We start from the raw sequence: 134,775 nt of genomic DNA on the forward strand, positions 1-134,775 counted from the left end.
TTGCTCCATCCCTGAAAACATCTCATCTGGATGTCATATCCTCCCTGGTGATTTCCACCTTTTCATGGAATGATAGAGGGAAGGGAAGGGAAGAAAAAAAAAAAAAAAAAAAAGGAAGGAAGGAAGGGAAGGGAAGGAAGGGAAGGGAAGGGAAGGGAAGGGAAGGGAAGGGAAGGGAAGGGAAGGGAAGGGAAGGGAAGGGAAGGGAAGGGAAGGGAAGGGAAGGGAAGGGAAGGGAAGGGAAGGGAAGGGAAGGGAAACCTTGAAGATCACCCAGTATCAACCCTGTGCTGTGGGCAGGGACACCTTCCGCTGTCCCAGGCTGCTCCAAGCCCCAACCAGCCTGGCCTTGGACACTTCCAGGGATACAGGGGCAGCCACAGCTTCTCTGGACACCCTGTGCCAGGGCCTCCCCACCCTCACAGGGAAGATTTTTTTTCCTAATATCAATTTAAGCCTACTCTCTTTCAATTTTGACTCATTCCCCCTTGCCCTGTAACTCCAGGCCCTTGTGAAGAGTTTTGCGCCATCTTTCCTGTAAGCTCTCTTCAAGTACCAGAAGGCCACAATTAGGTCACTCCAAAACCTTCTCCTCTCCAGGCTAAACAATCCCAATTTCCCCAGCCTTCCCTCCCAGCAGAGCTGCCCCATCCCTCTGATCATCCTGGTTCCTCCTCTGGACTCTCTCCAACAGCTCCATGTCCTTCCTATGCTGTTTCCCAGGGCTGGGGCAGCTCTGCAGAGTCTCACCTGAGTGGGGCAGAGGTGCAGAATCCCCCATTCCCTGCTGCCCACACTGGGAGGTTTGGGGTCCCAGCACACACAGCCAGGCCACATCCAGCTCTCACCCACCAGCACCCCGAGTCCTTTTTCCCAGGGCTGCTCCATCTGCTCATCTCCAGCCTGAGCAATCAAATCACCTCTGGGTGAGCCACATTTTTCTAGGACATGGCTGTGCAGCCACAGAGAGACCCCTTGGTGCTCCTTCCACCCTGGACAGAATGACTGCCCTGTGTACACCATCCTTGTGTTGATTTGGCTCAAAAGAGTCAGGATTGACAAATTCTGCCTGGACTCCCAGACAGAGCATGGTGGTCTCAGCAATACATTCCAGGGAAAACTTGGCAGAAATAACCACATTTTAACACCATGTTCGCCTTAAATGAGTTTCCCCTTTTCCCCAAACCTTCCAAGGGTTTAGATCTAGATGCCTTGAATGACCAGTTCACCCCCATGGATCTGCAAGAGATTGACTGGCTGTTGCTGACACATGAGGACAAGATTATTATTGATAAGCCAAGTAACCTCCTAACCCCTCATCATATTCTTGACATGTGTTTTCTACATTTCAACACTTTCTCCCCTCAGTATAAGAACGACTTTCGGACTCTGCAGCAGGCAAAACTAACCCCTGTACCCCCACAAACACACACCAGATCAGGGCAAAGTATTTATTTTTCAGCCCATATTAAATCAAGAAAATATATAAAACCACTCTGGATTTCTCAAAAATATTACCATTTTCTTATTGAACTATTACACTGGGAGGGGGGCTTATTTCATTTTAATCTGAACCCCCCCCACGCTCCATTTAAGAACAATAATTTGGAAAGAGATATAGGCTTGTTTTCTTTTTAAAAAATCACAAAATTAAACATTTCAGCAAAGTTGTTTTCCAGCAGTGGGCCACCCAGCTTCTCTTACAAGCAGGAGAATTCTGTCTTTGCCAGACCCTGCTCCAGCCACTCCTGCCTTGTTTAAATTACAGTCAGAACCAATTATCACCGCCACCAGCCTGGCCTTTTCCTCAGCTGCATTTTTTTGTCTGACAGGGTAAAATCCTATTCATGCTGTATTTTGCAATAATTTTCTCTCTGAAAACAACTTCCCCCTGATTCTAAGAGACCTGCTTTCCAGATTCATTTTCCTCTCACCAGCTTTTCTCCTTTCATTTCTTTCATTTCTTTCTTATTTTTCTTTTTTTATTTTTTCTTTCTTTTTTTTTTTTTTGGCTAGCAAAAAAATAAAAATTTTCTTTTCCTGATTTCTCAGCGCTGTCAACCCCAGCTTTTCCTTTGCTGTCCCAGGGCTGCAGCTGCAGAGAGGAGGCAGAGGAGGGAATGCAAAGGGGGTTATTTAAGAGGAGGGGACACTTTCCTATTCCATGAAGGGGCTGTGACACTGCTGGTTGTTGGGATACAGGACAGGAGCATGGCAGCTGCCCCATCCCCTCCCATGGACTGACCCTGCAGACCCTTCAAGCCCTTTCAGCCGTGCTCAGACAAGCACAGCTCAACTCTCAGCCATCACAATGCTGTTGCAGGTGCTCCATAAAACATTCCAATCTGCACTTGAGCCTTTTACCCTTTCCATAAAACCTGCTGACATGGGGATGAATTTTTATCCCATACCCATTTTTGGGTTTGGTTTTGTTTTGTGTCTGGGATGATTGCTGTGACCCCCTCCACTCCCCTGCCACTGTCCAGGCTCCTGAGACTAAAACTCCTCTGCAAAGCTCCCAATGCCTTTGCACTGTCTGGGTGCTCCTTGATCCCAAAAAACTTAGTCCAGATGAATGCATTAGCCTCATGGCAACACTCTGGGAAGGACACAGATTTGAGGGACATTTCAATCTGCCCTTCAAATGGGCAGAAAAGATCCAACAGAACCACAAAGTCCAGAATGGGGTTTTCAAGCAGGTGCTATGACCAGAAGCTCCTTCAAAAGATGACATGAAGCAATCCTGAAAACAGAGCAGAGCAAAGGGGATTTAGAGCCACTCCTGGCATGCCTGTGAGTACCACTGACAGAGATTCCTTATTCTCCTGTCCCCTCTTCCAGCTCCAAGAGACTCTTTAGGCAGCACCGTAGTGCTTCAAGGGAGCAAATAATAAATCACAACAAGAGCTCTTCAGTTGCATCTCTGCTCTCACATCTCCAGTCTCAAATCCTCACCCTGCTCCACAGAACATCTTCACCCACTGCTCAGAGGTCTGTGGCTCCCATGGATATGCCCATGGCTCGTCCATGCTCCCACCAGCACTAGGACACTGGGCTCTTGCCAGACCAGACAACCTGGAGCACTTGGTCACCATTCACCCTGCAGTTTTCCAGATTTCCATTCACCCTGCAGTTTAACAGGGTTTCTCTTCTCTCACCAGGCTCCAACTCCTTCCCTTCATTCTGTTTCAGCACTTGCTGCTCCAAGTAAGTCCAAGAGCCTTTTCCTTGTTGGTTTTCCCTTCCATCACTGAACTCTGCTGTCATGTCTCCACTCAGCTGTAACCTTTACAATAACAGTTATTTACCTTTCTAGGTTTATGTTGTTACACAGTTACTGAGTTCACCAAACCTCTGCTTAAACAGAGCAGAGGAGCAAAGTGCATCCACCAGCCAGGCTCTCCTCAGCTGGGGAAGTTCCAGGGGATTGTGAACAGCAGTAGCAGCCCCCGTGTTGTCCACCCGAGATAACCCATCGGCCAGATGCCCACCATGCCCTGCAGGGACCAGGGATGCCCAGAGCAGGGAAAAAGCCAATCCCAGAGACAGACTGAGCCACTCCTGCTCCAGTGCCAGCTCCAGACGATGCCACATGGGGGTCCCTCAGCCAGAAAGGAGGCACCTTTCTTTCACCGCCAGAAAGGTGGCCCAGGAGACGAAGGCCCCAGTACATCACAATTCCTTGGGTTGTTCCTGACCACTGGCTCAGGCACTGCACTATATCCAGGGGGAGTTTATTTGCTCCAAACCCTTTTTGGGTCACCTCAGCAATACTAATGGCAACACTCTTATTTTCAAGCTTTTCTGCTAGACTGAAGCACTTTCCCTCTCCTTCTGAGTCATTTTAAGGTAATTAATGAAGAGCAGAAGCCCTTACCAGGTTTTTCCCCTACTATCATGTATAATAAATGCAATTTTGATTAAATTTTTACATGCTGCTTAATGCATCAAACAGGAATTTGCTATTCTCCTGGCAGCACAATACAAACCTCTCCTCAACACAACTCTCATTCCCCAGACTGATCTGCAGTGTCACTTCCATGGGAAGAAAAGCTGGCAGTGACAGTTTCCTGGGGGATGCCGAGACAACAGCTGCTCCAAGGTTTTCAATCAGCATGCCTTAATTTCACAACTCCAGTGCAAACATGTCTATGGTAAATAACCCATCTCAGATGGAGAGAACCAGGTAACCCTCCCATCTGTGCAAACACTCATTTGTTCCTGGCAGAAACTTGGAATCTTGCTCATTCGGAGCCCTGTATAGCCGAGAAAAACCGAGGATCTGCTTAACCTAGCCTTTTTGAAACCCAAGGCTCATTAAATAACATCTCAGCTTTGGCTGGGAAAGTATTTTAGGGAATTTGGGTGTTTTTCCAAAGGCAGTGTGTGTTCAGCAATATCCCTAGGGTATTTACAACAGACTGCTGGGCATCCCAGGAAAATCTCATAGGCATCTCAGCACCCCCACCCACGGCAGGGGAGTTGTAAATAGATGATCTTAAAGGTCTCTTCCAAACCTTACCAGGCCACTTGCAACTCCTTCCCAATTCCCATCAAATGAGCCACAGGAGCACCTGGGTGCTGCTGCTCCAGGTGGCTGACAGAGAGCCACAATTACAGGGCAGGGAGAAAAGGTCAGGTCAGAAGCATCAGGAAGAGACACAGTCTGTTTCTAGAGGGTATCAGCTCCTTCTTGAAGCACCAGACCACCCTCTCAGAGTTTTCTCCTCCTTTGTGCAGCAACCAGGTCCTCTGGTTTTGGCTGGCAGAGGGTTGCTGGCAAATAGCTGGTGAGTGCAGGAAGGTTTTCCATATGTATAAGGATTTTCCAGAAGTCACTCAGAGTTCCCAGGGGTCTGACCAGGTTCCTGCAGACCCCAAGCACGTGGACTTTCCTGATACACAGCCTGACTTAGCTCTCCACCTCAGGCAGCAAGTAAAGCCTATATCAAGTGGATGCTTCCCAAGGGAAGCCCAGCCAGACACAGGCTGCTTTCATGCTGTGGGCAACTTCTGTGGATCCAGCCTTCTGCTCCACCACCCTCGGCAGGACATGAGTGCAGCTCCTGCTCATCACATGAAAGCTTCTAGGTCCATCCTACTGCCATCTCACCTTCGTGGTGCTGGCAGGGGGCGCAGGATGGGGTTCTGCTCTCAGCATCGTAGGGCTGGGGGCTGAGGGAGGGGACACACCCACACATGGAACAATTGCTTCCCAATATCTCAGCTAATCCTGCTCTTCATCCATTTAAAGCCATTCTGCCATGTCCTGTTCCTCCAGGCCCTTGCCCAAAGTCCCTCTCCAGCTCTCCTGGAGCCCTTTTAATCACTGGAAGGGACTTTAGGGTCTCACCTGAGCCTTCTCTTCTCCAGGCTGAGCACCCCCAGCTCTCCGAGCCTGGCTCCAGAGCAGAGGGGCTCCAGCCTTCCATTCCCCAGGCAGAAATTATTCCTTTCCCAGCTCTCCCAATCTCCCAAGCCAAGACAGTGTTTTACGGATTAAAGTCAGGAAACTGAAGGAAACAACACCACAGAGACTACTGCACACACTTTCATTGGGAGCAGGGGAGGGATTTCCCTCAATGGATCATTTGACTGCCTTTTATTTCATTTAGGTTTTTATTACAGAACTTTGACATAGCAGTTGTGATTAATCTGGATAGTTCTGCCCAGCAATAAACACCAGGGCAGTAAATTATCTGTCAGGAGAGAGCCAGCGCTGGCCAGAGCTGCACAGGCAGACTCTGCCAACAGCAACCATCACCTGGGTACCAGCACAGGTGGATACCTGGGTACAAGGTTATTATGCAGGATTTTATCATCCCTGGAATTGTTCAAGGCCAGGCTGGACAGGGTTTGGAGCAACCTGGTGGAGCAGTGGAATGTGTCCCTGCTTATGGCAGTGGGGAGGGAACTAAACGGTTCGTTCCAACACAAACCATGTGATTCCATGATTTCTAGGAGCCCTTGGGTGGTTCTGCCCTGAGTGAAGACCAGTATGTAACTGGGGACGAGTCAGTGTGATGGGCCAGGTTAGCTTGGTCTGCTGTGCAGTGGGAAAGGGGACACACAGCATCCAAAAGCAGTAAGATTCTTCCTGGGGCACTGGATCCTACATGGACAAGGAGCAGATCCTCTCAGAGAAGTCACCAAGCCCTGTAAATGCCTTGAGGTTTGCTTTTGTTGCCCCCAGTGTGGGCTTGATGCACCTCAAAGAATGGACCTCAGTGGTGGGGTCTGGGCACTCGAAGGATGAACAGCCCATCCTCGGCTGAGGTGCTCCTGCTGAGCTTATCACCATCTCACACCCTGGAGAGCACCATTTCACTGATGCTGGAGCAGCCATAGACATCTCTCAGGTCTCCTTAATTTACCTGGAGCCTTTTTGGAGAGGGCAGCTTGGGAAAAGAATGATAAGGAAGAAAGAGCCCACAGAGTTACTCTGGTATTTGTAGCCAGCGACTCTATCCTACCCAGTCCAGCCTCACTGCTGGAGTCATTCCCTGCACTCAGCTTTTCCCAGGGTTTACCCCATTATTCCTGCAGGCACGATTCCATACAGGCAGGACTTCTCACCTTGTCCCACAGCAGCCATGAGGCCCCAGGATGGATTTCCTGCACCTTTCCGCTATCACTGACTAAGTCGTTCCTAGGAAATACTGGTCCCAGAGTTCTTGGGCTTGGCCAGGTAGGCTGGGTTCCTCCAGGAGAGGCAGGAGCTGCCCCAGCCTGGCCCAGGTGCCTTCAGAGTGAGGAGGAATGTCCCTCACTACTCCACATGCTGTGGTTCACCACTGAGCTGCCTTTGAAGCTTTCTATTCTGGAAGAAATATCTGAAGGCAGAGATGGAAAGTGGCTCCTGTTCACAGGATAAGGGAGAGCAGCTCTGGTCACAGCTCTCCCCTTCAGGAAGGAGTGTCCAGCAGGAGGGTCATGTTTCCCAGGACTCAGGGAAGCCCATGTTGCTCCTGCTGTTGGCAGTGCAGGTGGGATTCCTGTATGAGGAAGCTGAGCCATGGGCAGTGCAGTGGGCAGGGATGGAGGCTCCAGCACAGGTCAAATCCATACAAAATTCCATAGGAGTGGGAGAGTCTCTGGAGCTCTCACACCAGAACCTCAGCCGCTTTCCCAGATGCTGCAGCAGCAGTGAGAGAGTTGGGTTGTTAGATATACTGAAGGGATTGATCCCACCACCCTGAGCTGCTGACTGTGCACAAGGAGCATTGCAGAAGTGCAGGAACCAGGGAGTGGCACAGCAGTACCATGAGATGTGGGAGCTGAGCTGAGGAGGGGGAGCTGCCAGGGCAGACTGGACACTCCAGCTCCTTCCCAGCTCATCTGCATCCTCATGCCTCCACAAAGCCCTGCTCTTTATGAGGCGTTTTCTCTCAGAATCCTCTCTGGAAAGCCCAGAGTTCTCTGGCACTAGAGGGGAAGGACCTGATCCCAGTCACATTTTGAAATGGTTTTGATTTCCCCAGAGAGGCTGCAGACACAGTTCTGAAGGGAGAACAGTTAATGCTCAGTTTAGCTCTGCATGACCTAATTTGCCACCACTTATTCAACAAAGGGGAAGCAAGGGAAGAGAAATCCTTGCATGTGGACCTTGAGAGCCACCACATTCTTGGGTGCAGAGGGAAGGGATGTATCTGCAGTCGTGTTGGTGCAGGCAGAGGATGGCGTGGCCATGAACTGGGGACAAAAGCTGGTGGTCTCTCCAGGATTCTTCCAAAGCTGGGCTCCAGTGCTGGTCTTTCACTAAGGCAATGGCTAATGTGCATCTCCCTTGGGTCCTCTCCTCTGGAGGTTTCTGTGGGAAGTATCTAGGGCTCACCCGCTCCATCCCCCTGGGTGTTACTGTGCCACTCCTGTGGTGTCATGAATCTCCCCTTTTCCTGACCCAGAGTGTGACATCAGGGCTTTAAAGGAGATCTTGTGATTTGGCAAGGGATCAAAAGAAAGTTTCTGTGCTGCACCCCAAGCCCATGAAGAGGCTGAGGTGAGCTGAACCTGCCTCCAGTTTGACACAATTTTCTCCCTGCAGCCACTAGTGCAAGGATTTGGGGAGTGGGGTCACCAAAGGAGCTGGCCTTGAGAGTGCCTGGGAACTGCAGAAGGCTCTCACTGCAGGTGACTGACTTCATATCCCCATCCTGGGGGAGCATGTGCTGCTGCTCCCACAGCCCCTGCAGCCCAGGGCAGCAGCCTCTTACATACTTCAGGAGTCAGCCAAGTGTTTACTGGGGGGATTTTCTGTCTGGGGACCACATTTGCTAAATCAGTGCCCACGGTGTTTTGTCCTTTGGTTTGGGACATCTTCATGCACCATTTGCCCTCTAGAAGAGACAGGCCTGTGTGATGTTTTCCCTTGGTGCCACCTTCCCATTACTGAGGCAAAGGCTCCTTCTGCTCAACAGTGTGTGATGTGGTCCTGATACAATTTGCCTCTGGGTTCAGCCCAAGCTTGGCATTAGATGTAACACTGCTTACTTCCCCGTCCCTTTCCTAGCTGCTCCTGGTGGTTCCATATCCCTGCATCTCCATTTCTGCTTCCCAATGTTCCTAATGGCTCTGCTACCAACCTCCTCCAACCTCCTTCTCCTCTTCCCTGCTTAACTCTCCCCCAAACAATGTGTATATTTGTGATTAAAGGTAGAGAAGTGCATCTCTGCAGACAGATATTCCACTGCCCATTTCATTCCAAAGGGCCCATTTCCAGCAGGCTGTTACTCCAACATGCAATATGCAATTTTTTTATTTAAGAAAACAAGGACAAATGTTTGCTGATAAACATTTCAGGGCAGTGTGCCAACAAGCAGATCCTGCTATTCCTCCCAGAACTGTAAAACACCAGCCTGCTGCCAGCCGCAGGGATTGGAATATTTTTTTCTTTTCATACATAAAATTGTCTTACTAATGAATCCTCCCTCTTGGTGGCCAGCACTGAGGCAGCTCTTCCATATGCTGATGCACACCAGGACCTTGTGGCTCGGGGAATAATTAATACTAATCAGACATGGGGAATATTGTTCCCTCCCTGCATAAGTGTTGGCTCAAAATACAGGGAAGTATGTGACCTCCACGGTGTGTCCCCTGCTCTCTGTCCATCTGCTCCAATGACATGATGCCTGGAAGGGTGGAGGGCACCCAGCTCCCTCACTGCCCTGGCCCTGCCTGTGGTGCTTTATATCAAGCACCACTTGATATAAATTAGGGATAATTGTGGTTGCCAATAGCAAAAAACAGGTGAAATGACAGAAGTGGCAATCCTGCTCTGTGAAGGTCACGTGACAAGTACAGGTGCTTCCTGATTTTACTCTTCACAGTAGGGCTGTGAAGGGATGGGTTACATCTTCTAATGGAACTAGAGATAGATGAGACTTTCCAACAGGTTTTAACTCACAAATGTAAGCTTGTCCCCAGAAGAAGTCACAGATCCCTGTTGGTCTCAATGACAGAGCCCCTCCCAAAGTAACTCCCTAGTGTAAGTTCAGAACATGCCTTAAAATATTTTTAGCCTTAAGAAATGGCTATAACAGAGTCAGAAACTTTAGTTCTGTGAGGATCCATTTCCTTTTTCAGAGTCAATCTGCCAAGAAGCCGTTCTTCTGAAGCACATTCTGATCTTTTGTTTCCTGCAAGATAGACGTGGTGTGTGACAATGGGGAGCTCTGGAGATGCTCCATGAGAACAGGACATTCAGAGCAACCCCACACACCCTGCTGTGAGCTGACCCCAGATGGCACTGGACAGAGACAGCCCTGAACAAGAGGGACAGCCCCGAACACGTGGAATTTAAGATGTGTGGATGTGGCACTTGGGGACATGGGTTAGTGGTGGCCTTGGCAGTGCCGGGGAACAGTCATACGTTATGAACTTGGAGGGATGAGGGATTTTCCATGATTCTGTGAAATATGTCCCACCATGCCACACCAATATCAGTGCTCCTTGCCCCACCTAGAATGTGGTTGAGCTCACCTCAGCAAAGCGCATCCCCACCTTTGGGTGGAGTAGCTCCACACCTGGCTTTACAGAGATCCTAAACAAACAAAACAGGGATGGAGCCCTGCATGCTCCCAGCTCCAATGGGAACAGCCTCATTACAAGGCTGTGACCTCTGTTCTACAATAAACCTCACCTCCACATCTCATCTGTGAAATACCAGTTTAAAGCAATCCCTTTGGACAGGAGAAACAGAGACATTATGAGGAAAACCCCCATGGATTTATCAAAGGCACTGTGGGCTGCATGCAAGGAGAGCAGAAAAGTTTGGGGGGATGGAGAGAGGCCCCACAGATCCACTGCACTGGGAAATGCTGGCATGTCTCCAGAGGCCTCCTGAGCAGGGGTATGCTTGTGACCTCAAAAGTGTTGGGATGGCAGACAAGGAACAACATGGGATGTGCTGCCCGAGGGCCAGGATGAGCTGGTGAGGGCTAAGTGATGCTGCCTGCACACTTGGGGGCACAGGGAACCAACCCAACCCAAAACAGGCCACCACAAAAAGGGAGTGTAAAGTCAACAGTGACATCTGAGAGCTCCACAGAGAAGGAGGTCGAGCAGCTGGAGGAGAAGCCAGAAGGGAGAGGTTTGGCTCTAGCAAGGCTCTGCTGTCACAGCTGTGTGGTCAGAGCACCCAACAGCATGTGGAGCAATGAGACCCACGAGTGACACATCTCCTGCCAAAACCTGTCTGAGCACAGCCCCACATGGCTGGTGGCAGGCAGTGAGCTGGAGATGACCTTCCTGCTCAGAGCTCAGGGTGTTCTCCCTGACAAACCCGCTGAATCTAAATGTCCCCCTTGGACACAGAGGCTGTGAAACATCTCAGACACCTGCATGGGCTGCTGGATGCCAGGGAGATGAGGGACTGCTGGGGGGTAGCACGTCAGCAGAAACCCAGCTCAGAGTTTCCTTACTCTGAGACTGCAGTTTCTGAACCTAAGAGGTCAAGACACCTTGCAGCCGTGGGATTTAAAATTATGTGGGTATCAGTGCATGCACGAAGTATCTGGGGGGTGAGGTCCTTGTCACCTCTAACCAGCCACTCTTACTGTGCTGAGACAGTTTAGTGGTGGACCTGCAAGTTCTGCGTTAATGGTTGGAATCAATGATCTTGGAGGTCTTTTCCAACCTAAATGGTTTTGTGATTTTGCGCTATTCTGATGGCATCTGAAAGACAAACAAGCTCTGTGTCTGGTTTTGGGAGAGGGTTATCCTGGGCTCTTAGAAGCAAATTTGCCAGTGTAAGAACCTAGGGCTCACCACAAAGGTCCAACAACATCACTGCTGGCCACAGCGGCCTGTGCCACCCAAAAATCTCAACCCTGCTGTGGTTTCCTCTCCCTTAGGAAGAGCAGCGAGCCCCTGAGGCGGATGCTCCAAGGACCCAGCACACCCAAGTGCAGCACCTGGATGAAAGATATCACTTCCAGGAGCTTTAGGAGCCCTCACTGACCAGCATGCTGGGAAGCAGGGGAAGGATGTCATGCTCACTGCCCTCAGTGCTCCTTATCTTCGGCCTTTATCATGTGTTTACTGTGGCAGCTCCCACTTGTTGCTTCCCAGCAATGGACCTGGAGATCACATCCCACTCCAGCAACCCAGTGGAAGTCCAGGCAGGAGCCCATAACTGTGACATCTAATGAACAGTGTGTATCACACACCCTACCCAAGGTTTGGATTCTGGCTGCTATTTCTACATAAATGCCTTAATTGCTGCCTTTTTAATTATACTCATAAAGAAGGGAAGTCAATCAGTCACTGGGCTCCCTTTACAGCAGTGACGAGCATCACAAACAAATCATTAACAGGCATGAAAATGGCAGGCAATTAATCTTAGTATGAGCATAAACACTATTATATGACTTTATTACAAGCCCGACCTTCAGGAGGGGACGCTGGTAGTCTTAATTCAACAACATCTTCCTGATTAGTCATTGCCAGGAGGCAGGAGGTGGGTTTTAAGTGCTCAAGGCTAAAACAGGAGACCATCAGGGGCATCAAAATGACATGCAGGAATCCCGTCTCTCTCAGGGCATCCCTTCCCACTCAGGGACACACAGGCTGAGGCTGCACGGCAGTTCACACACTGCCCAGGAGCTGGGCACACAATTTGGCACCTGAACTAAACTCTGGCACAGCCAGAGCTATTTCTTCCTCAGCCACCATGAGATGCTGTCCCAGAAAATCACCTCACTTTCTTTGGGCCACAGGAATTCAGACTCCCTTGGGTAACATCTGGTGGGAGAGAACACAGATTTCACTTCCATGACCTTGAATCTACTTTTTCTGAAGAGTATCCCTGCATGGGAGGACAGGCACAGCCTGGAGACCCTGAGCTGCATCTTTCATGTGGGAAATAATCCCTCCCTAAAGGCAAAATTGCCCCTATTTGGTTAATTAAGTGAGCATCAGGGAGGAAAAAAAGGCAAAACAAAGGCAGACAAAGCCCAAACACATGGGACACAAGGATAACAGAGCCCTTTCAGGGAATGGGGGAGTGAGTATCATCAATTGACTCTGCAGACAAGGTGTTTGGACACGCACCGAGGCAGCATGAAGAACACACAACAGCATGAAGAAATGGATAATTACTTCCCCTGCACGGGCGAGACACACAGGCTAATGATAAGGAGGAAAAAGGGCCTTTTATTTAGTTTTTGGCTGTGTGCTAACACTGGTGAGCACTTTCCCTGTGCCTCCCTGCTGCTTGCTGGGAGCCATCCCAGGCTCCTGGGGCAGCGTCTGCCTCCATGTGTCCCAGATGGAGCTGGGACACACTGTGGCCACAGGTGCCTGGCCACAGGCAGCAAGGTGATTCCAGTACAGGGCTGTGCTTGGGACATGAGCCTCCCCTGTGGGGAGCAGCTGCTTCTGCACCCCATCCCTCAGGGCAGCACCACACATCTGGGTAAATGTTTGCTGCTCCTCACCGTCCCCAGCAGACAGCACCTCATTCCAGCCCTCAAGGAGCAGTGAAGGAGCTCTTCTGGCAGCATCAGACACCGCAGGCTGGCTGCTGAGCGGTTCTGCAGGGCTGCCAGCCTAACTCCATACCACAGCTCCAGTGCTTGGGCACAGCCTCTGTGCTGAGGTGTTCACCAGCCTCCCATCTAACCACACACTACCCAACCAAGAACACCTGGGCAGGATGCTGAGCCCCCTCTGCCCAGCCCTGCAGGTGGATATTGGCTGGGAGCAGAGCCAGTGGCTCCTGTGACTCTCCAAGATGCTGCCCACCATCCTTGGAAGTGCCCGGGGGCTCCAGCCCCGCAGCTGGCACATCACAGAGCTGTTCATGGCATGCAAACAAGCCATAGGATGTGGACTCACTCGCAGACCCAAATGTGAGTGTGCACATCCCTGTGTCTGTGTAACAAATGCAGTGCCCACCCTGTCCCATGCTCATAGAAATAAATGATGATAATGATGAGCATCAACTTGTGAGTGAGCATGAGAGACTGTGAGGAAAAACTAAAAGCAGTTTGCAACAGGAGCACAAAAACCCATCCCTGTGAGGCCCTGAGCCTGCATAAATCACCTGGTGACTGACAGAGCTGTCACTGGGGCTGACAGGAGTGCAGCCCAGGAGCAGTTATCCCATGCTCAGGTATCAATTACCATTGCTAATTCTGAAATGAAGACCGGCTGATGCTAACAGGGGACCAGGAATTAAACCGTCACAAGTTAAACCATCAAAAGTCAAATCAAGTGCCTCTTCTGGTTGCTTTCACCAGGAATGTTGAGTTTGAAATGGTCAGAAATGCTGGGACATAATGACATAACTGCTGTGAGATAAAAGAAGAAATCAAAAATATCAACATTTGTCTTGAGTGCATCTGCTTGTAAAAGGAAATAGAGGCATTTCCACCCCACATCCCACCCCACGCTCCATCCCACCACACCTTCACCACCAGTGATGGAATGACTCTGATGGGCTGCTGTGGACACATCTGGCTGCTCAGTAAAACTCTCTCTGGGAAGAAGCAGGCCTTCAGCTGGAGTTCAGGCTGGTCTCATCTGTACTTCTGGGGAAGAAGATGACTAATAGGGTCAGGGATCATACAGTTACTGTCGCTGTTGAGCAGCTAGCAGAGTAATGAAGGCACCAGTTCTCAGTGGCAAGAAGGAATGACCTTTATTGTTTTGATTTCATCATATATATAGAGTATTTAAAAGTCACTCAGATTGGTCGGTCAGAAGCCTTCCCCCAGGCCTGATTGGCCAGGCTTGCACTGTCCAAGTTCTGGGACACTGTTCCAATAACATCCAAACTTTATCTTTACTTATAAAACACAAGAAAAATTCTCATGGGAAAAACCTGTGCTAGCCACAAGTTACTATTTTTAGGTATTTTCTGGATTCCGACTTCAGTTGCACTGCAGACCCCCCAGCTCCCTGCACTGCCTGCTTCCCGCCTGGACGTCTGAGTGGGATGAGATGCCAAAGGAGTGTCAGACCTGATGATTTATTGATTTTCCAACAAAGAAAATCACAGCTCCGTCTGTTCCCTGCCATCACTTTCCTCTCTCTCCAGCCTTGGCTGCTCCATTCCCACTGGAGCTGCAGCTAAGTCCTGTGCTCAACAAGAGTGTCTTCTGCCCCTTTTCACCCCACCATGGGAGGGGCTTTAGGGGCTGCATGGACAGTGCTTTTGGGGGTCTGGTGGTTGTGTCTTGAGGTGGGAAGAAGGGCCCTGAGCAGTGAGAGGTTTAAGGTGGATTTACAGGGCAAGTTTTTCCTCCAAAAAAAGCTTTTTAACCCAAAACTGAAGTTTTACCTGGAGAGAAACTGGAACAAGTGGCTTTTGAAGGTGAGAAAGGCTCAGAACAGCTGAGTTCATGAGAGCAAGGATGAAAGAGGATCATAAATAAACCTGCACCCATGGCAGGTCCTCTCCACCAGGTCTGCTTCCCACCAGTTCCCAACTCTCAGGAGCTACCGCAGCTCAGAAGCGGGAGCCTGAGCCAGAGGCAGGAGAGGAGAACCAGAGTGAGCTCCAGGATTTTAGCAGTAGAGGGTAAGCAACTGGAAAAGAACAGGCCAAGAGGGACCAGCGCCCAAATCCAGAGCACTTGGCTAACAGCAGTGCTGGCAGCATGTCAGGCCATGAGGAATATTTTCCTTCTCTCTTCTGGGCCAAATCCCATCCCAGGCAGCATTGCTCCACAGTTCTAGAGTGATTGCACAGTGACACCCACAGGAGATGCTCCAGAAGCTGATCCCATCACACCCAGACAGCGTGCCAGTGCCAGGATGGAGCTGACAGGGACACCCCCACAGACTTGACAGGGACATCCTCAAAGAGGAGCTCTCCAGAGCCACCCAGGAGTGAGCTCAGCCAAATGCTCCCTTCCATGGTCTCTGTTGGCACTGGACACGCACATGTGAAGAGAACTAAATAACTAATTTCTGTTCTAGAAATATGTATTGTGATACCAAAAAGTAACACTATTTATTTTCAGGTAGTGAGCCCCACCCACCGGGCCCTATAAATATTTATATGGAGCCAGGGAAAAATATGTTGGTAATTTAGTATGTCTTTAATGCATATGTTGCATATAAAGCAGCCCATATTTAATTGGATATATTGCTCCACCACACATGGCTGCAGCTCAGCCGTTCACAGCAACGTCAGACATTAGAAATTTGGATTAGGAAAGGACTCAATGTGAAGCCTAAAATGTAAAGCCACATTTTGGCAGAGAGGGGCTTTGCTCTAAGCCCCCCCCGGGTCCGTGGCTGTGGAGGTGGCTGTTCCCTGCACGGGTGTGAGTCCAGCTGGGGCAGAGCCAGGCAAGTGCTGATGGACACAGCTCCTGCCCATCTGGGATGAGCCACAGGTTCTCCCTCCTGCTCAGGCTCCTTCTGCTCCATGTGGACTTTGTTTCACAGGGCTTGGTGGGATGTTTTCCCACTAGGAGGAGGTTGTAGTGTAGGAATGATACTCCCCAGCTCAGTGCCCCCACCAAGACTCTCCAAACCACACTGCCACTCTCTCCCTCCTGTTTTCCCCTCCCCCCTGCAGTGGTTGGAGAGAAGAATTGGAAGCACGAAAGGCAAAGATCACATGTTGAGATAAGAACAATTTACTGAAAACAGCAATGAGATAAGAAAATGAACAGTAACAGCAACAATATTAATGATGGAGGGTACAGAAAAATAAATTCACACAGGAACAAAACCCTGACAATGGACAACACTGGACAGTTCTCCCCACCATGTTTTCTTGACCAGAAGGACCCTTTTTCCCTGGAAGAAAATCCCTTTCCCCCACACCTGGCAATGATGTGAGCATCTATAGAATAACCTCTGGGAGGATGTACAGAATAACCTCCATGTCTTGGCCATGCCCCATCCTGGCTACTGCAAAAACTGACCCTCTCCTGGTCTGAACCAGGATGGAGGAGATTCCATCCCATCTCTGCCTGCTCAGGCACTGGTGCAGGTCCTGGGACACTGGTGACACAGCCAGAGCCCATCCAGCCTAGAGAAGTGGTGTTGTGGCCATTGGATAATCAGAATCATTTAGGTTGGGGCAGACCTTTAAGACCATAAAGGCAAATTGTTCCCCTGGTACTGCCAAGTTCACCACTCAACCATGTCCCCAGGTGCCAGGAATCGTGGAATAATAAAGTAATGAATGGTGGCTTTGAATTGACCATCCAAGAGCAGCATCTTGAGTTGAAGGACTTGCTGTGCTCTCGCTGATCCACAGCGCCCATGTGTGACCTCATTGTCACTGATGTTGGTGACAGCACGGTCTGTCCCAGTGCTGCTAGGATGTGCTGCCCAGGAGGATGGCAGAGGAAGATTTTGAAACCAAATGGATAGTAAAGGGGGATGGAAGAGAGCGAAAAGATGAGCTTTGGCCTCTGCCATGGCTCTGAGGTCTGGGCTGCTGATCTAGGCAAAGTTCAGCACAGGACTTGGCTGCTGATGAGACTCAAGAGCCCCATGCCTCTGTGTTCCCTCTGATTCAGAGCAGAGCTGGCAGCAAAGCAGGAGGAGAGTGTGATTCCCTAGCACACAGAGGGCATCCTAACAGGGAGAAGGGAGAAGTTTTCACCAATATTTATTTAACCTGCTGAGAGTCACCTGGACGGGACAGCAGTGATGGTGTTCATTACACATTTAATCTGGGTGGGCAGAACCAGGAGAGCAAATTAGAGAGCAGGAGACATTTATTGTCATTATGGGAAGTTACAGTGATTGATCTCCCTGAGTGAGACTCCTCTCTCCACATGCCAACAGGGCAGAACAAGCCACCCCATGTGGGATGGGGGGATGTAACACGTGTACCCCAATTCTGCCTGGTTTTGGTTTAAGTTACCAGCACAACTGGCTCCCATGAGCCAGGACAATGGTGATCCCACAGAGAGGACATATCCTGGTGTCCTCCTGCAAGGATGGGCCAGTTGCCACCACAGAAGGGCATGAAGAGTTCTTCCACTTGGGAGCACAGCCCCATGAAAAATGTTCCCTGGTGCCGTATAGCCATGTGTGATTTGCAGATTGGCAAAATCTTGGAGCCTCTGGAACAGGAGTGCTCACATACACCATCTCCAACCCTGCACCCAGCAATGCACCAACACTGCCAACAAGAGCAGAGCTGTGCCTACCCCTTGTTTTGGATCTCAGTGCCACCTGACATTGTGCTCTGTCCTGTTAGGGGTACAGATCAGCTTTGGTTCTCCCAGAGCCTGCGGGTGCGTGTCCTCCCACACCACTGCCAATCCCCTGCCAGCCGCAGCCCATGGATTTTAAATAGGTGGAAATCTTTAAAAAAAATCTATTGGTGCAGAAAAAAATTGTCTCATTTCACGTGTGACAGTAAATTGTCTTAAGGATTCAATCAAGAATAAATGAAAATGTTACTGTGCAGCATGCCTGGAGCCTCTGCTTCAGAAGAACAGGGTGAGTAATTCCGAGTACACACCAGGATCCATCCATGGAGCTTCTGCATAGGTGACTCCATGTTAAGATCATTAAACAATCCCAGATATTCAGACAGCATCAAAGTGGTGTTTCCTTCCTGACACACATACCTGCCCTGTGTCAATTAGAGGAACCATGTCCTATGCCCTGCAGTTGGAATTCTGTCGGCAGGTTTTGTCTGATAATTATTATTTTGCAGCAGTTTATTTAAGCGCTCACTCCCCATAGCCAGCATGTCTAGTAATGAGCTCTGTTATTCAAAGAGTGAATAACAAAGTGCAGAGGGGGAAGTTTTGTGAAGTTCTTAATAACTATTTGCATACTATGAGAGATCACCTGGATAGTGGGAGTTTTTTGAGGCACAGCTTGAGGTCATACAGGATGATTTTCATTCTTAGGGGCAACCTGAGACCTCCTGCTTAAAGGAGGTGAGAGAAGCTCTTTGTGTCCTTGTAGAAACACCGTGAGCATCCCGTTCTGCTGGGAGCAGGATGAGGTGGATGCCATGGGCTTGTCTGGCAGGTACCAAGCCCCACAGCTCACGGCCTGTTAACAACCTTGGGAAAGAGGGAGGTTTCTTTCCCTTCCTGGAAAGACAGATCACAACATGGAGAGGAGTTGAAAGAATCACCTTTGTTTTGTACACTGGGTACAGCCTAGTGTTCTGTTGTCTCCTTGCACAGAGGCTGCTGACATGGGCTTCTGATGCCAGAGTCCCCTCCCACCCTCAGCCCATGGGATCCTACAGGGACTAGCCATGGGCAGCATGCACAAGCTTGTCTCCAGTACTGAGGCACTTTACATGTGAGTATGAGGGAATGGTCTCTCCCATGGGAGGAAACCCCGAGAGACCAACCATGGTCTCCTTGCACTCGTGTTTGTGTTACTCTGTAGCACCAGGTCTGGGGGTGGCCCAGGGGCTCACCACAAAGCGAGCACAGCATGTGCTGTCCTGGTGTGGAAGGAAATTTGGACAGAGTAAACTCAAAAATACATGAAACTTATGAAATCCACATCTCTTCCTCACTGAACTGCAGCATTTCATTCTGACATTCCCTCCCCAGGAGGAATGTGGTGCCAGGGGTCTGCACACACATCCACCTGGGGCATTGGTGGGTTCGGCTTCTTGGATTGCAGGAGCTGAGGTTTGTGGGGAATGAAAATCAATTCGGTGCACAACAGTGATTCAGCAGGTGTAATAATGTGATTATAGAAAAAGGGAGTTGTTAATTGTTGATCTGCTAACATTCTTCCCTGTGAGGGTGGGGAGGCCCTGGCACAGGTTGCCCAGACAGAGAAGCTGTGGCTGCTCCATCCCTGGAAGTGTTCAAGGCCAGGTTGGACAGGACTTCGAGCAACCTGGGATAGTGGACGGTGTCCCTGCCTGTGGCAGGGCATGGAACGGGATGGACTTTAATGTTCCTTCCAACCCAAACCATTCCATGATTCTATGAACATTCATCCTGTTACTGCAGCCTCTGTTCTACCTGGCAGCAGCTCACAGACCTGGAACCAAAACGTCACCAGGGGTTGAAGGAGTTACAGGCCAGCGAGTTTGTGTTTGTTCCTGGAAAATGGCTTTAAATTGTGATTAAAAATAGACTAATGGAGCACAGATGGGATGACACTGATTCTGTGATGGAAAATGTGTCAGTCTTTCCAAAACATCCCTGGTACTGCTCCTGCTCCCAGAGGGAGGTAAGGATGGTTGGGGTAGCCAGAGGGCTGCAGGACTACAGACAGGTAAGATCCAGGAGAAGCATGTCTGTATGGAAAAAATTATTTGAACAGAAAACTGTTCAAGGGACTCTATATTCAATTTTTCATGAACACTTCCACCATGGATCTCATCACTGGCAGGTTAATGTTTTCCACAGCAATCTGGAAAGGATGAAGAGTTGGAGAGTGCAGCCCAGTTCACAGATGACACAGAGGGAAGTTAATTGAACCCAGAAAGCCCATTGCACCTCCGAGCAGCCGAGGTAGGGAGCTGGAGGAGGAGTTTGTCCCAGCCCCTGGAGCACACGACGGGGACTGCCTGGGTGGGAGGGAGCGACTTTGGAGGGTGTTGGAGGTTGGGGAACTTTCCCCCATTTTGTTTCTAGGGAACCATAACAACTGGGTACTTCAGAGAGACAAAAGATGTGGCCAGGGTGGGTGAGGGCAGGAGAGCACCTGGCTGCTGGTGACTTCACTTGCCCTCGGGATATCAGAGGGGGACGGAGGAGCTGCTGTTTTCTTTTCTCTGCGACTGAGTCCCAGCTCTCCACTGCCTTCTCTGCCTTGCTGGGTGAGCCTCCGTTTGGGAAAGCACGGGATTCCAACCCTCTTCCCCCCCAAGGTATAATAATTCGGAGTGAAGGGGGGGTCATAGTCTCTATTCTAAGGGACGTTCCCACCTTCCTTAACAGACGCCTGTCTTTAAAACCAAGACAGAGGGAAAAGGAGCTGTTATAATGATTAGGACCATTGAGAAAGGAGTGGTCAAATAAAAAACCCAAATCTATTTGCATTTCAACCGTCCTTGTTTCTTTGATCTTTTCCCCTTCCACCAGCACGTCGCCCGTCCAGGGCTGAAGGCTGATAACAGTTCTGGCCTTGTGGATTCCCTTAATCTTATCAAGATAAAAGGGGGCAAAAGGAATTCTTTTGCCATTGAGCACAAGAAATCGTTAATAATATTAATGACTTATGAGAGATAATTTGTATAACCACTCCTATCCTGGGGGATGTAATGAATATTCATGAATTTTACCTATAACACTGTGCCTTTAGAGGTACTGAGGTATGTGTGTTTGGTGGAAAGAATTCCCCCACACCCGATGCATCGAATAAAGCAAATACCCACTTCTCTGACTTGGTCTCTGAAGTGTCTCTGGGCTCGACTGGGGCGAATCACCATGTGTGAGCCAAGAATAGGGGATGCTGTGGCACATTTTGATAGTGAATGGCATCCTTGACCAGACCTGATTGTAGGAGACGCCCTCGAGTTATTGGCTTTGCCAATTAATTTTTAGCAGGGGGACAGGGAGTGGGAGGTGGTGGGAGCTGGATCCATGGGCCTGGCTGGGGATATTTCATGCTCCTTGGATGAAGTTTGTGATAAATTACAATCAGTTTAGTTCACGAACTATTTGAAAAGGGTGATAGGCCTTAGGTTGCCTTTCCATTTATTTTTCTTTTTGCTGTTATGAAAACGATTCTTGCTTTAAACCAATGTACTCGGGCAGGCTGATGGCAACCCCCTACAGGATGCTTGCAAGCGGCTTTTTGCCCAACCCCCACGGGACAGATACAAAAGGAATTTGACTCAGGGACCATAAAACCTCCCCCCCCTGCCAAGAGTCCTGTGCGACCCCCACGGTGAGACCATCCCAGGAGGCCCAGTAACAACCACTCAACGCAGAGCACGACAGCCTAGACGACTCAGCAGCCAATCAAGGATTCATGAAGGGACGCCAATCAAGGCATACGGAGGCAGTGAGTTACTAAGGATTATAAAAGTTCGCTCTCTGCAAACCGCAGCGCGGTGTATAGAGGTATGCTTGAACCTCTGCCCGTCCAGCACTGCCTTGACTGATATCCGCTTGCTTTTTTTAATTAATAAATTCTTTAATTGGATATACGTCTCTGATTGGATAATGAGGCTCTATTTATAACAAAGTTCTGATGAACTTGGGTGTAGCTTGGAAAATAAAGTGAATTATGTGGAAGAAAATTTTATCCCAGGTGATGTTCCCTGTCCTGCCTCAGTTTCCTGAGCCATGAGATTATGTCCAAGCAGACCCATGGCCCTGGAAGGCTGTGTGTCCATGCTGGGATCTGTTTGGCACCATTGTGTGCGATGGATGGAGGGAGAGCAAGGAATCGTCGGGCTTTGGAGCAGGAGCAGAAAAGTGACTTGCCAGAGGGACCACAAGGGGTGACTTGGGATGCACACACACAAAGGCTCCAGGGCAGTAGGCTCTGAGGCGGCAGTGAGGGGCATGGCCTTGCAGCGTGGGCTGGAGGTGTTTACCCACAGCTCAGGCACATGGAGCAGCCTCCACTACTGCCCCACAGAATCACTGCCCCACAGCAAACCCTGGGAGGGCAAATCATGTGGAGGGGGGAGCAAACGGGATCAGGACCTGGTCCTTGGGCATGTGATTGTGGCGGGGATCCTGCATGGTGCCCAGCGGGGTCCAGTGCTGTGTCCTCGCTGAGGAAGAGATTTGACTCGCAGATCCCACCAAAACTTCTCCAACCTCTCCCTTACTTTTTTCTCACCAAGAGCTGCTTAGAAGCATCCGCGGTGCAAATCTTGGCAGAGAGCACCCTCCAGTGGGCACTGGGAGGCCAGTAGAATCCCCACACTGGGGACGGGGGGATGCAGTATCCATGCGAGTGCGCCCCGGGCGAGGGATGGTGAAGCAGCCGAAGCAGCTCCCATCGGAAGTTGTCCATGAGGAGCGTGCTTGGCTCACCTGCAAGGCTGTGGGGTCCAGCTGAATGTTGCCTTGGAGCCGGAGATCTTGGAGCAGTAAGAACAGTTCTGCAAAAGCAGAGAGTTTGGCTGTTGGACGCTGAACCCCTCGGGGCTGGTCCAACAAGTGATGCTGCTCTAGATTTACCAGCATCTAGGGATGCAATATGGGACGGGCAGTTGTGTGGAGAGCTGATCACTCAGTCACCAGATGTTGAGTGAGAAGACACAAGGCAGAGGCAGTAAGGGTCCTCAGGACAAATTGGGGAGAAGGTCAGCACCGCCTGTTGACCCCTTCCAGTGTCTGGGCACCACCACCCCTGAACCCCTCCACCAAGTGAGACTCACCCAAAGCCCCACAAACCCACCCAAGGTATCCCCTCTGGGCATGCCATGTCCCCTTCCTCAGAGCAGACACTCTCTGCGGGCCAGAGCAGAGCAGAGCAGGGAGAGCAATGCCTGTAACATCTGGTTGTAATCAGTGTTTGCAGAATTTTACAGAACTGGCTGTGCTCCTGCCCGGCCAATGGAGCTGTTTCCCACGGGATCCCGAGCCCGTCGCTCCCTGCGCCAGGGTTCTGCACATCCGGTACAGCAAGCTGCATCCCAGAGCAGCCCCTGCATCCTGGCTCTGCCCACGCCAAGGGGTCCAATCCCACAGAGAACCAAAACACTGCTCTGCCACTCTTTCTCCCAGGATCTCTCCCTGGGGCCTGCCCACTACTCCACAGCCATCATGGGACTGTGGCTCCTCATTTCTAGCCCTCCCACCCTGGCCAGCCCCACTCCTGATCATCAGAATAATGTGGTGACTTCATGGTGCAGATTACTTCACATGGAAAGGGTCCTTGTCATTTTCTCATGCTAAATATTTGGCAGAAGACTTCAAGAAAACACAATCCATTTAGGAAAAAAAGTCAGTTTAAGTTGCTAAGCGACCAGATTTTTGTGATTTATTGAGGTTGTTGCACTATGTGATGGTTTTATGAATCCCTTGGCTCCCAGAGTCTGGATCTCAGCTCACACTTGTGGCAAGGTGTTCACACCTCGCCAGCTACAGAAAAAGGTTTGGAAACAAGGCAAAAGCACACAGAAAGCAAAAGGAAAAGCCCTTGGCACTTACCTGGCTTAAAATCCTCCTGCTCACTAAGCCAGCCTCAAGACTTGGGCCCTGCTGCCACGACAAACCTGCAGCATGAGGCAGAACAAGAGGAAACCAGCTCAAAACCAGACAAAAAATTGGATAAATTCCTATTTTGGCAGGGTTGCTTGCCCTTGCCCTGACCAGCAGGACAGTGCCCAAGTGAGTGTTGCGGCTGCTGGGGAGGACAGTTTAGACCTGGTGCTTGTATTTCGATGTCCATGTGTTCCATCTCAGTTGGCAGTAGGAGAGATCGGTGCTGGAAAGGGCGGGTGAGCTGGGAATGGGGAATGAACAGAGACCTGATGGGCTCCAGATGCTCTCCTCACCCAGATGATGATTCACAACTGAAGCTGGCCTAGCCAAGAAAATTGGGCTGACCTCATCCTCTTCACCTCCTAGAAGGGTGTGACTCCATGCCTCAGTTTCCCCATCTTTGCTGGGAACAGAACCAGGACACCAGCACTCCTCAGCTCCTTCTGCCTGAATTTCATCCAGGCAGGTGGCAACCACCACAGTTCCATCAACCCAGGGAATGACAATATGGGAGAGCTCTAAGACTCCTGGAGGAGACATTCAGTGCTTTGCACAGAGAGGAGCCCAGAGCACCTCATGATGCTGAAAAGGGAAAGGGAAATAGAAAGGGAAAGGGAAAGGGAAAGGGAAAGGGAAAGGGAAAGGGAAAGGGAAAGAAGGGAAAGGGAAAGGGAAAGAAGGGAAAGGGAAAGGGAAAGGGAAAGGATAGTTCTCAGTGGTAGCAGCCCCATGGAGTTGGGTTTGGATGCACAAACATTTACATAAATCCAAGCAGAGCAGGAATAATTCAGGAGTCCAGCAAGGCTCACCATGCAAGGAGAAATGGTATCACAGGAAACTCCCAGTAGGAATTCTAGTCCTGCTCTGTCCCAGGCAACTGGAGCTGCTGGGGATGTGGTACTGGGCCATCTGGATTGGAGGTTACACCCACTGCAGCTGCTTTTCTCTCATCTTTTGCGGCTGCTCTCACTGCTGCTGGGACTCTCAGCACACAGCCTGGAGTCCACTGGGGTTGGGCAGCCAGGACATCCGCGCTGCACCCCGGTGCCACCCCGGGGGGACCCAAATATTGGCTGTAGTGGGCGCTGGAGCAGGGGGGACGGGGAGGGAGCAGCTGCTGGAGCAGGAACACCCACGGGAAATGCAGGATTAAGGGCCTGTCCTGCTGCTGCTGCTGGGCGCTGTCCGCCTCGGGGGACACTGCAGCCCTGAAGCCCGGGGAGGCCGGGGCAGGACTCGGGGAGGCCCCACAGCCACCCCGTCCCAGAACAGGAGGGACGGATGCTGCTGAAGACAGGGCTGGAGGGGCCCGTGCCCTCGGGAATGGGAACGCGGCGGTGAATAGCTGTTACCAGAGCATGCCCGTGCCCTCGGGAAAGTCACCGGGAGGGAAGGGCCGGGAGCGAGGGGTGCCCTTTGCCCCAGCGCGAGCAACGCCAGCTCCGGGAGCCCGGCCGGCAGCGGCCCCGAAGCTCCTCCCGCCGGGTCCGGTCTCTCCCTCCCGACTGCCCCCGTGCCCCGCCGCCAGCACGAGCATCCCCAAACAGGGCTGCCCCTCCCTCCCCTTCCTCCTCCTCCTCCTCCCTCCCACCGACCGGCTCCGAGCCCTGGCGCCGCGGCCGGACCAGAGCCCTCGCAGCCGCGGGGCTGGACGGGGGGAGCCGTGCCGAACCGGGCCGAACCGAACCGGGCCGGAGAGCAATCGGACCGGGGGAAATAGAGCCGATCCTCCCCGAGCCGATCCGCCCCATGCCATTCTACCGGCGGAGCGTGGCAGTGCGGGTCCGGCCGGCGGGGCCGCTGACCGATCTGCGGGACACCTGCAACCTGGCAGCCCTCGCCCTGCTGCGGCAGTTGGCCGAGCTCTGCGGCCACTCGGTCGCCCTCCTGGGGGACATCGAGGGCCACCTGCGGGCGCTGGCCCGTCGCGCCGCCCGCCTGCACCGCCGCACCTGCCGCCTGCAGTCACTGCTTCGGGGCCGACAGCTCCGCGTCGCCGCCATAGGTAGGGGACATCCACCGTGGGACGGGGTGTCCTGCGTGTCCCATCCCGGGGGGTACCGCTGCTGGGGCCGCTTCCCGCTCCGAGGGCTTCTGCTCCCTGCCCCAGTGCCGGAGGTCTATGCTGTTGCTCCTCCGACGTGGTCACCCCGTGTCCCCTTCCCGGGCAGGTGACCCACGCCAGCTCCTACTATGGGGCCCATCATCCCTGCTCCGTCCCAGCAGGGAGGTCTGGGAGAGAGGGGTGGGAATGGCAAATGCCTCACCAAGGCCCATGGTGCCAGCGGCCAGGGACCGTGCTAGGCATTGGGGTAAGGCATCATTGGGATGCTGGTGGCCAGGCTACTGTCCTGGGGTGGCACATTGGTGTGAGGCCAGGACAATCCTCCACCCTTTCCCTCTGCCTGGCCTTTATTTCCCTGCTCACAATGGGCATTCTCTAGGCTGCCAGCCAAGCATATCTCATGCTGTGTCCACAATTACTGGAGGCTGTTTTGGGAAAGTGGGGACACCAGCCTGTCAGAGCTGGTCCTTGTCACCCCCATACTGTCTCTGCCTCACGTAATCCTCGGGCAGGGGACCAAGGGGGCTGTCCTGTCAAGTGTAGGGCAGTTTTCACGTGGGGGTGTTGCATATCTGGGGAAAATGTTGGGTTGTCACCCAGGCATCCTGTCAGCTTGTCCCCTGTCCTGGCAGCCAGAGGGGTTTGGGTTCCCTCAGACCATTCCAAGCATTTCTTGGAATGCAGCACAGGCTGCTGTGCTGGGTCAGTAACAGGCAGCCCACCGTTTCAGAGGAGCTTAAAATAAGCTTGTTTTGGAGTTGTTTGTAGAAGTTTATTTTAAAGGCTTTGCAGGGCGGGGAGGGCAGTGCTGCTCCAGCATAATCTCCTGAAGCAGCGTGTTTCCCAGGCCCTTGACAGAGTGTGTTTCTGCTTTCGGCAAATCCCCTCGCAAGAGCTCCCTTGCTGCTCCGTCTGCCTGGAGCCATATACTGCCAGATACTCAGAGCTTGCATCCCGGATCCCGGGAGCGAGCAGAGCACTCAGCCTCGGCCTGGGAGCTGCATTGCTCCTGTAAATGCTGTGGACCTATCATCAGACTAAGAAGTGCCTCCCACTGTCCTGTGCATCAACCAGGACAAATGAGGAGACAGCGAGGTTTCAGTCACCCAAGCTGACCCGTCCACAGCACCAGCATGTGCCAAACCTGGCAGCAGCATCACTGTACATGCTGGACCAGTGTCTGCTGGAGGAGGAGCTGATCGTGCCGGTAACCAGATGGTCCCTCGCTGCCTGTGTCTGGCCAGCACGTTGGGACTGCTCCAGGTGGCCACAGGAGCATGGTGTGTGTGCCACCGTGGTGGCAGGGGGACAGTGTGGGGAGACAGTGGGAGATGGCATGGAGGAGATGGTGTAGGGGATACGGGGACAGTGGAGTGACGGTGTGGTGGGGAGGGGGGGATAATGGTGGAGGGATGGCTGCAGCTGCTGCTGTGGGCAGGCGGAGTGTGTAGCCCCACATTGTGTGTTCAGCTAATTCCATGCACCTGGAGTTTCCTGTGGAGAAGCACCACAGGTAGCTGCAGGTATGTGCGTAAGGCAGCAGCAAATTGTCCTCCTGTGCTACAGCTCCTCATTAGAGCCATAAATATGCATGTATGTAGATGTGGCAGGCTGGCTCAGAGATGGGGCCAGAGGTGTGTAGTGATAAAAATGCTGTGATTTATTTTGTGGGAAGAGATGGGGCAGTGTGAACAGAGCCAAGATCACAACACCTCTTCATTCCTGCTCAGTGGCACAGAGGTCTGGGAGGTTCATTTCCCCCTAAATTCTAAGGGGAGCACAGCCCATTCACCCTCTCATCTGCTCCACATCCATCCACCACTGTCCCACAGCCAGTGGGGTGCCAGAGCTTCCAGTGTGACTGAACTCACTTAGGTAAGGAGCAAAATTCTGACTGGTAATTCGGTGGAATTTCGTTTTGCTAAGTGCTCCAGTATCAGCCTTTGGTGGGGAATCAGATCACGTCTTGAGTGCGACAGGAGCTCCTTGTAAGCCCCCAGCACTGCAGGAGAGTGGTGGCTGCCCAGGGCTCTGGGAAGACACTTCCCACTGAGCTGCAGTACAGCAGGGACCCAGGAGTGAGGAGCATATGCTTAACAACACCTTGCACTGAGTTTGGGGTTTATTTTCTTCTCCGTTTTCATTTCTTGAAGAAGATCCAATGGCAAAAATCCCATTTCCCCTCTTAAAATTGAATGGATGGTAGATCACCCAGGACCAGTCATGCCCTAACACAACCTCTCCTCCACCAGCATAGGTCCAGGTGACACATCACAGCCAGCCTGGCCAGCTTGTAAGGACAGGGATGGATCAGGCTGGAGACCCAGCTGGTGAGTCCCAGGCAGGGCTGGAGACAACACCAGCACAGCACCAGCCATAGCACCTCCTTGCTGCAGACCCAGCATCATTGTGGGCTGGATTAGTTCCATCCTCTGGCTCCTCTGAGGCCACAAGGTGGGTACCAGAGACTTCTCAGGAGGTGGAAGTGCTCCAGGCATGGCCAAAGCCCAGCTGCAGGGCAGGCAGGGTGTTGGGGTGGCTGCCCATCCCTCACAGATGAGCTGGCTCCAGCTCTTGTGGGCCTGTGGTGGTTTGCCCTTCCCAAGCATGGTCTTTGTGCCACTCCAGATCCCAGATATGGGCATTCTCAGTTGGGTGACAAGCCTTTGCCTGGTTTTGGCTCCTACCAGACAGGTTTTAGAGAGATTCAAAAGCCATGGGTCTCCTCACACCACGGCTAGGGAGTTCAGGTCACCACTGCAGAGCAGGACGTGTCCATTGGTGTTTCCAGAGGCTGTGAACTGTGGGAGCTGCCTCATCCTCCTCAGGAAGGGGAGTTGCCAGTGGAGCAGTGTTGCTTCCAGATGAAGGAATCACACAGCAAAGGGCTGGGGAAACACTTGTCTGACAAGGCAGCATGGCTGTTTCCAGCAGGAGACAGCAGCCAAAGGCTCTTGGATTCCTCTGCTCTTATTCACTAGCAGTGGTGGGAGTGGGGAGGATGCATGCCTGTCCCTGGGAGCTGGGAGCATCCCTCATCCCTTGGTGTAGGGAGCCGAGAATGCCACATCTGGGCACACCAGGGCAGAGCAGGGACCAGACTTCCTGTCCCACTCCCCTTGGCACAGCCGCATCCTGGAGGGTGACACATGCCAGTAGGGCTCAGCCTCTCCCATCAGGACCCTGCAACTCCAGAAATAAATCTCAGTGAAACAGAGGATGGGGCCAGCACCAACAGCTATTCAAGGCGCAGTCCCTGAAGAGCTGCAGGATGGTTCTCTGGAAGGAACCCCAGGCTGTGCTGGCAGGAGCAGCTGTTTACTGTTCCTGCTGAAATGTGCAGCATTCCCATCCTCTGACCTCCCAGCCTTCTCTGAAACCAGCCATCGAGACAGACAGAGCCATCAGCCTGCCAGCACTGCTGTCCCTGGCACCCTCTGCTCAGCTCTCCCCTTGCTGAGCTGGGACAGATTTTTCCCCCAGATTCTGCCAGTGGGTTAAAAAAAAGGAATGAAAGAAAGAGAAAAACCTTTCTGACATGCAGGAGTTTCCTGCCAGCCTAAAGTGGCTGGTCTGTCCTTGGGATAGGGGACAGGGGCTGCAGCCATGACTGCAGTCCCAGGGATCACTCATGTGAACCTACTTGAGCCTCACTGTGACCTCACAGCTGCCTTTGTCAACAGCTGTCCATGGGGTCAGTGCCCTTCAGGCTGGAACAAAATGCCAGAAATGGTGCAGGGCTCTCACCTCAGAGCCAGAGGAAGGAGATGTCCCAAGTTCAGGGGACAAGAAGGGTCGGTTTGGAGTGAGATGTGGTCTCAGTCCACCCTGATGCTCTCTTCCCCAGCAGCCCCTACCTACCGTGGCCACAACCACCACTGTGAAGGGGCACTTAGCCACCAGGACAGGCTGCAGCCAGTGTGGAGTGAGGGTTGCTCACCCCACAGAAGTGCCAAAACCTCACAATACTCCTGAAGAGGCTCATGAGGGTCTCCCTCAGGAGGCCAGCACTGCTCATCCCAGCCACAACCCACTGCAGCCCTCCCTGCAGGGCAGAGCAGCTCCCAAAACTCGTCCAGACATCCATGACATTTTCTCTGCCTGCATTTCCCTGAGCCGGTGGTGATTTCAGTGTCAGAGGGGTGAGCACGTCTCCCCAGGCTGCTGGTGCGGGCGGGAAGTGGGATGATAACCAAGGCAGCATAGTTGGCTTGACTGCGGGAGGAAGAGTGGAGCCACACCCTCCTCTTAACAGGAACCATCTGACGGCTCAGCAAGAGATGGATGGATGGATGGATGGATGGATGGATGGATGGATGGATGGATAACACATGGCTCCCACCGGCCCTGCTCTGGCTGACAGCTGTCCTCAGCAGTGAGCTGATGGCCACTTCCCAAAAATGTGTGCTGCAGGCAACGTGAGGGGCAGGACACCCCAATCCTGCTGCCAGTAGCTCCCCACACTGCTGAAGCTCCTGCAAGGAAAGGGCAGCCCTGTCTGCGCTTTTCCAACCCCCGTGGTCACAGTTTCCTCCAGTTCCCCTGCCCGTGGGTGTGGGGTTCCTGCAGAGCCTGGCCATGCTTGGGGGGACACATGGGACATCCTGAGAGCTGATGTTGAGGATGGCATCCCCAGCTCATTCCTGCAACCTCCCTCCCACCCTGCTGGGGTTTTGTCAGGGCTGAGATTCCTGCTTGGATGGATCCAAAATTGGATGGATCCCTAATTTTAAAAAAAAGTGTTTTCACCCTTGGGTGGTGTTTTGGAGTGATTCACGTGAATGCTGAGGTGGTGGTCCTTGCTCAGGAGCTGGGCTGTGGCACTCAGGGGCAGTAGGTCCCTTGGGCACAGCGGGTCCTCAGGGCCCCCATCGCCTGGTAAGAAGTGCATGAAAGCATGAGAGAATACAGCCACTGCTGTGTGCTTGCAGCCTCACACACCCCTGATGTTTCTGATTCCTCCTGCCTGGGCCAGTCTCTCCAGAGCAAGCTTAGAAGAAACTCCACAAGCATCGACGTTCCTGGTTCTTCTTAGGAAGCACTTACAGCCCTACACTGGCTGGGAATATGGCAGCACTTACAGACCAGGAACATGGATTGGCTTCAACTATGTGTCTCCTTGGAGCTTGCATCATCCTAAAGCAGCATGTGGGATGCGTTCACCTCCGTATGGAAGCAAGAGCTGGAGCGTGCCTTGGCAGTTGGTTCTCCAGCTGTAGAGAGTTCCGTGGTGTTCCAAGGAGGCAGACGTGGGAGTGCAGGATGGCTCCCCATGGCACCTGTGCACGTTATCCATGCAGCAAGGCACCAGTGGCTGCAGGGCTGTGCTTTGGAGAGCAGATGACCTTTGGAGAGGGACAACTGACTGCTTAGGAACCCAGCAGTCCCCTGGGGATGTGTATTCAGCTCCCAGCCTGGTCTGTGCTCCCTGGGTGCCCAGTGCTGTGCCCGCTGGCCATGCCCATTGCCCTGCAGGTGCTGGCACAGGGCCAGCCACACGCCAGTCCCTGCGTCTGCGTGAGAGCCGCTGGTTGCCAGCACAAAGTCTGGATTGAGCAGGAGATGGTGCTCAATGGATCAAGGATGCTGGCAAGGAGAATCTTCTTAGCCATGCCAGTGGGCTCTGCCATCCTCCTCCTGCTCTTCCGCTGGCTGCCCACTGGGATACCGCTGGCAGGGGATCAGGGTGGCACCTCAGGCAGTGGTGGGCACATGGCTCTGCATGAGTACCCAGCAACATGGGGGGTGACCGTCCCCTGCCTGTCCACCAGAGCCTGACCCTGCACAGATGCCAGCCTGGCACAGCACAGCGTCTGGCAGCTGGTCACAGCTCCAGGAGCCAACATGGAACTGCATGGTATGGGGAGACTGAGCATGGTGGGCAGTGCGGGGATCAGGAGAGGGTCATTACTCCTTGAGTTAATTAATGGCAGCAGATCAAAGCAGACTGGGAACAAGGTAATTCCCCCTGTTAGCCAGAGAGTGGCTGTGAGTGGTCATTTCCTCCCTTCCTGGCACTCTGAGTTGCCAGCTGCATCCATATGGGGCAGGATGGCCCCAGTGTGAGCTTGGATCCGGACTCAGTGTCCCCATAGCTGGGCAGGAGGATGGGTACAGCAGGGCACCCTACATCTGCAGTGCAGAGCAAACCCCACTCATGCACGTTTGTGATTCTGTACATGTCTGAGCGTGCACATGTGGCCTGTTGCATACACGGAGGCTCCTGGCATGCTGAGGGTGCTGGGCTCTGTGCTGTCAGCACTCTTGAAAGGATGTTCCCAGGTTGTCTTGTGCTACTGTGGGGTCAGCCCTGAGACCACCTCTCCCTGTGTCAGGATTTTGCTCCAGTGCTTTCCCATCCCTCCCAGCTGGCTTTTGGGGCTGCCCAATGCCGGCACCTCTCCACTGGACAGGGCTTGTCCATCACCATGCAATCATTGCCATCCCAGGGCCTCTCACGTGGCTGTGCCCTGCAAGAAGGAAGAGCAAATCCCTGTTGCATACCCAGCATGGGGTCCCCTCTCATCCAGAGCATGAGAAGATTCTGGCCATCCCCCAGGTGTTCCCCTCCCCATAGCTGCAGCCAGCAGCCTCCTGGGTGGTCCTGGCTGTCAGGCAGAGTGTGGGCTGTCTAGGCCACCTGCAAGGGGCTGCCTGTGTGGGACCAGCTCCCTTCCTGCTGCACTGGGACCACAGCCAAGGGCAGGGGGGGATGAACAGCCACCTTCCTGACAGCCACGGGGTGCTGCCAGCCCCAGGAAACTTTCACCTGGCTGCCTGACCCCTGTTAATTACGGAATGGGCAGCTGGTACTGCCCACAGCAGCCACACAGGCTGGCAGAGCCGACGCACAGGTGGTGGGTGCCATCTCCTCTCCAGGAGAGTCACCAATTGGATCCCATGCTGTGGATCCCAGACCCACCAGAAAGATGCCAGATGGCAGGATGCTCCATTCCTGCTCAATCTCCACGGCTCCAGCACCCGCAGCAGTGATGTGTAGCTATATCTTTAAGAAGGGCCTAGGCTGGGGTGGGAGAAGCGTTTCCATCCAGCCTTTCTCCAGAAACCTGGTTCGAGTTAGTGCGAGTGAGCAACTGCCAGAGCTGGTGCTGTGGCCATTTCCCGCTACTGGCCAGGGCAACTGCCGGTCCATCCTGGCCATGGGGGCTCGGAGAAGCCACTGAGGGGTAGGGCAGCTGCCATACCCCCCTGGCCTTGGGCCCGGTGGGGAGAGGAAGAGGAGGAAGCAGAGTTGCATAAGTAAGAGATTTGTCCTTGCCTGCCTGTGGGACTCCCTGCTCCACTCCAGGAGAGCCTGGCAGCACCGCAGGACAAGGGCAGGGAGTTGTGGGTGCATGACATGGTGGCTGTCATTGCAGGTGGGTGCAGGCAGCAGGCAGCCCCAGGGCTGGCAGAGCCGCCTGCTCGGTTCCTGGCTCCTGCCTGTGCACACTGAGCAATGGGGATGGTGGTATGGGGCCAGCTGGGCGCCCGGCGCCCATCACGCGAGGGCTTGCAGGCAGGACACACCAATGGTGGCAGTGCACAGAGCCTCGGGAGGGCTGGGTGCCCTCTGCTCCCTGGCAGTGCCTGTGCCCAGCCTGACTGGATGCGTCCCTCCTCTTCCTCTCCACCCACTCGGGCTGGGACAGGAAGCATTCCCCGGGACTGCACCAGGAGGAAGGTGCACGGTGTGCCCCTGCACTGCTTCAGGCAGAGGGGCTGGGGGATCCAGTGGCAGTTTGGGGAAGATGCCAGTGCTACCCCTCGTACTCCACATCTCCCGTAAGAGGCTCATAAATGACAGGAACTAGTGATGGTGCCACGGCATGTGGTGGCAGGCTGGCTCTGCACTGTTGCCTGGCACAGCTGTTCTGGGGGGCATTCAGAGGAAGCTCTGGTGGTGTGGGTGCAGGTTGTGGAGTGATCAGGGCTGGGGTCTCTGTGTGCCCTTGGCCTGAGCCCACACACAGCTTCATGCAAACCTCTCATACTGCCAGGGATATAGCAGGGCCAGGTGACTGCACCCTCCAGCCCTGGGCAGGACAGTCAGGCCTCCAGTGCAGTCACCAGGACACAGAGCAAGGAAATATGTTGGTGCACTGAAGGAATCCCAGGAATGCAGAGCCTGGAGGGGACTTGTGGCACGAAGGTGTGACAGCAGATCCAGCCCCACACACAGATCCCCTGGCAGGCCTCAAAGGGCGGCTTGAAGGTCACCTTCAGCAGGGCAACACAAGGTGTTGCCGGTGTCCCAGCTCTGCCCTCCAGCTTGACTGGGACCCTGCCGGTGGCTCTGCTGGGACCCTGCCGGTGGCTCTGCTGGGACGTGGGACTTCTCGGAGTCCAATATAGCCCTGGGAGCAACTCCCCGTGGTGTCGGCGCGGGGCTGGGAGCCCTCGCCCTGCTCCCTGGCCCTGCTCCCTGGCGCTGGCCCAGCCCCAAGCCGTTCCCCAAGTTGTTCTCCAGTGAGCTCATCTGCCTGGCTGGTTGTGAGCTTTAATATGGCCTCTTGGCCAGAGAAAGCTCGGCCACTTAGCAAGTGTTTATGGCTTGTTCATAGCTGGGTTATATGCCAGGAGAGGGGCTGCTCTGGAAATGCAGAGCGGAGCAACTCCTGTGCTCAGGCCGGTGGGAGCCGAGACACCAGCATTTCCCCGCTCAATGTCCATGGTGGGGCTGCGCACATGGGGTGCACTCAGCCACTTGCACCTTCATGCCCTGGCACGGTGAGCCCAGTGTCCTGGATGAGATGATGAGACCCAAATCTGTCTGGCTTCCCAGGAACCTTGTGGCCAGGACAGTGCAGGCAGCCGTGTGTGCCCTTGGGGCTCAAGGAGGATGCGGAGTCTGGGGCTGCCCCGCATGAGGTGACAAGTGGCTTGGAGTGATGGGAACCTTGTGTGGCTCCATTGCGCAGGGAGCAGAACAATGGCCATGCTGTTGGATCACGGCCTCACTATCCACAGTGCTCCCCCCCCCCACCTGACACCATGTGCTGTGCTCAGCTGGGGTTTGGGGGAGTAGCAGAAAGTATTTTCTTGATGGAATTTCTGCAAACCACCCCCAATTTGCCCCAGTCCTTCACCTTCCTGGGGAGTGCAGAGGCTGCATGAGGAGGGTGGGAGCCAGCCTGTGCTGCTCTATGAGCACTCCCGGGTCCCTGTGAGCCACAGCTGCCACAGCCAAGCCTCAGCACAGGGACACAGCATGGGCACCGGGATGCCACCGTGGGGCCCCTGCACCATTGCGGCTGTCACACCCACCTGCTCCCACATCAGTCACACAAACTGCTCCTTGCACCAAGTACTGATCCAATTTGTGGCTGTTTCCATAACAACCTACCAGCGCTTTCTGGTCTTTTCTGTTGCTATAAGGATGCTGAGATCTGATGTGCCAGAGATGCTCCATCCTGGGACACAAGGACTGGGCTGAGCAATCCCAATCCTTCTTGGCTCCCAGGGGTGAAGGGCTGCACAGGTGGGAGACCTGGGCATGCTGGACAAGTTTCCCCACTCTGGGAAGGGGTTTTTTCCCCATCAGAGGGCTATGGTGAGGTTTGAACCAGGGGAAGGAACCCAAGGGCAGTAGCTGATCCCAGACTCTTGGGGGTCCCTGCATGCAGCTCAGCTTTGTGCAGTCATGGCACTGCCCGGGACACTCAGTGCCGGGAATAGGGACCTTGGAGGTGCTGCCTCCAAGACAGAGACGACCCTGTTTCTCCCTACCTGAGAAGACACCACCCCCAGGCCTGGCCCTTGCAATGTCCTGCAGCTCACACACAGGGTTCCTGACCGGACCCAGCCCCAAAGCTCTCTGCACACCTCCTGTTTTCCACTGTGCATGGATCCAAGCTGCTCTTGGAGCTGACATCTGACTCCTGGCAGAGGTCCCCGACCCCTTGCCTCCACCCGTGCCCTGCTCAGCCACCAACCCCACAGGGCCAGTGTCAGGGTCGCTACCCAGCCCCAACAAACCTGGTGTGCCCAGCCCCAGGACGTCCCATGCAGCCCCATCGCTCCAGAGGTGTCCAGACCGGGCACCACCTCATCCCCCCCCACCCCGGAGGCTGTCCAGCCCCAGGACCCCCTCCACTCATCCCTAAACCAAACAACTCCCCAGGGGCTACCCAGCCCAAGGACCCCCAACCCCATCACCCTGGGGGCTGTCCAGCCCCGGTATCTCCACACTATTGGTCTGAGGGTGCCCAGCATCGGGACCGCCCCACAATCACCCTGGTACCCCACATCACTATGCCCCCGGGGGGTGCCCAGCCCCGGTACCCCCATCCCCGCGCCGCCCCCGCCCGGCCCCCGCAGCAGCAGCCATTGGGCGCCCGTTCGGCTCCGAGGGGGCGGCGGGGCGGGGGCCGGTGCCGGTGTCGGCGGCGCCCGGCGCGGTTCGGAGCGGCACGGCGCGGAGCGGAGCGATGCGGCCCGGCCCGGCCCGGCTCGGCCCCGCGGCTCCTCCCCGCGCGGCGCGGCGGGCCCGCCGGGGGGCGGCCGGGGGGCGGCCCGGGGGCGGCGGCGCGCGGAGCCCGGGCCGAGCTGCGGCGGAGGATGGGCAACGCGCAGCGGAAGGGGCCGCGCAGCCAGCGGCGGGGCAGGATGCGCTCGGCAACAGGTACCGGCGCGGGCGGGGCGGGACTGGACCTGCGCCCCCGGGAGCACAGCCACCCCCGCGACCCCCGGCTGCGGCTGCGGCTCGGGCTGGGCTCGGGCTGCGGCTTGGTGCCCCTCCCTCCCCCAGTCCCTGTGGGTCGCTTGGAGGACACGGGCAGAGGTCACCCCGGCCGAGGCTTGGCCTCCCGGCGGGGACGGCGCAGGATGGGGCTGACGGTGGGGCCACCGCGGTCCCCCAGAGTGTGGGACAGGTGCTGGCCCGTACCCCGAGCTGCGGGGAGCCAGCCCCGAGTTGCAGGGACCCAGCCTCATGCAGTGGGGAACTAGCCCCGAGGTGTGGGGTGCCGGTCCCAAGCATTGGGGAGCCAAGCCTGGGCATGGGAATCCAGCCCCATGGTGTGGAGAGCCAGCCCCAGGCAGTGGGGAGCCGGCCCTGGGGACAGGGATTCAGCCCCATGGTGTGGAGAGCCAGCCCTGGCAGTGAGGAGCCCCTGTACTTGCTGTCCCCGGAGCTGCCCCCTCCCACCCCAGGCAGGGAGCCCAGTGCCTGTGTAACCCCTGCACCCGAGCTCTCTTCTCCCACACATCGCAGTGGTGGTGGGTGTCTGGGGGCTCTCGTACCACAAACAATCTTAGGGAGGCGGACAGCCCTGCAGTTCCACAGGGAGTATTTTGAGAGGGAGCGGAGGACTCACTTGGAGCTGGGAGCAGGCAGTGAGGGCAGGTGCCCTCTGTGGAAGCTGGATCAGACAAGCAGGACCTGTCTGGTTGCTCCTTTATCCCCATGTAGCTGGTCCAGGCAGTTCAGCAACCCTTCCCAGTGCGCCAGCTCTTTTTCCAGCCCAACTCCTGGGAATGCCAGAAGAGCTGGAAGCTGGGGTTTGCCATGACTCCTGTTGCCAGGCCTGTAAGAGCTCTGGAGCCCCAGAGTGCAGCATGCTGGGCTCTGCTGGCCCCAGCTCCTGCTGTCCTTTCCCTGCCTGCTGGCTTGGAGTGGGACACAGCCGTGTGGGCAGCAGCAGGGAGCTGCCAGCCTTGGGAGAGACCTCAGGAAGATTGCTTAGAAACTGCAGGAGAATGGGGACTGCTTGTCACAGCCCAAATGACTGTCATAGCTTAATAATCAGTGGGCAGAGAGGGTGGCAGCACAGCCTGATGCTGTCTAATTTTGCAACTGCTGTTGTAGCAGTGGGTGCAAAGCACCGAAATGGGGCACAAGAAGTTCGGGTTGCACAGGAGGGGAGCAGGAGAGATGCTGAGCTGTGGGTGAGGCATATGGGGCTGGTCGGTATCCATCACAGCACCCTTGGCTCTCCCCCTGGGGGCATGGGAAGTGGGCAGTGATTGGTGCGGGACTCAGAGCGACCGTGGGAAGCTGGCCTGTCCCCTACCGGGAGACAGGCAGTGCCCAGCCCGCAGGATGCTGGCCTGCAGGTCCTAAAGGATGAGGGATGCTGTGCCAGCCAGTACTCAGCACATTGCCCTTGGCCCCTATTTGCAGGCATGGAAGGTGAGCAGTGCCTGGACCATCAGATGCTGCTCTGCTCCCTGCCTGCCTCTCCCACCTGGTGCCACTCAGAGAGGAGAACTAATCACACTTCTGTATTGTCAAAGGAGTTCTTGGAGCTGCGGGAAGGGCCCAAGGGGGATTGTGGGGCCAGGCCCTGGCCAGAGCTGGTTCATCTCTGTCCTCAGGCGCAGGTCACATCTCCCTGCTAGCCTGGAGATGTCCAGCAGATCTCCCTCTGGCACCTGGTCTCCATGGGGAGACCTGCATCTGGCTGCTGGGGGAAGGGAGGAGTGGGATTTGGCACTGCATAGCTTGAAACTCGTCCTGGGTGTACAGCTCAAGCAAATACTTGGATGCTCACAGGGCTGCTGGGACGTCAGTGCCTGAGGCATTCCTGAGCAATTGCATGCAGGCTTTCATGCAGGGAGGTGGCAGCAGGTCCAGGCTGGAGCTTATCTGCCAAAGGGGAGGGAGCTGAGGCTCCACAAGGAGCAGCCTTGTTGTAGGTGTGGGTTGCTGGTGGGGTCGATGTGGCAGCAAGAGAGTAGGGCAGTGACCTGCTGTACTGGGATGCACCTTGTCTCACTTCAGGCAGGGTCATCCTTCTGCCCTGTGTATGGGGAGCATACAGAAGGGACTTATGCCGCATCTCAGATCCAGGATGCAGCCCTCCTCGTGGCCCATCAGGCTGGGAATAGCTGCATCAATCTGGAGCGAGTGACCCCTCGCTCTGCCCTCTTGACCTGTACACATCTCTGTAGCTCCTGTGCCACTTGTGGGGGCCTGCAGCCTCCTGCACTCCTTCCTCCCATGCCAGAGGAGCCGAGTAGGACGAGCCCCAGCCACTGGCTTGCGTGTGTAATGATGTTTGGAGCGGCCCCTCGGAGCAGGCAGCATCCTTGTGGGCTGCTGTCACAGCTGTGATGGCTTTTCAGGTCTTTGCCTGGCAGTCCAGTGGGCTGGGAGGCAGCTCTCCAGTTACTGCATCTCTCTTCACTGGCACTACAGCTGCAGGATGGGTCCCAGAGGAAGCACTGGCCATGGAGGAAGGTGTCTCCCTGTCTATCAGAGCCATGTGTCTGGGTTGCCAGGGGAAAATGAGCTCTGCTGGTATTTGCCATCCTTCACTCATCCCGTCATTTGGGTCTGCAGCATCACTGGATGCCTGACATGGGGTGGGTGGGTGGCAAGCCCAGCCCCTGGCAAGGCATGTGCTCCACATGCTGCCCCCACAGCCCCAAAGCCACTTCCTGAATTAAGCCTGGGCTTGGGGCAGCATTTCATGCTCCACTGCAGCCCTGGCTCCCAAGAGCCTGCATCCTCTGAGAGAAACCAGCTCAACTTTACAAGCCCTGAGGCACTGGGAAAGTGCTCCTTGAGGAGCCTTTGCTCCAGGCTTTGGAAAGAGCTGAAGTGAGAGGAAGCTCTGGCAGCTCCCAGGTCAAAGCCAGGGGAATTCAGAAGGGCCCCTGGTGTTGTTAGCTGTAAGGACTGGGGGAGCTTGGCTCAGCCAAGCCAGGGGCAGCGACAGGCTCCAGGCAATGGTTTCCCTGTGAGGATTCTTTTGGCTGCTCCATGTAAGAATGGCCATGCTCTGCTGGGAAGACAGCCATGTGCTGTGTCCCCCACATCACCCATCACTCTCAGATGGTGCTCCAGCCACAGCAAGGGGATGTTTTGTCTCCGTTACCCTGTCTAGCTTGGGGGGTCCTGCCTGTCCTGGCTAAAGCCCCCCTTTCCAGGTGCTGCAGCAGGGATGCACAGAGAGGGATGTGCATCCACCACAGGACCCGGGGTGACCCACTGTGAGGGTGGGTGGATGGGGGACGGGCTATGCAGAGCCACGGTCCCTCCACCATCCCTCCCCAGGGAAGGAAGAGGGGCCGGGGCTGGGACAATAGGCTGTGGCGCTGACTCAAACAGCCAGTTCCTGGTCACTTCCTCTCCCCGCAGGAGCGGGAGGCAGTGAGGACACGGGGGAAGCTCAGTGCTCCTGGCCTGGTTTGAGGCAGGAGCTCCTGGGTGGCCGCAGCGAGCACCCTCCCCCAGCACACACAGCCATGGCCAAGGTGGAGTGGCTCCTAGCACCCTGGCACCGGGCAGGTAAGGCAGGCAGCAGGGCAGCGCTGGGGTGGGCAGTGGGGGCAGTGGGATCTGCAGGTACTGCTCGCTTTGCTGGGCAGGACCCTAGCCTGGGGACAGCTGTTGGGCACAGACCCTCTGGAGGCCATACAATAGCCCCAGGGTCAGTGCTGTCCAGCAGTACCAGTCTTGTCCCACCTTTCCCAGACTGACCTGAGCTGTGTAGTGTCCTTGTCACTTTTAAATCCTTCTGCCATTCCCCAGCCTGGTGGAGTGTCCTTGCTCTGACAAAGCAAGAAAAATACGGAGTGTCCCAGCCCACATGTCCCTCTGACCACTCCTTAGTCCTGCAGGGACAGATCCTGCCTGTCCCAGTGGCACTGTGCCCTCCTGGCAGATCCCATGTGCTGGTGGCAGCAGGATGGAGGACCATGGGACCATGGCACCGTGGGTTGACGCTAACATCACAGCCACCCAGGACCCTTGCTGTTGTCACTGCTCTTGTTCCTGCTGTAGCTGATTTCAGGTGTCAGGCCCCTTTGTCCTGGAGCCTCTGGCTGCATTCCCCTCTCAGGCGACTTCCTCACATTGTCCCAGCCCCGCGGAGTGTAAAACCAGCCGGGCACAGGGGAAGCCGCGCTTTCCTGGAAGGACCCCTCTGGAAGCAGCCTCTCTGGCACAGGCAGCCCACACACTGGGTAAAGTGGTGAGCACTGCCTGGGCTTCCATGTGCTACTGAACAGTCCTAGCCAGGTTGGGGACGTCACCATGGGAAGGCTGGTGGGCAGTTGGCCATGGCCAACCTGTGCCCAGTGGGTACCCTTGGCCATGACACTACGATGCCAGGTTGCCAGGAGCAGCTGAGGCTGACAGGTTGCCATGCCAGGCTTCCTGAGGCTCTCAGGAAAGACTTGTGCTTGAATTTTTGCTGGGAAGCACAGGAGAGTGAGGGTTGCAGTATGAGGAGGCTGCCAGGGAGCCGCAGCAGGGCAGGGAGAGGGCTCTGGGCACTCGTCTTGCTGCCCATGGTGGAGAGCTTGGTGCAGGAATCTTGATCCAGCCAGACTCTGGGGCCCCAGTGCCTGCCCCAGTGCTGCTGCTCCGTCTCCGGGAGCAGTGGGTCTCGGCCCTTTGTCGGGGAGCAGCCTGAGTCCACCTTGGCTGGCGCGGTCCCCAGCCAAGCCCTGCTGCCCGCACGGCTGTGGGCAGTTCCCATTCCCGCAGCATGGGCAAATGGCACACTGGGCTCCTCCTGGGCCAGCCTTGCTGGCCAAATCCTGCAGCACATGCACCTCCCCTCCTGCCAAAACTCCCTTACCAGGACCCATTGTGCTGTCAGGACCTAATATCCTTGCATACTGCAACTTTGAGTCCTGCCAATGGACAGGGACATTATTGACTGGTTTGCTCCTAGTGGTTTTCATGGAAACCTCTCACATAATCCAGCCTTCTTGCCCTGAGTTGAGGGACCCCCACAGCTGCCAAACCCGCCCACCACCAGCAACATCTGCAGTGCCCTTATCTCCCATCAGTACAAAAATCAGCTGATTCCTTGTTAAACAGGGAGCTTGGAAGAGCTGAAAGTCTCTGGCAGATCCGATGTGTCAAGACAGTATCATTTCTCAGTGCCTGTGGTCCTGCTGGGCACCTGTGTGGGAAAACAGGGACACGTTGTACCAGGGTCCTGGCATAGCCACACCGGGGTCTGGGCATGGCATCCCTGAAAGGCTTACAGCCCCTCTGGCCTCAGCCACCAGCACGTCAGACACCTGTGCAGGTGGCCCTACCTCACCAGGGGCTTGGAGCTGTGCCTCCAGACATATGACAGAGGGAGGTGTTTTGGAGAGGGTCAGATTTGGACAGGGCACAGTCTCTCAGCTTTCCCAGTGAGGGCTCATCCCGGACACAGCATGTGAAAGTGGCACACAGGACAAGTCTGCTCAGTGAGCACCACTGTCTTGTGGCACTGGGCCTGAGGGTGTCAGCAGGGTGTCACTTTGGGATTTCATTCAGACCTGGGTGGGCCTCTGGTCCTGGAGCTGCTGTGCACACGGATGCCACTCCACATCCCACAGGGAGCTGGCCCGGCAGGTCTGGTTCAGCAGGGGGTGAGCTTGGGACAGAAGGTATTTCCATGGCCGCTGCCAGGTCCCTCTGTTTGCTCTATTCTCTTCCTCTCCACTCGCCATGGAGCAGCATGTGCCTGGCTCCACACCACGGGAATGTCACCAAGCCACACGCGCCGGCAATGAGCAGTCCAGTACCAGTGGCAGGCCACGGCGCTTGCTTGAAGCCGGTGGCATACGGTAACAGCACTGCGGCACACGGCTCCGGCCAGCGGGCTTGGGTTGCTGTCAGGATTGGTCTCAGTCCCCAGGTTCACTGCCCTCGCCCTCCGGCATGCTTGGTGCTCCAGACCGGCGGCAGCAGTTGCCGCTGTGCCTGTACCCGTTGCCATGGCTGCTCTGCTGATGGCGCATCGCCTGCTGCTGCCGTTACATCATTCCTGCCAGAGCTTCACGCTGGCAGAGAGGGTCCGAGCGGCTCCAGACGCATCCCCGGCATCTCCCATGCGTGGGGAGCGAGCCTGAGAGGGAAAAGTTTGGCGGTGAATTCACAAATGAGAGGCATCGTCTCACAGGAACTTCAGCCTGGATTGAAACAGCTCTGATGGCTCTGTCAAATATCTCCCTGTGGATTCGGGATGCCTGGGCTGTGGGTGAGTAGGGATGCTGGCACAGAGCCGGGGTGACTCAGGAGATACTGAGGGGCTGGGGGTCCTGCAGGGATGCTCTTCCTGCAGGAGAGAGTGGAGTGGAGCACAGCTTCTCTTCAAGCAAGATTCCCTGCAATTCAAGCTTGGTCCTTGTGTATCCACCATGGCCGCAACGCCCCGAGCCTGGACACTGGTTCATGCTCAGCAGGACTCTGAGGCTGCAGCATCTGCTGCAGCTGATGGTGCTGACTCTGGGAACATCCCAGGCAGATGTCCATCAGCAGGCAGAGTAGGGGATGCTGCCTGCTCCTTTCTGCAAGCCCTGGGGCCAGGAGGATGCCTGGTGCCAGCAGAAGTATGGTGAACCCCCCCACCAGCTGTGCCTCAGTTTCCCTCAGCAGCAAGGCTGGCCAGGCTCAGGTCAAGACCTCTGGGGTTGGTGGGATGGAGCTGTCCCTCAGGCTCTGCTGTCCCAGGTCGCCCTTCACCTCCCCCAGGCATTCGCCACCGGGTGGGAGCTCCTCAGAGGTATTTTGTGCTCTGAGCCTGTCTCTAATAAGCATGGCAGGAGGGTCACTGCCAAGGGCATTGGAGCTCAGCTGTACTATCCTCTCCAGCTGCTGGGTCATCCCGCTGGACGCTCCTGCTCGGATGGGGCATCCCATGCCCACAGATGGGAGTGGCTTCCACAGACACTTCCAACCTGCCACTGTACTGAGCCTGCATCAGATTGCTCCCAAATACTGCCTGTTCCTTGGGATCACTGTGGCAGTGGCACTGAATCAGGACTGCCAGCTCCTTACACCACATCGCCAAGCTGCCATGTGGTAGTGGGCTGTGCCACTCCCAAAACACCCTCAGAGCCACTGCTCCCAAAACACCCTCGGTGTGGCTGCTCCCAGGGAGCCAAAGCCTTGGGGTGCTACTCTGGCACAGTGCTGTCCTTGCGGTGCAAGTTTGGGGCATCTGGGTGCTAGAAAAGTGCTCGGTTCATCCGTTCTTGTCCCCACCCCTTCTCCCCAGCTGGGAAGATGGATCCCATGATGCCCATGCCTTGGTGATGCCAGCACCTCGGCAATGCCAGCGCCTCAGCAGTGCCGGTGCCACTGCCCATAGCAGCTCAGGACTGCACTGTGGCACTCACAGTCCCAAATGAGCACGTGTTAGTAAAGAGGGGGAAGCTCCATGGTGCAGGACCCCCAGCACTGCGTGTTCCCCTTCTGCAGGGCAGGGTGCTGGGCGTGGGTGCTGCCACATTTCCGCCGCGCCCAGGGCGGCCCTGGGTTTGGTGCTGCGGTTTGCCCACGTGGTTGGTGCCCAGGGGTGGATGCCAGGGGTGACCCAGCATCAGGGCTGAGGCACAGAGGTGAGCTCCCGTACTCCGGGGAGGGCAGCAGGGGCTTGGAGAGGTGCAGGGGCAGCAGGGAGCTGCTCAGGGTGTCCCTGAGTCATTGGTGGGGAGTGGCTGCAAGGGAATATATGGGCAGAAGGTGAGGAGCATCAGCTATGCTCTAGTTAAAGGCTGGGGCTGTGTGAGCCAGGCAGGGGTACAGCAAGCCAGGATTTGGGGTGCACTGTTTTGGGGTATTCTCAAAAATAGCAAGGCCATGGGAGAACCCCCACCTTGCGAAAAACAGCAGGTTGGGGTCTGGGGTCTGCAGAGGTGAAGGTGTGGTCTCTGCCCCTGGCACTGTGGGTCAGGTTTTTGGGGAGATGCCCAACGTTGCCTTGTGCATGGCACACACAGGCACACATGCACCCCAACACCTCTTGGTTGATATGGAAACAAGTCAAATTATTTAAAGCAGGAAGAAGGGGAAAAAAAAGGAAAAAACACGGTGTTAAGGCCCGTTGTTATGGAAACACAAATTATAAAAGTAACTAGGCTGGGGACATGGCACCTTGCTTTGGGGTGCTGGGCATTGTGCGGGCCCCATCAGCTGGAAGAAGGTCGGCCATGAGGACACCTAGGGGCATGAGAGTATTGTAGGCAGGAGGGCGTCCAGGGGAAGGAAGGCAATTGGGGGCAGGATGGCACCATGATGAGCAGCAGGGGGGATGCTCATGATGCAGTGCAGGTGAGCTGGGCCACAGCTGCCTGACCACTGGAGGCAGAGGGAAATGTGGCTTGTGCTGGGGGTCCCACATCTGTTTTGGGGCCATTTCCCTTCCCAGGTGAGATTGCTGCTGCTGTGTCAGCTGGGGCCTGGCGTGGAGCAGGCTTTGGCAGCAGGGCAGTGGCGTTTTCCTGGGGATGGACACCGCACTGCCGGTGGCAGAGGGGAAGTATTTGTCACACACTGGTAATCGGAGCATCTCAACTGATGGGGATGGGAACAAGGACCATGCACCACAGGATGAGCCCTGAATCCCCAGGGATGAGACTCTGGTCATCCATATCTCTCACAGAGGCCCACTCTGTGCCCGGCGGGGTGCGGATGCCATTGGAGGCAGCGTGGCACTCCCTTGGCTCCGTGCTGGGTACAAACCCACATCCACTCAGGGCAGCAGTGCTGGGGCCGTGGTGTTTCCATGGCAAAGCATGTTTGTGGGAGCAGTGCTCAGCTCCCCACAGGGCCAATTCACTGCTGAGCTCTGATCCTGCTCCCAGGGACTTTTCCAAACATAGGGGTGTTTCAGAGGGTCTGAGCAGTCCTCACCAAGGTTTCCTTCTCTGGAAAGCTTCAGGGGTGTCCACGCCAGGGCAGGGCATGTGAGTCCCAAGCTGCAGTGCAATGGAAGCAATGGGTCCCTTTCTCTTGCCTTTCAGCTGCAACTTCTGCTCTTCTGCAGCCAGGGTGTTGGTCCACCAGAGCGTGCAGTGTTTCCTGCGTCCGGGTGCGGTTAGGCACGGGTGGCAAGGCCGGCTTCCTTCCCCAGTTTCACCCAGCTCCCTTCTTGGCAGCCCTCAGGGACAGTGAGGAAAGCCCCTTGCTTTCCACCAAAGTGGTGGCAATGATGAGTGCTGGTCGCAGCAGGCAGCAGCCTGCCGGGGTGGGACACAGCCAGATCCCAGCATTACTGGAGAGCTAGGGTGGGATGAGTGCTGTGCTGGCACGGTGTTATCCCACAGCAGCACCCGCAGGGAAGCTCCCACCTGTCTCTGATCCCACTCTCTCCTGCCTGCAGCCACCTCTAACCTGGACCTTGAGAGCAAGAAAGTCACCCCCACCAAGCTGCCATGGCAGCAGCCCGTGAATGTCTTCCTGGCAGCTGGGCGCCCACCAGGCATGGAGCAGCTGCACCAGGAGGCCCAGCTCAACCTCCAGAGCTTGCTGCAGGGTAAGCAGGGAGGGGGGCTGGGGTGGGCTGGGTGAGGGTGATGGGTGGGTGCTGCCCTGACTATGTGACCACCATGAGACTGTGAGCTCATCTCCCACACGCATGTCTAAGCCACTCCTCAGACTTCACCAGGCTGTAGGAGTTGGATTCTAGGGAGTCCCAGCCTCCAGTAGCCCCTTGACGATCTCTGCTTCCAAATCACTGCTGCAGGTGCCAAAGCAACTGGGACCAAGATTGCCAGCTGGCGCCGCTGGGGCCACCAGGGCACCCACAAGCCCCACCACAACACAGTCCTGCTCACGAGGGCCTCAGGGACCTGCCACTGATCTGCCTAACTGGATCAACATGGCCAGTGGTTTTGTTTCCTTCCAATCTCTGGCCCAGGCTGTCACGCGGCCCTGGCTCAGATGCTCCTCAGGCATCAGATGAGATCAGCAGCCCGGCTATCCCCCAGCTTGTAATCTCATTAAGTCAGCCTGAGCAGCCTTGCTTTCCACCAGTCCACAGCCACCAGCATTAATTAGCTAAACAATTACAGGATGGGGACACACTGAGTTCCTGGCTGTCCCCCGTAAGGCTGTTTCCCAGTGAGACCCACCGCATCCCGACAGCCCCCCAGGAGGAATGGGGCCAGTTGCTGGGATCTTTGTGCTGCTTCAGTTCCCCGAGAATCTCCTTGGGGTCTCCCTTCCTCACCTTCTGAGCTGCCTGTCCTGAGCAGGGATGGCCAGCTAGGCTGGGGACAGCCAGAGGGAACAAGCACTATCTCTTCACCTGTCTGCTGCTCTGGGATCTGGTAGCAGGAGCAAGGTCTCAGCTGCCATTTTTCTTGCAGAGGAATATGAGGAGCAGTACACTGAGAGCAGGGTCACTGGGCAGACCTTCCGTGCTGCTGGTCACCTGCCCTCTGACACCTCCCCCGAACCATCACCTCAACCCCCATCTGCCAAGCGCCTCGAGTTTGTGCTTATGGTGAGTTCTGGGGTGGCAGGGCGGGCAGCAAGTCCGTGGTTGTGTTCCACCCTTGTCCCTTTGGTGGCTGATGTGCCTTTCTCCCCGTAGCCCCCAAGCCAACGAGCGGCCGAAGAGGAGAGAACCAGCAGCACTGTGCTCAGTGCTCGGACCCCTGCCACCTCCTTGAGCCTCCCCACCAGCCCGGACAAGCAGCCCTCCCAGCCCAGGGCCTTCCCCCTGCCCTCCATGGAGGAGAAGCAGTGGCACCAGCCCAGCTCCATCCAGACCAACATTGTCCCCATCAATGTCTCGGGTAGGGCAGCATCGCATGGTGCGGCAGGGGGACATGTGGTGCAGGCATAGATGTGCCCCAGCAGCCATCTGGGGCAGGGGGTGGTTGGTGGGAGGGGGCTGGGGCTGTGAGCTCTGTCCCTGTGGGTTAGGTGGGCACCAGGGCAGAGAAGGGACAGCAAGGCCACACTGGCATCCATCATTCCCGGCCATCTCTTGTGCCATCTGCAGCTTTGCACATCTGGTCCACTGGCCGTGCTGCTGGCAGGTCTCACATCCCTGATGTAATGCCCAGCTAGCCAGGTCTGTTGTCACCTGGTCTCTCACCACACGTTGTGTTCCCGGCCTGTCTCACCTTCCTCCCCTGTCTGTCCTCTCAGGGCTGCATCTAGCAGCAGTGCAGTCCTGCCCAGTCCTTGCAGGTGCCACACTCTGCCCTAGGTCAGAGTCTGGGGCTGGTAGCTGGGCAAGGTGCCCCTCTGAAGGGCAGAGGTGTCTGTCCGCCCTTTCCCTCTGCTATGAAGAGCTGTGCCAGGGCCACACGGGTCCCTCTCCATGCCTCATGTACACATCGGCAGTCTGGCTCAGCACAGTGGTGTGGTAGAGTCTGGCCTCACCAGCACAGACCAGTGCCTGTTGTGCAGTGCAGGGCCAGTCTCTGCAGCTTTCCATCCACCCCACCTCCATCTGCAGCATTTCCCACTGTGCCTCCATCTACCCTGTGCTCAGCCCACACAGCTCACAGCATCCTCCTGCCATCGCACACTCCCACCTGTGTCACCATCCCAGGTGGGGAACACACAGAGGACATGGGTGACAGAGGGGGCCAAGCTCCCACCCTGGCAGCGGCTCCCGGCACCACGGCGTACCGCTGTTTGTTTTGGCTACAGGGCAGCACTTTGCTAGGCACGCGAGTGCTCATCACTCCCTGTATAACACAGAGACAGCGATGAACCCAAAGTCCACCCTGCGGCGTAGACGGACCATTATTGGATTCCCTAACCTGTCCCTGCGAGACCAAGGTGATGGCAAGAACCGCGCAGGCAGCACCTGGGCAGGGCTGACACTCCCCAGAGCTGCCCCAATGAGCAGCACAGCCATTGTGGGCCTGGCAGCCAGCCCAGGCACAGACGAGCTCCCAGGGTCACCCCGATCATGGGGAGGTGCAGGCACCACAGTGTGCCCTCCCAAGGCACCAATGTGCTGGGCATGCTGGTGACACCAGGCTGGCCTGGGGCTGGCATGACCCTTCACCCTGAGTCAGGGTCCTGAGACAGGAGTTACCCAGCCTCAGCTCCAAGAGCTCTCTGTGCCCACCTTCCCTGTGGGCAGACCTTGTGGCAGGGTGCCGTGGCTGTGGGGCACAAACCTGACCAGGTCTATCCTGGCACTGGGCTGGTGAGCTGGCCATGCCAGTGCCAAGGGTGTGCATGTGAGAGTGCCTGGAGTGCTTCCAGGCTGGCATTGGACCCTTGGGAAAAGCAGGCACTGTAGCCTGGGGCTCTGTCCTGCTGTCCCCTATGGAAGGTGTAGAGAAATCAGAGCCAGCCTCTCTGTGGAGGCAGGTAGGGACAGGGGGAGAAGCCATGGCCAGCTGCTCTAAGGTAGTTGTCACGGGGTAGGAGGAAGGTGTCTTCCCATGGCAGTGGTCAGACCATCAACTGGTTGTCATGGCTCCTCTCTTGGAGGCAGTCAGACCTCAGCCCACCACAGCCTTGAGCATCCCTGTCTGCTGGGGGTGCTCAGAGTGGGGCTCCCAGCTCCTTCCCCATCCTGGCTGTGCTGAGATGAGGTGTGCTGAGAGCCACCATGTCCCTCCCAGTCCTAGCTGGCAATGCCTGACCTGGCTTCTCCTGATCCCCATCTGTGTCCCCACCATGGAGCAGCACCAGGGCAACACTTTGGTTGCTATGGGACTGATGTCCCCATGGATAGAGCCTCCTGCCATGGCTGCTGATTGGTCTATGGCACATCCCAGCCAACAGATCCACATCTTATGCCTGGGCAGAGGTGCAGCCTCAAGACTGGCCACGGGCTGGGATGGTGTAAGGGGCAGGGCTGTGCTCCTGTGAGGCAGGATGGTGCTCACTGGGCTGTGTCTCTCCCTGCAGGCAGCACCAATGGCCCCACATCCAGCACACATGCTCCCATCGCTGAGTCCCTGTCCTGCAGCTTCATGCCTGAGACCATGAGTGGGGGGACAACACCCCAGGGGATCGGCCCTCGCCAGCCCCTCTCAGCCCCACTGAGGAAGACCTTCAGTGACCTCGGGGCCCGCTGCTGCCAGCCACCTGCTGCCATGGATGGGACAGCCAACTCTTGTGCCAGTGCCTGCAATGGGACACAGGGCACCTCCTTACCCCCGCCCTGGAGTGCCCTGGGTTATGGGAGCCCCCCCAGCCTCACCAGTGGCCCAGGCAAGGGGCCCACCTGCACCTCGTCAGGAGGCTCCATCCCATCGCCCAGCCCAGGTTCACCCGCCGCCTCCACCTCCTTCTTCATCGCCACAGAAGAGCACGTGGGCAGCAACGGGCCCAGCTTCTTCTCCGGCCCAGTGCCTGCTTCCCCCCCCAGCTCTGGGTGCGTCCAAGAAGCAAAGGGGATTTTCTTGCCAGGAAACAGGGAGGAGCTGGAGCCAGCGGCAGGGCTGGTGCAGCTGGAGGTGGAGCGGGCAGGGTGCCGGTTCCGTGAGCGGTCACTGTCAGTGCCCACTGACTCGGGGTCTCTCTGCTCTGTGGACATCGCATATGCTGAGACCCGGCGGGGCAGCGACAACTATGCCCTGGGCTACCCCAGCGCCAGCTCTGAGGGCAGCACCAGCACCGACAACATATCACTGGGGCTGGAGCCTGAGGGGCAACGGCGGCGGCGCTCCAAGAGCATCTCCCTGAAGAAGGCCAAGAAGAAGCCCTCACCACCCACGCGCAGCGTCTCGCTGATCAAAGAGGGGCAGGACAGCAACGTGGGGCTCAGTGTGGCACTGCACAAGGATCAGCGGCCCAAGAGCCTGTGCATCCCACCAGAGCTCCAGGGCCACCGGCTAGTGCACGCTGACCCCCAGGGGAGTGCAGGGAGGGAGCCCAACAGTACAGCTGCCCCCCACCAGTGGCATGTCACGGATTGGAAGGCCAGCAGTGATCCCTACCGGTCCCTCTCTGGCTCAAGCATGACCACAGGAACCAGAGCCATTGAGTGTGCCAAGACACGGGGCAGCTCTGAGTCCCTCGTGTCCCCTTCAGTCTCCAGGGCCACGACACCCTCCCAGCTCTCCACTGAGGCAGACCTCAAGACCTCCTCTCCAGGCAGGCCCACAGGGCTGATGTCCCCATCCAGCGGATACTCCAGTCAGTCAGAGACCCCAACCCCCACTGTACCCACCTCCACCATCCTCGGGCACTCCCCGCACCAGGTGCGTGTGAGGCCACTGGTCCCAGAGAGGAAATCCTCTCTGCCCCCCACATCCCCCATGGAGAGGAGCCCCAAAGCTAGGCTGTCCTTTGACCTCCCTCTGACTCCACCCACCCACCTCGACCTCTCAGGGCTGAAGATCTCCCTGAAGGGGAAGATGAAGGTTAGCCGGCACCACTCTGACTCCACCTTTGGCACCAAGCTGGCCCAGAAGACCAGTCCCATTACACCCATCATGCCAGTGGTGACACAGTCCGACCTGCGCTCCGTCCGCCTCCGCTCCATCAGCCGCTCAGAGCCAGAGGACAACGTCGATGGCCCAGAGCACATGGAGGAGCCAGCACACATCCCCTGTCCAGGGCCAGAGAGGAAAGTGAAGCCACCCGTGGCAGAGAAGCCACCACTGGCCAGGCGCCCCCCGTGCATCCTGCCCAAAGCCCCAGTTCTGTGGGAGGAGGGTCCCCTGTCCCCCAAATCCCTGCCAGGCACTGCTGCCAAGGAGAAGGGGCTGCCACAGGATGGCTTTGTGGTGCTACGGAGAGGGGAGCTGAGGAGGAGTCTGGGGGAGCCCCACTTGTCCCTGAGCCCTGCAGGACCCCAGCAGCTCTCGCAGGGCAGCCTGGAGGAGCTGCGGCTAGAGCGGAGCAGTGCTGAGGGGGAGCGCAGGAAGGCCAAGGTGCCACCACCAGTGCCCAAAAAGCCCAGCGTGCTGTACCTGCCACTCATCCCAGCCCCGGCACAGCTGGGAGCTGACCTGCCACCCACCCCCAGCCCCATCATCACGCTGGACACTGATCCCACCTGCTGCAACCCTGATGCTGAGGGTCCACCATCCCCCACAGCTGTAGGCACAACACCTGCCAGCAAGCCCGCCTCAGAGCAAGGTGAGGGTCTCCCCATCCCTATGGTGGGATCATTCTGGGGATAGGGGTTCTCCATGCTGCACAGGGGATTCACTGCTGTATTATCATCCCTGCCCACAGGAAGCTCAGCAGAGGCCAGCACGGAGGAGAAGAGCTTTGCCAGCGACAAGACGGCAGAGTCCATAGTGGAGGAGGATGATGAGGTGTTCATGACGTCCCGCACTACAGAGGATCTCTTCACAGTGATCCACAGGTAAGGCTGGTGCATGCACTGGAGGGCACAGCCCCTGCACCCACTGTCATAGCACTGGGTGCAGTGTTGTCCCCCCCCTTCACAACACCTCCATTTTCCATGCTGGGGCCAATAGTCATCCTTGGGGACAGCCCAGTTGCTACTGCCTTGAGCCGAGTGTGACCAGGCTAGGCCACCAGCTTGCAGGAAGGGTCCAGATTGGTCCTACCTGCCAGGAGCACCACCTGCCATGGTCATGTTGTTACATTCCCCAGCTGAGTAGGCACAGCCAGTGCTGGGCACTACCATGCCCCTCACTCTGGGACCTCACCCCAGCCTTGGGCTGCTCCCACCCATGTCCCTTTGGTGCCTAGGTCAAAGAGGAAGGTCTTGGGTCGGAAAGAGCCTGGTGACACCTTCAGCGGCCGACCCACATCCCACTCACCCGTAAAGACTTCAGGCTCCCCAAGTGGTGAGTTCCCCGCAGCAGTGGGCAGCAGTGGGAAATCTTCCAGCAGGAATGAGGATTTTAAAGCCTTGCTCCAGAAGAAGAGCAGCAGAACCAGCCCTGGTACTCGGCCATCTGCTGCTGAACTGCTCAAGACCACGAACCCACTGGCCCGGAGGGTCATCACAGAGTTTGCCCCTGAGCTGGACAGTGCAAACAGCCCCAAAAGCCAGCCCTGACCACGCAGGGGCCCCTCCAGTCGGAGGGGTGGCGATGGCTGCAGAAGGAGCACTGCTGCAAAGAGCTGTTGTGGCTGCTGGGGAGCCCCTGTATCCTGCTAGGGGGTTCTTCTGCTTTTGTTCCTTACTTGGAGAGCTGCTGGCAGAGAGGCAGTGACTAGAGCCCAAGCCCTCATGACTCCAGGCCCTTCCCAGGAGGGAAGTAGCTGGGACTGGCCCTGGCTGAGCCAGCTCCTGGGATTGAAGGCACCTGCCCAGGAAGCAGAACAGGATCACAGACCCCGGCGTAGTCCCATGCCCACAGCAAAGCAGCTTGAGACTCTTTGGTCCCTTCGGCATGTGGTACTTCAAATAGCTTTTCTAATGCACAGTGGTGGTGATGTTTGATTCTCTTCCCTTTGACATTGTACCTTGAGTTTCCCATGCAGAGATCCCCTGGTTGAATTCAGCTGGACACACAGATGCACTTTGGGAAGACGCCACGGGTTCGGCTGGATCTGCGGTCACTTTTGAAGAGTCACAGGAGGCTCCCTGTCATTGCCCTGAGCATCCTCCCTGCCCCACGGGGAACTGGCACCCGGCGTCCGCAGCCAGCGCCACCACCTCAAGCCAAACCCCCGTCCCTTGAAAGCCCCCAAAATGCTGCATTTTGGAGCTCCTCAGCTCTCAGTCCAAAAACAAACCCCAGAGTTGCCTCCACTGCCAGCCCCACCGGCCTCACTGCACAGGCAGTCTGGCAGCCACCGCACTCCATGCCAGCCCTGGCGCTGGGGGTCCTGCCGACTGCTGCCAACTGGGGTAATGGGGGTGCTGTGCCATGGGAAGGAAGTGGGAAGGAAGCTCATCCCCAGCTCTGCCTCGTGCATCTCCCTGATGGACCCTGCAACAGTTTCTCCTGCTGCCCTGGCCACCAGAGCTCCTGGGGTGCCACTGAGACGGTGGCTGGAATCCAGATGGCCATCACCTGAGCCACCTCCTCAGTGACTCCTGGGGTGTCCCTGGGGTTGCCCACTGCTCACCACCTCCCCAGTGACTCCTAGGGTTCTTCCAGGGTTACCCACCAGTCACCCATGCCCACTGGCTACCAGGGAGCTGATCAAGGCCGAGTGGGACACACACCATCAGGGCATGAACAGGACCATGGAGGAAAGTTTGCACGTCCCTGGATGGGATTTGTCCCTTTCACTCCCATCTGCTTCTTCCTGGCCTGGTTCTAGCATGGGAGCCCCAGCTGCCAGTAACAGAGGCCGTGGTGCAGGGCTCCAGGGCAGGGCAGGGAGGAAACACAAGCTCCGAGCACCAGCGCCGCAAGGCACCCAGAGAAACAGGAAGGGCCAGGCCATGGCTCACAAGGAAGCACGGTGTTTAGGGAAATTTCCGCTTTATTTCTTGATGTATTTCCACACCCTCCAGCCCTCCTGAGCTGGGGGGGAGCAGTGCAGTGGGTCCAGGCAGCAGCAGGGCACCACAGCAGTGCTTCAGCTGCCCCTCCAAGGGGCCTGGGCTGCTCTGGGGGATCTCTGCCCCACCAGGAGCTCTGCACCCCCACAGAGCACAGCCTGGGCAGAGACCTCCCCATCCTTGTCACCACCCTGAATCTGATCCCAGTGAGGCTCCATTTGGTTCCCCTCTCCTCCCTCCCGGTACTCACCCATCACTCCCTTTCCTCTCTCGGGCCTGCAGATTTAAGCCTGTAATTAAGACCCAGGCTGAGAAACTCAGGAAAAAAAGAAACAAAAAAAAAAAAAAAAAAAAGAATGTCCACATTTCACCCCCATCCTGTGGCCCCAGCCAGTAGCAGGGCTCCGGCATGGGACGGGGCCACGGCACAGCTTGGGAAGCTCTGGGGACAGGTACATTTTGCACATGACTGCTCAGGAAATAGGGGACAGAGCCAGCAAACGGGGCTGGGGGCAAGCATGGGGCAGGGATGCCCCTGCAACACCCCCAGCACCACTGGCAGCTGGAGCGGCCAGCACTGCCAGAGGGAAATGTCCACGTGGGCCAGAGGTCAACTGTGGAACAGAGATTGGCCATGGAATGGAGATCCTCATTTCCCTAGCTGGGGGAACAGGCTCTTCCTGGGGCTCTTCCTGGTGCTCTTCCTGGCTGAGTGCTTGTCCCTGGCCGCTTAATCCCTGCTCCCTCTGGCAGCTGCTGTTCCACTGGGAAGGCAGTGGAGTCGTGGGAAGAGCCCAGGGAGCAGGACAGCACTGCCCCGGGGTGGGGGCCGCCACGGTGCCAACTACGGAATGCTGTATTTTTTATCTTGCCAGCTTGGTAAAGTGCTCCCTGCTGCCCGCCTGTGGCTGTGCCTGTGCTTCTTTGAGCCGTGGAGGGACCGGTGCTGGGGGGGTAGGCACTCCCTGACACCCCCAGGTGTTTCTAGGGGACCCCGGCCCCATCAGCTGGGGCCTTTCACAGCGTCTGCCATGCACCTGTGTGTCCCCAGCGGCTGGGGAGCACAGGGACACTGTGAGGTGTCAGGGACAGCCCCGACTGGGCACTGGGGACAGGCCGGAGCACGGGCCGGGGATGGTGTGAGGGGCTGGGGATGGATGAGAGGGACAGGGACAGCCCGGGGGAACTGCTAGGGTCAGCCCTTGTTCTGGGAGGGAGCTGGGGATAGCGCTGGGCACTGGGTACAGGCCAGGGAGAGGACTGGAGGTGGCGAGGAGTGGACTGGGGGTGGGCTTGGCATCCTGAGGCAGATGGGGCGGATGAGGGGGACAGCCCAGAATGTTGGGGACAGCCCTGGGCGGGGGCTGGATACGGCCATGGATGCCGAGCCCAGTGGCTCCAGGCACCGCCGGGCGGGCACTGCCCCGTATCCCGCAGCCCCCGCTAGTCTCGGCACACACTACAGCTCCATTCAGGCGCGACGCGGGCAGCCGGGGGGCCTCGGTGCGGCGCTGGGCCGGGGCGGAGCTGGGCCGGGGCAGGGGCGGCTCCATCCCGGCGCGGCGTGGGCAGCCCGGGGGCCTCACCGCGGCAAGATGGCGCCAAAAGGGAAAGCCGGCGGCAAAGCCGGCGGCAAAGCCGGCAAGGGTGAGCGGGGCTGGGCGGCACCGGGACCGGCCGGGCGGGTGCCCGGGGGCGGCACCGGGACCGGTCGGGCGCGGGACAAGGGGCCGGGGGGGCCGAGCCGGTCTCAGAGCCCGGCAGGAGCGGCGGGGACCGGGCCGTTCTCAGGGCGCTCCGTCCACAGGAGGCGACAGCGGCGGCGGCAGCAGCGAGGGCAAAGCGCAGGGCCCGAAGGGAGGCGGCAGCGCCGTCAAGGTGAGCGCGGTGGGCGGTGAAGACCAGGAGAGTGCGGGTTCTCCACTCCTCCCCATCACCTGGAGGCTCGTCCGCCCACCGGCCCCCCTCGCGTTAGCCCCGCGTCCCTCCCCGCCAGGTTAGGCACATCCTCTGCGAGAAGCACGGACGGGCCATGGAGGCTATGGAGAAACTGAAATCCGGGCAGCGCTTTAGCGAGGTGGCGGCACAGTACAGCGAGGACAAGGCCAGGCAAGGGGTGGGTACTGCACCCGGGACAGGGCAGTGGGGCCGGACAGCGGCTGCAGGAGCCTGGTTCCTGCTTGTCACCACTGTCTGCACGGACCTGTCCCACGGCCACATCACCCACCCTCCCTACACTGGGAGTCTGAAAGTTTACCCCGACGGTCCCTTCCTGCAGGGAGACCTGGGCTGGATGACCAGAGGCTCCATGGTGGGACCATTCCAGGAGGCTGCATTTGCCCTGCCTGTGAGCAGCATGGACAAGCCCGTGTACACCGACCCTCCTGTCAAGACCAAATTCGGTTACCACATTATCATGGTGGAAGGCAGAAAATAAAATGTGAATGACCATGATGACCTTGTTGACTGCTTGAATCCTGAGTCCCAGTCACCTTGGCCTTGGAGCAAGTCAGGCACAACCAGCAACATGCCTGGAGGCAGCTGGCTGTCCCTGCCCCTGTGCTGGCAGAGCAGGGCCCTGCCTGGAGAGGTAAAGTGTCCCTGGGAATGGTGAAACGAGCCTTTTACAGCTGTTGAAATCTCTGTTGTCTGGCAGGCCAGCCCTGTACTTCTCCCACTGTAGAGATAATGGTCTGTCAGTGGAATGAGGTGCCCAGGCTTTTTTATCTGCAAACAGAAATGATGCAGAAAGGGACAGAGGAGTTGCCAGGTCATGGTCTCCATCTCCATCCTCCCCAGGAGGGTGCAGACAGCTCCCATGATGCAGCTTGTGCTCCAGGGCTATAGGACAGTCCCTTCAGTGGAGGGTGGGTAACACTGAAGCTGGGTCAGTCCAGGCAGGGAAGGGGGCTGAGGGCAGGAAGGAATGAAGTGCTCTCCTGAGCACAGACTCACCTGTTCCTAAAGGTCCACCTTGCCCACTCAAAGCTGGGGGAAGAAATTGGATAACTCAGGTTTGAATAAGAAAAAAGCTACTAAACGCTTGGGTGCTGCTTCCTGTGCTCCCCTGTACTGTGGGGTGTGCAAGTGAAGCAGCCCAGCAGGTTCCTGCCATCTCATGGATCCATCCCAGAGCCATGATCTCCTTCCTGCCCACAGAGCCCCGAAACCAGCCACAGCTCCAGCAACAGGCACCAGCTTTGTTTACAGGTGAGCACTATGCACAGAACTTGGAGATGAGGAGGAAACATCATAGAACAAAAGGCTCTTCCCAGGATTCCACAGGAGGAAGAGGTGAGCTGAAACCAGGCAGGTCCTTCCCTCCCTTTTCAGGGTGTTGGTTTTCCTGAGTATGGAAAGCTCAGAGATGTACACGAATGGCTTGCTCTGGAGGGCAGACAGGCTTCCCAGAGCAGACACTGCCCGATTTAATGGTGCTCTATCAATAAACCATTGTTTCCAGGCTACCAGGGCTCTGTTCTCTCTATTGCCAAAAGCCCGTTGGCACAACTCCTGCACCAGCAAAATTAGTGTCTGTTTGCTATGGCTCCTAATACAAAGTACTCTTCCAAACTGCACAGCTCAGCCAGATGCGGTGTCCTGTGCTACGGTGTAGTATTGCAGAAGGCAGCATGCTATGGCACAAGGAAACATGCAAGTCTGCTGCTGGGCTGTCACCAGGTGAGACTGGCAGGAGCCAGTCCCAGAGATGAGCACACCAGACCAAGGTTGTATCAGTGAGCGACAGAGGGACAGGCCAGGGAGCCAGAAAGTCACTCAAAGCCAGAACCAGGAACTTTTTAGCTGCTGGTTTGTGGGACTGAGGCACCCTCAGCCAATTTGCTAACACTGAGCTGTGTGGTGTGGTCACACACTAGAGGGGAGGGATGGATCCAGAGGGACCTGCACAGGCTGGAGAAGTGGGACCATGTAAAACTCAGGAGGTTCAAGAAAGCAAAGTACAAGGTCCTACACTTGGCTAAGGGCAATGGCAAGCACAGCTGCAGATTGGGCAGAGAAGGGCTTGGGGGTGATGGTTGATGAAAAACTCACCATGAGCCAGCAGTGAGCACTCCCAGCCCAGAAACTCCCCATGTCCTGGGCTGCATCCATAGGAACATGGGCAGTAGGTGAGGAAGGGGATTCTCCTCCTCTGCTCTCCTGAGACTCTGCCTGGAGTTCTGCACACAGTTCTGGGGCCCCCAACATAAGAAGGACATGGAGCTGTTGGAGCAAGTCCAGAAGAGGCCATGAAGTTGAATGGGGGACTGGAGCACCTCCCCTGTGAAAAAAGGCTGAGAGGGTCGGTGCTGTTAAGGCTCTTCAGCCTGGGGAAGGTTGTGTGGACACCTCACCACATTGCAGTGTCTGAAGGGACCTACAGGGAAGCCAGAGAGGGACTCTTCATCCAGAACTGGAATGACAAAATAAGGAGTAATGGGTTCAGGCCAACAGAGGGGTTAGAAGAGATAATGGGAAGGAATTCTGTGAGGCTCATAAAACATTAGCAACCAGTTGCCCAGAGAAGCTCTGGCTGTCCCATCCCTGGAAGTGTTCAAGGCCACGTTGACCTGGTTGCTCCAGGCTTGAAGCAACCTGGTCTAGCAGAAGGTGTCCCTGCCTGTGGCAGGGGTTGGAACTGGAACATCTTTAAGGTCCCTCCGAACCCAAACCATTCCATGATTCTATGAACCTCAAACCCTCTTCATAGCTCCATCCTGCCTCCAGGACCAGAGCGAAAGATTTAATCTAACACAGCTCAGTTGTATGTGGGGAGATGGTTACAGGATTTCCTTACCAAAAAAAGTAGTTAAACCCAGTTTTTCCCCCCACGTCCTGATACTTTTGGGCAAGAATAAGCTTCACTGTCCAGAGGGAAAGGGGAGTAGGGGGTGGGAGGGGGACAAAGAAGGCCAGCCTAGAGCCTCCTTTGAAGTCCTTAGCTCCTTCAGCAGCACTAAAGGGTTTGAGGCTTTCAGCACCTTTCAGCAGTGGAGGTCTAATTGTGTTTCACTCCCACAGCCCCTCCACACACACACACCTGGCAGGGGCCTTAGAAGGGCTCCTGCACTACCTGGAGCCAGGCAGATGCTGTGCTGGCCTCCACTGCTCTACTACCTCCACTGCTTGGAGAAATTAGAGCAGCAAACATATTTTAAATCTAAGCTGCTCCACAGCCAATCCGTTCTCAAACCACCTTACAACCAGGTTGCAGGAGCTGTTGCCCCCTTTGCACCAGCATTCAGCTCACCCATATGGTGGGTGACCTTCAGGCACCCAAATTGGCTTATTTAAAGCCCAGACGAGAGGAACCACAGCAGCCCAAGGCTGGGTTGTGCAGTGGCCATGGGACCTCACTGTCCCCATCTTCTCAGGGGAGAGGAGCAACAGAACCTGGAAGGTAGAAAGGTGAAGCTAGGGCTGCCAGCATGGAGAGAGGTTTAGACATCAACACCACACTTTTTTTTATTAAATAATCAGACAGGAACATGAACCATTTTCACCTTTGTAAGCTCACTCCACAGTGAAGTTCCCTCCCCAGCATCCAACACCTGGACATTTGGACTGTTTCCTCAAGCAGGAGGTGCCGAATTTGCTCAGTCACACGAGTATCAGGCAGACATCAGCCTGGAGGTGGCTCAGGGATCTCAGGGCCATGGTGCAGACGTGTTAACAAGGAACAGCCAGACTCTGTTCGCAGAGCCACATATGTCACTTCTGGGCCAGCTGTCTGTACAAGTTCAGAGTCAGAAGCACAACTTCAGGATCTCCACTTTTTATGTCAAGGGCTTGCTCGAAGCAGTCCAATGCCTCCTGGAGTTTTCCATCATTCTGAAGTTTCTTCCCACTATGTACCAAGGTGTCATAATCTCCTGCAGCAGGAGACAAGCTCTGCCCAGTGCCCTTTTCAGAGCTGCTTTCCTGGGTGAAGTAGTCAATCTGCTCACCCAACTCGAGCTCATTGTCACCTGTGGATTCTTCCTGAGATGACTCTGTTTCCTCTGCATCAGAGAGCCTACTTTGAGGCTTGGACTGGTCAGATTCCACACTGTCTGTGTGGGAGGACTCTTCACCTGTATCAAGTGTTTCTCCAGCAGATTCTTCTTCAGGCTCAGCAGATTCCTCAGGGCACTCCTCAGCTTCTTCTTCCACAAGCTTGTCTTGCACCTCATCACTGTCATCATCGTCTTCTTCATCAGTGGTTCCCATGATTTCCCCAATATCCTCCACCTCATCTACCAACCTGCTGATGAATGAGCACCTGGAAGCATTAGACCTGTTACAACTGTTATTTAGTTGGGGAGAAAAGATGACTTTAGGTCTACTACTGTCACATTTAGGGGTGGAAGCACTAATTCCTTCTGGAAGCTGTGGCTGAGGGCTGTCCAAGGGAGAGGAGAGCACTTGTTCAGGCTGCTCTTCACTCTCGCTGTCTGAAGCAATTCTGTTTAGGCGTTTCTTCCTACAAAAAGTTAAGAGACCACTACTTTCCTCCAATGCTTCATTCCCTTGCAGGGAGGCATTTGGCTCTTCTTCAGCTGTGGGACAGGGTTTGCTGTGGCTACTGGTCTCACTTGGCCAAGTTTTGTTTGGAGATTTACACAAGCTTTCTGCCTGGAGTTGTAAGCTCTCCTCAGGGTGTTCCACTGCTCCTTTTCTGTTTGAGGCATCCTGCCATCCCTCTTCAGACTCTTCCAAGACCAGCTGCAAGTTATCTTGATCCTGGAGGGAAGGAGCAGATGTACCCTTCAAGCTGTCTTCCAACACACAAGACTCGTAGAGCTCAGCATGGATTTCTGGTGCTACATTTGGTAAACTCACCACTGCAGAAGTAGAAAGCTGCTTAGGACCATTGTTCTGCTCTGTCCCCAGGGCAGTGTGTGGGTCAAGTACCTGAACTGACAATTCTGTATCCCTTGTAGGATCATCAGCCATGCCAGAGTCAGAGAAATGCTGACAATGCCCAGACAGGTCATTCCTTGCCTCAGCCGAGCTGTCTGAATGTACATGGGAATGCTGTTTCTCTTGGAGGTTCTGAGTCTCCTTCTCAAATGCAGGAGATGATGGTATAATGCTGGATTCAGGATTTTGCTCAGATTCTTGTATATCAGATTGTTCTGCTGTCTTTCTGGTATTGAGCACGTCTTTCTCCCTACTGGACACATCTTGTGCCAGTTTCTCTTCATCCAAGTCACCAATACTCATAGTTGCCATTTTGGAGCTGACATCAAGCACCTGAGGCTCCTCATCCTCTGTAAGGTCAATAACTTTGTCTTTTTCAGGTGTATCAGGTACTGGTGGTGAAACAAAGTTATTTTTGTTGTTCAGCCCTGGAGACAACTTCTTTGGCCCAGAAACAAATCCCGGTGGTCTTTGCCACTTCTCTTCACATGCATTTCTGATCCCCTCCATCCTCTGATCTCTGAGCTGGGACTCCAGCTGGACCAGTTCGTGGGCTTTCTGTACCCTCTGCTGGATGTACTGATGGGCTTCCTCATTCTCCACCTGCTCCTCATGAGCCACCTCCCTTGTGTAGATCAGGTCATGGTCGGAAATGCCAAACATTGCCAGAGAATGCAGGTAAGCAAGGTGCTCATCTAGCTGCAGGTCAGACTTCCTTTGCATGGCATGCAGGGACTGTAGCTGGATCTGAGTTGCAGACGTCTGAGTATCTTCCAATGTGAAGAGCTCCCTTAGTTCCTGTTTGGAAAAATAACGGAACGGGTTCTTCTTGTCACCGGTGGTCTGTCTGATTAACGAGTCCTTGAATACCTGCCGCCTGTATATCTTCTCTTCTACGGTGCCACAGGTGATCAGTCTGTAAATCACTACATTCTCTTTTTGCCCAATCCTGTAAGCTCTGTCCACAGCCTGAGCATCAGTTGCTGGATTCCAGCTGGGATCAAAGATCACCACTCGGCTGGCTGCTGTTAAGGTTATGCCAACACCCCCGACCTGAGTGGTAAGCAGGAAGACAGAGTAGTCCGTATTGCTCTGGAAGGCATTGATGCGCCTCTCCCGTTCTGACAGGTGGGTCACTGTGCCATCAATGCGAAGGATCTGGAATTGTCTGCAAGACAGGACAAGCTCTATGATATCCAGCATCTTCCTCGACTGCGAGAACACCAGTGTTCGGTGTCCCTCTTCTCTCAGCCGTTCCAGGAGTCCCACAAGGAACTGCATCTTCCCAGACTCCTGGATCACAGTCTCATGAGAGAGATGATCTATTTTATTCATGCCTGAAAGCATACCTGCTTCACTCATGTAATCCTGCTCAAAACCCTCCTGTTCTTCCAAGCCCAGCTGGATACAGGCTCTCGCAGACAGAAGCCTAGGGTGGTCACAGAGCTTCTTCAGGACCGTCAGCTCAGCCAAAGGCGATCGAGTCGTCATCAGCACTTCCTTCACGTGATCCAGGCAGAGAAAGTTCCTGTAGATTTCTTCTTGCACTGGTGACAGGTACACCCACACAACAAAGTCATTTTTCCTAGTGAGAGATGGCATAACAGGAGCCTTGTTCTCACTTGAGTCCTCAGGATGAGGAGCATCCACTTTATCAGCGTGACAGTTTTTGATGTCTTCTTTGGTCCTTCTGAGGAAATAGGGCTTTATAATGGCCATGAGATTCTCAGATATCTTTAGTCCCAGTGCTTTCTCACCTGGAGTTGCATCCTTCTCCCTCGCCCTGGTAATGGGATTCTCATATTCCATTTTAAAAGTTTTGACTGTTCCCAGGAGGGAGCCTTGGCAGGCAAAGTCAAACAAGGACCACATTTCCTGCAAGTTGTTCTGCACAGGGGTGCCCGTGAGCAGGACACGGTGCTGGGCTGGGATTGCGTACACACACTTGGTTGTCTTGTTTGATGGGCACTTGATCTTATGTGCCTCGTCAAGAATGACATAGTCCCAGACAAACTCCTGCTCGTGGCGGCTAGCCAGCTGTTTCCAATTGTTAATGAGCATCTGGTAGCTCGTGATGATGATGCCATTCTTCCTCTGGACCCTCTCCAGGTTCCTGGCACGCTCTGTCTTGCTGGTGCCATGGAACTCCTTGACGCGTAAGCCAGGGGTCCATCGAGCAAACTCAGCCAGCCAGCTGCTGACCAGGGTGGTGGGCATGATGAGCAGGACATGCTGGATTAGCTCGGCGTCAAACATACCCGAGAGGAAGGCAATCACCTGAATGGTCTTGCCCAGGCCCATGTCATCAGCCAGGATGCCACCAGGCTTGCCGTCCCGGTGCAGGCGGTACAGGAATGCAACGCCTTCCCGCTGGTGCTGGAACAGTTTCCTGTGCATCTCCCCGTAGAGCAGCAGGCCGCTGCCGCACACGTCCACGAAGTCCTCATCCTCCTCCTCCTCCTGCTGTTCCTGCTGGGCCGCCGCCAGCGCCTCCTCCACCCGCTGTATGCGGCCCCGCAGCTTCTCACTGGGACGGATAGCAGCCGCCAGCCGGAACAGCCGCAGCGCCTCTTCCAGGTCCCCGTCGCCCGCCGCCGCCTTCGCGCTGGTCACGAGCCTGCGGGAGTCACCATGAGCACCGGGCGGCCAGGCCCGGGCTGCACCCGGGAGGACTGGCCCGCCACAGCCACCCCAGGCCCAGTCCGCCCGCACCCCCCTTCCCAAATCAATCTCCTGGCCGCTCAGCCCCGTCCCCGCTCACCCCCGATACTGCTCCTCTTCTTCCTCCGCCGCCGCTGCTTCTCCCAGCCCCGGGGCGGCCATGGCACCCGCGCTGCCGCCCTGCGCTTCAAACCCGGCCCTTCCCGTCCTGCACCGCGCCGCACAGAAATCGGCAGCTCCCGCAGCCAGTCAGCGCCGGGGACGGGAAAGAGGGGCGGTGCCGAGCGCTGCACCTCCTCCCAGGTTGGGGGGACACCGGGATCGGCGCCGGTCCCGTCCGGTCCCTTCTCTGCCGCGGGGCGGGAGGCGAGGTGCGGGGCATCCGGAGGGAGCCCGGCAGACGCACACGTCCCCCCGCCCCCGGTGCGCTCCCGGTTCCAGCCGCGCCATCGGTGCACGTCACGGGCACAGGCGGTGGGATCCTCCCGCCACTAGGGGGCGCGGCGGCGGGCGCCGCTCTGCTCCGCGCCCGTGACCAGCGCGGAGTCGCCGGGAGACCGAGCGCTGCCATGGAGGCGCGCGCCGCGGGCTGCGGCCTGCTCGTATCCACCGGGCGCGGCGGGGCCGGACGGGCGGGGGGAAGTGGCAGGGCGGGGTAGGCCAGTCAGCGGAGGTTTCCTTAACTGCAACGCAGAGTGTTGCCGGCGCGGAGGTGCGGGCCGGGCGGCGGGAGCCCTGTGTTCTCGGCCTGGAGCGGCGGGCCGGGCGCTACGGGTGAGTGCGGGCCGGGCGAGGCCCGGCTCGGCTCGGCTCGGCTCGGCTCGGTTGGTGCCGCCGCGGCGGGGCTTCGGACGGGACGCGCCGTGCCCGGGCACGGCTCGGTTCTCCGCCGAGCTGCCGCAGCCTGCGTGTCCCCCTCGGCGGGCTTCTCTCACCCTGCGGGCGGGGAGCCGCGGGACCGGCGCCCCGGAGGTGCCTTCCCAGCTCCCCGATGCTTCTCCGGCAGCCAGAGCCGCTGCGACCCCCATGTTGGATCTGCCCCGTGACCGGGAGAGTTCAACAGATCTTACTTCTCCCTCCGGGCATCCGCGTCCTGCACGGTCTCACCTTTGTTGCCTTTTTCCTCCTCCTCCCCCAGCAGCTTAGCGATAGAAATCAAGCATCGTGTTTCTGTACACACAGCTCCCGTTTGTGTGTGTGAGCAGGGCGTTGCTCATGGATCTTTACAAGCCTTCCTTCTGTCTGCAGAATCGTTATTTGCTCCCAGGAGAAAGAAAACTCTGATCCGGATTATATTCCCATCAATAGCCGCTTTAAATGTGTGCAAGGTACTGACTGCTGGGGGGAAGGTTGAGAATCCCCTGCTGTTCTTCCTCAAATCCCAAATTTAGTGGTGTTTCCTGACCTGCCTCCTGAGCCAGTGTGGATTGAATCCTTCCCTGTGATACAGCAACTCACATCTTATGGAATCCCCTTGTTCCTCATCCAAGCAGGTTGTCATTCCATGTCAGCATGCACTTTTGAAGAACTTGGCTGGCTCCAATGTGTGGGCTTGGCATCACACAGAGCCAGCACATGCAGACCCGGGTTTCAGGGGCTGGAATTTGGGTGTCTGCTGGTGTCTGTCTCTCAGGCATCTTTGCTATCCCAAGAGTTGGGAGCTGTTGCCTGATTCTTGCATGTTTACATCTAAACTTCCATAAGGTCTAGCAAGCTCTCAGCTCTCAACAGCTACCTGTTGGATGAGGAAGGGCTTTAGGCCTTGTCTTGGAAGGACTTAAATAGCAGCAAGTGACCGTGGGGCAAATCCTTGTCAGAAATAAAAGCGTCTCTTCTTGGATTTGCTTATTCCCTTCTGTACAGCTCAGTGATGTTTTGCCCCTGATCTTGCTCTGTAGATAAGCTTGCAAGTTCCTTGTCACATTGGTCTTTCCCAAAGCAGCTGCACTGATGGGGAAAAACCATCCAGTTGTATGAGAACTGTGTGGTGGGAGTCTCCCTGGGACACTTGTTGGGAGGTGACTGTCCAGGTTCTCTCTGCCAGAACTGTTAAGAATGTACAGATGTAAATTAGAGCTCTTCATTCCTCTGTCCGGACTTTTATGGCTGGTAGCAGCTAGTGTAATTATATGAGTCTTCACTTACTGCAGCATCCAGCGTGAGCTCTACTGATCCTGTTTTTCTCTTTTCCAGAGGCAGAAGAAACTCTGCTGATTGATATAGCTACAAACAGTAAGTCTTGTAAGGGCAGTGATGTGGCCAAAGGCCCTGTCAGGGAACAGCCACTGGTGCTTATTTTGCCTTCCAGGCTTCCCCCAGGCTCTGTGTTTGTCTTCTGCTCAAACAGGGATTGTTTTCCTTCTGATGTCATCTGGCTCTGTCAGACACTCATTTGTCGTGACAGACAAGGTTTGAAATGCAAATGATTGAAATGTTCACAGTTTTTCTTCCTGCTTTTAGAGGTCTTCTCTGTGAGATTGCATTAGGGAGTAGAATTCCTAAAGCCAGGAGAACATGCTGGGGATACCAGCAGGTCGGGGGGACCTCAGAAGCGCAGGGAGAGTAACTTAGGTGCAGGTTTCTATCAGAAACAACACCTGGAAGCTGGCTGGGAAGCCTGGTGACTCTCTGTGAGGCAGCCTGGGCTGACTCAGTGAGTGTGTTTTGAAGCAGGCTGCAAGGTGCGGATACAGGGTGACGAGACGCCAGAGCGGCTCTTCGAGATCCCAGATGAGGAGCGCTGCTTGGGATTCCTGTCGGAAGTGCAGAGCATACAGGAAGGTGAGCAGAGCTGCACCTGTGTGTGTGAAATCCTCTGCCAGCAGTTTTTGACAGGTATGGGTTTTTTTCCAGCCCACCTGAAAGCGTCTCTTCCTGAATCTAAGGACTCAGCCATCTGGCACCAGGTGGAGTCAGGCCTTACAGGTCTATCGCAGGCCTCTTCTCCAGGTACAATCAGCTTTGTTCCAGGGTCTGTGCAGTGCTTGGGTGACCAGGCTGGGAGCTGAGTCTGGCCCTGCTCTCTTGTCTGTTCATTCCTTCCTGAGTGCTCTTTTCTGCCTTGGCTTGTGCATGTTAAGTGCCTTCCTGCCTTGACTTGTGGTTAGTGTCCGTTTCTCCCATTGCCAGAGTCCTACAGTTATATTCCTGCTATGGTTCAGTTTTTTGCTTTTGTGTAGAGTTACATTTTTTCTTTCTTGATCTGAGCTGTTTCAAATTGTTTCTCAGGGTGTTGTTCTTGGATGTTTCATTACAGGAGCTCTGGCGTTTGAGGATGACTTCAACACTCTTAGCCTAGAAGAGAAAAGGAACATGCAAAACCACCAGACGGGATCTCGGCGGGAGCCTCCCCCTCCTCCTGTCCCTCAGAATAAGCAGTAAGTAAAGCGGAATATCTGTTCCCTTTTTTCACTTGTCTTCCTAGATAGCAGAACTAGTTCTAGTGCTGCTCTTGCCTCCTTCCTAGATTTCACCGAGAGAGAGAAGGTACATCCAGAGACCAGCCCAAGGTGACCAACACAATGCGCAAGATGTTTTTTCCCAGCACACAGTCGGGGCAGAGAGAGGGCCTCATCAAACACGTGCTGGCTAAGAGGGAGAAGGCCTACATCAACCTGCACAACTTCAGGTAAGACCTGGGAGGGAAGGACAGAGCTCTGAGATCTTTCCTGTGAGCTCAGATCTCACCCAGGATTGGACCCTGGCAGCTGCTGATGGGTTGCAGCTCTGGTGGCCAATGAGGATGGTGCAGCCCAGAAGTCACCAAGTGTCCATGGTGCAGCTGCTCCTATTGTTTTCTTGTGTGTGTCAGATCTCCTGAGCCTTGGTAAGGCTGGAGCAGCTGGGCAGAAAGGGTGAAGACAGATGTCCCACTATGGTGTCCTGATGTTGCCCCTTGTGACATGGTGTTAAAAGAGCCAGATGTTTGCTGGTGGAATGTCTTACTCTGAGAGGAGTGTCACTGCAAATGAGCCAAGACTGGGAGAACTCTTTAGGAGTGGCTGAGGGAGTGAGGGAGGCTCAGCCTGGAGAAAGGGAGGCTCAGGGGAGACCTTCTGGCTCTCCACAGCTCCCTGTCAGAAGGGCACAGCCAGGGGATTGTTGGGCTCTGCTCCCAGGGAGCAAGGGACAGGACAAGAGGAAATGGCCTCAAACTGCCCCAGTGGGATTCAGGTTGGATATCAGGAAGAGTTTTTTTACAGAAAGGGTGGTCAGGCATTGGAAGGGGCTGCTCAGAGAGATGGTGAAGTCCCCATCCCTGGAGGTGTCCAAGGAATGACTGGACGTAGCACTCAATGCTCTAGGCTGGGTGACAAGATGAGGATTTGGCACAGGTTGGACTTGATGATCCTGGAGGTCCTTTCCAGCCTCAGTGATTCTGTGAATTTCAGTTCCCCCATGGCTGACGTGGCCCTGCAGACAGCTCACAGTATGTGCTTCCAGCCGGAACTCTGTTGTGCTGCTGTGGTTTTCATTGTGTTTTCTAACAGCTCAGCTGCTTTTGTGTTGTAGGTTCTTTGTGGGAACATGGAATGTGAATGGGCAGTCTCCTGACAGCTTCTTGAATCCGTGGCTGGTGTATGACACAGAGCCTCCAGACTTCTACTGCATCGGGTGAGCGGCAGCAACCTGAATTTACTGACGATGCTGGATCCTTGTTGCTCTTGCTGGGATTCAGGAGGGCTGGGCTTGGTTTAGGTTCCTGTTGTGTTCTCAGAGGCTGCACAGAGCTGAGCTGTGTCACACAGGGGCCATCTGAGGGCAAAAAGCCATCGGATGAGGCAGAGGATCAGGTTGAACAAAGCTGGCATGACATAATAGGTTTTCCTGGAGGCATCTGCAGAGCTCGTTTGTTGTCCTCTGCCTAAAGTGGTGTTTCTCAGGGAGAGGGTTGCTGTGAGGTTTGGGATAGGATCCTAGAGGCCCTATGGGGAGATTTTACTGCTTTATTTAGCAAGTGGCCATAAGGAGCTGTTCCTCCAAGGGCTGTTGCTGGAGGTTTCACATTCCTGTAGGAAGAGGGGAATGTGTAAGAGGGCTGGAGGTGCTAAGCTCTTGGATTTCCAGGTTCCAGGAGTTGGACCTCAGCACGGAGGCTTTTTTCTACTTCGATTCTACGAAGGAGCAGGAGTGGCTGTCTGCTGTGGAGAGGGCCCTGCACCCTAAGGCCAAATACAAGAAAGTGAGTTCTGCTCAGTGGCATGGGGTCTTGTTATGGAGCTGGCATGATGGGAAGGAAAAAGGAAAGGGGCTCCTTTCCTCACCTGTCCAAGAAGCAAGGCTTGGAGAACCCAAGGGTGATACTGGGCATGTGCATGCCTGGGCACGTGTCAAGTGTGCCAAGTTAAATGTGGAGAGTCTCTTTCTGTGCCACAGTTGTAGGGAAATACTGTGCTTTGAATTAGAAATTTATAAAGGTGGAGCTTACAATATCTTCATCAAATAGGAGGTAGGTGCCGGAGAAGCAGCAGGTTCAAATTCTCTACCTGTATTACCTTCTCATCCTGTAATATAGAAGCCAGGTGTGTCCTGAGCTAGTAAGTTAAATTAATAGCTTTTCCCTGAAGGAATGGGATGATTTATGAAGTGAAATCTTCAGGAGCCTGCTGCCTTGAGTCAGAATTGCTTCAACTGTGGCAGCAGGACCTTGTCCTGGCTGGTTTAGAGCAAGACATTGGTTTTATCTCTGCTGTGACAAACCTTTCTGCTGCAGACACCAGTCCAAAATAAATGAATGGGTTTCCCCTTCCTCCTTAGCCTGTGTGTTTGCTGTCATACCCCATCCTGCTTGCTCTGAGCCAAGCTCAGGGACAGGTGTTACAGTGAATGAAGCAGGGAATAGAGCATCTTGCTGAACTGAGACCCATTGAGGGGAGCTAGGAGTCATGGCCTGACCTGCAGAGAGGCTCCTGCTCCCTCCCCTTCCTGTGCTTCACCTGAGTGTTGGGTGATTTTCTCCCATCTTGGTGAAAGGGAGAGCACAGGATATGGCTGCAGGAGGGGGAAGTGGCTGAAGCTGTAGATAAGGCTTGTGGTCACTTGCAAGTTGTGCTCCTTCAGAGTAGACTGAGTGCTAGGCTCTTGCAGCTGAATTCTCTTCTCTCAGCTTCTTTCCTCATTCCATAGACTTAATCCAACACATGTGAATGTTTCTGTGCCTAGAGGTGAGCATGCAGACTGCTCAAGGAGGTGAGGCCTTGTCACTGTTCCAGAGTGTTGACACTGCTGTTTTGGAGGTGCAGGAAGGTCACAGACTGGACAGTGTTGGCTTAGCACATGTAAAAGATCAGCAGCAGACCTGAGATCCCCACTGTGACAGGGCACGTGAGCACAGTGTTAACCCCTATGGGCTGAGCTCTGCAGGAGCGGAGAACTACTCAGATCCGGACAGGCCCTTGGCTTTAGGGAGCAAGTATTTCCTGAAAATGAGTCAGTCTGTGTAGCTCAGAGATGCCTTTTGCTACCCCATGCATCAGGCACATCTGCCTTGGGGAAATAAGAGCCTCTCTGTCCCATTTCCCTCTGCACTGGAGTCTGGAGGAAGCCAAGGTGAGTTCTGACTCCCACTGCACCTGCAGCCTTAGGACAGCCCCCGCTGTGGGCCTGGCTGGAGCACTGGGAGCTTCTCTGCTTGTGCTGGTTAGAGCACGGCAAGGGCTGAGACCTGAGTCACAAACCTGCTGAGCATTTATTCAGTTTCTCTTTGCCTACCCTGTTGTAGGCAGGGACCAGAGCGGGGAATGCAGTGAGCTCAGCATGGCTGGCACCTCCTGGGGGGTGATAGATGGACCCCAAAAACCTTGCTGTGGATGGGAGACCCTTTGAGTTCTGTTGTTGCAATTAGGGATTGAGTACAGAACACAGGGAGAGGCAGAGCATCAGGCAGAGCACATCAGAACTGTATTCCCATTGCCTCTCTGGGAACTTAGGCTCCTGTTTATTTTTGCAGGTGCAAATGGTCCGCCTGGTTGGGATGATGTTGCTCATATTTGCTAAGAAGGATCATCTGAGCAATATCAGAGAGGTTGTGACAGAGTCTGTGGGCACAGGAGTCATGGGAAAGATGGTGAGTCACCGAGGCCAGCTTGTCGCTTCCCTGTATCCATGCAAGAAGTGGCATAGTTTGGTTTGGTTCATGTGTACCATCCCAGTCTTCTCCCCATGCCTCACCTGCTACCTGCTCCAAACTCACTAGTCCCTCCTGTCCCCAGGGCAACAAGGGTGGTGTGGCCATCAGGTTCATGTTCTACAACACCACCTTTTGCATTGTCAACTCCCACCTGGCTGCCCACGTGGAAGACTTTGAGCGCCGAAACCAGGACTACAAGGACATCTGTGCCCGGATGAGCTTCATCATCCCCAGTGACAGCCTATCTGAGCTCAACATCATGAAGCACGAGTGAGTTGTACGCTTTTGAAGTGGTGTCAGGTAACCCAAATCGAGTCAGACTTGCAGCAACAGGAGGTTTCATGCAGATAGGTTTTCTGGCTTTATGAAATAATTTGATGTCCCAAGGGCTGTGAAGTGCTGCAGTTCCTGCAGACAAGCTTGTCACCTCCTTGCTGTGGTGCCTTGTTCACCCTGTCCCCAACATCCCTTTCCTTGCATTTGTGTATAACTTCCTTTTCAGCAGGCCAAAACAGAATGCAAATGGTTGTTACTTCTGTAATTAATACTTAAACAATTTAAAAACCAAAAATGTAGAGTGGATTAGTACTGAAAAAAACTTCAGATATTAGATTATCCTTGATAATCCACTAATGGAAATGTTGAGGTTTGACTGTAAACAGGAAGAGCTTTGGTACTAGCCAGGGTTTTAAATTTTAATCTTTAAATGAACCCTTTATGGAGTAAAGAGTGAGTCCCATGAGTTGTTTCTTTAGCTGTTGATAACAAGAAGACTGTAGGCCTGTTTGGAAGCCTGGAGAAGGAGCAGGGTGGGAGTGGGTGCTTGTGAGATGTGGCTGATGGCTGAGATGGGAAACAATGTCCAGAAGATTGTAAACTCCAAGAACCTAATTCTGTTCCTGCTAATTCTGTGTCAGGCAGTCTTGGCTCAGTAGGTGGTGCAGCAGTGGCCTGCTCTGGTTGAAGGAAAGGCAGTGAAAAACCAACAGGTAAAAACAGGGTGTCACATGAGGGACCCTGCAGATACAGATGCCTCACCTGTCCCAGCTGACAGGCTGGCTCTGCTTAATGAGCTCCACCATTACCCTCTTCCAAACACGAGAAGAGCCTCAATACCAGCTGGATTTTGTGTGGAGCTTGGTGGGATACACTGGCTTTGCTTCATTGGAGAGTCAGTGCTGTTCTTCGGCTCTTTTCAGGCTGAGGCAAACTTGTTATCTCCTACTAAACCAAGTCTTCTGTCTTTGGGTAATTCCAAAGGAGATGGACTTAGTCCTGTAGGATCTGCTGTCACTATAAATTTCTGCTGTTGGACTCAATCTTTAATGTCTCCTTTTTGTCTTCCATATGTCTCAGCCTTAATGTGGTTTTGAAAAGGGATATGTTAACTGAGCTGATCTGCTCTCAAAATTCTCCCCTGTGAGGGTGGTGAGGTCCTGGCACAGGTTGCCCAGAGAAGCTGTGGCTGCCCCTGGATCCCTGGAATTGTTCAAGGCCAGCTTGGATGGGGCTTGGTGCAACTTGGGATAGTGGAAGGTGCAGGGGGCTGAAACAAGATGAGCTTTAAGGTGCCTTCCAAACCAAACCATTCCATGATTCTATGTTTGTCTTTGTTTGCAGTGTTGTCATCTGGCTGGGAGACCTGAACTATAGGCTGTGTCTGCCAGATGCCAGTGAAGTGAAGAATCTCATCAGCAAGAACGAGCTTCAGAAGCTGCTGACGTATGACCAGGTCAGTCAGGGCAAACTTGCTCACCTTTGCCCCATCCCTGGGCGAAACCTGTCTTGGTTTAGGATGTGTCTCTGCTTGGGAGGAGCTGGCAGACATGGAGCTGGGGAAGGAGCTGGAGAACATGTCTGATGAGGAACAGCTGGGGGGGCTCAGCCTGGAGAAAGGAAGGCTCATGGGAGACCTTCTCACTCTACAACTCCCTGAGAGGAGGGTGCAGCAAGGTGGGGTTTGGTCTCTTCTCCCAGATAACAACTGGTAGGACAAGAGGAAATGGCCTCAAGTTGTGCCAGGGGAGGTTCAGGTTGGATATTAGGGAAAATTGTTTTATGGCAGGAGCTCTCCAGCCATAGCATGGGCTGCCCAGGGCAGTGATGTCCCCATTCCTGGAGTGATTTAACAGGCATGTAGATGTGGCACTTGGGGACACGGGTTAGTGATGGCCTTGATAGTGGTGGGGGAACAGTTGGACTAGATGGTTTTGGAGGGCTTTTCAAACCTACATGATTCCATGACACGCTGCAACAAGGGTCTGGACATAGACATGGACAGTTAACCGTGACAGAGCTCTGGATGTGCTGCTTGCAGCAACCCCCTAAACAAAACCAGAATGTCCATACTGGGGTAACCAGGTGACTCAGGCAGTCACTGTGTGTTGTCTGTGTCTCTGTTCATGAATTCTCTCTTAAGTACAAATAACAAGCTGAACACAGGCATTTATCACAGCAACAAACCTGCTGTGATCAATGCTGTGGAAGAGGTATTGATTTGGAGCCCAAATCTCTGCCAGTTGGACCTGAATTCTGTGCTGTCGCCTTCCCTGCTCGGCGGTTCCCTGCAGCGCACAGAAACTGGCACCAGGTGCCTTTCAGGTGAAGGATTGACCTGTGAAATATGAACAGCAGTGGTGCAATATCACCTCTGACACAGTTTAATGGTAAATTTGGTTGATTGTCCTCTGTAGCTCATTTTTCCTATACTGGAGATCTTTGTGCATGAAACAGTTGTAGCTTAGGTTTTAGTGAGGGAAACATCCAGGCGATTTTTCAGGAGAGGAAACGAGCAAAGAAAGGTGGTGTCAGGTTGTCAGGCCAAGTGCAAGTTTGGAGGCTCTTGCTAAAATGATTAATAGGGAAAGATTAATGATGGCAATCTTAAGCCTGAAAACTGATGAAGGCATTTAGCAATTAATATTTCCCTGAACTCTTGTTTGATGCTGCCTGCATGGTCTGGTGAGCAGTACTGTGCCCATTTGTACTCCTCCTGTTTGGAAAATAATACACTTATGGGTTGAATTTTTACTTCTGTTAAAGGTGTGAGGTCTGAGAGGCAGTTCAGGGGTGTCTGTGAATTCTGTGGCCACAAGTTGTGGCTGCTCTGCCTGTAGATCTGCTCTCTGACACTGCTGTGGCAGGAGACGGTTTCTTGGGTTTCGGTTTGGTTTGTTGCTTTTTTTTCTTTTAAAGCTTTCTTTTTCTGCTTTAGCTGAATATTCAGCGCACTCAGAAGAAAGCATTTGCGGATTTCATGGAGGGAGATATTAACTTCATCCCCACGTATAAATATGACTCTAAAACAGATCGCTGGGACTCCAGGTACATTGGCTGCTACTGGGTATATTTACCTATGACATAAAACACATTTTCTCACAAATCTGCTTCCTAGAACTGTGAATATCTGTCAGTGTTATATTTGGCCTTCCATTATTTCCTGGTTTCTGCAATAAGCAGCCCCTGTATATGTTGACCAGGCCACATCCCTTAAACTTCTGTTGCTGCTAATCCCACTGGATGAAGGCAGGTGAAGTGTGAGCTCAGGTGACCCTGCACTGGGGGCTTTTTCTATTATCAGGGACAGGCAAACAGTATAAAAAGGAATTGAAGAGCTAAGGAAACAGGCTCTCTGAGTCACCCTGTCCCCTGACTTGCACACCCTCAGGGTGGCTGCACTGCAGTAGCAACTGTGGTTTGTGCTTGGTGCCTCCCACAGACAGGGCTGCATCTGCTGCAGGGGCTGCTCCAAAGGGAGAAACTCCCAAGAAGGACTTCCAAACCACATAACAATTGATTTTGACTCTGCCATGTTTATGAATCAGCACGGTAGCAAATATGAAGAAGGATTACCCGGGATTCAGACTTCATAACATAATAGTAATCGCTGAGTAGACTTTCCATAGTGGAAACAATAAGTGATGGGTTGGATTGTGGGCAGAAAGGTCTGGCAGCAAAAGAAAGTCGTGCAGCTTGGGTCACAGCACACATAGCTTCAGGCTGTGGAAATGGACTGAGAGTTATTTTGCTTCCTGGTGCTGGAAAGGATGGAGATTTTATTTTCCATATTGGGAAGGGGGAAAAGAGCAGAAGAAATAACAGAATTCAAGTTGGGGTAACTAATAGGAGTTCATCCCATCACTGCTGTGATGGTGTGGGTGGAGGGAACTGCCTAGTTGGGAAGGGGAACAGCTTGGATGGTTTGTTAGGATTGCTGGATTTCCCTGGTAACCTGTTTGTCTTTGTAGTGGGAAGTGTCGTGTGCCAGCATGGTGTGATCGGATCCTTTGGAGAGGAGGGAACATCAATCAGCTCCGGTACTGCAGTCACATGGACCTCAAGACCAGTGATCACAAGCCTGTCAGCGCCCTTTTCCGCATTGGGGTGGGTTTGTGTATGTGTTGGGGCAGGACCTCAGCACTGCCAGGCGTTCCAGGCATTGCTTTGGGAGGTGGGGATGGAGTCAGGCCACCTTGCTAAGATTGTTGCAAGAAGACAGATAAACCCATCTGAAGTATGCGGGCTGTAGGGGTGCTGCATCTGGCAGCACTGGAATGGGTGAGTCCCTGTGTTCCCTCCTCCACACGGAGACGCAGCAGCTGTGTGGACCTGGTTGTACCTGTCTTGTACAGATGTGTCATCTGGTTCAAACCTGAATGCCTTCAGTGGAGAGTGGCAGTGGATTTGGGTTTTCTGGTGCAGCAAATGAAGACACTCCATGTCCATTTTTGCTACCTCCTGCTCCCTGGGTGTCTCAGGTCTCAGAGAATGGGGTCAGGCTAGAAGGGACCACAATGGGTTGTCTGGTCCCACCTCTCTACTCAAGCAGGGTCATCCCAGAGCACATGGCACAGGATTGTGTCCAGATGGTTCTAGATGCTCTCTAGTGAGGCAGATGTCATAGCCTATCTGGGAAATCTGTTTCAGTGCTCAATCACCCACACAGTGACGTTCTTCCTCATGTTCAGGTGGAACTTCCTGAGCATCATTTTCTGCCCATTCCTCTTGTCCCATTATGGGGCCCCACAGAGCAGAGCCTGGTCCATGCTCTGAGCTCTCACTGCAGACAGGGACAGACAGATGAGCTCCCCTTTCAGCTGTGTGTCCTCTCAAGGCTGAACAGCCCCAGCTCCCTCAGCCTCTCCCTCTAAGGGAGATGCTTCAGGGTCTTCAGCATCTCTGTAGTTTTTGCTGGACCTGCTCCAGGAGCTCCGTATCTCTCCTGTACTGGGGAGCCCAGAACTGGAGACAGCACTCCAGGTGTGCCTCACCTGGGCTGAGTAGAATAGGCTGAGTCTCTTTAAAGGAGAGCCTTCCTCCTTTCCCTCTGGAGAATCATGAGGAATGCTGCAGCATGCCAGTGCTGTCCCACAGAGATCACTTGCAGTGATCTCCCAGTTGTGTGACCAGTGGCCAGACAGACCCTGTTAACATCTGCAGGGGTGAAATCTATGTGAAGTTGCAGACACAGCTTTGGAGTGCACCCAGGTGTGTGAACTCTCTCAGCCTTTCAGCTGCACAAGCAAGTGCTTAGAAAAGTAATTCACTTCTTCAGTTTGCTTGTGATCAAGAGAATTCCTGTGAAATTCTCTTTACTCAGTCAGAAGCTTTACTAAGTGTTTTTTGTCTCTCACAGGTGAAGGTTGTGGATGAGCAGAAGTATCGGAAGCTGTTCGAAGACATTGTTCGTCTAATGGACAGGATGGAGAATGACTTTCTTCCTTCGCTGGAGCTGAGCAGGAGAGAGGTGAGGATGAAACTGGAATCACTGTCACTTCCCAAACACAGCAGCCTTCAAAGTGCCAGAACTACTTTCAAAGACTTTGGTTCAGTAAACTGGATTACAGGAAGTTGAACTCTATCCTTTTTTTATGATCAGGAATTGGGTTAGAGAGGACATGTCTTGGCTCCTTGGCAGGACTTCTGTGAGGACTTCTGCATTGGGTGGGCTCCTTTTAGCCATGGGGGGCAACTGCAGAGGTGGGGTGGGGCTGGCCATATGCCATATCCTGACCACTAATGTCATTTGATTTCTCTTTGCTGTGCAGTTCGAGTTTGAGAACGTGAAGTTCCGTCAGCTGCAGAAACAGAAGTTCCAGATTACCAATAATGGGCAGGTCACCTGTCACTTCTCCTTCATCCCAAAGCTCAATGACACCCACTACTGCAAGCCATGGCTTCGTGCTGAGCCTTGTGAAGGTTACCTGGAGCCAAGTGAGTGTGCTGCTGTAGAGCCCCCATCCCATCTCCATTCAGTCCTTCCAGTCTTTCCCCTGTCCCACCTTTCTTGCCATCAGTCTTGTCTGTTTTTCTATTGTGGCCTTTGTCCCTGCCCACTGTCCCTGCCCAATTTGTCCTTGCCATCCCTTTTGGAGAGTGTCCATGTGCTCCTAAGAGCTCCGGTGTGTTGCAGATGAGAGCACGGAAATCTCCCTGGACGTGTACGTCAGCAAGGACTCAGTCACCCTCCTGAACTCCGGTGAGGATAAAATTGAGGATATTCTTGTCCTGCACTTGGACCGAGGGAAGGACTATTTCCTGACCATCAGTGGGACCTACCTGCCCAGCTGCTTTGGCACCTCACTCGAGGCCTTGTGCCGAATGAAGCGACCGATCCGAGAAGTTCCAGTTACCAAACTCATAGACCTGGTGAGTTCTGGAGTAGCTCTCTTTATCTGGACAGGCCTGATTCCCTTCTGATTGCTCCCAAAAGCAGTAGTGCCTGCAGCTCGGGTCAGCTGTGCTGGCTCTGAGGGATTTCGCAGAGCTTGAGGTGCTCTTTTATTCTTCCCCTCTAACACAGCTGATGGCTTTTGACAGCCTGTGCTTTATCCCTTTTTTCTGAGTAGGCTCTAAATATTATTTGATGGGAAGGAAAAGTGATCCCAGCACCTCGTGTTGGTGGTACTGACGCTGGCAAGCTCAGCTGGGTGGCACTACTGTGTTGTAAGAAGTATATAGGAGTAAGGAGGTCCTCTGCTCCAAGGTACCAGGGCTGCTTCTACCATGACGAGTGCCCCGGGAGCCTTTTCCTTCCGGATTCCCACTGCTCAGGGCAAGGAGCAAGCAGAAGCAGGAGGACTGAAAGAAAGACTGTGGTGTGGGTGTGGGGTGCTGAAGGGCACAGTTCAGCAGATGAGCAGTGTCTCAGCCTCTCTGGCCATTTCCTCCCACACCAACCACAAGTGAGAGATAATGCCTCGGGTGAGAGGTAACTCATCAGTGAGAGATCTCTCTGCGGTGCAGCGAACTGTTCCTCCCCCCAACCTTTGCCAGCCCCTAGCATTAATATTCCTCCTCCCAAAGCCTGTTGTGTGCATGAGAGGGGGTGCAGTTGTGCCCTAGTCACCTCTTGTCCTTTGGGTATTTCTCACAGCTGCTTCTGGGGTTAAGCCCCATTTTGGGGATGTAATTCTGATTTCCAGGCTGGTTTCATTCATCTCTTCTTATTGCCTTCCCTGGCTGTGTTCCAGTGAGGTGCAGCAGCTCCTGAGTGAGCAGCTCCTGAGTGCCATTCCATGTCCCCATTCTTGTTCAACCAGGAGAGTCATTTCTTTCTGTCCACCTGAAAACTCAGCCCCATTGTTTGAGTCTCTCTACCATGTTTGCCAGACAAACCTTCCTTCTCCTCTCATATCTTGCAGCCTTACCCTTACATGAGGGGTTTTTTGTCCAATAAGCTGCTTCTTTTCCACCTCTGTAGATTTGCCAGCTTCCACTTCTATTGCTTCCACATTTTCCCTTCAGCAGTTGTCCTGTGCCTCTCCGTGCCTCTTCCAGTTGCCATCTTTTATTGTAGGTACCAACTTTTCTCACAAGTTCAATATACAGAAAAGTCAGTTTTATATCAGAATTTTGACTTTGTAACATGCAGTCAGGCTAAGCAGGATCCAGGTGGCAAGATACAGTATTTGCCTCCTCAGGTCAAGCAACTGATCCAGGCTTCAGGCTCCTCAGACTTCTCAGGATTTGGTTGAAAGTGAGTCTTGTTCTAGAAGTGGGTCTGGAACATTTCACTAGCCTTGGTTGCTTTTCCACGTGCTTTTTCCTCCTCAGCACCAACTTCTTGCTTGATAGAGAGGAACCTGGGCCCAGACTCTTGGCTCTACCCTTATAAACACACACTGTTAGATTTGTAAGAGTGCTTTGAGTTCTCCTCCTTCTTTTACCTGTAGATTTCCTTCTCCTGTTATTTGATAAACATCTAGAAATACAGGAAGCAAAATAATCAACAAAAAGCACCTGTCGCAGTATCTGCAGCAGGCACAGAGCTCCTCTTATGGACATGGGGGATATTTTAAGTCTTTTGGTTCTGATTTTACCTGTGAGCTGAGAAATCCTTGGAGTTAGGGCAAACTGAGCACTTACTACCTGGATCAGTGATGTAGGTGCTTCCTGCCCAGCAGTTGGGTTCCCTGAATTTTGGTGCTGCTCAGGTGGTGTGAGGCTGGCAGTGTCTGTGCCTTAAGAACCTCCTGCACTTGCATAGTGTTAGGGCCCATCCTTCGCTGTATCCAGTGTTTTCCTCTGCCTGGCTAGACTTTGTGGTTTTCAGTGGAGTGAGGTCTGGAGATCCAGTCACTAAGGGGCCTAAGGTAGGTGGGTGTGGGGTAGGACAGTGGAGGTAGGAGTTTGTCTGGGAATGGCTCTCCTGATTGTCCCAGAAGGGAGACAGTGACACGGCTGCTGTCACTTGGACATCTCTCCTTTGGGATTTCAGTATTAGTGTCTCATCCTGTTTTTTTCTCGGGATCCTACTGAGGGTTTTAAAAAGCCTCTTGAAGAACCCGTGTCAGGAATAGGTGAGTCTTGTGCAGTAGATTGTGCTGAAGGCTTAACATTAGGGAGAAATTGTTCCCTGTAAGGATGGGGAGGCCTGGGCACAGGTTGCCCGGATCTGCTCCATCCCTTAAAGTGTCCAAGGCCAGGTTGGAAGGGGTTTGGAGCAACTTGGTCTAGTGGAAAGCATCCCTGCCCATGGCAGGGGTTGGAACAAGATAAGCTTTAAAGGGCCTCCCAACCATTCCGTGATTCTGTGGAGAGTTGAGCAGTCAGGCTCATCGCTGGAGATGAGTCACACGTTACAAAAGGAGCCTCTCCAGTGCAGGTGGCTGTCTGCCCTCCCAAACCTGGGACGGTGTCCCTCCCTCTGTGCCTCAGGAGAGAAACCTGTGCCAGCTCCTGTTTGGAGCAAGGTGTTCCTGGGAAGAGGCCAGTCTGTTGTGGCTCTGTCAGAACTCAGGGAGCCTCCAAAGGAAGCGGGCACTGCAGAGGCCACAGGGGACCCTGAGATGCTACTTGCTACTGGTGTCCCTGTGCCGTGGGAGCTGCAGCTGCTCCCAGCTCAGCCTGGGAATGTGCTGGGGCTGTTCCATCCCTGGAAGGTTGATCTGCCAAGACTCAGCATGAACAACCTGCTTCCGTTTCCTCCTGCAGACTCTGTGAGCAGTGTCCAGCCGGCCCTGGCTGTTTAGGGGTGGCTGTTTGGGGATGCTGAGGGCTTGGCTGTGCTGCCGGCGGGCTTGGCACACTCCTCCCTGCACTATGCTAATGCTCTTACGCTGTAGCAGCAGCAGCAGGGTTTGAGCACAAACCCTCATTCCCCTAACTGTACCCAAAGCTGCTTAGAAGCCCTGTGAGCTCCACAGCTGCCACATGCTCAGAAACACAGATTTAGCCAAGGGAACGTTTTATCTCTGGCCTGGTCACAAGGGAAGATGGCTCAAATAACACAGGGACAGTGATTCTGACCAGGGAACTTCTTCCTGGTAGATGCATCTCACCTGCCCGTGGCCTGGCTGTTGGCCAGCAAACAGTGCTCTCCAAGCCCCTTGGAGGGGTTTCCAGAAATCCTGACAAGGTTGTGCATCATGTGAGCAGGATTGTTCCTAATTGGCAGGCAAATCTCTCACCACAGGTTTAACTTTGGCCATGTCAGCAAAATGTGTGAAGGACCTGGTGTTCAGTGGGTTCTTGTAATGCAAATTAGGCTTCTGCTTAATCAGAAGAGTTAATCCCAGAGTGCTTTTTCCCTCTTAACCACGCTTTTTCCTCTCCTCTCTTTCCTGCTGCTCTCAGGAAGAAGACAGCTTCTTAGAAAAGGTAACACAAGCAATTGCTATGTGGCAGCCTGCTTCTCAGTGGTGTGTTTGTAAAGAATGAGAGCTTTTCCCTTGTTTTCTGTGGCAGAGGAAAGGGGAGGGGAGCACAGAGGGGACACAACTGCCAGCAAAGCTTCTTAGCACAGCTGTGGGCTAGATGAGTGCATGCAGAAGCACACAGTGACCCCAGAGCCAAGCCCATCTGAGTTGCTAAAGGTCACCAAATTTGCTTTGGGGGAAAAAAATTACTCTCCTGATCCTGACAGGATCTCCTGAATATCCCTTTTTGGATATTCCCAAAAAAGATTGGCAACTTTTGACGTATCTCTGACGATGTGTGGAAGGTGGAGTTCACCACGCCCTCTCAGACCTGTGGGAAGAGGGCTGGAGTAGGAAACTCAGGCTTTCTGCTCCTTCCATCTTCTTGTGTCCCTGTGAAGGCCAAGGGAGGGCCTCATGCAGGAGGTAGATGTTTCTGTGCCTCCTCAAGTGGAATGGAGCTGGGGCTCCTGGTTCTGATGGCCACAGTGCCTGAGCAGGATCACTGCTTCCCTTGGCACTGCTTCATGCTCGGTGCTGGAGCCAAGCAAGGAAAACACATCCTTGGGAGAGCAAGTGGGAGATGCTGGGGCGTGTTCCTGCTCTCCCTGCACTGGCTCTGACATTTGTAACTTTTTTGAGCTGGTTCTGTGCCTGCTTCCCGGGCTGAGTGAGTTGTTCCTCTCAGGGCTGTCAGCGCAGTGGCAGAATAAAACAGGAGAGGGAAGGAATGTTTCCTCTCTAAGAGGGGATCAAGCTCGAGTCTTTAACCACATGAAGCTCACAGTCTTCCTTCTGGCAGAGGAGAAGGGAGGAATTTGGTGCCATCCTAGGAGCAAATTCCCGTGGGAAGGACATGGCCATGCCTCCCTTCCTCGCAACAGGGCAGGAGAGGGCGCTCGGCGCCTGGCTAATGCGCACCCGCCTCCTCCTCCTGCTCCTCCTCCTCCTTCTCTTCATTCTCCTCTGCCCTGAGGCACCTCGACCCTTCTCCTCCTCTTCCCTGAGTACCTGAGATCTCCTGCATGAGGGTGTCCACAGCTCTCCCAGTCATGCCAGAAGCTGCTCCAACATTTGGCTCTAGTGATGCCCTGGCAGAGGGGGTTTCTGTAGAAGAGCCTCAGCCCTGAGAGAGGGTCCCCAGCCCTGGGAGAGGATCTGCAGCTCTCTCCCTTTCCATCTTAGAGGAATTATGTAATGCCCTTGCCTGACATGCTGTCTCCCAACCTTCCCAGTGCATGTGGCTGAGCAAGGCAGCCATGCAGCCATGACCCCCCCATCTGCCAGCTGGGTCAGACCTGGCGCTGTGCAGGGCAGAGCTGTGCTGTACAGTCTGGCAAGAGGGGCTAGTGCCTATGCCACTGGGGCTTGTGCCAACCCAGGGTGTGTCTGCACACAGCGGGGAAGCCACCCCAGCTGCTGGCAGTGACTGTGTGTGCTGCAGGGACAGCCATGGCAGTTGTCGCCTCAGCTGGAGTGAGGTGCTTTGTGTGTGGCTTGTGGACTCCTCTGCTGGTGCCGGGGTTGTGTTCCTACTTGTGCTGGTTCCTGGGTGCTTTGGGAGTGCTGGGCATGGCTTCCTCCTCGGGGCTCACAAGGATGTGAGCGGTCATGAAGTGAGAGTAAAATCAAGCCAAGAACATGGATCCAGGTAAAGCTTGGTGTGATGGAGATGTCTGAGCCATAGAGCTCATCAGCTGCTCCACATGAGTAAGCAGGAACTGTGACAGTGGTGGTGTGTACTCAGTGACACCTCTCCTTGGGAAAATCAGGGAAGAAGCTCCAGAAATTAGGACAATTCCAGAGCCCTGAGAGCAGCTGGGGCTGGAGCACACCGGAGTCAGGGAAGACATGGAATGAGTGGGGACAGGGACTGGGCTCCCCAGCATGGGAGCTCCCACAGTACAAGGGCTTGTTGGCTGCAGGGTGGGAGCTGGGATGGCACTGGGGCACTGTGGGCAGCCAGAGCCTCCTCCTGGGGGGCTGGGGCTGTTGGAGAGACCAGACAGGTTGTTCTACGGGGCAGCAGGAGGGTGAGCAACCAGGACCTGTGGAGTGATGGCTGGTGCTGTGAAAGTGAGTCAGGGCTAGAGCACCCCAGAGTCCTGCTTCCCCTCTCCCGGCTTTCCCTACCAGGGACTAAAGACCTGAGACAGAAGGGACTGAGGTTTGCCTGAGCCCTTGTGTGCTCTTTGTCCCCAGGAGAAATCCATCCTGCAGATGGGCTCCCTGGGCTGTGAGGAGGCAGATGAGATGCCACTGCAGGTGCCAAAAGAGATCTGGCTCTTGGTGGACCACCTGTTCAAGCATGCCTGCCACCAGGTGAGAGGGAGGGAGAGGGAGAGGGCCTCTGCCACACTGGAGATCTCCTGGTAACCTGGTTCCTCACAAGCACCTGGAGATCAGCTCCAGTTTGATGTTTACAGGGCAAGGCTTTTCCCCATGCTCGAGGCACTGGGCTGGGTGTCCCAGGGTTCACCCCTCAGTCACTGGCTGTGTGCTTCAGCCTTTATGGGAAAAGTGACTTTGTCCATCCCTGTGGTGTTTTTGACAGGAGGACCTGTTCCAGACTCCAGGCATGCAGGAAGAGTTGGAGCAGATCATTGACTGCCTGGACACCAGCATTCCTGAGACAATCCGTATCCTTCCATGATGGATCTTAGCTCTGCTGGGAGAGCTTGCTCTCAGGAGAGCTTGTCTGTCACCTTTACCTGGCAGGGTCCCTGGTAGGGGTGGGCTCTCCTTCCTTCCAACCACAACCTCTCCGAAAGCTGAATCTGTGGTGGCCAAAGCAGCCAGGGGGCTCTGGAAACTTCTCCAGGGCTGTGGCAAGCACAGGAGCTAGGATACTGTGGAGCATGGTCAGGAGAAGAGGCTAATGGAGCAGGGGGCTTCTGTACAGCCAGAGGGTGGGAAATGTAGTGCAGGGTGGATAAAGCAGCATTTTTCAGGGATGGGGGACAGTGGAGGAGGAGGAGGAGTGGTTAGACAGGCGTGAACTTGCATGACGTCAAAGGAGGAAGCAGAGATGAATATCTGTGGAGGGAGGGGATCTCTCTGCTCAGCATGACCCTTGATTCCCAGTGGTCCAGCGGGTAGTAATCACTCTGTGGCTGAAGCTCTCCTCATCTTCCTGGAGGCTCTGCCAGAGCCTGTGATCTGCTATGAGCTGTACCAGCGGTGCCTGGATGGGTCCCACAGCAGCCGGCTGTGCCGACAGGTGCAGGGCTGTGCCAACACGTGGGGCTGCTGCCAGCTCAGGGCTGCTCCTGATGCCATGGGCTGTGCCCTGGCCCTGGCTCCTACTCCCTGCCCATGGGCCAGCAGTGGCTCTGGGAGCATGGAGCTCTTCCAAAGAGACCCCAAATAAGCCCTCTGTCACCTCAAGCACATGGGGAACAGGAGCCTGAGGAAAGGGCCGAGCCACCCCTGGTCCTGAAGGCTTGAGTACCTGCTCAGAGTGACAAATCCTGTCCTTCCATGGAGGACTGTGAGTGGCTCTTAACAGCTGGTGTGGCAGCAGGTCAGGCCATGTATGTCCTTGAGCAGAGGGGGATGTTTGGGGCAGTGAGAGCTGGGATCCAACTGAAAACAAGCAGGATAGCGCCACAGGGTAGCGGGGACTTTTTCCTGGTGACACAGCTTTTTTTTCCTGGTAACACAGGTTTTGTTGAAGAAGTGTCACCAGGAGCCATGGCCCACAAGTGCCATCAGCACTGGGCTGCAACTGTGGGTAGCTGCTCTGGGGCCCGGAGTGCCACGTGTGCCCAGGCTGCAATGGTGGGAGAGCTTCCTCACACCATTTCCTTGCAGGTGATCCTTCAGCTGCCGAGCTGCCACCGCAACGTGTTTCGGTACCTAATGTCCTTCCTCCGGGAGCTGCTCAAGTACTCAGAGGACAACAATGTCAGTGCCACCATGATCGGTGAGTGTTGTTCCTCTTCAGCCCCTGCTCAATCCCAGCCTCTTCCTGCACCACCCAAGGTCTTGATGCCGCACCACAGACTGATTTTACCTGCCTCCACAGCCGCCCTGTTCTCCAGTCTCCTCGTGCGCCCTCCGCCCAACCTGATGGCCAAGCAGACCCAGCAGGACCGCCAGCGTGCCATCAACTTCCTCTACAGCTTCCTGCTCACCGGGGACGAGGAGTGACTCCTGCCATGTGCCAAAGCCGGGGCCCGCACTCAAGCTGGGCCTCTCACAGCTCCGAGGGGTAAAGGCTCGAAGCTCTCCAAGTGGCGTGTTTACAGTTGGAAGGGATATGTTCCCCGTCCTTGCCATGCCATACCCCATGCTGCAGAGGACCTGCACGCTCATTGCACTGCCATCCACCACCGGGGCCTAGGGCTTCTCTGTGGAAGCCAGGTGGATCTGTCATTACCCGAGCACTGTGCCAGCACCCATCATCCCGTGGCAGTGTCACCAGTTCCCCAAGTCACGCTTCTCTCCGTGTCACCCCTATCTCCCAGGAGCTGCTGTGGAGAAGGGTGGGGATGGCTTGTGTTGTCGGAGGCCTCCTTCCAGTGCCAGGTACACGTGCTGGTGCATACACCACGCCAGACTGGTGTGGGACATGTGCCACCTTCTGCCACACTGCCCTGCCAGCCCTGATGCCATCACTGTGCTATGGACTGTGGTGACCCAGGAGGGTTGTTTGGACATTTGGCCTCTCCCCTTTGGCAGGGCCTTCCCCCCTCCCCTCCCTCCCAAGACACAGGGCCCCGGCACACAGGTCTGTCCCTGCATCCCCCATTCTGCCCTCACTCTCCCTTCCCCTCCCCAGCTTCCCTCAGGGACCCAGGATGGTGGGTGGTTCATAGTGGCCAGGGTCAGGCAGGGCTATAAGGTGCCCTCTGCCCTTCCTGGGCTGTCCTGTGCATCTTGAGCAGGGTGGGACCCCTGTCCGTCCAGCCCAGCCTACAGCATTGGGGTAGGACAAGCTGGGTGACTCAGTGCCATTGGATGGGGTCCATTCTCTCCTCCCCAGGGTGCTAGCAGAAGGTGCAGATTTGGGAGCTGAAAGGAGCCAGAAATGCTCCTTGAGGGCCAGAGGAGCAGCTGGGGGGCTGTGCGGGGGTGCTGCAGTGCAAGGGTCAAACACAGCTGGGGAGGGGACAGCCCTGGGGCTGGCAACTGAGGGTACAAGAGTGGCCTGCCCCACTGAAACACTAAGAGGCCTGTGGGGCCACATGGCCTCAGCTGAGGGAGGCCAGAGCCAAGGGGAGGGGGCTGCTGTCACAGAGCCCCTGCCAGTGCCTGGACTTAGTCCAGGGTGTCGTGTGACCCTGCGGTCCCCATGCACTGGCTGAGCTACTGCGGGCTCACCTCCCTTCTGCCTTTTCCTTAAAATTTTTAAAATGCGTAATTTATTGGGAAACTGTTCGTTCCAAATAAACCTCCATTGTGCAAGGCCTGGGGGCTGTGCCGGGCACGCCTGCCCTCCCTCACACAGCTCTGCTCTGCAGTGAAGCCCTGTCCAGAGTTCCAGGCTCACTCCTGGGGCAGCCAAGGGCTGGATTTTCCCCCAGCCACTCCAGCAGCATGCTAGGCACTGCTGGGGACAGTGACAGAGGGTCCAGTGCCACTGGTTCCTGCTGGTTGAGCTCCTGAGTGCACCCCTGCTGTGCTGACAGCATGCAGCCGGGTGCCAGTAACCTGTCCAGCAGCGGGTGGCACATACCACACTGGGATGGAGATGGCACCAGGTCCAGCCAGGGCAGTGAGTGCAGCAGGGTGGTGGTGCCTATGTGTGGCACACGGCTTTGGCAGCCCTGAGCAGTAATGCCTGTGGTCCCCAAGGCCATGCTGTGCTTGTAAGGGGAGCAGTGGTGGAGAAAGCCCGTGTGTCCTGCCACAGGAAACAGCAGCCGGTGTCATCTCCATCTGCTTCCTGCTGGCTCCTTGGGAGCAGGGCTGTGCCTGGGCAGCTGCTCCCATGCTGTCACGGAGGGGACCAGCACAAGATGTCGGCATTGTTCCCGCAGCCACCGCATTCCTGCCACTGCTGGCGGAAATGCCGGAGTGAGAGTAAAGGCCTGATGCTCCCTGGGGATAGGACAAAGCCTTGGCCTGCCCATCCTCTTCTTCAGGAGGGTACAAGAATCCTTGGGGGGAACCTTGGAGGCTGTTGGGGTGCAACTCCAGAGGTCTCACACATGCATCAGCCCACCATGAACCTTGGCACTGAGGGATGCTGGTTGTGGGGCTGGAGGAGCTGGTGGTGTCCCACAGCCATGCTGAACATCCATTGCTAGCCCTAGGTGGGCAATGAGCTCTCCCTGTTGCCCTGGTGAGCAGCCAGAGGTCCCCAAGGACTGCAGGGCTCTTATGACTGCTCAACCTCTCTCCCAGTGCCCCTGGCATCTGTTTTCCCTGCTCAGTGAGCTGGGACCTGGCAGACCCCATCCTTGCCCTGCTGAGACCCTGCTTGCACACCCAGGACTGCCCTGTGCCCACTGCCTGTGTCCCTGTCCCCAGCACTGCCCTGTGCCCACTGCCTGCTCTGCCCCAGCTCCCTGTTGCAGTGCAGGGGCTGTGGCACAGGAAGCACAGCCGAGCTCAGCAGCTCCCACCTGCCTGCGGGCAGCAGGCCAGGCCAGGAAGAGCCAGAGATTCCTTAGGTCTCCTGGCCCTGATGCCTTTTCCTCTTTCCAGGCTGGCCACAGCCCAGCCGGGAGGTCTTCCCTGGCCTCCTCCTTCCAGGCTGGTGCAGGAGGGCTGGGGTCAGGGCTCAGCTGTGCCGCCCCTGGCCGCAGCCCAAGCATTTAGAGCTGGGCGATGCCTGGGGGACGTGGGACATCGCTGCCTCACTGGCACAGCCTCAAGAGTCACTCTGGGGGTCTACTAAGCCCCCCCCCCCCCCCCCCACTGCCTGTCCTGCCTGTGCCCAGGGAGCTACCCCACCAAAGTTCTTGGGTAAGGTACTGGCTGCTGCAGCTGGGGAGGCAAGCCACGGGTACTGAGGGGTGGTTTGAAGTGCAGGGGGAGAGCCCTCCCAGTTTAAACCAATAGCAACAGTATGGTAGGTTGGCAATGGAGGAACAATAACAGAGCTAGAGGTGGGGGAGCTGTGGCCAGGGCACCATGCCCTACCCCACTCCAGCTCTGGGAGGCTGCTGGGGCTGGAGAACTGGGCATGAGTGCCAGGACAGGATTGAGCAGTGAGCCAGCAACCCTTGCCCACCCATGCAGACCATCATGGGGGCACCAGCAGTGGCTGCTTGGGGTTTGTGGGGTAGCTGGTGGTGGCAAAGCAGCGTGGCAGTGGCTCGTGGGGTGGCCATGAAGCAGGGTGGGGGTGGCAGAGGCTCTCAGTGCAGCTGGCAGTGGCTCACAGGGTCTCACAGGGTGGCGGTGGCTCGTAGGCCGTGCAGCAGGCGTGCAGGAGCGTGCTGGCGCGTGGCCGGGCAGTGCATCCCTCCCGGTCCCAGCGGATGAGCTAATGGAGGCCAGCTGGGTCCCGACGCTTCCCCAGGCCCTGCTCCCAGCCCACAGCTGCAGCCCTTCCGCTCCTGCACAGCCCCTTAACCCCCTCCCTGCCGGCATGGCCGACCCACAGCCCCTGCCCACAGCCCCCCGCCCAGGACATCTTTTGTGGGCAGCCCCCTGCAAACAGTGGGGGGTTTGGAGGCCCTGCATGAGCGCCACCTCTCTCAGGGGTCCCAGCCATGGCTGGGGGTGTCTTGTGCCGGGGGTCCCATCCCTTTGCAGGGCTCAGCCCCTCCTTCCCACCTGCAGGGTCTTACAGGGACCCTCAGTCCCGTGGGCCTTGAACTGCTGCCTGCTCACCTCCAGCCCCATGGGGTGGGGACACCAAGACAGGGAATGCAAGGATGGGGACGTGGAGAAGAGGAATGCTAGGGATACCAGGGACAAGGACACCAGAAACAGGGACACCAGGGATAGCAGTGACTAGAGCACTGGGCAGGGATGCCCAGGGTGAAGATCACAGGTATCCATCTCTCACAGCTGCCCCTGTGTGCAGGGCATTGGGGCGACTGCCATGGGCTGGTGGGGTCAGGGTTGGGCGAAAGAGAGGGTCCAGCAGCCACTGGGACTGTCCAACAGCAGCAGAGTCATATGGAACCTGTGAGAGCTGTGTCCAGGACTGAGCCACTGCCCTGCAGCACTGGGGTGGCTGCCTGTCCCGCACTGGGCAAGGTGCTGGGCAGTGGCACAGGTGGCTCCAGCAGCCTCCCCTGGATCCCTGCACATCTCGCTGGCCTCATCCTCCTCCCACTAGGGCCAGGCCAGGCCCAAACCCTCTTCACAAAAATAAACCACAGAAGGCTAAAAGCGGCACCCTCAGAGCAGCACTTGCAGACAGGGCCTTTGTTCCACGGCCCAAGGGTCCCCCAGCCCCTCACTGCCCTGCTGAGACCAGCATCCCTGTGCCCTTCCAGCATCCCCTCCTCCACCTCCCAGCCTCTCTGGCCTGTGTTTTCCCATTCTCCTCGCCAGTTCCACAGGCTCAGCACATGGCTTCACTCCTTGCTGAGCACCTTCTCTGCCAGCAATGGGCTAGGGAAGGGGCTGCCATGGCTGGGTCCCTCCCCACCAGCAGGAGAGCAACCCCTACCTGCATTTCCAGAAATCAGCATTTACTAAGTTAATAATCATAACTCTTTATTATAAAGATGTATTTACATGAAAGAAATCTTTACAGACACAGGAGATGATCAACAGGGCCCAGCTTAGAGCCAGGGCCCTTTCTTTGGTGTATGACAGAGCTTGACAGAGACCCCAGTGCTCCCCTGCTCCTTCTGTCCCATAAAGCAGAGGGGCCAAGGGCCCCACAGTGTGTCCTGGGTGGGCACCCCACACCACAGGGGTCCCCAGGAGGTGGGTCTGCCAGCAGGAAAGGGACATCACACTCACCAGGGAGGGCAGCTCACCCAGGGTGTGTGATGAGCACCATGGGAATAAATAGACCCGTGACAAGCTGTGTGCTTCCCCCTGGCATGGGGGTGGCGGACAGCGCTGGGGCAGGACCTGCGGGCCCGACGGCGCTCACAGACCCCTGAGGAGAAGCTGCTCCACCTGACAAAGTGCTTTGCGCAAAGCCCGTGGTCCCGGCGAGCCGATGGCCAGGGCAGCCCTGTGCCCACCGGGACAGGGCATCATAGCAAGCCTGGCCCCTCTGCAGGCAACCCACTTCCAGCCGGCTCTGGGAGGCAATGAAGAGGGCAGGAGGCATCCGCCGTGCCAGACACGGCACCGGGACCACCGGGAGCAACCGCAGGGAGGAGGTGGGGCCAGCCGAGGGCTTACGGGGAGACCCCACACTCAGGGCTGGAGGATGAGTGGAGCGGGCGAGGACACGGCTCGAGCGATGGAAGCCGCGTCCATGGAAAGCCGGTGGCAGCCCTGTAACGAGAGCAAGCCCAAGTACATATGAGTTCCCTCCCGGCACTGTCACACGTTTCCCCGCACCCCCACGCCCCGCTGCATCTCACCTGGCTCAGAAGGGCATAGGGCCCTTGTGGGAGAGCCGGGGCCGGGGCCGCCGATACTTCCTCCAGCCCCGGGGCCGCTGCCCGGTCCCACGCCGTGCGCCCCGCGGCCGCACCAGCCTTCGGGCGATGCCGTTCTGCGCGTCCTTCCTGTTCGGCGCCTGCCCCAGTGGCCCTGAGGACATCAGGAACGGCGTTAGACAGGTGTCCCCCCAGGCGGGACAGGGACAATAGTGCCATGGGGCTGCCTGGCCCTGGGCCGGCCGGTTTCCTGGATTGTCCCCAAGTAGACCTATCGTTGCCACGTGCTTCCTGTGCCAGGACGGCCCGGTCACCTGTGCCAAGCATGGCTACCTCATGCGGCCACGGCTACCGGCATCACCGTGAGGCAACGGGGTGCCCAGCCTCTGCCTTCTGCACCAGCCCTCCCCACAGCCACCCCCTTCTCTGTGCCACCGAGACCCTCAGCCCTTCACTCTGAGCCGTTCCCCCGCATCCCTGTGGTGCCTGGTGGTGGTGCTCCCAGCAGAGGTCCCATTCCCCCGGGGCCGTGGAACCCCCGGTCGCGATGCTCTGGTCCCTGAGCACTACTCCTGCTCCCCTGGGTGCCTGTCGGGGATGCTCCAGTCCCAGCACCGGTCCTGCTCCCGCGGGGCGCCTGACGGGGATGCTTTGGTCCCGGCTCAGCTCCCAGCTCCGGTCCCAGCACCTCCAGTCCCATACCCAAGCGGGGCCGGTTGGCAGCCGGGACCGGGGCCGAGCCCTGCGTGGTTCCCGCTGCGGGAGCCGGCGATGCCCGGGGCTGTCACCGCGGCTCCGGACGTTCCCGCTCCCGCTCTGCACGGGGAGCAGGGGCGTTTCGGCTCCATAGAAAGCTCTTTGTCCTTCCCCAGTCCAACGGCAGCGGATCCCGGTGGTACGGGCGGCGGTGCCCGTCCCCCCGCGGCCCCCAGTCCGCGGCCACCCCCCGGCGCAGTCCCCGCGGTCCCCGCTTTCCTCACTCCCTTCCTTCATCCCCCGCTGCCGGCCCGGTCCCCGCGAGTTTTCCGCTCTCACCGGGGGCGGTCAGGACGAGCTCCAGCAGCAGCAGCAGCAGCAGCAGCGGGGCCAGGAGCCGGCGCGGCGCGGCCATGGCGGGGGGCGGCGGGGGGCGGTGGGGGCGACCGCCGGGGGAGTCGCATTTGTAGGCGGTGAGAGCCCGGCCCGGCCCCGTCGCGGCCCGTCATCTGGCCCCCTGGATGAGGGGAGGTGTCCGCCCCCCGCCCCGCCCCGCCCCGCCGCCGGGACACCCCCACGGGTTTCCCCGTTCCGAGTTTGCTGCCTGATCCCTGCCCGGAACATTCTCCAGGGGATCCCCCACCCACAACCCCCTCATCGCATCCCCAGTGCTCTGAGACCACCCCAGCTTGTCGGGGGACCCCCCATCCAGCTCGAATCTGGGACCTTCTCCCAGCCTGGCCCTGGCTGCTGTGCCCAGCCTGGCTCAAGATCCCCCACCCAAGCTGCATCTGGGACCCTGGAACCCAGAATGATCCGGGACCCGCTATTCAGACTGACTTTGGGACCCACGCATTCAGCCTGGCCCAGGACCAGCTGATGTCCACCCAGGCTGGAGTTGGGACCCCCACACCCAGAATGGCCCCCAGACCCCAACACTGCTCCCAGCTTGGCCCGGGACCCCTGCACAGCCAGGATCCAGGATGTCTCCTTCCATCCTGGTCCTGGGACCCCCCCTCTCAGTCTGACTCTCAGATCTCGGGACCCTCCACTTCACCTGGCTCAAGCCCCCCTCCCAGTACTCCCCTTCCTCTGGCACCCAAGGGGGCAGGGGGCTCTTCTTCTCTGCCCCCACCCACAGTGCCCTCCAGTCCCCACCAGCCAGGCAGTGTCTGCACAAGGGTCAGTGTGCGGTGAACTGTCCACAGTCCCCATTTTAGAGGGGAGGAGGAAGAGAAATCAGGAATGACTTTGAGCCCAGGAGGAAGGGAGAGATGGGGGAAGGGGTTAAGGTTTGGGGTTTTTTTCTCATTACCCTGCTCTGATTTGATTGGTGATAAAATGTATAAAAAGGGAGATTTAGATCAGATATTAGGAAGAAATTCTTGGCTGTGAGGGAGGTGGGGCCCTGGCACAGGCTGCCCAGAGAAGCTGTGGCTGCCCCATCCCTGAAAGTGTCCAAGGCCAGCTTGGATGGGGCTTGGAGCAACCTGGTCCAGTGGAAGATGTCCCTGCCCATGGTAGGAGATTGGAACAAGATGGGTTTTAAAGTCCCTTCCAAGCCAAACCACTCCATTATTCCATAATTTTATGGAATTCAATTAATTGCCTCAAAGCGAGTCTGTTTTGCCCATGCCAGTACCTGGTAAGTGACATCCTGGTCCCTATCTCGATCTTTTAGTTGTATTTTCCCAATTGCCCAATTGAGGAGGGCGTGTTGCAGTAGTTTTGGGGGCACCTGGCACCTGGCCAGGGTGAGCCCCCCGCAAGGTGGGTGACAAGTACAACTGCACCCTGGGACAGCCTCTGCCAGTGGGGTGAGAGGAGTTGCCCCAACAGGGTGTGGGGAGAAAGAGGGGTGTATGGGAGGGCTGCAGGAGGGGCTGTGTGGGGGTCAGGGTGTATGGGGGAGGCTGTAGAAAGCGCTGGTCACTGTATTGGATTGGGAGGGGGGACTGTAAGAGGGACTACAGGGGGGTGTGGGGATGTGAGGAGGGGCTGTACAGGGTGTGTGGGTTCCATGTCACAGCCCCACACGTGTCTGTGGTACCACGGCAGGGGCACATCCCCTGAACCTGTTCCAGCCCTGTTGGTTGTGGCCCCTCGCCCCAGGTTCTCCTGCAGCTCCTGCTTCTGGAGCAATGTAGGCTCAGCACTGCCCTCCAGTGCTGTGCACCCCCCAAAGTGGGGGTGCTCCCTCAGGAGGGCCAGGAGCTGGAACCTCATCCCTACAACCCAGCTGCCAAGCTCTGCGGTGCAGTGTGGACTGCCCAGCCCATCCCCTGGATAGACATCACTGGGCACACCCTGCCCGCCAGAGCATCCTCAGAGGTCCTGGCAGCATCCCGGTGCCACCGCTGGCTTCCGCATTCCTGCGCCCGCACACCCTCCCCGCGTCCTGTTTGCCGGGCGCGTCACCCCGGCCTGAGTCACCCCGCGGCCTCTGCAGGTGACGGAAGGCCAACAATAGCCCACAAAGGGAGGATGTCCCCCCAAAGCCTTCCTCCGGCTCGTCTTCGAGGAAACCTCCCGCGGGAGGGACGGGCCCCACCGGACGCGCGGCGGCCAAGGAGCTTCGTCCTGTTGACGCTGGCTCGGAGCGACATGCGGCCCTGGGGGTCCCCAGGGACAGCCCGTGCCACCCCCCGTGCTGGGCGAGGAGGAGGATGCATTGGGGGGCACGATGGCATTGCAGAGCGGAGTTCAAAGGGTAGCAATAAAGGGGGTGAGGACCTCCTGGGAGCAGGGTGCAGCCCCCATCCCCGGCCCTGGCAGGAACCAGCCAGGGAGGACGAGGCATCATTAACGCAGGTCACTAATGAACAGGATGGCATCAAAGTGCTGCCTGACTGTCCCCACGGCACCGCATGGCATCTTTGGGAAGCTGCAGTAACAATCACAGCAGCTTTGGTGTCCCCCTCCCACCTGTGCCTGTCCTGCCCCTTCCTGGGGTCCTCTCAGAGTGGGGGACCAGTGGGTGATGCCAGACACGGGCAGCCTGAGAGCATTCGTGACATGAACTTTCCAGGGCTCAGCCGGAATGACCAAATGGCTAGGGGATCACCCGGCTCTGCTGCCGCCAGAGCTGCAGGGTGATTAGGGACAGGACACAGGGCAGTGGGACACAGGACAGGGGTCTGTGCGGAGCCACGGTGCAGTCCTGGTGCCACCTCGTGGTGAGCAGGGTCCCAGTACCACAGCTGGACAGTCGAATCAGTGTCACAGCAGGTGGAGTGGTGACACTGCTGGACAGGTGGGGCAGGGACACACTAAACAGTGTGGGGACACAGCCGGACAATCCCTGGGGGGTCACACCTGGACAGTCGGCAAAGTGACACAGCCAGACAGTTCAGTGACCCAGCTGGACAGGCACTGCAAGTAAAGATAGGTAAACACCTGTCTGTCCAATAGGCCATGAAGTGCCACTGGGAGGACGGAGCAGCTCGGAGGGTTTGTGGTCACCAAAAACCCAACTTTGTTCAGCCTTGAGGTCAAGCCTGTGAGAGCTGGGTGCAGGGACCCCATGCCCGGGAAGAGGGGATCAAATTCCAAAGATCTTTACGGGCTGTGATGAACAATGATCCTGTAGGGAGTGCTCTGGGAAGCCTGGGTGGGGATGTGAGTCTGTGGGGATAAACTTTTTGGCAGGGCCCATTGCAACAGGTCAAGGCAGAGTGGTTTTAAGTTAAAGAGGATTGGTGTGGATTAGACACAGGGAGGAAATTGTTCCCTGTGAGGTTGGTGAGGTCCTGGCACATGTTGCCCAGAGAAGTTGTGCCTACCCCATCCATGGAAGTGTTCAAGGCCAGGCTGGAAGGGACTTGGAGCAACCTGGTCTAGGGGAAGGTGTCCCTGTTTGTGGCAGGGGGTAAAAACTAGAGGATCTCTAATGTTCTTTCCAACCCAAACCAGTCTGTGACTACATGACTTGTCCTGGCTGGGGATGTGCATTCATCCCTGATCTGTGTCCATGCCAGGGATGAACACTTCCAACGCCTGTGGCAGCAGATCTGCCCCTCTTCCAGCCTTTCTCTCCACAACCAGAGTCACTAAAGCCACTGGAGGACGTACCTGTGCAATCAAAGTGACAGGCCTCAGGGTCAAGGCCCCTTAAGAGGAAGATAATGAGGTTTTAGCAAGGCAGACGCAGGGAGGTGTGGAGCTGATGGGCCTGATGGGACAAAGGTCGTATCCCAGCAGGATCCACCCATGGAGCACAAGTCCCTTTGCAGCTTCAGCAGTGGCTGCTGGTCCTGGCCAGTGGACAGGGCCTGGTGCCCACCTGCATGGTTCAGCCAACACCCTCCTCCTCCTCCACATGTCTCTGCCTATGTAGGGCTGCTCCATTCTGGCACACTGCCCACATGTTCTGCGCCGGTGTCTCCAACCTGACCCACCAAGCACTCCAGATTCATCATCCGTGTTACCCTTGCAGCAGCAGGACCAGGTGCTCCCACCAGGACTGAGGTCACCTTTCAAGTCCTTGTGTGTATTCCTGCTCCCCAGAAAACCACCCCCTGGACCAAGCTGGGCTCAGACATCCTGCTCTGTCTCTCCCAAGTCTGGTCCCTTTTCCATGTCATTGCACAAGTGAAAAGCTGGGATGTGGCACCACATGTTCCATGGCCCCATCCCTCTGCGCTCCTTCCAGACTCTGTCTCTGTCCCATGGGTCCCCATGCTGCTCCATAACCAGAGCTGGACAGAGCAGGAGGAGCAGCAGCATGTCCATCCCTGCTCCTGCAGCCCATGGGTGTCCATGGCAGATGTTGGCCACCCGTATCAAATGCTGGGTGCTCGTACTGGATGTGGTTTGAACCTCAGCCAGCTCCCTCAGGCCAGGGAGAGCCAGCAAGACCTGTCCCCCCACAAAGTACTCAGAACCTGAACCACCATACCCTCTGCAGGTGTATGATGTACAGCCATCTGGACCCCACGACAACTGGTACTGTGCCATCCCGGATCCTCTCCCCTTCTTGCCCCACATCCCTGGGACCTCAGGTCTTCCCTGGGGACACTGGGGAGCTCAGGGCTCCCACTGAGGATATGGTCTCCTTCCCACCCTCTGCTGGATGCTCCATGTCCCTTGAGGTTTGGGGTGAGCGTGAGATGGGCGCTGACGTGGTGCTCGGTGCTTTCCTCTTTTTCCCTGGAGTAAGAGTAGTGCTGGTGCAGGATCACAGGCCCCGTTACTGCAGCTGCAGTGTAAAAACAGCCACACCAAAAAATGAGGGGCCCAGCCATAGCTGGGGGATACAATACTGTGTTTTCCTGTCACCTAGCCGGCTGCAGGAGCCACAGGCTGGGGTGGGTGTCCCTGGTGCTCTGGGTGTCGCTCCAGCTCCCAGCCCTGCTCAGCAGGAGGACGGGCACTATGCCCTGCTGACAGCTGTAATGGTTGGCACTGGTGATGAGGCTCCACAACCTCCCGTGTCTGTCAGCCCCAGCCTCGGGGTGCTAGGCTAGGGACTGCGCTGTGCCAGGGGGATGCTCTGTATGGCTCCATGTCCTGTGGAGGAGGAGGGACAGCGCAGGGGGCTGACTGGCTTGGGGGGTATCTGGCCCTCACCCCAGAGACCCTATGTCAGTTCTCCATGGCACTGGAACATGGGGGTTCCCCAGGGAGCAAAGTCTTTCCCTGACTTCCCCCTGGCCATCAGTCTGTGCCAAGCTTAGTTGGCACACTCCCACCTCTGCTCCTGCAGGATCTTTGGACTTTGTGCTGATTTTGCTGTTTGCTTTTATTTAGCAGCGGAATTCACTTTCCAAAGGGACAACAAACCCTGCTCCCCACTCCCTATATCTGCCAGGGCCTAGTCCCTCCCATCCCGCATCCCTCTGCCCCTGGGGCAAAGGCACAGGAGGAGGGACCAGTCACGCACAGTGTCCCCTTGGCGCCTCGTCCCACCGGGCACGGCCCGGGCAGCCATGTGCTCCCCCCTCTGGATCGCAGCCTGGGCGCTTCTGCTCCACGGTATGGCAGAGGGTGGGCTGGGTGCTGGGGTGGGGCGCCACATCTGGGACTGCCAGGAACCAAATACAGAGAACGTATCCAGCTCGGGTTGAAGCAGGAGTGGGTCCAGGCCGGGGTAGGAGCCAGGCTGTGGCTTGGGGCTCACCCTGCCCAGCTGCCCAATGGATGGGTTCAGGGCAGGTGACAGGTACGGAGCAGCCCCCCTAGGGTGCACAGACCAGGTGCCCAAGGTCCCCCATGCTGAGGATTGTCCCATGGACACAAGCCGTGTTCCTTTGGCCCAAGGTGAGGAGCCATGTGATGGAGAGCTCAGGGAGTGGTGGTGGCACCCTGTGCCAAGAGCCCTAGGGAGAGGCCAGGTCCGGCTGGACACGGCCCCACCATCAGCCAGTTCCTCCTGCAGCCCCGGTGCTGGGATGCTCCAGCCAGGCTCCTGCCAGTCTCTCCCTGCTTCTGGGCGTGATGGGTACCAGCTGCTCCCCATGATGATCCTACTGTACCACGGGCACTGGGAGATTTACTTCCTCTTGAACCAAGGGATGACATTGGTTTTCACGCACTATTCCCAGGGCTAAAAATACTGGGTTTTGCAAAAAGCCCCAAAGCTGGGCTGGCTGGTGTTTGGGGCTGGGGACGAGGGTCACAGCTGCCGGGTGAGGTTCCAGGCTGGAGCAGGGGACCAGCAGGACCCTACGCTGCTGCCTGAGACTCCTGGGTGTCGCCGCACCACAGGCTGTGCTGCAGGGCAGGCGACACGGGCTCCTTCCACCAGGGGTGACATCCGGAATTGCTCCGCGGACCCACCGGTGAGTCTCGCCTCGCTCCCCTTCCCTGTTCCTGAGACCCCCTGCATGGGGTCCCCGCACAGTCTCAGCACGTCTCCCTGTGCCACCAGTACCTGCCACCGACGGCCACCAACACGACGGCGCGTCTGGCTGCGCTGCGGGGCACCATGTGGACCTATGGCGTCCACGCCTATATCGTGCCCTCCACGGATGCCCACATGGTAAGGCAGGAGTTTTCCCCCACCGGGTGGGACGCGCTTCCAGCTGGCGCCCACAGCCACCTCTCATGGCTCCATCCCGACTCCAGAGCGAGTACATCTCCAAGCGGGACGCCCGGCTGGGCTGGCTCACTGGTTTCACCGGCTCTGCAGGTGAGGGCACCCCCCAAACACTCGTGTCACTGCTGGGGGGACTGGCACCTGCCTGGTCATCCTCATTCCCGGGCATCCATGCGCATGGCACGGTCCAAGTCCCTGAGAGCCTCTGGAAGTCCCTGCCAGCCGCAGGGAGAGAGAAAGAGGTGTCCCCTGAGCCCCCACTCCCGTCCCAGGCACCGCTGTGGTGACGCAGGACAAGGCTGTCCTGTGGACTGACGGCCGCTACTGGACCCAGGCAGAGCGGGAGCTGGACTGCAACTGGGAGCTGCAGAGGACAAGTCAGTGCGGGGCAGGATGGGAGACTGCTGAGTCTCCCCGCTCTTAGGACCCTCCCGAGCCCCTGCCACAGCCTCCTGCGGGCTAAGTATGGGGTGGGACGTAGTGCAAACTCGCAGTGCCACCCAGCTCTCTCGTGCAGCTTCGATCGAGTCTATCGGGATGTGGATCCTGAAGGCGGTTCCTGTGGGGGAGAAAGTCGGTTTGGACCCCTTCCTCTTCTCCATCGGTAGGGCTGGCTGACACCGGGGGTCACTCTGTCCACGGGAGGGCAGCCCCTGAGTGTAGATATATCAGGAACCCTGACCTGCGGGCTGCTTACCCCCAGACACCTGGAACAGCTACAGCCGGGCTCTGCACGGCTCCGGCCGGACCCTGCTCCCCGTCGAGACCAACCTTGTGGATCAGGCGTGGGGTGATCAGAGACCCCTTCCCTCCTCCAGCGAGATCTACAACCTCCCAGCAGAGTTCACAGGTCTGACCCCAGCCTCCCTCAGCTGCTGGGCGAGCGCTCACCTACAGCGCTCCAAGCCCGGGGCCACTGTGGTCCCAGCACTGAGCCGACCACTTTCCCGACTCTCAGGGAGCAGCTGGCAGGAGAAGGTGGCTGGGATTCGGCAGCGCATGGAGCAGCACGTGCGACACCCCACAGCCGTGCTGCTGTCGGGGCTGGAGGAGACAGCCTGTAAGTACCCACGGTGCCGTGGCGGTGCCATGGCAGGGGCCTTGGGCTCGAGCCCTGGCGGTGGGAGGGCAGTGGCAGTTGCAGGCACGGAGGTCTCGGAGGTCTCGTTCCTGGCAGGGCTGTTCAACCTCCGTGGAGATGACATCCCCTACAATCCCGTCTTCTACTCCTACACCCTCCTGACCAACACTACCATAAGGTGGGCAGCACGTCCCTGTGGGCACGGGGCATGGAGGGGGCTCACCACCCAGCCCCTTTCCATCCTTCCTTTCCTGAGCCAGCCCCCACGGGACCCTCCTCTCAGCCCCGTTGCCCCCGTTCCCAGAGCCACCACATCCTGCCACGCCCAGCCCCATTGACTGTCCCTCCGAGCTGCACATCTTTCCCAATCCATACCCCAACTCGTAGTCGGCTCCAGGTCACAGCACACTCCCTTCCCTCACAGCCTGAGTTCCTCCCATTCCCCGCTCAGCATCCCTTCTGAGCCCAACAGGTCCCCCCTCTGCTGGTGTGGCTTTGGGGGGACCACAGGCAGCAGGTGACCCCCACGTCTGTGCCTGCCCCATCCCGCACCCTCCCCAGCCTGTTTGTGGAGGGGTCTCGGCTCTCGGTGGCGGCGCGGGAGTCCCTGCGTTCGGGCTGCCCGGGGCCGCTGTGCGTGGAGCTGCAGGAGTACGAGCAGGTGAGCGCCCAACTGCGCCGCTACGCCCAGGGCAACGTCACCGTGTGGCTGGGCACCGAGTACACCACCTATGGCCTCTACGGCATCATCCCTCAGGTAGACACCGAGCCTGGCCGTGGGGCACGTGGGTCCTGCAGGCTCGGGGATGTCCCTGTGTCACCACACTGTGGCCGCCCCTGGGGCCTGAGGGGACAGGTAGCTGTGCCACCTCTCGCCTGCCCTCACAGGATAAGCTGCTGGAGGAGAACTACTCGCCTGTCATGATGGCCAAGGCTGTGAAAAACACCCACGAGCAGAAGATGCTGCAAGCTGCCCACGTAAGGGCTGACCCCCTCTCCACAGTCCCCTGCAGAATGGGGGGGAGACCGGAGAAAGTGGGGTGCTGATGCCCCCTCCCTGGTGCCACCGGGTACCCCCAGGTCCGGGATGCAGTGGCCGTCATCCAGTATCTGCTGTGGTTGGAGAAGACAGTCCCACAGGGCCAGGTGGATGAGTTTTCAGGGGCTCAGCACATCAATGCACTTCGCTGGTCAGTGCTCCCCCCCAGGCCTGCCCTGCCCAGCAAAGGGCAGTCAGGGACCCCCAGCACCTCCCTTCCTCCCTCCTGCCTTCCAGGGCCCAGGAGCACAGCCAAGGGCCCAGCTTCCAGTCCATCTCAGCCAGTGGGCTCAATGCGGCGCTGGCCCACTACAGGTATGGCTGGGGCAGTGGTAGGTGGTGGGCAGAGGGCAGTGGGCAATGGGCGGCTGGGAGAGGGCTCTGACCCCCCTCCCCTTGCAGCCCCTCCAACGGGAGCAGCCGGACACTGTCTGCAAGAGAGATGTACCTCTTTGACACCGGAGGGCAATATCTGTGCGTAGCTTTGAACAGAGATCCCCCCCACCACAGCTCCACACACAGTGACCCCCAAAGCCAGCACTGGGGCTTCATCACCCCCATTCATGTCCCCCCATTGCAGGGATGGGACAACAGACATCACTCGGACAGTGCACTGGGGTGAGCCCACCCCGTTCCAGAAGGTACCGCCCCCTCCCATGTCATCCCCCTGCACTGCCCAGGACACCACTGCACTGCCCAGCATTCCCTGTGGCACTCAGCACCATAGTCCCAGCCAAGGCTGGATGTGCAGGAGTGGGTGTCCAGGCACCACCATGCTCACCTCCCACCCCATGCCCCACAGGAAGCCTATACACGTGTGCTGATGGGTAACATCGACCTCTCCCGCCTCGTCTTCCCATCCAACACAGCAGGTGGATGCCAAATCTGACATTGGGCAGCCTGGCCCTGCACAGGACCCTTGGCACAGGGAGCAGGAGGGCCCGGGGGTCCCCATAGGCTCCTTGGCCCCCAGCCCACCTCTTCATTTCCCAGGGAGAACGGTGGAGTCTTTTGCCCGCCGGGCGCTCTGGGATGTTGGACTCAACTACGGCCATGGGACCGGCCATGGCATTGGCAACTTCCTCTCAGTCCATGAGTGTAGGTGGCACCAGCACCAGTGCTGGGCATGTGGGCCAAGCTACAGGGATAGGGACAAGGACAGGAGCTCACTGGAGGTTTTTCATCACACAGCAGAGCCTTTCTAGGGAGTGGGAGAATAGGGAGTGGGAGAATAGCCACCAGTGTGTGGTGTTCTTTGCCAGGGTGGCCCCATGATCCTTGCCAGGGTGACTACATGGTCCTTGCTGGGATGATCCTATGATCCTTGCCTTGGTGGCCCCATGGTCCTTGCCTTGGTGGCTCCGTGGTCCTTAACAAGGTGGTCCCATGGTCCTTACTGGCATGATCATCCTTACTGGGATGATTGTTGTCATCCTTGTAGAGGTCCTTGTCCTGGTGGCCCTATAGTCCTTGCCTTGGTGGCTCTGTGGCCCTTGCTGGTGTGTCCCTGCAGCACATGCTGTCCCCAGAACTCTAACCCACCACATGTTCCTGCAGGGCCTGTGGGCTTCCAGTCCAACAATGTGCCGCTGGAGGCCGGCATGTTCACCTCCATCGGTATGTCCCAGAATCCCGGCTGGCACCCCTGCTCTCCAGGACAACCCCAGGCATAGAGCCATACCAGGGACAGGGTGTTAGCTCTCAGCCCCACTCAGGGGTCAGATCCAGTCCCACTGGGGTGAGCTGGGGGAGCCTCTGGGCTTGGGAGCTCACCAGGCATTTTCCCGGCCCCAGAGCCTGGGTATTACCGGGACAGTGAGTTCGGGATCCGCATTGAGGACGTCGCCCTCGTGGTGGAGGCGCAGACTGAGGTAGGGCGATGGGGTGGGGTGACAGGGGTGGCAAGGGTGGCAGGGATAGCAGGGGTGGCACAGCATGGGTGCCTGCATTGAGTCAGGGGTGGGGGCAACTCCGAGGGAGTTGGGGACATCCAATGACACCTCTCTATGGCAGCACCAGAGCGGGGAGAAGCCTTTTCTGACCTTCGAGGTGGTGTCCCTGGTGCCCTATGACCGCAACCTCATCGAACTCAGCCTCCTGTCCCCAGAGCAGGTACAGGGGTGTGCTCAGGATGGGGACCAAAGGCGGGATGCGAGGTCAGCACGTGTGGCTGGGGCACAAGGGGGCCTGGGGGGTGGATGCAGCAAGAAACCAGGACCATGGCATGAGGCTGGAAGGGGTAAATGAGGACAGAGCAAGGATGGATGCGTGGATGAAGAGGGGCAATGAGCTCTGCAAGTGAAGCCAGTGGTCAGGCTGTGAGGCAGCTCGGCGGGGGGGCCAAGGGGTAGGGGGGGAAGCATCCAGGCCACAGCCCCCCTAGAGGTCCCCGTGGTGCCTGGCTGCAGACCCGGTACTTGAACTCCTACTACGAAAGGATCCGAGCTCATGTGGGGCCGGAGCTGCGGCGGCAGCGGCTGGAGGAGGCATATCGCTGGCTGCTAGAGAGCACCAAGCCCTTCCCGGTGAGCAGCGCCGGCACGGCCACCGCCGCCGCGGGCACACTGGCCCTCGCCTCGCTGCTCTCGGTGCTGCTCAGCGGGCCGGGGGCCTGACTCCGGACAGACGGCCCCACCACCCCCTCCCACCACGGCCGGGTCTTCCCCCGCCCTCACTTCCTTCCTTTTTTTGTTGTATTCTCTTTGCTTGTTTGTGATTAAACATGAGCAAGGCGGGCCCTGTTGTGCCCGATGTGCTGCGCGCTGCCTCACCAGCGGGTGTAGGGCCCCCAGCCCCACTCCTGTGACCCTGTTTGTCCCACCTGTCCAGCCCTGGGGTGGCCGAGCCAATGCCGACAGTGAGGAGATGGATTTGAGCAGATTGTAATTCTGGGGCAAAATATGGAGGATTTGGAGTGAGAAGGTGTACGGCAGCCAGCCCAACCAGGGATGTCCCCGTGGCTGCCAACAGTGGGGTAACCATGAGCATGTCCCACCTGCGTGTGATGCCGAGCCGGAAGGACCTGCAGACACAGGGAACATCCCAAAGTCTCACGCAGAGGGCTTGGCTATTATGTCCGAGCAGGATGAGCAAGCACGGGGGTGGGCAGGACAGAGGGGTTGGGGACTGTCACCCTTTGCGTGGGGGGACACAGGATGCCCATCTGCTAATGAGCCAAGGGGCAGCATCACCGAGGGGCGGCAGCACCGCCAAGGCGAGGCAGGGCATGGGCAGCATCACCGAGGGGCAGCACGGCCGAGAGGCAGCAGCGTGGCCGAGAGGCATCAGGGCGCAACCACCGTCCCCACCCAGGGGCCCCGGGCAGGGCAGCAGCTCGGTGGAGGGTTTCCTTCCTCCTGCCCCAGCCCGCGCTTCGCCAGCCACCCCGAGCACGAATGCAAGCGCATTTCATGTGACCTCCAGCTTCCTGTGCGCTCCCGGCTCGGTGCCGGTGCCGCAGGACGGGACGCGCTCGGTGCTGCCGGACACTGTGCCCTCGCCACCGGCCCTAGCGCTATGCTGCGCCGCAAGCCTTCCAACGCCGGGGACAAGGAGCCGGGACACAGGAAGGTGAGTACTGGCGGCATCCAGGTGCCCTCAGCACAGCAAACGTCCCAGCACATCCGGAGCTGTCTAAGCCTGGGCTGCCACGGGATGCTGAGCAGGAGGGCTGGTGCCAGGGGGCTGGGGCAGAGCCCTGGGAGCTGGGACAGCATGGCAGCGGCCCTGCCATCAGTCCATCTCTGTCTACACCAACTGTATGGCCCGTGGGCCTGGGCTTGTCCAGCTCCCTGTCTGGCTTGCATCCTGTTGGGAGGGGTGGCTGGGATGCACAGCTCCCAGGATCAGCATGGGTGTCAGGTGGGGTGCTGGTGGGATCCGTGGGGCTCCGCTGGGGGAGGCTGTGCCCTCCCCCCCTCCACAGGCTCCCCAGGCGTGGGCGGCCGCCTATCATTTCCTGGGGGGACGTGGCTGCGGTGGCGGCTGTGCAGCTCCCAGCCCCGCTTGCGCAGCAAGGTGCTGCGGTCGAGGCTGGAGCTCCGTCACGTGTGCCAGCCGCTTCCTCCGGCAGCACTGGTCCGAGACGGGAGCCACAGGAGCACCATCTGCCAGTATCACGGCCTCTCGAGAGCCCCCTGCATGGCATGGCCATGTGCCACTCCGTGCCACCCCGTTTGGAGGCTGACGTCACCAGTGCGGACAAAAACCGGCCCCTTATCCCCCCACCAGGTCTCGCATCAGGTGACACTTCATTTCTTGCCAAGCTTTGCTGGGCTGGCATCAGCAAGTCACCGCGGGGAGCGGGGGCAGTGCCTGGTGGCAGGGTCCTGCCCATGACAGAAACACACCCTGCCATGGCAGCTCCTCCGTGCTGGCAAGCTCCCGCAGGAAATATGTGTGAAGCGCCCTCCCCTGCACTAGGATGGCCCATCCAGCTCGGCCAGTCCCAGTGGGCATCCCCTGCCCTTGCCCAGCCACAGCTACTCTCACTTCCCCCTCCCTGCCGTGCTGCGGGAGAGCCTGGCTGCTCTGACTCACATCCCACTGCTAGGCTCTCCATGGCTCCTCCAGCCCCAGGGCAGCACCTTTCCTAGCTGCAGAGCTGTTTTATCTCAGCAGTGAAAGCCCCGGGGGGTTAAATGCACTTGGATCTGGTGGGTTCAGGGCACTGGGTTGGGAACAGGGCAAAAGCCAGCATCGCCTCTGCACAGATGCACCTGGAGCTGGCCCTGCCACATAAAGCGACAGCAGGGGTGCAGCTGAATGTCCCGTCATGAGCCAGCCCTCGGCAAGGAATGGCAAAAGCAAGTGCTCAAGGATGCTCAGTGGAACCAATGAGGAGAATAAAGGGGACAGCACAGGGCCAGGGTGTGCAGGGCCTTGGCTGCCACAGGAGCTGGCAGAGCTGATTGAGAACGGAAGTCCCTGGTTGTGGTGGTGGCAGAGCAAGCACTGTGGTGTGTGTTCTGAAGGCCTCAAGGGTGCTAGTGGTGGCAGCTGAGCTCACCCTGTCCCAGTGCATGAGCATGCTGGTGCTGTCATCCAGGGATGAAGGACACCTGGGACCATGTGGCTGTGCTGGCACCAAGGACACTCCAGGCATGGGAAAATCATTCCCATGTGAGAAAGGCACCTGAGGACATGGAGAGAGAAGGCAGGCAAGGGGCACAGGAAAGACTGAAAGGGGCAGGGACGGAAAGGTGTACCAGGACTGAGATCCAAAACCAGCTTTGATGGCTTAGGCATGGAGGTGTGGCACCAAGCCAGCTGGTGATATTAGGGGTGTACTCTCTGGGCTACAGGATGACACTCACAGGTGGAAAACATGGAAAACTTTCAGTCCTGGAGCTGACCCTGTGAGTAGTAGCAGGGGCATGGCTGCTCTGGTGCTCCCAACCCTTCACTGCCTGCCCACCTGTGCTGCGAGGAGGGAGCTGTGGTACTGCAGAGCCCTCTGTCCCCTCATGTCCTGGCCCCTGTGCCAGGGTGGCAGCATGTCTCAGCCCTGGGCTGCTACCAGCACGACAGTGCCAGGCTCCCCACCAGAGTATCCCTGCCCTGGGAATGCTGTGCCAAGCAGCTGCACAGGCACCAAGAGCTCCACATCCCAGTTCTGGCGAGTTCATGGCACACGGCAGCTCCTGGAAGAGGGCAGACAGGAAAGGCTGTGCCAGCCAAAAAACTCTTCCCAGCACTTGCATCACCCTGGGATGGGCAAAGCAGCCCAAAGGGAGGAGAGGAGCTGCAGCAGGGGATGCATGGAGAAGCCCTCATACCTTTCCATCTCCTGCCTCACACCTCATACCTTTCCATCTCCTCCCTCACACCTCTGCCCCTGCTCCCAGCTTTCCCTACAGCGTTCCAGCAGCTTCAAGGACTTCAGCAAGTCCAAGGTCAGCTCTCCTGTGTCAAGCGAGGAGTTCAACCTGGAGGAGAACGTGAGTTCCCAGCACCCCCGGGTCAGCAGCACCCCTTGACACATCCTGCTCCCCTGGGAACAGCCCATTTTAGAGCTGATTTCCCAAAATTCCTGGTCTTACCAGTGGCCCACGTATCATGGAGCAGCCCCAGGATGCCAGCACTGGTGGGATTTAGAATCTCACAGTCCTGTGTGACCCTGCTGAGGCTTGCCCAGGGTGGGAGGCTCTGCCTTCACTCTCCATCCTTCTGGCAGATCCCTGAGGATGATCCCAGCAGTGCCAGTCCTGAGGATGCTGCACAGAGCAGCGGAACAAAGTTGGGCAGGAAATGGCGGGCAGTCATCTCCCGCACCATGAACCGCAAGATGGGTAGGATGGCCATGAGAGCACTGGCTGAGGGGAAGGTGAGCAGGGGGTGTGGGGACAGAGGTGGGTGGGGGACAGCACCCCCTCCCTCGGCCTGACCCCAGTACCCCCAGCAGGGAGAGGTAGAAGAGGAGGGGTCCCCATGTCCCCTGTCCCCAGCCAGCAGCATGGAAGAGCGTAGCCATGACAAGGTGCCCCTGTCGTACCTGGAGCTGGAGGAGGAAGAGGACAAGCGCCCAGCCCTTGGCCGCCAGCTGTCCAGCGGTGAGGCCAGCCCCAACAAGACACTGGCCCTGTGTCCACAGCCAGGCACATCCTGACCTCCTCCTCTCTGCAGGCAGCGATATTGCCAGCCTTGGTGATGCTGGGGACAGCCGTCGGCTGGAGGAGACTGTCCCAGCCTACACCGGCCCCTTCTGTGGCCGGGCCCGCGTCCATACCGACTTCACCCCCAGCCCCTATGACAAGGATTCCCTCAAGCTGCGGGTGAGCCATGGCCGCTGTAGCCCCTGGGAGGGAGGGAGGGAGGGAGGGAGGATGGCTGGGAACCCCCATGAGGTGGGGGTGTTCCCTGGCTGTCCCCAAGCCCACCGCCATCCCATGTCCCCTGGCCCAGAAAGGTGATATCATCGGCATCATCGAGAAGCCACCTGTGGGCACCTGGACCGGGCTGCTCAACAACAGGGTGGGCTCCTTCAAGTTCATCTACGTGGATGTGATCCCTGAGGAAACAGTCCCTGCCCGCAGGAGCCGGGGCTCCAGCCGGAACAAACGCCTCAAGCCCAAGACCCTCCATGAGCTGCTGGAGCGCATCAACCTGCAGGTGAGGGACAGGGGTCCTGGAGGAACAGCAGCACCCAGCATGTGCCTGGTGTGCCAGCAGTGGAACCACCCCCCTCTCTGCTCTCCTTCGCTATCCCCCAGCTGCGTGGGTGCCTCCACTGAGCACCCCAGGGGCACAGAGGGGACACATGGGGCATTTCTGGGTAATGTGGGGGCAAGTGCCCACCATGGACCCGCACTGAGGCAGAAGCCGCAGGCCAGCATTAGGGCTCAGGGGGAGGAAGCCAGGGGAGCCACCTGAGCCCTGCTCACCCCTGCCCACACCCCCACCCAGGAACACACCCCCACCCTCCTGCTAAACGGGTACCAGACCCTGGAGGACTTCAAGGATCTGCGGGAGACCCACCTGAACGAACTGCACATCACAGACCCTGAACACCGTGCCAAGCTGCTGACAGCCGCCGAGCTCCTCCTGGACTATGACAGTAAGAGTCCTGGGGAAGGGGTGGGAGACCCTCTGGCTGGGCACACCAGCAGCACCACTAATGCCACAGCCCCTCTCCCAGCAGCCAGCGAGCCAGAGGATGGTGACAGCTCCGAAGCCCTGCCATCACCCTCAGAGCCCAAAGGGGATATTCCCCGGGACTCTGGCTGCTTTGAGGGATCAGAGACCCTGGATGGCAGCCGGGACGAGGCCGAGCTGGGGGGTCCCAAGGAGCAGCTGGGGGCTCTCTCCATGGCAGAATCCTCCTGAGCCTACCAGCACTGCCACTTCCCCCTCTGGCCCTTACAGAGGAGCTGGACTGGAGGGGATGGCTGCTGGTGGGGGACAGGGAAATCCCAGCGGTGGCACATTGGGGCCCAGCATGGCTCCCGCACTAGAGGCAGATGCTGCATGGGTGCAAGGTGCTCCAGGACATTTTGCATGGCACTGCCTGGCACCACTGCCGGACACTGGGACTCTGGGCACACCAGGGCACCACGTTCCCTGCCAAGACACCACAGGCAAGGGCTGCAAGGTTTGCCAGCAGGCTCAGGAAGGGAGCTGGGGACAGAAGCTGTGTCTGCAGGCAACTAAAGCCTTCCCAGGGCACTGTCACTGCTCAGCACAGAGACACCCCCCCCCCTCACCTGCCATGGGGGACAGCAAGATGCAAGTAACACAGCTAAGACACCCTGGAAGTGTGGGATGGAGAGGCCTGGAAAGGCATGGGGAAGGGGAAGAGGCAGCTGGCTTGGGGCAGCACAGACACACAGGGGCTAGAGCTCAGCCATTTTCAAACCAATTAAGTTTCCTTCATTGTTTTAAAATTAAAAAATAATAAGAAGAAGAAAAAAAATAAAGAACATCCAACCCTCGCCCAACCCCTCCCTTCCTTCTGGAGACCCTGACCAATGCAGGCAGGTCCTGGCAGGCAGCACTCCACATACTGCATGGAACAGGGAGCAGCAGAGCCAAAAAATACACTTTTTCACACCGAATTGGAGATTTGGTCAGTAGTGTGTTGGGTTGACTCCCGCGGGGTGGGGAACAGGACCCCTGTCCCAGGGGGATGGGACAGGATGGGATTGGGCTGGCTGGGGGGCCATGGCAGGGGGGCTGGGGTTCCTTCCCTGGCACATTCCAACTGGGAGCAGCTGTGGCAGCTCTGCCCTCTCACCTGGGAGAGGAGCCCCCAGCACCACAGGAGAGGGGGCAGTGCCAGTGCCACTTTAACACCACACCACTCGCTGCCAGCTACAGCCCAGCACCAGGGGCGAGGAGCAAGGTGGGAGGCACAGGCCAGGCTCCAGAGGGAGCAGGATCCCGGCTGCACCCACTCCACGCCACTGCTGAAAGCAGGGTGGCACAAGAGGCCAGGGACGGAGCAGCAGCAATTTCCCACTGCCAGGCAGGAGCATCACAGACACACACAGGACTGGCCAGGCAGAACACCCTCCAGCTGCCATCAGCCAGTGCACAGCTGTGGGGAGGAACAGGAGTGCCCAGCACTTGTGGCGTGGGATGCAGAGCTGCCAGGGCATGGAATGGCCTCTCCACCAGCAGCCTCTGTGGGGACCCCACTGGCGTGAGGGTCCTGCCAGTGTGGGACAGGAACTGTGGAATGTGGGGAGCCCTGCCAGGGCATGGAGCTCTCCCACTGTCCCCCCTGCCTCTCCTCCTCTGCCGAGGACACACAAGTGACCGACACCACACAGCCCAGCCCAGGGCAGCTGGCACAATCCCAAGAAGATCCAAGGCTCCCAAAGCCAGTCTAGGATGGCTGAGAACTGCAGAGGGAAGAACATGGGGACTCAATGACATAGAATCAGGGCTGGGGTTCTGCAAAGCAGCCATGCCACAGCCAGGGGAGGGCTCAGTGCAGAAACCCAGCAGCAAATAGAGCCCCAGCACCAGCCAGTGGCACAGGCAGACCCTTCCCTGCAGCTCAGTCCACCCTGGCACAACTGCTCTGCAGCTGGGGAGGGGCAGGGGGCCACCCTCTCCCTCCCTTGAACCTCTGGGGTGGTGTGAGCCCCACTGCAGGATAGGAAGGAAGGTCTCCTCACAGCTGCTGCCTTGCTACATCACATGAAAAGGAGCACAGGAAGGAAGCTACTTTAAAACTGCTGCCAGCAGAACTCTTTCCCACTTGTTTGGGTCCTTTGGGCACCATAGTGTCTCCTGACAAGCCTTGCCACGCCAACCACAAAACAACGCAACAGATTGGAGGGAGGAGGAGAGAGAGGACGCTGCTGCCATGATTGCTTTCCCCTTCCCATGGGGATTCCTCAGCAGGAGGGAGCAGGCCAGCCCTAAGGGCCTCACCTTGTCAGAGCTGGGCCCAGGCAGAGAGACAGCCCCAGCCCTGAGCCAGAATGGAGCATCCAGGACAGCCCACAGAGCCAGAGGCCTGGCCCCAGCTATGGGCAGACCTACCTCAGTGGTGGCAGTGCCCATGCTGATCAGGGCACACCACCCACGCTCGCTGTCCCGTGCCACCGTGCCAGGCCAGCGCCACCTGCACTGCAGTGAGTAATGAGTAAAGCAAAATGGCCATGGGGAATCAGGTGCCTGCCATCCAGCCCTTCTCCTCCTCTCCTCCACCACTTCCAGCTTTGATTAGACAAAACAAGAAAGTTCTCCCTTCCAAGCAGATGCTAGTGCTCCGCTCGCCCAGCATCTGGGGAGGGCACCAGGAGCTCCCCAGGTGTTCGCTGCTTCTCCTCTGGCATCTTGGCGTTGTTCATGGACGACGCAGGGACCTGGGGAGAGAGGACAGAGTGACCTGCAGGAACACCCCCAGTGCAGAACCCGAGCACACAGGCCCCAGTGCTCAGCTACTGCTTCCAGCTCCACTGGCAGCAGTCTCAGTTGGGCTTGGGAAAAAGAGAAACCAGAAACTGGGGCCACCCAACAGGCAGAACAGCAGCTTCAAGAAGAGCTGAAGAGCACTGGGCTGCTCCAGCAGAAGCGTCTGGACTATGTCCACGAGAGAAGGAGCAGGCCCAGCCATTTCCCACCACATTCACGAAATAATTTAGATGGAAAGGGCACTCTGGAGGTCTCCTGTCAAAGCACATCCTTAAAGCAGGGCTAATTTCAAACACAGAGCAGGCTGCTTGGGGCCATAACACCTTTCTCCAAGAATGGAGATCCAAAGGACAGCCCTGCAGCTCACACTCAGCACCAGAACAAGATGCTTGCAACTTCCCAGCCCTCCCCAGCCCCGCTGAGCTCCATAGGCAACAGCTCCTGAGTGCTCTCATGGAGGGACTGGTCTCCAAAACCATAGCCAGCTTTGATCTCCTTTGAGAAAATCCAAGGAAACCAAGACACACTTGGTTTCCAGGATTGGAGCAAAAGGGCTTTTCAGCAGCAGCCTCTCAGCATGGCCCCCCATGTTGTTTTGTCCTTCCTAAGTCACACTCTCAGCTCTCGCTGTCCCAGAGCCCCCCGCAGCTCCCAACTCACAGCACTGGTGGGAGGAATGCTGCTGTCCTGCTGCTTCATGCCACCTTCCTGGGCCTGCCCAAGGCCCTGTGTGGCCGGGGCCTCCTGCACACCAGGCCCCCGTGGGCACGACCCCTCCTGAGCTGTGCTCTCCTCCTGCTGCAGGATGCCCCGTCTGTCCAGGACACTGCAAGAACATAGCCACACCATGAGAAATCCATGTCTCCCCAAATCCCACCTCTCTTCCCAGCAGAAGAAGTGCTGGTAGAAGACAAAGGTCAAGGCTGCCCCTCAGGAGCTTACCTGGGGGGCAGGGGCCCGCAGAGCACCTCACAGCAGTTCTTCACTATGTTGCCGTGGCTGTAGGGATTCTGCACACGGTTCTTCCCAGTCCAGGACCCCTTAATCTGAAACAGTCAGGCACAAGCTCAGATTTACTCCAGGGACACCCTGCTCCAGCCCCCAGTGTGACACACTGAGAAACGGCGACAGCTCGGAGGAAGAGGAAGGCTCTACTTACATCTTCATTGGTTGTCTGATTCAGTGCCACCAGAAAGGTGTGGAACCCAGTTAACCCTACCACTGACCACAGCGTAAAGAAACAGATGAGCACCTCCAGTACAGTGAGAACAGTTAAGGACTGGGAACAGCCTGAGAGCAGGCCCAGCCCACCTGTTACTGCCCCCAGAAACAGCAATGTCTCTTCCTCTCCTACCCAATGTTTTCTGTTTTATTCTCCTCCCAAAAGCCACAAAACTGCTCCCCACATTGACATCGGGAGGAAAAACGCTTGGAAAGATTCAGAGTGGCCTAGGCAGCTGCTTCACAATGCAGCTCCCACTAACCCCCAGCTTTGAAGAGAAGCCAAGCCCTCAGGACCATGGAAGGATATGTCCCTGGGGTTTCCTTCAACGTGTTCAGAAACCCAATCTTCAGAGATTCTGCAATACAAAAAGAGCAATTTTTTAATCTGGAACATCCCATTGAGTCCAGTTCCCTTTCCCACTCCATCACTCTGGTTTCACACCACCATCTGTAGCCCCACTCCCTTCCTCCCAGCTATCCAGCTTTCCAGGCAGACTCACTCAGTGCTACGTAGACAATGTTGAAGGTGAAGATGTAGATGGTGAGGAGGGAGAGCGAGAGGATGAAGAGGTAGAAGTAGCGATAGTTCCTCTTCCCCACGCAGTTGCCCACCCAGGGACAGTGATGGTCGAAGCGCTCTGGGGAAGGCAAGATGAAGATCAGCACTGCCCTGGCATGGTCCTGTCCACCTCTAGATCCTTGCTCCTATGCTCCCACATTGAAAATCCCCCAGGCTGACACAAACTGCCAAGTCCAACCCTCTGCTCACTCAGAACCCCCCTTTCATGAGGTCAGAACATCCCAAATCATTTTATGAGTCATTATGCACATTAAGAGAGAGTTTGAGCTTGACACATCATGTGTCTTCTCTCCCTGAGGTACAACAGCCACTCCACATGGTTAGATGAAGGCCTGGGGGTCCCCAAGTTCTTACCCTGGAATAATCAGGAGAGAGTTCAAGGAACTGCATAAACACACAAAGACTGGGAATCTGAAGAGGAGGAAAGGGGTCCAAAAGGATGGGATTTCTGCCTGGAGCAGTGATGCTGAACACGAGCCAATTACATACACCAAAGGAGGACAACAACCAGGGCACCCCAGGATCTCTGCTGATGAAGGAGCTGCTGAGATACAACTCACCAATGGAACGCTCCAGCCCTGCAAGGCCACAGAGTCCAGTGGAACTCAAAAACGGGCTGCACATGTATGCAGAGCAGCTGGAGGTTAGACTGGTTATTCCCAAAGTCCTGGCAAAGTGGAAGCACCTGGCTCCAGGTTTTGAGCAAACCTCAAGCTCCCTGAGTGCAGGACAAGGCAGCCTGGACACTCCAGAAGTCCAGAGCTGCCCAGCACAAGCCTGGGCACAGGTCTGTCCCTCTCCTGAGGCTCCCTGAGAGAAGCAGGCCCAGGCCCAGGCCCAAGCCCCACTCACCCACGCAGTTGTCACAGATGCTGCAGTGCGAGGCGCGGGGCGGCCGGAAGATCTTACACGTGTAGCAATACTTGAGCTTCACGATCTGGTTGTTGATCTGGAAGTTCTTGATGCGCGGGGGAGGGCGCTGACCCTGCGGCACAGTCCCATTGGTGGCCTCTGCCAGAGAGAACCGGGCACAGATCAGACCTGCTGCTACAACACAATAGGCCTTGAACGACAACTCATTTTCCTGCCTTTCCTACCAGCAGGATTGGAGCCTGCTGGCTCTGGAGCCAGAGGCTGCAGCTCTGCTCACGCAGGCTAGAGCCAACCTGGCAGCTTGGAGGCAGGAAAAGGGATGCCAGAGCTTTCATGGGCATGTTGAGAGTGGGCTGGGTGTTGCACCCATATCCACCAAACCTTTCTACCTGAAGGATCAAGGGGACCACCCCAAGATTTTGGCACCCCTTCTCAAAAGTGAACTGAGTTGGTATGCACACAGCTATGGGAAAGAAAGCAGCAGGTGAACAGGCTCCCAGAGAGGGATGCAGGTACACTGTGCTGCCTTTTTGAGATTTGGCCAACCACAATGAGCTAGCAGACTGGGGCAATCCTCGCTTTTGGAGGTCCAGCCGGGAAGATAAGCTCTGCAGGGACTGTAACCTAGAAGTATGCTATAAATAGAGAGGCTTTTCCAGCCCTCACCAGCTTGGCTGCTCCACACTCACCAATCTCCATCTCAATGAAGGCTGCCTCATCGGGCAGGGCCCTCGGGATCACCCCAGGGTCACTGAAACTCGTCCGCAGCAGTGTGGCCATGGCGAACAGGAAGAGAACTGCTGCAAACACAGGGATGGCCGGGGACAGCTGGACAGCTAGGTAGCGGCACCTGCGGACAAGGGGTGGGAGGTGATGAGTCAGAGTCTGCTGGCACCGGGCTGAGTGCCTGGCACCATAGCAGAACCTGGGCGCTCTGGAGCACTGCTTAGATCGGGAGCAGAGAAGTGGTTCGGTACATCCTTCTGATCCCACCACCACAGGGGAGCACTCCTGGAGCAGCTCCAACAACCAGACACCATCACAGTATCTCCATGTTTTCCATCAACCAGGCATGGATACTTCCCAGCATTTGTTTTGTTTGCAGTTCCCATTTTAGGCGATGCCAGAAACACAGCCAGGCAGCTGGAGAGACCTGAGATTAGACCATTAGATTCCTGCTGCCAAGGGATGGGCCAGACCACTGGGAGAAGCACCCAAGGCCCCACCCCTAGAGAGCCGGAAGGCATGGAACCCTGGGGGGGATAGTGGGAATCTCTGGCTGGCCCCTAAAGGGCAGTAGTTTCCAGCACCACAGAAATTATTGGGATTAAGTGCATCCTGTGCTTCTCAGGAATGGATTCCTGTGGAAGTGCAACATTCCCATGCAACAAGACATCTGGCTTTTCTGAGACAAGGGACAATTTCCTTTGGCTTTTCTGAGACAAGGGACTAGAACACTCCAAATAAAGCCGAAAGGCTCCTGCTTCAAGACTCCCCCAGCTCAAAAGGGAACAAAGTTTGTTTGCTCTATAAATGCAGCAAGGCCTGACAAGGAGTTTATGGTGCTGATCCCACTGATGAAGAAGATGCAAAGGGAGCATGGGACTCATCTCACCATGGCCGTGCTGCTCCTGGACACCCACAGCCATGTCCCCCTAGGCACCACAGCACAGGCTGTGTGGAAGGCCTGGGCAGAAGTCATGGTTTAGAGACATACTGGGCTGAAAGAAAACACATTTTACTCTGATTCCTTCAGATAACCCCACTGATGTTGGGATGAAGTTCCTATAGAGCTTTGCTATGGTTTAAGGGAAACTCCACCTAAATCCCACCACTTGTGCTATGTCTCACCTCTCCTTACACATATCCCTTACCCAGGTGCCTCCTGATAGAGCTGGACACACAGTCTTTCAGGCCTTTCTTGGATCCACCCTTTATCCCCTCTGGTAAGGGGTGGATCCAACCCAGACTCCTGCTGTTCCACAGTTACTCTCCAGAGGAGCATCAGGCTACTGCAGTAAGATGCCAGGGATTATCCTCCCTGGGGGGGCTGCCATCCCAAGCAAGGCCATTTCCATGACCTCCACAGTACTATTTAATTCTGGACAGCATTCCCACCACAGATTCCCCAAACACAATGCAGTTCGCAGCTCCAGCACCAAGCTCTGCAGACCCACTGCAGGAACATTCCCCAAGCCACTGCCTGACAACAGCAGTTGCCCCCCATGTGTGCCAAGGACAGAAGGGCTGCAAACTGAAGCTACAGCACACTTTAGTCAAAGCTGCAACACCAGGAGCCCACAGCAACACCCAGGACCTGGCCCCTAAACCAACACCCTTCATTTCAGACATGGCACACTCTTCAGTTCCCCAAAACAATGTCCCTGTGCCCAGCCCTGCCCACGGACGAAGAAATAGAGGGCTGAGCTTATCGTCCTCAGGCAGCCCAAGATAACTTTGCATTCCCTTTGCAAGGACAAAGTCCAGGGAGAGCTGCAAGTCAGTCAGTGAGTAAACAAAACCTTGGAGTCCATTTGGGGTAGAAATATGGGGTCAGGAACATGGAACATAGAATTACGTGCAGGTCAGCCTCTTCTCCCAGGAGATCAGTGACAGGACAAGAGGACACAGCCTCAAGCTGTGTCAGGGGAGATTCAGGTTGGACATCAGGAGAAAAAAATTTATCCATGGAAAGGGCTGTCAGGCATTGGAAGGGCTGCCCAGGGAGGTGGTGGAGTCCCCATCCCTGGAGTTGAACAAGGAACAACTGGATGTGGCACTCAGTGCTCTGGTCTGGTTTACAAGGTGGTGACTGGTCACAGGTTGGACTTGATGGTCTTGGGGGTCTTTGCAAACCTAAATGATTCTGTGATTATTCCTGGAAAAGCTGGACACTGACTGCACCAAAGGGCTGCAGCCTGACCCTTGTCCAGCTGATACGACAGCTTTTGGAACTGCTGTGACAACGTGAACATATTGTGGGTTTAAGTATGGATCCATGAGCTGTGTTAAAGCTGAGCCATGGCTCTCCTGCTTCTGCACAGGCTTAGCTTAGCTTCCCTTAGCTGGGCTGGCTTCTGTGGCCCCTTGCAGGTGAGGGCAGATGTGAGAGCCAGAGGAGCTCCCACCACACTGAAACTGCATCCCAAGCCCCAACGTGGAGCCCACCATGTGCCTCCCATCCTCCTCTGTACTAATGGAGCCTCACTCTTTGGGAGGTGACTTTTCAGGGAACACATCCACAGCAGGGAAAGCAACCACACGAGATCTTGACTTGGTATTGAGGTATTCACTAGCACTGGGGTATCTTCAGTCTGTGCCTTATCTCTAAGACGATTTCTCTGCTCAGAAACAGACTTTAAAGATCTTTTGTTTAGGAGACCTCAGAATCAACAGAGATGCTCTGTCGGCACGTGAGGATGCTGCTCCCCCACTCCTAGCACCATATCTGTGCTCTGGAGCGTTTTGTCACCAAAAAGCAGACAATAACAGCACTATCACCACTCATCATCATGGTGGGGTGGGCTAGGGGCAGGAACGCTAAACAAAGAGATCATTGGACTGGGGAGAAGGAGGAGAAGCAGCTGGGAGGTGCCATGAATTACGGTGCTTGGCCGGTCATTTTGCACCTGCTGGGGAAGGTCTGCTGTAATCAGCACATTGAGCAAAGCTCTGGAGGAAGGGGAAAGCCACCACACCAACCCTGGTGACAGGGACTGCAGCCACAGCCACAGGGCAGCACATCTCCCAGGCAGGCCCTGCCAGGGCTCGGCACAAGCTGTGCAGTATAACCCACTCACATCTCACCTGCAAATCACCTGGTTAACTTTCCTCAACTACAGCACAACCACACCGTGTGCCTGGTCTGAGTGCCAGCAGAGCTGTATCTTTCCCAAATGCCTGACCCTCACCAGGGCACTTCAGCCTGCCTGTGCTGGTGTTCACACCAGCTCTGGGATGCTGTCCAGGAGCCACTGTGTTTGCAGTAAGTGTGGAAGCAGCTGCCCCGAAACCCTGTATCCGCACGCACCACAACACTGTATCCAGGCCCTTCCCAGCAGCACCAGGCAGAGCCGGAGCTCTCCATGGAACCTCTCCCCATCTGCCAGCAGTAACACATCAACTGTCAGCACACCCCATGTGCTTGTGCCCCAACTGAGGCAGGAGGCTGACACATTATGCCGACATTATTGCTCTTTTCCTGGCTAAAAATCAAACCTCTGCCCAGGCAAATCACCCCAAGATCCACCTGGGAATGGGGGTGCCACAGAGGATGTGGAGGCTGCAGGGAGGGTGAAATCATCTCCTGAGAAGGAACCCACATATAAGAAAAAGGTCAGTCCAAACCCTGGGAGTGGCCCCTTCCCACAGAAATAGGAGCAAAACAAGCTGAACTCTGGATACCAAAAAGTTCACTTCTACTGAGAGAAATGACAATGATTAAAAAGCACCAATCAACTCGTGTAAGTTTTGACCATGCTTGGCACAAATCTAACCAGAGGTAACACCAGCTCAGAAGCCCCTCTGTCAGTCTTGGGTCTCCGGGGCTTGAAAATCAAAACTAAAAAATAAAGTCACGCAAGGGGCAGCGTAGGTGTTTTCACCTCCTCAGAAAAGAAAGGCATTTCCATCTCTACAAGCTAAGAAAGTAGGAAAAACGAAGTGACAAACATGCCTGGACGTTGGAAAATACAAGAGCAACCTCTTCCCATGAGGAGGTGGGGTTGCTGGTGCTATCGTGCCTCTGATATTTACAGATGACAAGTTTTGTGCTGAAAAACCAGAGACAAAAGAAATCCCATTCTCTTCAGCTGAGTGTAGAACTCACTTCAGGAGAGACAGGAACTGCAAAGGGAACTCGCAGCAGAGCAGACACCGCATCCCATCATTCCAGTTCCTAAATGGATTTCACAAGCGTTTTATCTGGTATTCTCCCCATGCTGGAGCACCTCGAGAAGACTTAGCAGCTAAGTGTCCAACCACAGGGCTGACATACCATTAGGAGTCTGCAATAATGCCAAGAGGATGTGAAACTGAATTTTATGGGATGTGTTACGGAGCAGACCCAGTTAAACACAGGTCTCGGACTCTGCAGGGACCAGCCCCAAGCAGTGGGAGCTGCTCCCTGCCGACGTAGTCATGAGAGAGGTGCCCTTGGGCAGAGGACTCCAGTTGCTGCAGAGCCCTTCCCGGGAGCCAGCACAGCTCCGTCCCTCTGCCTTATCTAGGAGGGAGGAGTCGGATCTCAGGTACAGCACTGAGTTCCGCCAGCCTCTGTGTCCTGTTTGCTCCTGGATGGAGACATTCCCCCAATCCCAGACAACTGCGCTGCAGATTGAGGGATCAAAAGACAGAAATTCCCACCCACAGCCTGCTTGCCTGTGGACACCATGGAGCAGCCGACAGCACCAGAGACACTCGGAGGAAAAACACCATCACCAGCATCTGCCCCACGAGTGCGGCCATAGCTCCAGGGCTGGGGAGGACCCTGCCAGTGAGGAACGGCAGTGTCTTTTCTCCTGACATGGGTGCCAGTCCCCACTGGCCTCGGCTGTAACTGGAGCCAGCGCAGCCCGGAGCACCGGGATCAAGCCCAGCCCGGTGCAGGGCGAGCAGCCAGACGGATCCTGGCTCCATGCACCCCAGAGCTGTGCTCAGACAAGGTGTGACTGCGCAAGTGATTCAGCTGAATGGAACAAGCACCACTGCACAGGCAGCCTGCAGTGAGTGAGCAGCTAGGGAAAAGGCTCTCCGCCCACCACCGGCTGCCGCGCTCCAAATCCAGACATGAACTTTAAGGGGAAACCAGGAATTTCCATGCAAACACTAAAGAATCTGTCAGTCACTGAGACAAATGGACAACATGGTTAAAGATCAAGGCTGAGATCCTCACACAAAACTCCCTACACACGCTGGGCAGGCAGGGATCCCTAGCAGCCAAGCTGCTTATCTCAGCCTGATCAGTGAAACAGAGACCTTGGGGAGTGTTTCCAGCTGGGAAGGCAACATTTCATTCATATCCCAAATTCAAAAACCCCCAAACAAATTCAAAACAACTCCCTCTCTTCCAAATAAAAAACACTGAGGTGTTTTGCACTGAAAGAATCAAATGGGTGTTTGGGCTTTCCCAAATTTTTCCTTATCTCCCTCAGAAGATTTAACTAAAATTCAGAGGTGATCCTGCTCCCAGCAGCACTTCCCCCTCAGAGCCCACCCTCCAGCTCTAGGCACGGCCTGGATGTCTTGGTGCAAGCCACCCCTCCAGCCTCTGCCTGCCAGAGCATGGAAAGGGGCTTCTCAAGGAATTTCCAGTCACATTCCTGACTAACCACAGCCTAGCACTGGAAAACAGCCTTGGCTCACTCTGCCTAGCACAACCACAGCAGAGCGGGATGTGGTTCACTCTCTTGCTACAGACAAGATCTACAGGGAGCCAGGGCAATTAGCCCTCAAATCAGTGTTTCTGGAGCAGCAACACTCTTAGTTCTTCCTGTAAGACTTGAAGGCTCAGCCCCATTTTTCAGATTAAAAAAATCCCAAACATCAAAACAAGAGTGGTGTCACTTGGTACCTCAGAAGGCAGACTGAGCCGGGGATAATTTGGGCAGGGAACTAGGGAGCGCCACGCTGGGCCAGGGAACGTAGAAACAAGTTCCCTGGTCTGGGAAAGATGTTGAGGAGGACAGCACATGGCCGAGGGCTTTATAGATCTGCAGAAATAGCCAGGGCTTAGCCAGAAAGAGCTCCTTCCACTCGTTCTTCCTGGCTTAGCAAGCTTTTGTGTTACCCAATCCTGTTTCAGCCCTTCTCCTGCCCCAGAAAACAAACATGTCCATGGAGACCAAGGAAGGAAAGTTTTGCAGCTGTTTAGCTGATCAAAGCTCATCCTCAAACCAGGCAACAGGACTGCCCACAGCATTGGCCTGGACAAACACAGGCTTTTCCCTTTCTGCTTGTTTTCTGATTTTAGGTTTACTCTAAGGCCAGCCCAACTCCCCGGCCCAGCTCCCAGGGAGAGCTGAGGGGAGGGAGCAGATCTCTCTTTTTCAGCAGGATCAAAGGTTTGGGCTGAAGGTCTTTAGGCTGCCAAGGTGATCTAAGGGGTGGTCAGACCCTTCCCAAACAAGTCCCGGCCCGGGAGAGCTCCAGCCGGGGAGACCCTGCTGTAGTGCAGCCTGGGAGCTGGGGGCAAGTCCGACTGGCAGGAGGCCTGGAGCCACCAAGCCCACTCCTTATTAATTCTCCAGATGGGGTTACCTCCTTGGTGGGGCTGACATGGGGGCTGCACATCGCCCCGTGGGATGCAGGCTGGGCCCCGGGGCTGCAGCAGTATTGCCCTTGCACCGTGGGCATCCCAGAGCCAGGAACACCTGGGACAAGGGACTGCCAAGTCCCAGACAGAAGGTGACCCGTGGGGAAGAAGGGCCAGTTGTGTTGAGCCCGCAGCGTCCCAACACAGGGAATTGTGACCCACGGGGATGCAGGGCCAGTGTCACCCTCCAGCAGAGCCGGAGGGAAGCTACGGCAGGGCCCATCATCTCCAAAACCTCCAGGCTCAGTCCACTGAGCGTGAAGAGGCAGATTCCGAACACGGAGAGCCACACTCTGCCTGGCTGCATCGTACCAGGCACCCCTCCCTCGGCTCCTCCCCAAGCCCGTCCCGCGGGGTCCCCCGGGAACTCACTCGAAAGCGAAGAAGAGGGCGCAGGTGCCGAGGATGAGGAAGAGTGTCAGGTAGAAGATGCCCTTCTGCCGGGCCATCATGATGCGGCCGTCGCAGCAGAAGGTGTTCCTGCCCGGCAGCTTCTCCCATTTCCGAACCACCTTCTTCCTCGCCACCATCACCGACATGGCGGGACCGTCACTGGGGCGGCAACGACCGCCGCACGTTCGGACGCTGCTGCTGCTCCTTCGCCGCCCGCGCGCCCGGCATCATCGGGGCCCCGCGGGGCTGCGCTACATTGGGCTGGGCCGGCGGCTGCGGGAGAAGGAACGGGGAGAGCGCTCGGTCAGCACCGGGGCGGCGGCGGCACCGGAGCGGGGGGCGGCGGCCACCGTCGCCGTGGAAACCTCGCGCCCGGGAGGGGCGTCGCCGTGGGAATCCACCAGGGAAGGGGCGCGGGGCGCGCCCAGGAAGACCCTCGACTGGGCGGGAGGGGGCGGCGGGGCGGCCCCGCACCGGGAGCCGACGGGGCAGGGTAGGGCCGGGCCACACAGGGTAGGGCAGGGCAGCCCCGGCTCTGTGGGCGTCCCGAGACCCGGAGGGGAGAGAGCGGAAGGGAAGGGTTCGAGAGGGAGCGGGAGAAGACGGGAAGGGAGGGCACGGGAGAAGCCCCGCGCTGCCGCTCACCCGGTACCTGTGCCGCTCGGGCCGCGCCAGTCGCTCCCTCCGCGCCGGGCGGGGCCGCCACGCCCCGCGCCCTGAGGGGGCGGAGCCGCCACGGTCATTGGTCCCACCGCGTCCCCGCCCCGCCCTTCCGCTCTCCGCCTGCTCATTGGTCGTGCTCGCTGTCACTCCGTGGCAGCTCCTCCCACCCCGCCGCTTCTCGCCTGTCCATTGGTCATCAGCACTGTCACTTGGCGGCGACTCCTCCCGCCCCGCCGCTTCTCGCCGGCCCGTTGGCCATGCGCGTTATCACTCCGCGCGGTTGGCCCCGCCCCGGTGCGGACAAGGGCAGGAGGGAGGGGCGGGGCGCGGCACGGGCACGGGATGGGGTGGGGCGGGGCGGGGCCGGGCGCGGTGCTGTGTGGCCGGGGGAGCTCCGGCGAGGCGGGGACAGCGGCCCCGGTTTGACTCGGCCCGGCCCGGCCTGGCCCCACCCCGACGGCTCCCGCCAGACCTCCTGAAACCGGCACCGGCTCCCGTTCGCTGTTTCGTTTTCTCGCACCGGGTGCCCACAAGGACCGGGCTGCCGGCCCCATCGCCGCGGGGAGCGCACGGGATGCTCCCGTCAGGGGTTCCCCCCCCCCCACCCCCACATTTTGCACAGTAGTTTTCACATGGTTTTGCACACCCAGACCCTGGGATTGGGTTCGGAGAACCCCCCGGCATCCTGCCACCAGCATCCCATCCCTGGCATCCTACCTCGGGGCGTCCCGCCCCTGGCATCCCACCCCGGCATCCCTCTCTGTCATCCCACACACAGCGCTCCCCGTGGGCACGTGGCTGCAAAGGCACGGCCCGGTGCGTCAAATCCAAGAGGGAAACACGGAACTTTTCCCACGGTTGTTGCTATGGAGACGCGAGCAGATGGGAAACAGCTCGTTATCCCTCTCCCTTCGGCAGGCCCCTGCCCTGAGCACCGCTGTGCACCCAGTTCGGGATGGAGGAGGAGGAGAACGACAAGGAGGACGAGGAGGATGAATGCTGCGGGCGCAGGTGACAGACACTGACACCTCTTCGTAGCTGAGAACTCCGTGTATTTCCTCCAACGATCCCTTGGATCCCATAAACCCCAAAAATGCTCTCAGGAGCCGGAGCCGGTGAGGGAATTCGTCCTCGAGCCCACGGCACTGGCACGTCCCGGGGGAAAACAGCGAATCCTAGAATCACTGGAGCTGGGGGGACCCACGAGGGTCACGGATGGAGGGGAGACCTTCAGAGCTGCTCTGGGCCGGCGGTGCGCACAGCCGGCTCCCACTGCCCGGCTAAACGGGATCATTCCGGGAGGGCCAGAGCTGGTCCGGAGCCCCTGAGGGTCCCGTCCAAGGCCGGGACGGTGGACTCCGTGCCCCGGTCTCTCCCGGTCCTGCCGGACCCCCCCACGGTCCCCTTCGCTACGCCCTCTTCCCCACCCCGCCCGCCGGCCTCATTGCCATGGCAGCCCTGACGTCACGCGGGCGCGCTTTGCGGCATAGCGCGAGGTCCCGGCGCGACACTAGATGGTGGTTTCCGGCAGTACCGGCGCGCGGAGCCATGGCGGAGGAGGACGTGGGAGCGGCGGTGCCCGGGAGCGGCAGCGAGAGCGAAGAGGAGGTGAGCGGGGCCACAAAGAACGCGGCGGGCTCCCCAGGCAGTCTCCACCACAGTTTGCGCGGCTCCGGGCGCTCTTCTACCCGGGGTGGGCGCAGTGGAGGACGGCGTGGCATAGCCGGGGATGCCGGGCGCGGGACTCGGCCGGGCGGTGCCGGGGAGGCACGGGGGAACACGGGGGAACACATGGGAGCGGTCGCTGGGGCCATCTCCGTGGCCGCGCTCTGCTGGGCCGGGCCTGTGACCGCGTGTGCCGTGTAGCAGGGGCAGGAGGATGGCGAGCGGCGGCACCGGCAGCTCCTGGAGGCGATCAGCGCCTTGTCCGGACGGAAACGGTGAGTGGCGGGTATGGGCGTCCCGCGTTTCGTCCCCGGGGCTCCTGCAGCAGCTGCGCCGTGAGAGGCTGCACAGGAAGAGGGACAGGTGGAGCGGTTCTTGGCCCCTGCCCTCGGGCACCGGCCCCAAACCCTCCAAATCACCGGGGGACACGAGTAGCCTTTGGGCTATTTTCTGTTCCTCTCTCTCAGGCGGAAGCTGGCCGAGCGCTCGGAGGCGAGCGGGCAGATGTCCGAGTTCAATGTCACTTGCAAAGGTGAGGCACGGAGGCTGGGCAGGGAGCTGATAAGGCGCTGCCCACCAAGCGCTACTATGGGGGCTGGGACAGCTTTCTCACCTGGCAGTGCCACACCTGTGCATAGGTGCTGGGGAAAAGCTAGTTCTGTCGGAGCTGCTGCAGCCCATCCATCCCAAATCCACACTGGGCAGCGTGAGGAAGGAGCTGGCCAGAGTGAAGCAGAAGGCGGCAGTAGAGCTGCCACTGAGCAAAGAGGAGGCCAAGAGGGTGAGTGCTAGGAGCAAAGGGGATCTGAGCTGAGCCCCCGGTACCCCTCTGCCCCTCTCTGATGCCAGCATCGCCTTTCTCTGCCTGTCCTGTTCCCCTGCAGGTGGTGAGGGAGGCTGCCTATGTCACCACCTCGAAGGACGTGGGCAAGTGGCAGCAGGTGGTCCTGCAGAACCGGCGCGCGGAGCAGCTGGTGTTCCCCCTGCGGCAGGACATCGCCACAGTGACCCCTCTGGAGAGAGTGACCTCGGCGTGGAAGGTGGGGACTGGGGGTCACACAGCTGGGGCAGCTCCGGGGGTTTGGCCAGGGCAGTTCCAGGGATTCGGCCAGGATGGCGCCAGGATCAACTGGGGAAGGTCGATGTCTCCTGGCTATGCTGGGGGCAGTGATGAGGTGAGGAAGGCCCAGCCTGTGGCTGACACATGGGGCAGAGCTGAGCTGCCTGCTTAGCTTGGGAAGGTTAAAAGGGCAGTCTGTGTTCCTCACACATAGTAGGTGTGTAAATTCTATCTGGGACAAGCCAGGTAAGGTGTGAGCAGAGGCTTTGGAGCCTGCTCTGTCCCCTCTCCTTGTAGCCTCTAAGCCCCAGCCACAGAGGCTGAGCCCCCAGTGTTTCCATCCCTGAGCTGGGCCAGGTACCTGGGATTGTCCCTTGACCTCAATTGCTGAGGTAGAGGGGATTGGTTTGCCAAATCCTGCATGCCTGGAAACATTCCGTACAAAAGAAGGATGCAAGTTTCTGTGGGGTTGTGCTGCTGGCAGGAAAGGTTGCTGCCATTCCTGGAAGTTGTCAGATGCCCAGGTGAGGGAGGGACAGCCGCTGCTGAACTCTCAACAAGCCTGTCACTCACACTGATCTGCCCAAAGGTCCCTTTTTGTTTTGGAGTGATATGGCATTTCATGGCCTGAAAGTCCTGCTCCATGCTCCTTGTCTGGTGCCACATGGTCAGTGCTGCCTGGCAACCAGGAAACCATTTCTCTAACGTGGGAGGAATTCTACCTGCCCTCACATGGCCATGTGGCTGGGAGGGTGCCTAAGGGTGGCATGGGACCCATGAGTGGAGCTGTGACCACCCAATCTGCTAAGGAGGTGACCCTTGTCTGGGTGTCCCACAGACCTACTTGGGGCCAGTGAGAGAATGGTTGGGGACATCCAGGGGAGCATTGGCCCTTGCAGTTTTCCTCATCCTCTTGCTGTGTCTTCTGTCCCAACAGGCCCGAACTCCACTGGAGCAGGAGATCTTTGGGTTGCTCCACAAGACACAGCAGCCCATCACAGACCCACTGCTGACACCGGAGGAGATGGCCTCACTGCAGGCCATGAGCTTAGAGGAGGTGAGACTTCACCACGCTGGGCTCTGACTCTGGGGGCCTCTTCCTTGGCCCCAGCCTTCAGTCTGTGCTTCCCATCCTTCACTCCAAGCTCTCAGCCCTCACCTCATACTCCCAGTGCTCACCCCATGCTCCCCATCCCTCACCTCGTGTTTCTTGCCCTCATCCCATGTGCCTGGTGCTCGCCGTGCTTACTTGTGTTCCTGGCACTCACCCTGTGTTCTTCATCCCTCACCCCATGCTCCCGGTGCTCACCCTGTGTTCCTGGCACTCACCCCATGCTCCCAGCACACACCCTGTACTCATGGTGCTCATCTCATGCTCTCTGTTCCTCCCACCATGTTCCCAGTGCTCACCCTGTGTTCCCCATCCCTCCCCCCATGTTCCCAGTGCTCACCCTGAGCTCTCCAGCCCTCACCCCATTCTCCCCATCCCTCTCCCCATGCTCCCGGTGCTCACCCCGTGCTCCCCGGCAGGCCCGGCGCCGGCGGGCAGAGCTGCAGAAGGCACGGGCAGTGCAGTCCTACTACGAGGCCAAGGCTCGGCGAGCTAAGCGGATCAAGAGCAAGAAGTGAGGCTGTACCTGTGCTGGGCTGGGCATGGTGGGAGGGCTGGACTGCCCTGCCTCGCCCGTGGCCTCTGCAGCCCCTGAGCCGCCCCTGTGCTGCAGGTACCACCGTGTGCTCAAGAAGAGCCGGAGGCGCCAGGCCCTGAAGGAATTCGAGCAGCTACACAAGTCAGACCCTGAGGCTGCCTTGGCACAGCTGGAGGAGCTGGAGAAGCTAAGGATGCAGGTGCTGCCTTGGCACCTCTGCCCCATCCCTCGGGAGGGCCCTGCTCGTTGGGGAGCTCTGTGTGATGCTTCTCTCTTCCCCAGGAGCGGATGAGCCTTAAGCACCAGAACAAGGGAAAATGGGCCAAATCCAGGGCCATTATGGCTAAGTATGACCTGGAGGTGAGATCATGGAGCCACAGAAGGGTTTGGTGGGAAGGGACTCAAAGCTCATCCAGTTCCACCCCACTGCCATGGGCAGGGACTCCTTTCACTAGACCAAGTTGCTCCAAGCCCTGTCCAACCTGGCCTTGTACACTTCCAAGGATCCAGGGGCAGCGACAGCTTCTCTGGACAATCTATGCCAGGGCCTCCTCACTCTCACTGGGAAGAATTTCCAGTATCCCTTCTATCCCTGCCTTCTGTCAGTGTGGAGCCATTCCCCATTGTTTGGTCCTTCCAGGCCACGGTATAAAGTCTCTCTATCTCTTATAAGCCCATTTATACATTGAAATGCCATGATAAGGTCCACAGCACTGTTTGGGGAAGGGGGAGAGGCTGAGGTGGGCAGGGAAGGTGGGAATGTTGTCTCTGCCCTATGTTAGAGCCTCTTGGTGCCCCTCAGGCCCGCAAAGCTATGCAGGAGCAGCTGGCCAGGAACAAGGAGCTGATGCAGAAGGTGCAGGTGGAGCCGCCTGAGAAGGAGCTGTGTGAGGTGCCTGAGGAGGACACCGTGGCCCTGTCCATGCCCCCTGGGGCCGATGCAGCTAATCCCTGGATGCTGGGCAAGCCCAGTGGCCCAGCCCCAGAGCCTGAAGCACAGGAGGGTCCCAGAGATGGCACGATGCCCGATGCTGTGGAAAGCAAGGATGAGATGGAGGAGGAGGAGGAGGAGCAGCTGTCGGAAGAAGAAGCTCTGCTACAAGACTTCGAGCAGAAGCGGCAGGCACGGCAGGAGTGGACAGGGAGCCCTGAAGGGCACGGTGAGGAGCTCAAGGCCCCAGGCTGCGTGGGCTGGGAGTGCTATGCAAAGGAAGGGGGATCTGGGGGCAGTTTTTGGCTGATTTCAAACAGCTCTCCTTACTCTCTTGCCTTGCGGAGTGACCATTTCTACCCTCAACACGTAGGTGCTGATGAGACTGAGGCCGGTGCTGAGCAGCCCAGGGACAGTCCCACACCCCCAGTCTGTGCCAAGGAGCTGGTGAGTGTGGGGCCAGCCCCTCTGGCCCAGGAGCAGCTCCTGCTCTCAGAGCAGCTGTGCCGTGTGCAGACCATGGAGGATCTGGAGAGTCTGGCCAAGGAGGAGCTTGTGGAAGAGCAGCAGAAGCTGGTGGCCCCGAGAGCAGGCAAGCAAGCGCAGCGGCAGGAGGAAGGCAGGGCAGGGGACAGACATACCAAGAAAACACCAGTTAAGAGGAAGATAATCTGCCTGGAGGCTGTGCTGGATGGGAAGCCCCAGAAGATGGACTGCCCCAGCCTACCTGTGGTTGTGGAGGAGGAGGTGAGCAGGATGGGCCTCCCCTGGGCTCCCCATTACCCAAAACACCCAACAGTAATGCCCAAGCCCCAAACCATTAACTCCCAGTGACCCCAAACCCTCTCCTGGTAGCCCTAAACTCCCTTCCAATAACCCCAAACCTCCTTTTAGTAACTCCCAGTAACCCCGAACCAGTAACTCTAAACTTCCTTACAGTTAACCCAAACCCCCACCAGTAATGCCCAGGAACTTTTACTCCCTTCCCACTTTCCCCAGTACCCACAAACCCTCTCCCACTGCCTCCCAGTTTGTCCCAGTCTCTCCCCATTCCCCCAATAACACTTAAACCCACTCTGCCTTCTCCTTGTGCAGGAGGGTGGCATCGAGCAGCACGGGATGATCACAGAGGCCTTCGCTGGGGACGATGTGGTTGCCGACTTCTGCCGGGAGAAGCGCAAGGCCGAGGAGGCAACAAAGCCAAAGCCGGTGAACCTGGTCCTGCCAGGCTGGGGCGAGTGGGGCGGCACAGGGCTGAAACCCAGCGCCAGGAAGGTCAAGAGGTGAGTGGGGGAGAGCTCAGGGATGTGCCCAGCCCCATGCCAGCCCTGACCCCTCACTTGCCCACAGGTTCCTGATCAAGCCGCCGCCGGCACCTCCGCGAAAGGACCAGCACCTGCCCCATGTCATCATGAGCGAGAAGCGCAACATCCACGCAGCAGCGCAGCAGGTGGGGTACACCTGGTCTCCATGAGAGCTCCAGCAGCTGTGTGTGCCTGGGGCATTCCTGTGATCCCTTTCCAAAACATCCTCAATCCCTGCCTGTAATCCCTGCCCAATGCTTAGCTTCCAGTTTAAACAGCTCGGTAATGAAGGAGGAGGGATGTACAGGGCTGCTCCCTTGGTGGTGGTGGTTGTTCAATCCCTCCTGAGCTCTGCTAGCAGCAGAAAGGGAAGCAGAGTGTGAGTGGGTCCTGGACAAGTGGGAAAACGTGGGAACTGGGGACAGCATGGGCTGGAAGAGCTGGGCTGGGTGTCTCGAGACCATTACCTCTGCACTCTCCCCTCAGGTTAGCGAGCTGCCCTTTCCCTTCGAGCGGCACCAGCAGTTTGAGCAGAGCATGCGGACGCCTGTGGGCCCCACGTGGAACACTCAGCGTGCCTTCCAGAAGCTGACAGCCCCTCGTGTTGTCACCCGCGCCGGCCACATCATCCAGCCCATCTCAGCCGAGGATGTCCCTGACACAGCCCCCAGCAGTGGGGACAGGCCTGGGGAGGAGGCCATGCCCTGGAGGAAAGCTGTGCCTGCGAAGAAGGCTGTGCCCAGGAAGAAGGCTGTGCCCGGGAAGAAAGCTGTGCCTGGGAAGAAGGTGCAGCCTTGGCACTGCAGAGTGAAGTAGCTCTGTGCCTGCAGCCTGGGGGCTCAGACTGGAGTGAGTGGAGGAACCAGGAGCAACTCCTGGTTCTGTCCTGTTCCTTCTACCTCTTTCCCTGCAATAAAACCCAGGGCTGCCCTTTCTGTGCTGACTGCATGGCTGCCTTTGCAGTGTCCAGGGCTAGGTTTGGCCGGTGCCCTCCATCCTATCCTTGGGGTCCGTGAAGGGCTGGGTGCTCTAGCTGAGTTGAGAGTTAGAGGTTGGTGAAGTGCTCATAGTGAGTCAGGTCTGGGACTATGGTGGGGGGCTGGAATAGCTGCCAACATCCTGTCCTGTGCCTTTGTGTTTTATATCCCCATTTTTGTACCTGTATAGATTTTTAAAATCTTGGCCACAGGGGCTTTCCGTTCACCCTGTCATACTGAGCGCCTCAGGGGTGTTCTTCAGGTCCACTTGCCCTCTCAAAGTACCTGCCCAGCCGTAAAAAGCCTGATCACCTGGAAACGACTCCGTCAGGTGATGCTGCTGCTCTGCACACGCTGGGCGCTGGCTCTGTCTGCAGGCAGCCCCCACTCCTGCTCCCCACCTCCAAGCCCATGCTCTCTGCCCAGCCACCCCTCGGAGTATGACAGTGAAATGCTGCTCAGTGGTTGGTTGGTGCATCCAGCACAAGTAGAGGGATGTGCCAGAGTCTTACTGGACTGAGTAGGGATCCCTCCAGGCCTCTCCCTCCACTTCCCACATGGGCTGTGCTTAGCGCCAGTTGGAGGAGCACTCTCCGGCCCCAGCGCACGAGCTGGAGCTGCTGCTGATCCCAGGAAACGTGTCCCTCGTGTCAAGGATGCCTCCTCCCACCTTGGCACCGCACCGCAGCCTGCCCCGGGCACGGCGTGTCCCCAGGGCCACCCTTCTGCCTTTCAGCTGGGTCAGACCGGGAAATGGGGGTCGTCCTGTGGGGCCGGGGTGCATGCATCCCCCGTGCTGACTGCGGGTACCTTGTGACTCCCGCAGGGCCCCACGTGCTGGCTCTTCCTGGGCTGGGAGGGGAGCGGGGGCTGACGTGGGGCTGGGGGCTGTCTGTGTTGCAGCCTTGCTGGGGACCCAGCCCGGGTGTCTCTGTCCCCTGCAGCACCCGGGGCGGGGGGGTCAGAGAGTGCTGGCCTGTGATGGGGCCACGGTTGTGTTGCCTGGGGGAAAAAAAAAAAAAAAAAAAGAAAGGAAGCGGAGAGCATTTCCGTGCCGTGACGCCGAGAGCCCCTTGCAGGGCTGGTGGCCCCAGCAGAGCCTGCATCAGATCTGCATCAGGCAGAGCTCTGCCATCAGATACCTTCGCCCCAGGGATGTCGTGAAGGGCAGGGGGGGATTCCTGTTTGTTTTAGTAAAAGGTGAAGCGCCCTGAGCAGGGGGAGGCAGCGTCGACTGCCAGCCTCTCCACCTGCCTGCAGTCCGCCGGGACTCCCCCTTGCCCCTGGGGACTGAGGCCAGAAGAGCCCTGTGGCACTGCTGTCTCAGTCCCTCTTGCAGGGGCCCTCCCTCGCTTGCCCCATCCAATGGCTCTGCCTTCCTTTTCCCCAATCCCAGGACAGTGCTTGGCTGGACACCATGGGCTGTCCCCATACCTAGCCCATGTCCCCCGGCTGGGAAGGGTCCTGGGGGGCCTGTCAGAGCAGAGCTGGTTCAGGCTCAGCAGGAACTTCAGAGTGCTGTCCTGCTGTTTGCCTCTCTGCAAGGAGGGGGAACTCCCCACCCCTTGCCTTCGGTCCCCAAATTTGGCCCACCCCATGGCAAAGGATGATGCTGTCATGTGTGGTGTCACCTGTGCCCCTGAGGAGGGGGACACAGCCCCAGGAGGTCTGGCCCTGCCCCAACCTGAACTGGAACCTCCCCAGTTCCGATGTGATAGTCCCTCCAGGGCCGGGAAGATAGTGGCACCAGGGCAGTCCTAAGGTGCAGATCCTACAAGGGACCAGGGCCACCAGGTGTAACACCAGCTCAGGCCTCTGTGGAGCAGGTGGATTTGCAGCTGTCACAAGTTGGATCACCTGGAGGGGCAACAGGACCTGCTGAGGTGCAGATGCTTGTATGGATCTCTGCCTCACACAGAGCTGGTGGGTCTGGCAGCCTGGCTGTGGGTGATGCTCAGCGTGGGAGGGAACAGCTGTAGCCACACAGCTGGATCCGCCTCATCCTGTGAGAAACAGCAGCGCTGGGCTGGACTGGCTTGAATGGGAGCTTCCAATATCCAGAGATCCTTCAAAAATAAATGGGGACAGAATTAGCATGAGCTGCTGGGTTGAGTAGGAGGGACCCTGGTGCGGGGGTACCAATGGTGCTGACATCCTTGCCCCTCCAGCCTCCCCGCTACAGCACAGGCTCCTCTGGAGCCCCCTCATGGAGGCAACGCTTGTCTCTCAGACGTCTCTGCAGAAAAGGATTTTCATAGCCACAGGAGCTTGGGGTTTTTCAATTAACCGATTTCAGGTCTGCTGCAGGAAAGGACGATGCCAGAGGTGCCCACTGGCAGCTCCCAGGGCGGCGGGGAAGTGGAGGGGAGCACTTTGCAGGCGTACAGAAACAGGCCGAGGAAGCCTGGCAGTGCTGCTGGCTGGGGTGACTCCCTGGGGGGACTTCCCCGGCCTGATCCGCGCTCTCACCCGTGACAGCAGGGCCGGCTGCTGGCTGCCAGACAGGGTGCGAGTCGGGGAGAACCTGGACAAAGCCCTGTTGTTGCCGGCCACTGCGCCTGCCACGGGAGTCTCGGGGCCGCGGCGCGAACGCGCAGCCCTCCCTCGGCCGCCCCAGTGCCGCGTCCCCCGAGAGCCGCGAGCGGCTGCGGTTGCTCTTACTGGCCTACTTTCCCGGCTACGTCAAAGCCGGGCTTACGGAGCCGGGAGCCGCGGCGAGGGCGGCCGAGCTGCTCCCGGTGCCAGCGGGGAGCGGGGGCTAATCCCGGCCCGGGGCCGCCCAGCCTGGCTGGCACACGGGCGGTGGGCAGCGGGGAAGGGCTGGCGGGGCTGCCGTGGGGCTGGGAACGAGTACGGCCACGGCGAGATCCTCCGGCGCAGGGACCCACCCGAGAGCAAGGGCCGCTCCGGCACCGGGGGAGCTGCCGGTGCAGCCAAACTCCTGCACCCGCTGTCCTGGGAGACCAGCGGGAGCGGGATGGAGTAAAAGACAAATTTAAAATCAACAAACAAAAGGCTTTTGGTCGCTGTTTTTTTGGGGGGTTGGGGTTTTTTTGTTTCTTTTTTGTTATGTTTTTTTAATGCAGGCTATAAATAACCTGTAAAATATTTCGTCTGGGCTGTTTCTGCAGCTCAAATCTTGTCCCTCTGGCTTCCCAAGCTCAGGATGTGTGTGCGAGCAGTGGGGCCATCATGGACCACCCCTGGTTCCCTGGGTGCTCATTGGGATCGAGGAATTTCCGTGTCCCTGAACACCTCCAGCGCCCATTGGGATGAAAACGGTTCTCCCAAGAATGGGCCTGAACTCCACTCCCCGGGGTGGGAGAGGGGCTGAGCCACTCGCGACCAGACGGGAGGCTCAGCACGGCACAGTGCGGGACAAACAGGGCAGGGGAGGCAGGCAGGAATTTCAGGCTCAGAAATGTTTTCCCCAACCTTTCCCGTGCCGGGGACAGGGGTGGTCCCTGCTCCCCGGGTCTCTCAGCCTCCATCGCCCCGCACCAGGGGCGCGCTGACACCCCGTCCCTCCCGCCGCGGTATCCGGTGCCCGGCTCATCCCGGCCGCATCCGGGCGCCGCAGCGGTTTCCGTGGAGATGGCATCTCCCAAGCCCGCGCCGCCCGAGCCGGGGGTTTCCATGGAGATGCCGTATCCAGCACGGCACAACCTGAGCCAGAGATTCTGCCGAGATGCTGTAGTCGGGACCCTCGCCCCGCAGCGGGGCCGTTCCCGGGCACGTGGGTGGCCGGGGCCCACCGTGGCTCGGGGGTGCCTGTGGTGTCACCCACCACTCCTCACACCGGTTCGGTGACAGGGCTGGGACATCTATAACTGCAGCTCTGCTCATCCTGGGGTAGCTGTAGCCAGGCTTGTCACCCTCCAGAGCAGGAACCTACTTACTCGGGCTGTGCTGTCACATTCAGGGTCTCCAAGAGATGGCGGGTCTCTGCCTGTCCCCAACTGCCTGGAGAGGGGGTGGGGAAATCCCTGTGTCCCCCGATGACTTTGTCCCGGCTGCCACCCTGCAGTTCCCACAGTGACGCGTCAGGGTGGGATGTCAGTGACACAGGTGGGGAGCAGGCACCGTGCTGGACTCCTGCACCAGGGGATCAGTTATCCCAGCCAGGCTGGGCTCCCGGAGCTGGGGGACACCAGCAGCATCCCAGAGCTGGGGGACACCTGGCTGAGCTCCAGCAGAGCCAGCGCACCAGAAACCTCTCAGGAGGGACATGAGGGTCCCTAAAGGGCAGGATTGAGGCCAAGCTGAAGGGTGAGCAGAGGCAGATGTCCTCCTGGCAGGCAGCTGTGTGTACGTGTGCCCTGGCTAGTGTTACATTAGCAGCTTCGTTTGAGCACAGCTACCGCAGAGGTGGCACCTTCCATTCTGCACACAGCAGATCTCTGGCAAACCCCAAGCTCCTGATGCAGAGGCAGGAGGGAGAAGCATGAGAGCATGGCTGGGACACATTCTGGGACACACTCCTGCCCATTCAGTGCCTGTGGGATACATGGGGCCAGTTCGTCCCCCATGTCCCTCCTTGCCTCAGCTCCATCCACACTCCTGCTCTACCACCTCTGCTCCTGACTGGAGCTTCCTTGGCCACCCATGTCCTGTCCAAGCCAAGGTCATCTGGAGCCTCCATGCTGGCAGAGCAACAGCAGCCAGGAGTCTGTGGGTGATGCCTGAGGCTGGGCGTTGCTGGCCCTTCCAGCCTCCAGCTCCTGGGGGGGCCTCAAGCCCCCACACAGCCTGGCCACTGCCTGGAATGCCAGCAGCACTTCCAGCATCCCCAGGCACAGGCTGTTAGATGCAGCACTGTGGTCAGAGCCCAGCTCTTTGTCTGCCGTTATAATTAGGAGCCCCTGGCAGTTACTGAGGCCAGACCTGGGGAGCTCAGGGCTGGGGGACAGACACAAAAGGAATCTGGCATGGCAGCCTGGGAGCAGGGGCAGACCCTGCTCTGTCCACAGCCAGCTACTCTCCAGAGCCTCCTGCTGGGTGGAAAAGGGCTGGAGTGGAGGCAGGCCTCCCTGTGGGCACCCCTCTCACCCCTGCCAGACCTGCAGGGCTCCTCACCTGGTTTCTGGGGCTCCCCACCTTCTTTCTGGGGCTCCCCTGGCACCCCAGCCTCTGCTCACCCACTGCATCCTCCTCCCCTCCATCACTTTGCCCATGCCCTGGCTGCCAGCTCTTCCCTTGGCTCCCAGGCACAGCATGGTTCCTCCCAGCCTTATCCCCGTTATCCCATATTCTCATCCCTCAGCGGTGCACTGCCAGCCCAGGGCTTTTCCTGGGATGTGGAGGAGGAGGGCAGCAGAGGCAGTGTGTGCCTGCTGACTCCTGTCTGTGCTGCTCACTGTGAGCAATCCACACTTCGGCCAGCACAGAGACCTGGAGTGGACAAGGAAGAGGCCAATCCCAAGCTCCCTTGGATGGTCCAAGAGGAAGCCACCCAAAATGTCAATCCATGAAATTCCCTTCCTGTGGCAGGAGCAGCCTTGTTTTGGCCACAGCAGCTGAGTTCAAAATGTCAGCCTCTGAGCTCATAACAGATCCAGTTTCTCATGCAGGAGGTGGGACTCTGTCCCATGTCCCTCCTGAGTGCTGGATCCCTAGGGGAGCAGGGGGAAGAGGGGCCGCACAGCAGGAGAGCAGGCAGCAGCCTGGTCTGTCATGTGCCTAGCAGGACACATGGCCTCCCTGCCCCACTATTCCCTGTCCCCAAGTGCCAGCAGGGAGGACAAGGCAGCCATTCTGACAGTGTTACCTTCTATCTGCACCGTCACCCGTGCTGCCGGTGTTTGTTGTCAGAGCAGGGACAGCCCATGGAATGTGGGAGGATGACAGCTGTAGTTAGAGGTGAAACCTCTCACCAGTGTCACTGCACCAGCCAAACCCAGGTGATTTCTGCCCACCTCAGAGGGAG

General features: G+C 57.0%; 9 protein-coding genes across 21 annotated transcripts; 6 read left to right on the top strand and 3 right to left on the bottom strand.

Annotated features, from left to right (window-relative positions):
- Positions 1 to 25,196: 25,196 nt before the first annotated feature.
- On the top strand, positions 25,197 to 54,599 carry NHSL2 (NHS like 2). 4 transcript variants are annotated; one of them, XM_085060797.1, is made up of 8 exons: positions 25,197 to 25,587; positions 45,708 to 45,860; positions 46,696 to 46,832; positions 46,923 to 47,127; positions 47,996 to 48,127; positions 49,217 to 51,397; positions 51,497 to 51,629; positions 51,983 to 54,599. In XM_085060797.1, exons 1-8 carry the CDS (start codon positions 25,332 to 25,334, stop codon positions 52,293 to 52,295), a joined length of 3,510 nt encoding a protein of 1,169 aa, XP_084916923.1. In that variant the 5' UTR covers positions 25,197 to 25,331; the 3' UTR covers positions 52,296 to 54,599. The 4 variants fall into 4 exon arrangements, with proteins under 4 accessions (XP_084916923.1, XP_084916926.1, XP_084916925.1 ...); XM_085060800.1 differs by lacking the exon at positions 25,197 to 25,587 and adding an exon at positions 38,859 to 39,883; XM_085060799.1 differs by lacking the exon at positions 25,197 to 25,587 and adding an exon at positions 39,948 to 42,581.
- Positions 54,600 to 55,204: 605 nt separating this feature from the next.
- Positions 55,205 to 56,150, top strand: PIN4 (peptidylprolyl cis/trans isomerase, NIMA-interacting 4). The gene is made up of 4 exons (XM_085060845.1): positions 55,205 to 55,343; positions 55,504 to 55,574; positions 55,693 to 55,812; positions 55,975 to 56,150. Exons 1-4 carry the CDS (start codon positions 55,292 to 55,294, stop codon positions 56,131 to 56,133), a joined length of 402 nt encoding a protein of 133 aa, XP_084916971.1. The 5' UTR covers positions 55,205 to 55,291; the 3' UTR covers positions 56,134 to 56,150.
- A 2,986-nt stretch (positions 56,151 to 59,136) lies between these two features.
- ERCC6L (ERCC excision repair 6 like, spindle assembly checkpoint helicase) lies at positions 59,137 to 63,566 on the bottom strand. Of its 2 annotated transcripts, XM_085060791.1 has the most exons (3): positions 63,361 to 63,566; positions 60,519 to 63,216; positions 59,137 to 60,419 (listed from the first exon to the last, which is right to left on the bottom strand). In XM_085060791.1, the coding sequence occupies exons 1-3, from the start codon at positions 63,420 to 63,422 to the stop codon at positions 59,409 to 59,411; spliced, it is 3,771 nt and encodes a 1,256-aa protein (XP_084916917.1). In that variant the 5' UTR covers positions 63,423 to 63,566; the 3' UTR covers positions 59,137 to 59,408. The 2 variants fall into 2 exon arrangements, with proteins under 2 accessions (XP_084916917.1, XP_084916916.1); XM_085060790.1 differs by having other exon boundaries at positions 59,137 to 63,216.
- A 114-nt stretch (positions 63,567 to 63,680) lies between these two features.
- OCRL (OCRL inositol polyphosphate-5-phosphatase) lies at positions 63,681 to 85,937 on the top strand. 3 transcript variants are annotated; one of them, XM_085060807.1, is made up of 24 exons: positions 63,681 to 63,862; positions 63,955 to 64,034; positions 64,509 to 64,588; positions 65,454 to 65,492; positions 65,931 to 66,041; positions 66,114 to 66,209; positions 66,517 to 66,637; positions 66,727 to 66,888; positions 67,773 to 67,874; positions 68,328 to 68,442; positions 70,210 to 70,326; positions 70,472 to 70,659; positions 72,010 to 72,121; positions 73,604 to 73,713; positions 74,637 to 74,772; positions 76,025 to 76,135; positions 76,437 to 76,602; positions 76,802 to 77,037; positions 80,467 to 80,490; positions 82,731 to 82,850; positions 83,083 to 83,167; positions 83,621 to 83,748; positions 84,342 to 84,453; positions 84,556 to 85,937. In XM_085060807.1, exons 1-24 carry the CDS (start codon positions 63,830 to 63,832, stop codon positions 84,678 to 84,680), a joined length of 2,709 nt encoding a protein of 902 aa, XP_084916933.1. In that variant the 5' UTR covers positions 63,681 to 63,829; the 3' UTR covers positions 84,681 to 85,937. The 3 variants fall into 3 exon arrangements, with proteins under 3 accessions (XP_084916933.1, XP_084916934.1, XP_084916935.1); XM_085060808.1 differs by having other exon boundaries at positions 65,934 to 66,041; XM_085060809.1 differs by lacking the exon at positions 80,467 to 80,490.
- A 3,199-nt stretch (positions 85,938 to 89,136) lies between these two features.
- APLN (apelin) lies at positions 89,137 to 91,239 on the bottom strand. The gene is made up of 3 exons (XM_085060851.1): positions 91,037 to 91,239; positions 89,984 to 90,155; positions 89,137 to 89,894 (listed from the first exon to the last, which is right to left on the bottom strand). Exons 1-2 carry the CDS (start codon positions 91,110 to 91,112, stop codon positions 89,989 to 89,991), a joined length of 243 nt encoding a protein of 80 aa, XP_084916977.1. The 5' UTR covers positions 91,113 to 91,239; the 3' UTR covers positions 89,137 to 89,894; positions 89,984 to 89,988.
- Positions 91,240 to 96,458: 5,219 nt separating this feature from the next.
- On the top strand, positions 96,459 to 102,588 carry XPNPEP2 (X-prolyl aminopeptidase 2). 2 transcript variants are annotated; one of them, XM_085059915.1, is made up of 21 exons: positions 96,459 to 96,670; positions 97,403 to 97,476; positions 97,566 to 97,676; positions 97,763 to 97,826; positions 98,006 to 98,110; positions 98,251 to 98,337; positions 98,437 to 98,583; positions 98,692 to 98,793; positions 98,911 to 98,992; positions 99,376 to 99,571; positions 99,703 to 99,792; positions 99,895 to 100,004; positions 100,091 to 100,168; positions 100,256 to 100,327; positions 100,434 to 100,494; positions 100,656 to 100,725; positions 100,847 to 100,951; positions 101,411 to 101,470; positions 101,648 to 101,724; positions 101,867 to 101,965; positions 102,239 to 102,413. In XM_085059915.1, the coding sequence occupies exons 1-21, from the start codon at positions 96,625 to 96,627 to the stop codon at positions 102,272 to 102,274; spliced, it is 1,872 nt and encodes a 623-aa protein (XP_084916041.1). In that variant the 5' UTR covers positions 96,459 to 96,624; the 3' UTR covers positions 102,275 to 102,413. The 2 variants fall into 2 exon arrangements, with proteins under 2 accessions (XP_084916041.1, XP_084916040.1); XM_085059914.1 differs by having other exon boundaries at positions 96,462 to 96,670; positions 102,262 to 102,588.
- An 87-nt stretch (positions 102,589 to 102,675) lies between these two features.
- On the top strand, positions 102,676 to 108,405 carry SASH3 (SAM and SH3 domain containing 3). 6 transcript variants are annotated; one of them, XM_085059916.1, is made up of 9 exons: positions 102,676 to 102,827; positions 103,277 to 103,423; positions 103,926 to 104,095; positions 105,700 to 106,178; positions 106,254 to 106,404; positions 106,478 to 106,626; positions 106,757 to 106,963; positions 107,258 to 107,408; positions 107,478 to 108,405. In XM_085059916.1, the coding sequence occupies exons 1-9, from the start codon at positions 102,802 to 102,804 to the stop codon at positions 107,675 to 107,677; spliced, it is 1,680 nt and encodes a 559-aa protein (XP_084916042.1). In that variant the 5' UTR covers positions 102,676 to 102,801; the 3' UTR covers positions 107,678 to 108,405. The 6 variants fall into 6 exon arrangements, with proteins under 6 accessions (XP_084916042.1, XP_084916046.1, XP_084916045.1 ...); XM_085059920.1 differs by lacking the exon at positions 103,926 to 104,095 and having other exon boundaries at positions 102,689 to 102,827; positions 105,700 to 105,792; positions 106,029 to 106,178; positions 106,257 to 106,404; XM_085059919.1 differs by lacking the exon at positions 103,926 to 104,095 and having other exon boundaries at positions 102,810 to 102,827; positions 105,700 to 105,792; positions 106,029 to 106,178.
- On the bottom strand, positions 108,198 to 121,358 carry ZDHHC9 (zDHHC palmitoyltransferase 9). The gene is made up of 10 exons (XM_085059922.1): positions 121,246 to 121,358; positions 120,580 to 120,873; positions 113,585 to 113,745; positions 112,875 to 113,033; positions 111,943 to 112,080; positions 111,750 to 111,798; positions 111,378 to 111,480; positions 111,161 to 111,264; positions 110,879 to 111,044; positions 108,198 to 110,169 (listed from the first exon to the last, which is right to left on the bottom strand). The coding sequence occupies exons 2-10, from the start codon at positions 120,744 to 120,746 to the stop codon at positions 110,065 to 110,067; spliced, it is 1,152 nt and encodes a 383-aa protein (XP_084916048.1). The 5' UTR covers positions 120,747 to 120,873; positions 121,246 to 121,358; the 3' UTR covers positions 108,198 to 110,064.
- A 1,339-nt stretch (positions 121,359 to 122,697) lies between these two features.
- Positions 122,698 to 128,807, top strand: UTP14A (UTP14A small subunit processome component). The gene is made up of 14 exons (XM_085059923.1): positions 122,698 to 122,871; positions 123,133 to 123,203; positions 123,396 to 123,460; positions 123,567 to 123,709; positions 123,813 to 123,968; positions 124,926 to 125,045; positions 125,519 to 125,613; positions 125,713 to 125,836; positions 125,920 to 125,997; positions 126,440 to 126,797; positions 126,942 to 127,315; positions 127,664 to 127,851; positions 127,919 to 128,018; positions 128,359 to 128,807. The coding sequence occupies exons 1-14, from the start codon at positions 122,713 to 122,715 to the stop codon at positions 128,686 to 128,688; spliced, it is 2,361 nt and encodes a 786-aa protein (XP_084916049.1). The 5' UTR covers positions 122,698 to 122,712; the 3' UTR covers positions 128,689 to 128,807.
- Positions 128,808 to 134,775: the final 5,968 nt, after the last annotated feature.

This window comes from Lichenostomus cassidix, chromosome 4A (genome assembly GCF_008360975.1).
Source record: "Lichenostomus cassidix isolate B80296 chromosome 4A, HeHo_3.0, whole genome shotgun sequence".
Classification (NCBI taxonomy): domain Eukaryota; kingdom Metazoa; phylum Chordata; class Aves; order Passeriformes; family Meliphagidae; genus Lichenostomus; species Lichenostomus cassidix.

Bases quoted from the DNA above. Each gene is read 5' to 3' on its own strand.
- UTP14A (XM_085059923.1), top strand. From the start codon at position 122,713: ATGGCAGCCCTGACGTCACGCGGGCGCGCTTTGCGGCATAGCGCGAGG. The intron at 123,969-124,925 runs GTGGGGACTGGG...CTGTCCCAACAG, and splicing joins GAGTGACCTCGGCGTGGAAG to GCCCGAACTCCACTGGAGCA. The intron at 127,852-127,918 runs GTGAGTGGGGGA...ACTTGCCCACAG, and splicing joins AGCGCCAGGAAGGTCAAGAG to GTTCCTGATCAAGCCGCCGC.
- NHSL2 (XM_085060797.1), top strand. From the start codon at position 25,332: ATGCCATTCTACCGGCGGAGCGTGGCAGTGCGGGTCCGGCCGGCGGGG. The intron at 46,833-46,922 runs GTGAGTTCTGGG...TTCTCCCCGTAG, and splicing joins GCCTCGAGTTTGTGCTTATG to CCCCCAAGCCAACGAGCGGC. The intron at 48,128-49,216 runs GTGATGGCAAGA...CTCTCCCTGCAG, and splicing joins CCTGTCCCTGCGAGACCAAG to GCAGCACCAATGGCCCCACA.
- APLN (XM_085060851.1), bottom strand. From the start codon at position 91,112: ATGGCCGCGCCGCGCCGGCTCCTGGCCCCGCTGCTGCTGCTGCTGCTG. The intron at 90,156-91,036 runs GTGAGAGCGGAA...TGATGTCCTCAG, and splicing joins GCTCGTCCTGACCGCCCCCG to GGCCACTGGGGCAGGCGCCG.
- ZDHHC9 (XM_085059922.1), bottom strand. From the start codon at position 120,746: ATGTCGGTGATGGTGGCGAGGAAGAAGGTGGTTCGGAAATGGGAGAAG. The intron at 112,081-112,874 runs GTGAGTGGGGCT...TGCCTTCCCCAG, and splicing joins CATCTGTGACAACTGCGTGG to AGCGCTTCGACCATCACTGT. The intron at 110,170-110,878 runs GTGAGTTGGGAG...CTCTCTCCCCAG, and splicing joins GCATTCCTCCCACCAGTGCT to GTCCCTGCGTCGTCCATGAA.
- OCRL (XM_085060807.1), top strand. From the start codon at position 63,830: ATGGAGGCGCGCGCCGCGGGCTGCGGCCTGCTC. The intron at 80,491-82,730 runs GTAACACAAGCA...CTTTGTCCCCAG, and splicing joins AAGACAGCTTCTTAGAAAAG to GAGAAATCCATCCTGCAGAT. The intron at 83,749-84,341 runs GTGCAGGGCTGT...ATTTCCTTGCAG, and splicing joins GCAGCCGGCTGTGCCGACAG to GTGATCCTTCAGCTGCCGAG.
- ERCC6L (XM_085060790.1), bottom strand. From the start codon at position 63,422: ATGGCCGCCCCGGGGCTGGGAGAAGCAGCGGCGGCGGAGGAAGAAGAG. The intron at 63,217-63,360 runs GTGAGCGGGGAC...TGACTCCCGCAG, and splicing joins GAAGAGGAGCAGTATCGGGG to GCTCGTGACCAGCGCGAAGG.
- XPNPEP2 (XM_085059914.1), top strand. From the start codon at position 96,625: ATGTGCTCCCCCCTCTGGATCGCAGCCTGGGCGCTTCTGCTCCACG. The intron at 100,169-100,255 runs GTATGGCTGGGG...CTCCCCTTGCAG, and splicing joins GCGGCGCTGGCCCACTACAG to CCCCTCCAACGGGAGCAGCC. The intron at 100,328-100,433 runs GTGCGTAGCTTT...CCCCCATTGCAG, and splicing joins GACACCGGAGGGCAATATCT to GGATGGGACAACAGACATCA.
- SASH3 (XM_085059916.1), top strand. From the start codon at position 102,802: ATGTCCCCGTGGCTGCCAACAGTGGG. The intron at 106,179-106,253 runs GTGAGCAGGGGG...CAGTACCCCCAG, and splicing joins GAGCACTGGCTGAGGGGAAG to CAGGGAGAGGTAGAAGAGGA. The intron at 106,405-106,477 runs GTGAGGCCAGCC...TCCTCTCTGCAG, and splicing joins TGGCCGCCAGCTGTCCAGCG to GCAGCGATATTGCCAGCCTT.
- PIN4 (XM_085060845.1), top strand. From the start codon at position 55,292: ATGGCGCCAAAAGGGAAAGCCGGCGGCAAAGCCGGCGGCAAAGCCGGC. The intron at 55,344-55,503 runs GTGAGCGGGGCT...CTCCGTCCACAG, and splicing joins CGGCGGCAAAGCCGGCAAGG to GAGGCGACAGCGGCGGCGGC. The intron at 55,575-55,692 runs GTGAGCGCGGTG...CCTCCCCGCCAG, and splicing joins GAGGCGGCAGCGCCGTCAAG to GTTAGGCACATCCTCTGCGA.